The sequence below is a fragment of the Peromyscus maniculatus genome, chromosome 2 (genome assembly GCF_049852395.1).
Source record: "Peromyscus maniculatus bairdii isolate BWxNUB_F1_BW_parent chromosome 2, HU_Pman_BW_mat_3.1, whole genome shotgun sequence".
NCBI lineage: Eukaryota > Metazoa > Chordata > Mammalia > Rodentia > Cricetidae > Peromyscus > Peromyscus maniculatus.
In genome coordinates, this window is record NC_134853.1 from 143,125,815 (window position 1) to 143,266,883 (window position 141,069).

A 141,069-nucleotide genomic window follows, 5' to 3' on the forward strand; every position below is an offset into this window, starting at 1 on the left:
CCCATGACAGCTGCAGCAGCTCCTGGTACCGAATGTCATTGAAACTAATAGATTTTCTGCCCCCTACCCCCAATAATAGGTTTCTCCACCGATGCAGTAAGCCAGATCAAACCAAATTGAAAAACTGTAACAACAGGTTTATTTGAGCAAAGCAACTACCTGGCAGGTTCTCCAGTCCCAGAGATGGAGGTGGGAGAAGCCCCAGAGATGGAGGTTGGAGAAGCCGCACCCACAAACGAAAGCAGGGAGACTTTAAAGGTTGTAGGCCAGAGGGCGCCAGATCTCATTACAGATGGTTGTGAGCCACCATGTGGTTGCTGGGAATTGAACTCAGGACCTCTGGAAGAGCAGTTGGTGCTCTTAACCTCTGAGCCATCTTTCCAGCCCCTGGTTTTGGTTTTTCAAAACAGGGTTTCTCTGTGTAGCCCAGGTTGTCCTGAAACTCATTCTATAGACAAGGTTGGAACTGAGATCTGCCTGCTTTGGGCTCCTGAGTGCCTCAATCAAAGGTGTGTGCCACCGTGCCCAGCTTTTGTAGCTATAAGTTTTCTCAAGTCTTGAGTTTCTCCATTTCCACCCGGGCCCACAGTCCCTCAGCCGCTTATAAAATAATAATTCAGAGGCTTAATATTATTTACAAACTGTATGGCCAATGGCTTAAGTTTCTTGCTAGCTAGCTCTATCATCTTAAATTAACCCATTTCTATTAATCTATGTTTTGCCACATGGCTGTGGTGTTACCAGTCTGTTGGCGTGTTGCTCCTTGGGTGCAGGCTGGCTTCTCCCTGACTCTGCCTTCCTGCTCCCTCTATCTCTCTTGGATTTCCTGCCTGGCTATAAGCTGATTTGCCATAGGCTAGAGCAGCTTCTTTATTAACCAATCATAACAATACATATTCACAGCATACAGAAAGATATCCCCCACCAAGCTTGTTGTTTGTTTTTTTGAAGGAAGGTTTCACTAACTACTCCAGGTTGGCCTTGAACTCATAATCCTCCTGTGTCCGTTTCGCATATGCTGGAATTACAGGTATTTGTCGTCACCACTCCTGACTATGCATCTCATTTCAGATGGGAACTTATTTTCTCTGACCCTCAATTCAGAAGGTCAGGGATGTAGCACGTGCCAGAATGAAAACGATTAGCCAATCATAATCCTTATTGATCTTGGAAATTGCAGAGAAGTCATTTTCTCTGAGCAGAGGATTAGAACAAGAACAACCACATAAGCCCGGGGCTGCATCAGCATCACGAGACAGTGTACTCGAGGCAAGGTGGGGGTGACTTAAAGTATAAAGTAAATTGTCTGAGATGTAACAATAGGGTGTCTGCACTTAGATAAAAATTGGTGAGGCGAGGTTCCATATCGCTGGGATTGACCCCAACTCACTGTGTCTCTAAGAATGACTTGAACGTCTGATTCCCACATCTCTACCTCCCCACTGCTACCACTGCAAGAGTACAGCACTACACTCGGCTTCTGTGGTGTTGGGAATCAAATCTAGGCAAGGACTCTACCAACTGAGCTACACCCCCAGCCCTGACTTAATAACTATTCATTCATTCATTCATTCATTCATTCATTCATTCATTCATTCGCTTGTTTATCTGCCATATAATAGATAAACTTTATTTATAGTGGAGTGGTAGTAGAGGTTAGAAAGGAATACACTGTTGTGACTAACAGGAGCACAGGAGGGGAGGTACCCAAGGCTAGACCTAGAACGTTTTTGGTATATATCTACTTGTGGTGGTTTGAATGAAAGTGACCCCCGTAGGCTCATATGGAGTGACACTATTGGGATCTGTGGCCTTTTTGGAGAAAGTGTGTCACTGGGGGTGGGCTTTGAGGTTTCAGATGCTCAAGCCAGGCCCAGTGTCACTCTCTCTTCCTGCTGCTTGAGGATCTGGATGTAGAACTCTAGGGTCCTTCTCCAGCACCATGCCTGTCTGCACGCCACCATGCTTCTCATCATATGATGGACTAAACCTCTGAACTGTGAGCCAGCCCCAGTTAAATGTTTCCTTATAAGAGTTGCGGTGGTCATGGTATCTCTTCATAACAATAGAAAGCCTAGCTAAGAGTGGATTAGTATGTCTGATGTATGGATGTATGTGTGAGTGGTGGCACAGTCATGTCATGGTTTATGTGTGGAGGTCAGAGGACATCTAATGAGAGTTGACTCTCTCCTTCTACCATGTGGGTTCCTGAGATCAAAATCAGGTCATCAGGGTTAACACCGGTGCCTTTACTGGCTGAGCCACCTTGTTGATTCAGGAATTATGACTTTTTTTTTTTTCCGAGACTGGGTTTCTCTGTGTAGTTTTGGTGCCTGTTAATTTAACTCTGTTAAATGGGGGCACTGTAAAGTAGAGTTTAAAATAAAACAAACAAACAGGGGCTGTAGAGATGGCTCAGCAATTAAGAGCACTGACTGCTCTTCCAGAGGACCTGGGTTCAATTCCCAGTACCCACACGGCGGCTCACAACTGCCTGTAACTCCAGTTCCATAGAATCTGGCGCCCTCGCACATACACGCAGGCAAAACACCAATGCACATAAAATAAAAGTAGATAAAGTTTTTTTTTTTAACAAACAAACAGAAACAGCTATTCAGAGAAACATGTTACATCCTATTCTTTGTACTAGCGGTCAGCCAAGGGCTGTGGAGACCTGGGGCTCTCAGAATCTGATGCCATCCAATCCTAGAAGCCTCCAGCCCCTTCCTCACATTCACACAGCTGCTTCCAAGTAGAGTGGCTCCCTGTGCACATCCCCCCTACAGAAAAGCGTATGGCAGGCACATTGTTACACAACTCTGACCCCCTGGGCAGTTTCACTCCTCACCAAAAATCAATGTACTCCTTCTAATCGCAGACAGCGGGATGGATGCCAATCGAGTGTGGCCATCACCCAGCTTCCCGACGCATAGATTCCTTCTTAATGCTGTTATGTCGAGTGTGTAAGCCTGGACCATGATGAATTCACCAAGGTAAATGTCACTTCTGATACCACTTGGCAGCTGGCCAGGCAGCGAGTCCTGATGACATCCCCTCCTCTTCAAGTCCGTTCCTTTCCTCCAGACTTCTTTGCTTTCTAACCTCCCCTCTCAACCAGCTGTGCTTCCGTCTGTCCCCCACTGTCTTTTCTCCCGTCACTCTTTACCTAATTCTGTCTTTCATCCTGGCTCATCACTTGACCTTTTCCCATCCTTTCTTTCCTCCCCTATTTTGACTTTAATTAACAGTGGAGTTGAATAATACTGTACCAGAGCCCATGTGCCAAGTACTGTGGTGGGCCATATGCTAATCTTAGATCCTAAAGCTGGGAGTAATAGCACATACATGAACGCTCTACTTGGGAGATAGAAACAGGACCAGCAGGAGCTTAGGGTTGTCCTCAGCTACGTTGGGAACTGGAGGCTAGTCTGGTCTATACAAGACCCTGTCTAAAGTTTCTTTTTGTTTATGACTACATTTCATTTTCACTTGTGAATCAATTACCTCAGGAAAGAATCCATCTTGGAAATGTTAATTTCTTTATTATGCTGGTGAAGGAGATATGGAATGGGCAAGGAGAGCAACAAATGAAAATGTCCTTTTGTGGAATAAAGCTCCTTACTGCTTGGCACCCCCATGTCCTTCCTAAGAGTAGACTTGGTCCTGAGTTTTCTTGTGCAATGTTAGTGTTCTCCGTGAAGATGACCTTCTCTGTCCAGTAAGATAGGCCCGCATCTGTGAAACCAGAATTTCCACATTTAGAAATCCTTTCGGTAATGTGGAGATGGAAATTATGATAAAGTTTGGATCCTCATGGCTAGAGAGATGGCTCAGCAGTTAAGAGTGCTGGCTGCTCCTACAGAGGGCCCAAGTTCAATTCCCAGTACCCACATGGCAGCTCACAACTGTCTATAACTCCAGTCCCAAGAAATCCAACATCCTCTTCTTACCTCCAAGGGCACCAGGCATACATGTGATGCACAGACATATATGCAGCAAAAACACTCATACACATTATAAAATAATGAAGTAATTCAAAGTAAATAAACTGAGGTCCTAATACCAACCTCTTTAAAAAAAAAAAAAAAAAAGTTGGGATCTGCATCCTGGAAGACGACTTGAAATTATTTTTGGCGTTGAACTGTGTCTCACAGTCCATCAAGGTTTCATGCTCTGGTCTTAGAAAACGGTGAAGAAGAGGAGGAGGATGCCTCCCTTCTTCCCTCACATCGCGATTCAAGAAGGAGCCTAAGAGAAAAGAAACACAGCTGTTTCCAGGTGTGTCCTGGGCCCCTCATTTCTTGCTCCAGGAAATGAGGCTGCTGGCTCCTAAAGATACCTGTCACGGAGTCCTGGTTACACACAGGAGTGGAAAAGTGAATTCTGGCCTGATGATCAAGATGCAGCGGCAGAGAAGTTCCAGGGCAAACCAAAGATGAAGCGTCCAGATCGAGTAGGTTCAGAACCATGGACAGAAACACCGCCAAGGAGATCCTGCGGGCTGAGGGCCCAGCACCATGGCCAGGGATCCCCTTCCCTTTTTGAGGTCCCCCCGCCATCTCTCAGAGCTACTTCAGAGAAGGACCTAACCTTGGCTGTAGGTTTACTGGCTCCTAACACCTGAAGGCTATGATAAACAATGGTTTGGTTAAGAGGAGTCTCATTCTGAAGAAGGATGAGAGGCGGGGAGGGAGGCCTTCCTCCAAGGCCACAGCATGAGACCTTGATAGACTGTGAAGCCCGATTCACCACCGAAAATAATTTCAAGTGGTCTTTTAGGATGCAGATCCAACTTTATCACAACTTCCATCTCCACATTACTTAAGGGATTCCTAAATGTGGACGTTCTGGTTTTATAGATTTGGGGCGTATCTCACTGGACAGAGAAGGTCATCTCCTCCACAGAGAATACTAACATTGCACAAGGAAACTCAGGACCAAGCCTTGCTCTCAGGAAGGACGTGGGGGTGCAGAGTCGTAAGAAACTCTGCAGGATCTCTTCACCAGAGGTTACCTGCTCTGCAGCCTCCTGGAAGAGTGTGGTCTACCTTGGAGCAACTCCTATTAAGGTCTGGCTGATTTGCATATATCTGCAAACACAGGGCTTCTCTGCTCTGATTGTATTATATATAAATGAATTGCTCACAGGAAGAATGAGAAGGATTAATCCACTCTTCTTGCTTCCCCCCATTCCTAAGGTTTCTGTCGGGGAATTTCCCCCACGTGCATGCAACAAAGTCTCCCAAGAGCCAGGGTATCTTGTGGGCATCCTGTGTAGCTTTACTCAGTTAATCTCATCCATCTGTTCGGCTCCCGAAAGATTCCTGTGTGGCTCAGAGGGAGCCAGCACTTCATTTTTGTACCCAGGGTCAAAAGCTTTGGGCTGAAGTCTCTGGAGCTGTGGTAAGAAGCCATGCCTGATGCCTTACTGACTGCCAAGGGGACAGGACCTGGCTTTGAAGAAGGGGGAGGGGGAAGGGCTGGTGGAGTGAGGACTCATTTTGAAATGAAAGGAGTCCTGGGTCTCTAAGCAGCTTCTAAAAATACCATCTCCCAGCGCTGGGGGGAGGGGGAGGGGCAACTGAGCGTGAGGAGAATGAAGATAGGAGGGAGGTGGGGGATACGAGAGCCTTTCTTCAGGTGGGTCTTATTTCAGGGACCCCACCTATCTCTAGGAACTAGACAGAGGCCACGCCTCCTCTTGCTTCCTTGGAGGGCTTGAGTCACCCAGCGTCTCAGCCTAGCCCTTCTTGATAAACCTTTCTTCCCAGAAGCAAAGGAACCAATGCCCCCACCCATTACTACTGTCCAGCAACTATATCTGTAGTAAGCAAGTTCTTTTGCATGAACACACACACACACACACACACACACACACACACACACACACGAGGGAGAGAGAGAGAGAGAGAGAGAGAGAGAGAGAGAGAGAGAGAGAGAACATAAAAATGACCAGTGATCTATGAGGCCATGCATTCCCTTTACATTCGGTGCCCAGAGGTATGGGATGTGGCAGAGATGAGTGATTCACCCAGATATCCTCTCCACGGAGTACGGTGCCCAGGAAGTGTTAGCTGGAGGGCGAGGAGTACTCATCTAAGCAAAATGTGCAGGCGCTGGCACCCCACAGTCAAGTGCATGTGTGGCTCACACTCACACTCCGGCTTCTCTGGCTGTTGTAGCACCTAAGGGGAGAGGTGCCCCGGCCTCCCTGAAAAGCCACAAGGTGGATGGAGCTTCCTCCCCTCAAGTTCAGTTCAAATGGTGAAGCTCAATGGCTGCTTCCTTCGTTTGGGGGGGCCCCAGCCCCCCCCACCCCGCCAAATGGTTAAACCTTCAGCTCGTACACAAGTGACCTTCATTAAATAGAGGTCGTGTCCCACGTTTCTTTGCGGCGTCTTCAGCTCGGGCCGAACTCTTCGAGGGCTGCTCCGCCTCTTTCACAGGGACCTCAGATTCCCGGTGCTGCGTTTCTCATCGTTCTTCTTGGGTGGGAAGAGTGGGGTGCTCATAGAGGAACCCCAACTTGAACAGACTGTGGAGAGAGGCTGTGGGGTGTGCTGCTATGTATATGGACAGCAGAAGCAAGAACCCGGGAAGCGGATGTTCGTGCACAATCTACCACTGCCCCCATCTCAGCGTCCACATGGTTTCCCAGCCTCCGAAGCGATGCTGGTAGGGTGGGACCCTGTCTCCAGCTTGACTCTCTTTCCCAAGCAGATCCTAGGACTGGTGTGTGTGTGTGTGTGTGTGTGTGTGTGTGTGTGTGTGTGTGTGTGTGTGTGTGTGTGTGTGTGTGTGTGTGATGAGGGCGGGAGAGAAAGGAGGAGGGATCGAACCACGAAACACCGGGGAGCCGCAGACACAGGAAGAGGCCAAGGGCTGGGAGACACCAGAGCTCCCTAGAGCTTGAGGTCAGGATATCAGTCTCGGAAATCCCCTGCAAGTCCTGGGAACAAGGGTGCTCCCGAGAATAGCTAAGAGACTGCATGTGTCGCCGCTTCCCCGCGGACCGCCCCTCCGTAAGCCACGCCCACAGCGCCTACTTCTCAGGATGCAGAAAGCTAAGGTTTAAGGGTCTCTGGTCCATCGACGCCAGCTTGTCTCGCTCTCCAGCAGCCCCGCTAGCTCTCAGGGCTGCCCTACCCCCACGGTTTGGAGATCTGCGGGACCCCTTGGTTTCCCCCTCCAGCTGGGCGTTCCGCCCCTGGCCTATGAAACTCCACCTCCTCATTCTCTGCTGGCCAGGATTGGTGGGTCTCCCACGGCGATGCCTAGCGATTGGTCCCCATGGATGATGGTGACCAGCGAGACTCCGCCCCCAGCCGGCGCTGGGGTCTGGGGGCACTGCTCAGCGGTGCTGGGCTGGCGAGGCTTGAGCCGCCGCCGCACTGACAGCTCCGTCTGTGGACCATGGAGACTGGCGCCGGTCCACACCCGCTGCGCCTGTTCGTCTGCCTGATGCCACTCTGCCTCGCTCTGCTTCTGGGACCCGGGCGGCCCGGGACCGCCGAGGAAGGTAAGGTGGGTTGTGCCTGAGAGCCAAAAAAATTAGGGAGTTGGGGGACTAGGGGACTGGGGGAAGGCGTCGTTGGAGAGACTGACTACTCTGTTTGGAGGCTTGAAGCAAGCGGGCAACAGGGCGAGAAAGAACTAGAGAAAGAGGGGAGGTTGGCTAAGCGATAGAGACGAGAGGGGTATTGAGGAGCTTTTAGGTCTGGAGACCTAGGAGGCTGGGAAAGAAAGAGGCTGGGGACCACAGGAGCCCGAGGCAGCAGTCAGGGGCCGTTGAGCCGGACAGGCTGAAGGATTGGAGGTGGGAGGTGTGGGGGCGGGGAGATGAAGGGAGCAGGGAAGCCGAGGGGATGCGGCGAGACCCGAGCGTGAGGCGGGATGAAGACAAATAGCGGGGGCCTAGGGGACCGTGGTGTGGACAGCCGGAGGCTGGATGCTGATCATCTGCGCCGAGTCCGGGCGCTGCCCGAAGTGCTGACCGTGGAACTGTCCGCAGTGCTGAATTGGGATCGAGTCCACCACGCGCGGTCCGCGTTGCGGAGGATTTGGGGCCGCTGTCGGCGACATTAGCGCCGGAGTCTTGCCTCTGCTCCCACACCTCTGGGAGCTGTACGTTCAGTTGAATCCAGAGGCGTCACAACCAGGTGCAGAACCCTGAGATGCTGGAGCAGACTCTGCCCGCAGGGTCTGTCCTGGCGCGGGATGGCAGATGCCTGCCAGTCTGCAATTCTCAGGCACTGTTGGTGACGAAAACCCAGCACACTGTCGGCGGCGGCCCTGCCCACCGTCGAGGCTGCCTCCAGAACCAGTCCCTCTTGGAGGACCTCACCTTGGAAGCCCACCCGCTTACTTACCACTCTAGGGAAGTAATTTTCTGAGATTTGGGGATGGCCTGGCTTCCTGTGTTGAAGCAGAAGGTTCTGCTATCCAGACCCGGGCTTCTCTGAGACCAACAGATGGAAGGATGCAGGCTGCCGACCTGTCACATCCTGAGGGAATAAAGTGACTCTAAGCTTTTCTGGTGGAGAGGGGGTGGAGAGGGTCATGGATTATGTGTAAAGGGGCCCCTGGCACTCTTTCAAAGGCGGTAGAGGTGGTAGCTCCTGGGAAAGGGCCTGGGTAGAGAAGCAAAGAATTCTGATATCTCCCCTTGCTAAGTGGTCTCTCTACTTCATTTTCACCAGAAGCCCCAGAAGGCAAATGAGAAAGGTCTTCGTCTTCTCCATGACTGGTGAACTCACCTCGGATCTGGGTGGATTTGGGGTGCAACCAAGAATTCCCAGATCTGCTGCTAGTTGACAGTTTCCTCCCACTAGTTGACAGTTAAATATAACTTGGGGGAACGTGGGGAGGGTTAAGAGGGTCACTGACTTCTATCCCTAATGTAAATGCTGACCTTAGAGTATTTGCCAGGGACTCTGTGGAAGGCTGAGAACAACATTCGCTTCAATGAAAACAGAAGGGGGGGGGTTCTAACCCCCAGAACTTGTTAATGTCACCATAAGTGGTTAAAAAAGAAGGATTAGCACTGTGATGCGGATTTTGACATGAAGGGATGAATCTGGATTGGATAACTGGTTCCAAAGCAACCATAATGGTCCTCATGAGGGCAGCAAGACTCGGAGCCAGAGGAGATGGCAACATGGACCTAGAAGCAGAGGGTGAAGTCCGGCACTGAAGCTGGGAGAGAGGACATAAGCCATTAAGTTTGTGGTCATTTGCCGCAAGCCTTGGGGAATGAATGCAGGTGCCTTCATCAATCACAGTGGTTGCCCCTCTCTAGATCTGAGCTACTCTGGCCCTCGGGGGTTTTGCTTTGTTCCTGATCCCCTCCTGTAGCCATCTGGTAAACCCAGCAATGGCTCCCATCCTTCTACTGTGATGCTGCGGCTTTCTGACATCTACGTTCTCCCTTCTCCCTAGTTATCCTCCTGGACTCCAAAGCCTCCCAGGCTGAACTGGGTTGGACCGCTCTGCCAAGCAATGGGGTAGGTGTTAAACTGTCACTCCATCCCAAGGTTCTCTAGTTCAGTCCCTTTAGCATCCGGTGTTCACCTAGGATCAAAATGTACCACAGGAAGTCCCCACCCATGCTCATGCAGGCAATCTTGGTTAAATGTACTGGGCCACACACACACAAAGATATGTAAGTAGGAGGGTGACTTTGCTGGGAAGAAGTAGTTTGGTGGGGGGAGGAGATAAGAGAGAATAATAGAGAGATGTGGCTAAAGTACATTATACATTATAAAATTGTGAAGGACTTTAAAATATTTCAATCATTGATTTATTTATTGTGTTTATGTATGTGTGTATATGTGTTGGTGCCATGATGTGTGCAAGTGGAGATCAGGACCACGGGTGAGAGTCCATTCTCCACACACCATGTGGGTCCTGGGGATCAAACTCAGGTCAGGTTGATGGCCTTTACCCACTGAGGCATCTCAGCTGCCCCGTGAAAGTATTTTTGTTTTGTTTTGTTTTTGACACAGGGTTTCTCTGTGTAGCCCTAGCTGTCCTGGAACTCCCTCTGTAGACCAGGCTGGCCTTGAAATCAGAGATCTGCCTGTCTCTGCCTCCTGAGTGCTGGGACTAAAAGATGTGTGCCACCACTGTCTGGCCCTATGAAAGAATTTTTAAAGATATGCCATAGAGTTTGTATTCTCTAGAACCCTTGGTATCAAGCCAGAGTGGCTTTACTAGAAAATACCAAGTCTTCAGTAAGTCAGTCAAATAAATAAATGAGAGAACTGGCTGTGTCTAGGAACAGAAATGTAAGCTGGATGGGACAAATGCTGGGCATTGCCTCATACACAGTAGACCCCTAAGTAGCTGTCAGTTATTGACAGAGTAAGCAAGGTGGGGGTGGGGTGAGGAGGAAAGGTCATTGAGCAGAGAGTTGGGTGACTCTAGGTACCTCCCTAGCTCTGCCATGGACTCACTGCGCTCATCCAGTCAAGTGGCTCAGTTTCCTCATCCACAAAAATAAAGGTTGTGGCCAGGTGGTGGTGGTGCATGCCTCTAATCCCAGCATTTGGAAGGCAGGGGCAGGTGGATCTCTGTGAGTTTGAGGCCAGCCTGGTCTACAGAGTGAGTTCCAGCACAGCCAGGGCTACACAGAGAAATCCTGTCTCAATGCTTGGTTTTCAGCACACATTTTAAATTAGGATGATGTAGGGAAGATCAGTATAGGCCCTGCAAGAATAACATGCAAATCCACAAAATGCTGCATATTTTAAAAAGAAAAGCGAAAGCCAGGTGTGACAACTCCTGTCTGTAATCCTAGCACTCTGGGGCTGAGGGAGGAAAACTGATGTGAGTTTGAGGCCAGTCTGGGATATATAATGAGCTTAAGACCAGCCTAGGCTATAGAGTGAGATGTTGTCTAAATAAATAAATAAATAAATGGAAAAAGATTGGAACGGCCTCATGCCACAGGCCTGTAAACCTAGCTATTCGGGAAGTTGAATCAGGAGGACTGTAACTTTCACCCTGTCTGATTGACAGAGTGAGTTCAAAGCCAACTTGGACAACTTAGTTGAAGCAATATCAAATTAAAAAGAGGAAAGAGGTCTGTGGTAGAGTGCTTGCCCAGTATGCCCAAGGATCTAGGTTCAAACCCCAGTACCCGGAAGAAAATGGATATGACTTGGTCATTTCCGAAGTGTCTCCTCTTTCTGAATTTTGTCATATTTAGGGGCTTGTGCGATAGGAGGCGGGGAGGCAGATGTGAAAAAGGTGGACAAAGGCCAGTGCTTAAGCTCCGGGCTCTAAGGTGTCCACCTCTGTACTTTTGCCTCAGTGGGAGGAGATTAGCGGCGTGGACGAACATGACCGTCCCATCCGCACGTACCAAGTATGCAACGTGCTGGAGCCCAACCAGGACAACTGGCTGCAGACGGGTTGGATCAGCCGCGGCCGTGGGCAGCGCATCTTCGTGGAACTGCAGTTCACGCTGCGCGACTGCAGCAGCATCCCTGGCGCCGCGGGCACCTGCAAGGAGACCTTCAACGCTTACTACCTGGAAACCGAGGCCGACCTGGGCCGTGGGCGTCCCCGCCTAGGAGGCAACCGGCCCCGCAAGATTGACACTATCGCAGCCGATGAGAGCTTCACGCAGGGCGACCTAGGGGAGCGCAAGATGAAGCTGAACACAGAGGTGCGCGAGATCGGCCCCCTCAGCCGGCAAGGCTTCCACCTGGCCTTCCAGGATGTGGGTGCATGCGTGGCGCTGGTCTCCGTGCGTGTCTACTACAAGCAGTGCCGTGCCACAGTGCGGGGCCTGGCGTCCTTCCCAGCCACAGCAGCCGAGAGTGCCTTCTCCACGCTGGTGGAAGTGACTGGAACATGCGTGTCCCACTCGGAAGGGGAACCTGGCAGCCCTCCCCGCATGCATTGCGGCGCCGACGGCGAGTGGCTGGTGCCGGTGGGCCGCTGCAGCTGCAGTGCAGGATTCCAGGAACGTGGTGACATCTGTGAAGGTATCTATGGCATCTGGAGGGATGGGATGGGGACATAGCATTCAGGTGTCAGGAAAGAGTGTGCCCTCGCTGAAGAAGCGTGAGTGGAAGTGGAGAAGCCATAGGAGGAGCTGGGGGTCAAGACCTTTTGTGCGGTTTCTAGTGGGCTTAGCCAAGACCTACTGGAAGAGGTGAATCTGATCCCATATAAGGATATATTAGGAACCAGAGGTAGTGGTTCCTGTAAAACCCAACCCCCAGATGTTGAGTCAGGAAGAAAGTGAGTTCAAGGCCAGACTCGGCTACATAGTAAGATGCTGTCTCAAACAAACCAAACAAAAACAAAAAGGTAGAGATCTGTACTTCAGGCAATATGATAGATTCCCATTACCAAAGAGGTGAGTGGCTACCTCACTTGCAAAGTGAGAAATGGGCAGTCAAGACTAGAATCCAGGTTTGCCCAGCTATGGGAACCTATTGCTCCACCATGCCTCCTTCATGCATAAGAAAAAACTCCACAGCAGTCCAAACCTCAGGATAGCATTCCAGGAACTTCACCTTTGACCACATTTAAGTCAGGCTCTCGGGGCATCTCAGAGCTCAAGGGTGGCAGCTTGCACTAGATGGCTCCTAGAATCCCACTCAGCTTTCTGAAGTAGAATCGCTGTGCCACTGGGGGTATTTCCTGGGTCCCTGGGTCTGTGGCTTCGAAGCAGGATAGGGTGGGATCCAAAGTGTGTGCATTTGGTCGGAAGGTTCAAAGGATGTGTTTCCTGTGTGTGTGTGTGTGTGTGTGTGTGTGTGTGTGTGTGTGTATGTGTGTGTGTGTGTGTGTGTGTGTGTGTGTGAGAGAGAGAGAGAGAGAGAGAGAGAGAGAGAGAGAGAGAGAGAGAGCATGTGCATGTCATGAGTACAAGTGGCAGTCAGAGGATAAAGCGTGGGAAATGGGAATCAGCTCTATCCTTCCACCATGGGTTCTGCTATTGAACTCAAGTGGTCAAGCTGGACCCCAACTGCCCTTTCCTGCTGAGCTATCTCATTAGCAAAAAATGCACTTTCAAAAGCAGGCCTTTTTTCTGGGTGTCAGGACAATAGAAAAGAATCAGACATGGCCCCAGCTCTTGAAAAGCTCACATCTAGATGGAAAGGGGCAGCAATTTAGTGCTTAAGTCATAAGAAAGTGATATGTGGGGCTGGAGAGACAGCTCAGGGGTTAAGAGCACTTGCTGTTCTTGCAGAGGGCCCAACTTCAATTCCCAGCACCCACATGATAGCTCACAACCACCCAAAATGCCAGTGCCAGGGGATCTGACACCCTCTAATGCCAGGCACACATGTGATATGCAGACAAAACCCCATACATATAAGTTAAAATAAACATTTAAAAAGAAAGTAATCTGTGCTATAACAGTGCTGCAGAATGGTAGGTGACAGAGGAAGTGACCAAGCTTGATGCTGTCATTTTACCTGTTGCTATGATTAAAACACTCTGACCAAAAACAACCCAAGGGAAAGAAAGGGTTTAATTCAGTTTACAAGCCACAGTCCACCACTGAGCAAAGTCAGGGAAGGAACTCAAAGCAAAAGCCATGGAGGGTCAAATGTTTAGCTAGCTTTTTATACAGCCTAGGACAGTCTGACCAGGGATTGTGCCTCCCACAGTGGGTTGGGTCTTCCTACATCAAGACAACCCCTCACAGACACCCCACAGGCCAACCTGATCTGAGAAAGCCTCAATTGACACTTAGGTGATGCTAGGCTGTGTCAAATTGGCAGTTAAAGCTAACCATGTGATGCTAGGCTGTATGTCAAACTGACAGTTAAAGCTAAGCAGGACACTTGTTCTCCTCATCCAATCCATTCAGATGAGCTGAGGAGGCCAGCTGTATTGTGCAGTTCAAATTATGTGTGTGGATGAATGCAACCTTCTCTTCTCTGGGAAAGTGTGGTTAATATGAGAGAAGCAAGAACCCGAGCTCTCGAAAGCATCCAGTTCCCAATGAGTTCTCTGTGCCTGTGCTACAGTGGTGTGCTGACACAGATGTGTGTATGGGTGTGTTTCAGAGCTCAGGCATTAATCTCAGCAGCCCCCAGGGTCCATTGCAGGCCATGGGATGTGGTAGGTGCTCAGTGGGAATGCATTGAGTGACCATATGTCTTAGTTTCCTTTTGGCTGCCATGATAAAATAGCCTGACCAAAACAACTTCAGGGAGGAAGGGTTTATTTTGTTATAATTCTATGTTACCGTGAAGCCACCGAGGCAGGGTCCTGAGAGAACTGGTCACATTAGATACACAGTCAAAAGCAAAGAACAATGAATTGACCCATGCCTGCTAGCGCTCTGCTGGCTCTCTCCATTCTATACAGTCCAGGACACCTGCTCAGGGAATGGCGCCACCCACAGTTACAATAGGGAGAGGCAGGCAGATCTCTGTGAGTTCAAGGGCAGCCTGGACTACAGAGTGAGTTTCAGGATAGCCAGGGCTTTGTAAACAGACCCTTTCTGAAAAAAACAAAGATGGGTTTTTCTACTTCAATGAACTCACTCAAGACAATCCCTCACAGACATTCTCAGAGGCTAACCTTATTCTGCGCAGTCCCTTACAGATGTGCCTAGAAATCTGTCTCCTAGATGTCAAGTTGACAGTCAATGCTAAAACTATCACACCGTGGGTGTGTGACATCCCAGAGAACGCGGTTCTGAGGATGGGGAGAGTTTTCCAAAGGAAGGGAGGTTTTCCTTCCTGGTGGCTGAGACATTCTGCAGAGGCATGACGGCGACAGAAAGGAACATAGTAGTTGGTACTAAATCAGTAATCCAGTGTGGCTACTGCAGAGGGCACGTGGGAGTGTGAGAAGTGACGAGCTAGGAGCCGGGCAGGGCCATGAGCGAATGATGAAATAAAGACTTTACACTTTAGACCAGCGGGGCCAGGGGAAGCCAACACTTTCCGATTTATATTTTCAAAAGACCACTCAAGCTGCCAGTAGCAAAGCAAGGATCAGGGCGGGAAGCCTTGGAGGACAGAACGGAGGAAGGGAGGCCACGCAATAGTCCAGGCGAGAAACCGCGAGCTGTGAACTGACAGCAGCAGCTGTCCCTGAGTGATGAGGACGGATGGGATGGGAGGCAGGGCGTGACGCTGAATGCTTGTTATCTCAGCACCCAGGAGGTGGAGGCAGGAAGAACAGGGTTCAAGGCTATTCGCGGCTACATAGTGAATGTAATGCTAGCCTAGGCTACGTGAGACCCAATCTCAAAAAGAAACAAAGAGAAAACCCCAGAGAGGCAAGGTGGCTCAGCAAGCGAAAACACTGGCTGTGCAACTTATGCCCAGCAAAAATAATTTTCTAAAAGTTTAATCCAGAGATTTAATCCAGAGGTTCTCAACCTCTGATCCTTTCATACAGTTCCTCATGACCTCAACCATAAAATTATTCTCATTGCTACTTCATAACTGTAATTTTGAAACTGTTATGTACTATAATGTAAATGTTTTTGGAACTAGAGGCTTGCCAAGTGGGTTGTGACCCGCATTTGGGTGGCAGAGGAAGGCAACTATCCGTGAGTTCCAGGACAGCCTGGTCTACACAGTGAGTTCTAGGACAGTCAGGGCTACATAATAGACCCTGTCTAAAAATAAAGAGTTTGGAGGAGGCATGATGAGAGGGTAAAGGTAGGAAGGAGAAGGCGGTAACATGGTGGTTCCGGGAGATGAGTATTCAGGAAACAGCAACCTACAGCGTGGTGAGCACTCAGGCATGACAAGAGTTGGATAGTGTTCACTTGGTTTTGGCAAGAACAATTTCAGTGGAGCAATGGAAAGAAGAGGATATGGTCAGCTAAAGAACAAAGAGCCCTGAGGAGCCAGAGTCTTGAAGTCTAGTGATCCCAGATAGCTCAGCTGGTAGAGCATCCATGTGGCTCAGTTAGCATCCACAAAGCCCCGAGTTCCATCCCAGTACCGCAGAAACCAGGCATGATGGTACATGCCTATAATCCCAACTCAGGGGATGGAGGCAAGAGGATCAGAAGTTCAGAGTCATCCTTAGCTGCATGGTGAGTGTGAGAACAGCCTGAGCTATGTGAGACCCCCTTACACACACACACACACACACACACACACACACACACACACACACACACAGAGAGAGAGAGAGAGAGAGAGAGAGAGAGAGAGAGAGAGAGAGAGAGAGAGAGAGATGCATGCACAGTTACTAGAAAAGACTCTACAAGTCTGAATTTGAAGGGAGAAATAAAGAGACAGCATCTTCAATAGGACTGTGGGTTGGTAGGATCTTTGTGTATGAACGTGTTGTTTGAACAGAGAGAGGGCTTTTATTGCAGACCAGAGACACTTGTGTATATGCTATGGGGGGGGGGGGGGCAGTGGCATACCAAATGTGTGTGGGGAGCAATCTGTTCAAGAGGAAGGAGTGTTTTATTACTGACGCGGGTTAAAATTGCTGACGCATGTTGCTAATAAAAAGCAGGACAACTTTTAGTCAGTTTTAGGATTGTTTTAAAATAGTCTATAGTCAGAGCCCTTATGCCTGCATAGAAATGGACTGCTTGTCTGCTCCGCCCACTAGTGACATCACTGGAAAGAGGCGGTAGAGGGGGATTGCAAAGAACAGTAGGGGAGGTGACAGATGGAATGTGACTTTGGGGGGTGGGAGTAAAAGGCAGGGGTCCAGAGTGGAGATGCCTTGTCCCCACCTTTCAGACTGTAGGAGAGGAGATAGAGGTGTTTGTGGTTTCCATAGCCAGATGTTGGGGGGAATTACCAACTCACGACCCCTCTCTGTGCTCTGCCAGGTGTAGAGCCGCCTGTGACAGGGTGGGGACAGTCAGATTCCCGTCTACTTCATGCTGCATTTTTAGAGCCTAGGAGAACACCTGGCTTATGGTAGATGATAAAACTGTGGGTGCTCAGGGACTAGAGATCTCTGGTTTGTGTCATGCTCCCCCTCCTTGGGCTGAGACCAGATGAAAGTCACCTGTAATGGCGTCACCTCTGCCCAGGGCAGTGGGGGAGCTGGGGAAAATCTAGGGCAAACTTCCCAAGGGATGTGCTGTTGGAATCGGACTTTGGAGAACTCAGGAGGCAGAGGGTGTGGGACATCGTGGGTCAGGAGCCAGAAGCTCTCTGTGATGATCAGAGTGGGCAGAGTGAGGGCTGCTGGAGAGAGTTAGGAAGGGGAAAGCAAAGGTTAGGCTTGCACTGGTACCTCCAGGCAGTCCAAATGTCTCTTACAGTTAAGTGAACACCTTCCCAAAGCTAGAGGAGAAGACACAGTTATGATCTCCCACTCTTTCCTCTCTCTCCCACTCTCTCCCTCTCCCTCTCCCTCCCCTTCCCTTCCCTCCCTCCCTCCCTCCCTCCCTCCCTCCCTCCCTCCCTCCCTCCCTCCCTCTCTCTCTCTCTCTCTCTCTCTCTCTCTCTCTCTCTCTCTCTCTCTCAGACAGGTTACTCTGTGTTACAGCTCTGGCTGTCCTGGAACTTTCTTTGTAGACCAGGCTGGCCTCGAACTCATGGAGATCCGCCTGCCTCTGTCCCCCAGTGTTGGGATTAAAGGCCTGCGCCACCACCACCGCCCAGCACTCTTTCCTTTCAAGAGTGACCTTTGTTCTCGCTCCTGTTCTAGCCACCATAAGAATGCATGAAATTCAGTTTCTCTTTAGGGAACACATCAAGGCTGGTAAGGTAACTTATTACCAAGTCTCTTATGGATCTGCCTGCTCTCTGAGACAGTACAAGTTGCTGGGATCCCTGGTAGGGTGCTGGAAGTGACTCTACACGGAGCACTCAACTTGGGCTCCTCCTGTGCAAAGCTGTCTATCTGGTAGCAAAGGGGTGAGAAGGGGGAGACCTCCCCACCGTGAGGTATATGGGCAAAGCTGGTGAAAAGTCTCTACAGGGCAAGGCCAGTGGGGGTTGAACTAGACAACCTCTCAATTTCTGACTTGGACACGAAAAAGAAGGTACTGGCTGTCAGGGAGTTCCCTGAGTCTGTCTTTCAACACACCACTCTTCCAGACAGCACCTCTCCCAATAGGGAGGACCACAGTTGCCTGATGGAGCCGTGATAACCACAGCTAGGACAGTAACCCTCTTCCTCTCAGAGCAAGGCACCTCTACGTTCTCCCCAGTACCCCGAGACTGGCACTGTGGGCACTGTCCAGACCTCACCCCTCTATTTCACCACACAGTCAACAGGCTGTGAGCACAGTTCCCATCTGACTGATGCTTTCCTCAATCCAGAGTGGCAAAGCTAATACTTCACCAGGCTTTCAAGTCCTGGCTTTGACCATGACCACACCCCTAGGTCCACAGGGGTAGTGGCCCTGTGCTTTGTGCTGAAGCAGTGGTTCTCAGCTTTCCGAGTGCTAATCTTTTGATACAGCTCCTCCAGTTGGGGTGACCCCTAACCATAAAATTATTTTTGTTCACAACTGTAACCTTGCCATGGCTATGAATTGTAATGTAGACATCTGTTTTCCAGGGATCTTTGGCAGCCCCTGTGAAAGGGTAGTTTGACCCCTAAGGGGCCACGACCCATAGGTTGAGAACCACTGTGGTAAAGGCAAGGTGCCACTGAGCCCCCTCTCCCCAGCTACGCCATGGGGGACTCTGGGCAAGATGGGGCTCCCCCAAGCCCAAGCCTTTCAAACAGTACCAGGGTTCAGCTCTGCTTAAGAGACTGCTTCCCAGGGGTTAGCCTTCCTCCCTGCTCTTCTTCTGTCTTCTTGGGTCTAGCCTTCTACTCTACTCTAGACTGGAGGGAAGGGCCAGAGAGTCGGGTGGGGACGAAGCACAGCAGAGAGCAGGGGCCAGGAGCCACTGCCCCAACCCGGACTGAGACCGTTTTTAAATGGGCGTTGAGGACAGGGCGATGCCCCAGTGGGCAAACATGCTTGCCGTGGCACTCTGAAGACCTAAGGTGAGATGTCCAGCATCCACACAGAAGCCAGGCGTGCCAGAGCTTGTCTGTCCCCCCAGCACAGGAAGAGGGCAGCAAATCCCAGGGGCTTTCTGACCAGCTAGAATAGCTGAGGCCATGAGCTTCCAATGCCCAGAGAGACCCTCAAAAAGGAAGCGGCACAGTGACAGAGGAAGACGTTTGACACATGGACCTCATACACATACAAAATAAACAAACAAAATAGGTGTTCAGAGCACGGTCATGCCTGTAATCCCAGCATTCAGGAGAGGTGGGAAGAAAAAAATTCAAGATCAATCCTCAGCTACACTGTCAGTTAAGGGCTAGCCTGGGTTGTATGAGATCCAGCCTCCATCAATCAGTCAGTGTGTGCTCATTTGTCCTCTCTTGGGGCCGGAGAGGGAAAAACAGTAGTCTGTAGAAGGTTCAGGAAGATTACCTGACATGCCCAAGACCACATAGCAAATATGTGAGTGATGCAGCTCAGCTGCGGACCGCTTGGGTGTCAGTCTCTTCTTAGGAGCTGTGCTCTGGGTTAGGTGAGCGGAGGCAAGGACAGCAAGGCTCCTGCGCAGTGTCAGATTAGGACTAGTCTAGGAAGCCAGTGGAGCATTCTGACAGCTCCACCCCTCCACCTGCCCAGCTCTGCTTCCAAACTGGAGTCCACCGTGTGAGTTGGAAAAGGTTTATGATATTACTAAGCCCAATGCACAGTGGTAGGAGAATGAATTTTGACTGTGTGTGTGTGTGTGTGTGTGTGTGTGTGTGTGTGTGTACCTGCCTGCCTGCCTGTCTGTCCCTGAGTAACAGGACCAGCCCTTGGAGGCCTCACCCTTCTTTTCTCGTGTTCACATCAAGTCTGCGCCTTTGACCTTAGAGCAGTATTGCCAGGGCTCTGAAAGGGGGCAGGCTGGGGTGGGAACCCCACTAACTGTGGGGCATCTCAGCCTCACTCTCCTCTTTTTAACCATGGGGATGAAGTCAAATGTTATGAACAGAAGTGAATTATGTCACCGTCCCCTGCACACACTGCATTCCTCAAGGGCCAGGTGAGACTGGGCTAAGCTATCACCCCACTTTCCCCACCCCAATCCAGGAAAATCAGGGATGCAGGGTGGGGCGTGGTCAGGGAGGGGACGCCTCCTCACCAGCCCCTTCCCACAGCCTGTCCCCCAGGGTTTTTCAAGGTATCCCCAAGGCGGCCCCTCTGCTCACCGTGCCCGGAGCATAGCCTGGCTCTGGAGAACGCTTCTACATTCTGCGTGTGCCAGGACACCTACGCTCGCTCGCCCACTGACCCGCCCTCAGCCTCCTGCACCCGTGAGTGCCCCCTCCTGGCTGGCGGTGGGGTGGGGGTGAGACGGGGCTGGGGGAGTTGGACAGGCAGGGCAAAGAGGGAAGCTTGGGGTGGGTCTGGGCACCCGGGCCTGGGACTAGGGGAACCCAGAAGGATGGACCTGGGGGTCAAGATTCTCTGTGAGTGGCCATCTCCCCACTCCTCTCGCCTCTCCCTGGGCCTGGCTGGGACGTCCCTCCTCTCTTCCTTGCCCCCTGTTCCCGGTGACCATGTCCCGATCCTAATCCCCTCGATGGTCCCCATGTCCTCGTCTCAGTTCCTGGCTGCCCGCCCCTCACCCCCACGTGCCCATCGAGGGCTACCGGCTCCCATACCGCTACCCATGCAGGGGTGCCCGCGCCCCTGCGCCCCACCACCCGTGTCCCCATGCCCCGCGCGCTTGCGTCCCCTCCCGGTCCCACTCAGCGCCACCCCATGTCGCAGGGCCGCCGTCCGCGCCACGGGACCTGCAGTACAGCCTGAGCCGCTCCCCCCTGGCGCTGCGGCTGCGCTGGCTGCCGCCTGCCGACTCCGGCGGCCGTTCCGACGTCACCTACTCGCTGCTGTGCCTGCTCTGCGGCCGCGACGGCCCGGCGGGCGCATGCCAACCCTGCGGGCCACGTGTGGCCTTCGTCCCGCGCCAGGCCGGGCTGCGGGAACGCGCCGCCACGCTGCTGCACCTGCGGCCGGGCGCGCGCTACACCGTGCGCGTGGCCGCGCTCAACGGCGTCTCAGGCCCGGCAGCTGCCGCGGGAGCCACCTACGCGCAGGTCACCGTGTCCACCGGACCCGGGGGTAAGGCCGCGCGCCCCAGCGGAGACCGCCCCCCCACGCCCCACGCCGCAGTTGCCCGCATGCATCCCAAGGCATTTGGGAACCCACGTGACCGCAACACCCTCCGCCCCAAGCGGCACCCGTGTGTCCCCCTTCTCCCTGCCATCCCTTTGCTGACTCCACCTGCGTCCCCAGTCCTTGAAGGAGCAGGCCAGGTCAGAACGCAGGCGACAGAGTGGTCGCCTTACCCGTTTCTGAGTCTCGAGTGGGATGAAAACCACCTTTGATACCACACCCTCCACATCCTTGACATTTACTTCTGATTTGTCTCTCCTCTGGTGCACACTTTCAAGTAATCCCTCGAGTGCCCTTTGCAAGATGGATAAGCTCGCGCTGTGGCTTCTGAGTCTTCCCTGTCTGATTGGTGTGTGACCCTCCTCCCCTGTCTTCTGTGACCCTACCCTGTCACTTGGGTTTCCAGCAAGGCTTGGGATGATTTTCGTTCTTTTGTAAGTACCTTGGGGGTACAGATGTGCACACACAGGGGTGTTTGAATAATTTCATCCTGCTGATGAAAATGAAAATGTAACCAATATGGATTTATTTTCACTCAGTCTGACTGGAGCACAGTAGGCCCTTTGATCAGCTCTTTCTTCTTTCATTGCTGGGAAAATTCTCTTCAGCAGCTGCTTTGCGTACAGCTAGCTCGCACTGTATCTCCTAAAACGATCTCTAAGCCTTAGGTTGTACATCCATTTTCTGATTCTCCCATCTTGTCACTTCCTTTATCATTTTTAGCTCTTAATCCCTTTCCTAGGACTTTCGAGAGAGATTTTCCAATCTACCTGGTTTTCTGGGACACTTCTTTTCTTTATTATCTCTATTGAGATTTAACCCTTGCTATTGCGTTCACATTTTTAACAATTCCAGGCCTAAAAAGTAGTTTGATGATGCAGCATTTGCTTGAGCTGCTGGATTTGATCACCAGTACCAAAGAAGAAAGGAAGGAAGGAAGGAAGGAAGGAAGGAAGGAAGGAAGGAAGGAAGGAAGGAAAGGTATGCCTGTAATCTCAGCACCTAGGAAGTGGAGGCAGGAGGATCAGGAGTTCAAGGTCATTCTCGGCTACATAGTGAATCTGAGCTCAGCCTGGGTTACAAGAGACTTTATCTCAAAGAATAAAAGTATGGTCAGGCATGGTGGCACATGCCATTAATCCTAGCATGTGGGAGGTAGAAAGGCAAATCTCTGTGAGTTTGAGACCAGCCTGGTCTACACAGCAAGTTCCAGGACAGCCAGGGTTACATAGAGAGACTTTGTCTCAAAAAGCCAAAAAAAGTATGTATTGTCATAATTTTTTCTATTCATGAATATGTCTATTACCCTCCCCCGCTTTTGTTGTTTTTCAAGACAGGATTTCTCCATGTAGTTTTGGTGCCTGTCTTGGATCTTGCTCCATAGACCAGGCTGGCCTCAAACTCAGAGAGATCCGCCTGGCTCTACCTCCCAAGTGCGGAGATTAAAAGCATGTACCACTGTCACCCTGCTCTATAAAACCCCTTTAATATATATTATATATGCAGGGTCTTTATTTTTTTTATAATTTTATATTTATGGGTGTTTTGCCTGCATGCGTGTCTGTATGTTCAGGCCTGGTAGCAGCAGAGACCAGAAGGCGGCACTGGATCCCCTGGAACTGGAGTTACAAACAGTTGTAAGCTGTCATATGGGTGCTGGGAATGGAATCCAGGTCCTCTGGAAGAGCAGCCAGTACTCTTAACCACTGAACCATCTCTCCAGCCCCAGGCAGAGTCTTATGCAGCCAAGACTGGCCTCACATTCACTATATATAGTTAAGGATGATCTTGAGTTGTTTCTGTCTCTACCTCTCAAGTATTGGAATTTTAGGGGTGGCCCAGTTTATGTGGTGCTAGGAACAAACTAGCGTTTCCTGCATGCTGGACAAATATCCTCCCAATTGAGACCCACCCAGCTCTCACACCCCCTTTTGTGTCTCACTATGTAGTCCTGGCTGGCCTGGAATTTGCTATGTAGATCAGGCTAGCCTCAAACTCACAGAAATCCACCTGCCTCTGCCTCTTGAGTGCTGGGACTACAGTTTTGTACCATTATTCCTGGTCCTTTAAAAAAATACTTATTTAATTTTAAGTGTGTGTGCCTGAATGAATTTATGTACATCATGTGCATATGCATGCAGAGACCTGCAAAGGCTACAGTGTGTCTGATCCGCCGGAACTGTATCATATGTGAGACACCTGATGTGGGTGCAGTAAGTACTCTTAACCACTGAGCAATTTCCCCAGCCACCACATCCCTTAAAAAAATGAAACAAGGTCATTCATACTCTTTAGCTCAGGCTAGTCTTTTTTTTTTTTTTTTTTTTTTTTGGATTTACTTATTTATTATGCATACAGTGTTCTGCCTGCATGTGTGCCTACATGCCAGAAGAGGGTAGCAGGTCTCACTATAGATGATTGTGAGCCACCATATGGGTGCTGGGAATTGAACTCGGGACCTCTAGAAGAGCAGCCAGTGTTCTTAACCTCTGAGCTACCTCTCTAGCCCAGTCCAGACTTGACTTAAATTCATAGCAATCCTCCTGCTTCAGGTGCTAGGAGATTACAGGTGTGATTACAAGTCAGTTGCCATGACTCTGATACTGTGTGTGTGTGTGTGTGTGTGTGTGTGTGTGTGTGTGTGTGTGTGTTTGGTTTTTCGTTTTTGAAGACCGGTTTTTCTGAGTAGCCCTGGCTGTCCTGGAACTTGCTCTGAAGACCAGGCTGGCCTCAAACTCAGAGATCCACCTGCCTGGGATTAAATGCATGTGCCACCACCACCTGGAAGATTTTTTTTTTTTTTGCATGTGTATATATAGTGGTTGAGTGTGTGTGTGTGTGTGTGTGTGTGTGTGTGCATGACATGTGGAGGTCAGAGGATACTCTCTAGTGCCCATCCTCACCTCCCTTGTTTGAGAAAGTGTATCTCTGTAAGCCAGGCTAACTGTCCAGAGAGCTTCTAGGACCAAAATGTTACATGGTTTCTGGGGATTTGAACTCAGATTCCCACACTTGTATGGCAAACACTTTAACCACTGAGCCATCTTCCCAGCCCTTCATTCTCGGGGTCTGTCAACCTTTCATCTAATGTATCTCGGAGGGGCCCAAACGGAACCATGTCCTACTGTGGATCCCCTGGCTATCTGATGCTCCTGACTAACGAAGTTCAAACATGACATTTCTCGCCTCTCCCTGTCTCTAACCCCCATCGGGGTCTACAAAGGGCTTTTCCACCTCCTAGGAAGCTTCTTGAGTTCTTTCACTTTTATGCCGGGTCCCAGTGAATTCAGCCTGAGGCACTGCTGGGAGCAGGGGAAGTACTCCCTCAGAAGCAGCTGTGCCGTGGAGTGACAAGATGCCATTGTCCAGCTCACAAAGACATCGCTTTTTTCAAAGGGTCAGGCACCGGGGAAAGACTAAAGGATTTTTCAAGTTATTTTTAGGCCAGGAGGCAGTACTGCACTGTGGGCAGCGTAGCCCGGGGTTCACTACAGCCATGTGGGTCCATTCAGTCCCACTGGCTTTACAGAGGTTAAAAATATGATACTCCATCCCTGTCCCCTATTCTAGCAATCAGCTGTCAACTGTGGGTTTTCAGCTCCTGTATCCATAGTCATCACTGGAATTTAAGAGCAGAGAGGACCAGCTGGACACATGTACTGCATGAGACCGGAAGCTATATTCAAGCCTTTGTCGGAGGGCAGGCTGTGTGTGTGCCGTCTCCAGCTTCTGCCCTTTGTTATCTGATATCTGTTTTTCCCAACTCCCCAGTATCCCTGAATCATCCTACTTTTTGCACCATTTCAGGGACCTCTTGCCGGTACAGGACATTGCTGGTCACCAGCCGCTCTGACTGGTGAACTTGACCAAGCCTTTGACTGTGATGAGTCTCATTCCAAGCCCTTCATATACAATTCTTCATGTTGTGAAATTGGTTCTCTGAGAGTCCTTTGGGAGCTCTTTATAGGGTTTTCCTTGTGAAGATCTTGTCACCCCAGAGCAAAGATACCTTTGCATCTTCCCAGTTTGGGCGTCTTTTACTTGTTTCTCTGGTTGCTCTAGCTAGAGTTTTTAAGCACTAGAGCGGCTCGAAGTGGAACAAGTGGGCATCCCAGTTTTTCTCCCGACAGGAAAGAGAAAGTTTCCAGTCTTTTCACTCTTGGGTGTGATATTCCCTGTGGGCGTCCCACATTTTTTATCATGTTGGGAGTGATTTTCTTCTAATATTCGCTTGCCTGTGGCCACACCACCGTGAACAAGCCAATCTCGGCTACACACTCTATTATGTCTTCAAACCACAGAAAGGCTGAAGGATTAGAACCAAGCAGGAAGAGGAGAAACAGGGTGGAGGGAAGGCAAGCAGGACTTCCCCTGCCACTAGACAATGGAGTCGAGAAGCCTTGGCCAGAGACTCTCTCTTTTTAAGCTTCTGGCCCCCGCAGACTCTGCCCCTCTGGCCCCCTCAACAGTTCCCATCTCCACCCACAGGGCGGGCCCGCATCTAACAAAGCGCCCAAGTGCATGCCCCGCCCCCCTGTCTTCACCTGGATCTGGGGGGCAGTGGGTCCAGGAGGAGCATCCCCTCTGCTTACTTTCAGCAACCTGGGAGGAGGATGAGATCCGCAGGGACCGCGTGGAGCCCCAGAGCGTGTCCCTGTCGTGGCGGGAGCCTGTCCCTGCTGGAGCTCCCGGAGGCAACGGCACAGAGTATGAGATCCGCTACTATGAGAAGGTGAGTCTCAGGCTGGAAGCCATCCGGATCCGGGCCTGCCTGCGCCTCCCTCAGTCTTATTCCTCGGTCATTCCAAACACAGCTGCAGCCTCCTGAGGTCCTTCCTTCCTTCCTTCGTCCCTTCCTTCCTCCTCTCTCTCCTTCCTCACTCATGAACAGCTCCGTTTCACCTCCTTGGTTTAGGGTTTAGCGGAGATGAAGAGCTCGCTGTGCGGCAGGTCTGTTTTGTCTGGCTGAGTTTACAGATACCATCTACAAACGTTGTAAAGGAAAGGCACACAGAGATCTACATGTGACCACAGGAGCGCATTGCCAAGCTGGAGTATGTTCCAGAATGGGAACCTGCATTCCTGTGACTTACTATATGAAAGGGTGCGAGTGATAAATCACTTGTGAAATTCATACACACTTACGTATGTTAAAATACATACATACTCAGCTGGACATGGTGGCGCACGCCTTTAATCCCAGCAATTGGGAGGCAGAGGCAAGCGGATCTCTGAGTTTGAGGCCAGTGTGGTCTACAGAGCGAGTTCCAGGCCAGCCAGGGATGCATAGAGAGACCGTGTCTCAAAAAACCAAACCACAAACAAATAGAACATACTCATCGTGAACTCCATTGAGGTATTTTTACTTTTGAGATAGGGTCTTGCTGTGGAGCCCTGGCTGACTTTGGATTCAAGCAGTTCTCCTGCCTCAGCCTTTTGGGTGCTAGGGTTGCACCACCATTCCCAGCTTTCCGTATAGCAAACAGTCCCGGATAAGATCCTTTCTGTTTGCTTGGGGACAGGTTCTCTCTGCTGAGCCTTAGTTGGTCTGAGATTCACTATGTAGCCCAGGCTGGCCTTGAATTTACTTTGGCCCTCGAACCTCGTGTCCCCAGATCTGGGATTGTATTCGCGCACCACACTGTCTGATTTTGATGTTCATAAGATACTTTCATTGTTTTGTTTTTTTTTTCTCTTTGTTTTGGAGACAGTGTTGCTATGCAGCCTTGGCTGGCCTCCAACTCTGTGGCTCCTCCTGCTTCTGCCTCCTGAGTGCTGGGATTGAAGGTGTGCGCCACCACACCCAGCCTTTTGCTGAGTTTCTTGGCTTTCCTCCCCATCCCACCCACCCCAGGCTGGCTCAAGTGCCCCTCGTCACAAATAGCTTTACATACTCCCCTTTTCTCCTCGTCTACCCCCTTTCATTGGTGTTTTTTTTTTATTTTTTTTATTTTGAGATCAGGTCTTATGTAGCCCAGGCTAGCCTCTTGCCTCCCCCTCCCAAGTGCTGGGATTACAGACATGTGCCCCACCCACCTTTCTCTTCTTGTGTGTGTTTTTAAATCTGTGCTAACAGTTCAGCCACGATGTGATGAATGGAGTTATTTCCCAATCCAAGCTCTTTCCCCATCCATTTAACTCTGAGATGTGATCTTCTCTGAAACAGTGCCTCACTTTTTATGCAAATTAATTCATTAAAGAGAAACTTCTTCCCACACGTGATAGAATTCCGCTCCCTCAGCAGCGTGTAGGGCTTTGCTGAATCAGATAATAGCTTTTGATTACTAGAAGTCTGTTGAGAGCTGCGATTGTTGGGGTGCCCAGGAAAAAAAACTGGGTCACTGAATCGCTTTTGAATGCATGGGCCCAGGTGACCAGAGGATGAGGAGCTGCTGGCTGAGGTGGAGAACCACAGAGGAGAGAGAGGGGCTGAATGATGAGTCCGGTCTTGCTCTATATGAGGCTGTCAGCCATCCAGGTGGACTTCCTGTATGTCTGACGCTCAGATCAAAGCTGTGGGCTGGAGAGATAGGGTTGGGGGAGAACTTTGAACACAGAAATGGCAGCTACGGGAGAGGTGTCTGTGAGAAGGATGGCCAGGACAGGAGGAGCCCTGGCGTTTAGGTGACAGCAGTGAGGGCCATTGGGAGAGAGCGGTGTATACAGCAGGTGTTTAGAAAAGACACATAAGGGCTGGAGAGATGGCTCAGAGGTTAAGAGCACTGGCTGCTCTTCCAGAGGTCCTGAGTTCAATTCCCAGCAACCACATGGTGGCTCACAACCATCTGTAATGAGATCTGGTGCCCTCTTCTGGTATGCAAGGATACATGCAGACAGAACACTAGACATAATAAATAAATCTGAAAAGAAAAGATGCACAAAGCCAACACTTCTCAAGGCTGAGCTACTACATGCCTCAGGCCCTTGATTAATGACTGTGAGTGAATATTCTGGGGACAAAGTGATGACGGAACTGCTTTGGCCAAGCAAAGCCAACAAGATAATCTTCACTCTGCTTTGCAAATCGGATGACAGGCATGAGAAAACCTCCTGAGTGTCAAGGAGAGGGCAGGTGGCAGTGTATGAGTGTGTGGCTTGCTTGGGCTCTGGCCTACCTCACCCCTGGACTGCCCAGCCCTGGGAGTCACCACCTGGGCACCCCTGCAAAGGAGGCTCTGGCCTATGATGGGATGAGTCTTGAGGAGAGAGGCACTTGGGACTCCTATGGGAGAAACCTCTGCTGTCTCCCCAGATGATCGGGGTCAGGTTCCCCCACCCAACTCACGGGAAGTCCCCTGTCTCCCTGCTCCCCTCCTCTCGGCCTCCTGGGTCTGGGCCTCACTACTCCATCCTCTCCAGGGTCAGAGTGAGCAGACTTACTCCACAGTGAAGACAGGGGCACCGGCTGTCACCGTCACCAACCTCAAGCCTGCTACCAGATACGTTTTTCAGATCCGGGCAGCCTCCCCAGGGCCATCATGGGAGGCCCAGAGCTTCAACCCCAGTATCGAAGTGCAGACCCCAGGGGAAGGTAAGTGGTGTGCACGTGGAGGCGCTGCATGCAGGCAGGAGGTAGGGACAAGTGTATCGGGAAGGGAGCCACAGAAGAGCCGCTTTGCATCTACTTAGTTAAACAATTTGAGATCCACCCGCAGTAATCCACTGGGCATCTTCCCCGGAGCACACTGCAGAGGCCTCAGGGACAGCTGATGCTCCCCTTCTTGGAGGATGCATCTCCAGTGACCCAGCCTCTTTCCTAGGCTTCTCAAGGCCACTTCTTTCTGGGCCTTGCTGGATCCTTCCTGCTGTTCTTCTCTCTGCCATGACAAAGATCCACCTTGGGGCACTGTCCCTTTCTCCCACCAGGCTTAGCCTGTGAAGCCAACTTCCCTGAAGGGAAGGAGACCTGGAAGGGATCCAAGTGAGCTCTGCACATTTTAAATGGAGGGAATAAATGCTGGGCTTGGCGACACAGGCCAGCAATCTGGGCCCTTGGAAGGCCTGAGATAGGAAGATCAAAAGGTGTTCAAGGCCAAGAGCCTCTACAAAGAATTCAAAGTTAACTTAGGTGGCATAAATAAATAGTTGAGCTGGTGGTGCAAACTTAAAATCCCAGCACTTGGGGCGGGGGATCGGAAACCAAGAGTTTGGGGCTAGCCTGGGCTATGTGAAATCAAGGAACAAGAAAGACAGAAGGGAGGGAGAGAAAGGAAGTGGGAGAGAAGTGAGTGGTGTGTAAATTACATCTTGAAGTTCTAACAACAAAAGAAAAGCTGAACTTTTTGCTGATCTTGAATTGGCCTGGCTTCCTGGTGTCCTCCTCTCTCGCCTGCTTTCCCTCCCCTCCCCACTCCCTGTCAGTGTGAGGGACAGCAGCTCCCCCTCACTGCTCAGCCTGCTGCAAACCCAGCCCTCAGGAGCTCACCTCTATCTACCCTGCGCAGTTCAGGGAAGTGTTTTCCCCAACAAAGGCAGCTCCCCCTAAGAGGCATTCTGGCACCAGCTGTCAAGATAAGAATTCTTCCCAACCTGCTACACGACTCTAATCCAAGATAGGAAGTGCTGGGAGCCCAAAGGGAGGTGAAGATAACATTCAGAGGGAGCCCGGTTCTGGGAAGGTAGACAGCATGCCTTGCTGGAATGTCTGTGCTTGGCCTTGGGGCAGGTGCTGGCGAGATGAGATTAGAGCTGTGTCTTAAGGCTGGGGTCTATTTGAACCAGTGGAAGTGAGTAGGGGAGGTATTTTCATGGAGGAAGCCATCTGAGCCAAAGCCCTCATCACGCCCTGTATCCTTGCCCGGGTCCCCAGGCTGGAGCTGTTTCTCTCTCTCTCTCTCTCTCTCTCTCTCTCTCTCTCTCTCTCTCTCTCTCTCTCTCTAAGTATTGTTTACTAACTTATTTAGTTTCAGAGCTGCTTTGGCATCAGGCAGAGGGTTTGGGGGACAGTTCTAATCCTGGGTTCACCTGGGTACGGCTGCACATGACTTTAATCCCAGCACTTGGGAGGTGGAGGCAGAAGGGTCAGGAGTTCAAAGCAAAGTCATCTTTGGCTACATGAGTTGGAGGCCGGCCAAGGCTACGTGATACCCCATTCCGAAAACAAAGCAAAAGCCCACAAAGTCCTGTCTTTTTCACTTGGGAGCTATCTATGTGACTTTGGACGACCTAGGAGACTCTCTTCAACCTGTCTCCTCCACCTGACCTGGAGAGTGACCCTGGCAGGACTGTCGTGTGAGTCGGGGCAATGGAGTTCAGGCACAAGCAGCCTGTCTTAGACACGGGTGTGCGGTTAACGGACTGCTGCTGGCAGATACTCTGTGTCGGGAAAGGAACTCTCAACAGAGGCTGTGGCCCCGAGACAGCTTCTGGAAGTCTCTTGCCTCCTCTCAGAGCTGGGCTGCAGTAGAGAGGTGATGTCTGCAAACAGAGGTGTTTGGTCTTCCGGTTGCCACCGTGGGCATTGGTGCTGCTGTGTGCCGAGGGCCTGAGGGATCCTCCTAGTGACAAAAGTCTCTCTGGGTGCTTGCTCCGGAGCCTAGTCCTCTGCCTGCCTCAGGCCCCCTGTTTTGTTGGGTTTTGCTTTTCCCTAGTTGCCTCGGGGTCCAGAGACCAGAGCCCCGCAGTAGTTGTTACTGTTGTGACCATCTCCGCCCTCCTGGTCCTGGGCTCTGTGATGAGTGTGCTGGCCATCTGGAGGAGGTAGGTAGTTGGTTTCATCCTGGTGACCTCAGGTGGGTTCTGTCCCCATGTGTATAAAATATGTACACATAAGTACCTATAAGTGCACCACACACACACAACACACAACACACAACACACACACACACACACACACACACACACACACACACACACACAGAGGCAAGTTTACAGACTCAAGCACACTGCTACACAGATCCCAGTGCTGCCAGGGAACACAAGCACCCGAAACCCCAGCACATAGGAGGAGGAAGGAGCAGGAGGGTCAGAGGTTCAGCTACTTCAGCAGCTACACACAGAATTTGAGGCCAGCCTGGGCTACATGAGACCTTTGTCTTGCTTCCCTGTGCCTTCAAAAAAGATACTAGTGTGGCCGGTACGGCCCCTCCCCCACACGCTGCTCGTGCACCAGCTGCAGGCTCTGAGCTAGCTCAGCCGTGCCGGGATGAAGGGGATTTAGCTCCTTAATTCATTAAATGTCAGAAGGCATCACTGAGGATGGAATCCAGCCCCAGCTGCTCCAGTGTGATTAGGATTCTCCCGAGGCGCTCGGAGGGCCCCAGCTCCGGCCCCCAAGGGATCTGGAGCCCCTTGAACACAAGCAAAGAGAAAGTCAGTACGTGGGTGGGAGAGAGGGGGACAGGGAGGAAGACTCATCAGTCTGAGCCATGGCCCTCCCCGCAAAGAAGCTTGCAGGCAGAGAAAGCATAGGGGAGACAGATCTGGAGCCTGGTCGGGTCTGGCTGAAAAAAAAAAAATTCCATTCCCTTTGGACAGAGCAGAGGCTTCAGCCATGTGTATTCCCCGCCCTTCCCAGGGCCATCCTGCTATGCCCAGAGGACCCTGGCAGCCGCAGTCTGGGGCTGTGGTAGGTAGAGCTAGTGGGTTGGAGTGGGGTGCAGGGGAAAAGTGGGCTGGCTGGGGGGCCACTTCTCCATAGTCTGAGCCACCTGCGAGCCAGAGGGACAGTGGCTGTCTCAAAAAAAAAAAAAAAAAAAAACGTGGCAGGACAAGTTTAGGAGACTCCTTCCTCATGGAGCTTAACTTTAGGTCCATGCTCTGGGCCTGTTGGAAAAGCAGGGATGGGCAGCCGCAGGGGACATCTCATCCCAGCTTTAACTATGGGGCTGGGGAGGCAGGCGCCGAAATGGGTGCACTGAGCCAGGGCCGGGGACAGCTGCAGACTCCATGTCAAACTGTCCTTCAGTGAGGAGAGCCAGGGAGCAGATTACCACACTAAGTAATGTAATTACAAGGTTTCCTTTTTAAAGTCTTATTTTTATTTGTGTGTATTGTGAGAGTGATGGCGCACGCGGGTGTGTGTGTGTGTGTGTGTGTGTGTGTGCACGCCCTTCGAGATCAGAAGAGGACATCAGATCCTTTGGAGCTACAGGCAGTGTGAGCCACCTAATGCGGGTCCTGGGAACTGAACACTGGTCCTCTGGAAGAGGACAGAGCTGTCTCCCCGGCCCCGACTCTAACATTTTCATATAGACTTTGCTTCATAGTTGAAATGATTACTTATATTGTTCTATTATTAGATAAAACTTGGGAGTCAGATATTGGGCTAAACCCTGATAGAGCCGAAGACAATGGAGGAACCATCAGCTGACCCTGCCTCACTACACTTCCAAATCGAAAAGACCTTACATCTTTTTAAGCCCCTCCCTACTACTTCCTGTGCCCCCCTAGCTGGGTCTTCCAAAACCTCTATGGCTAATTCTGGTCAGCCAAGCATTGCCTCTGCTCTCTCACAGCCCTCCGGCCTTTCCCTTTGGGAATGCTCTACCATCAGGTACATAACACCGTTCTACTTGGGCCTGCCTACTTGTCACTTACTCTGTCAGCCATGTCTGTGGCCCCTACTCTCTAGCATCATCGCTGGCCCCCGCAATGTCCCCTGGAGAAGGCTAGAAACCCCGCCTGCCTCATAAGCATTCTCATTTCTTACACCTCTGGAGTTTGTCTCAAAGCAGACACAGCAGGAATAGTGACGGAATTGAAAGGCCAGAGCTCTGGGCTGTCCTCAGGCTGAGGGGAGGAGGCTGCTGAGGGGGAGGAGGCTGCTGAGGGGGAGGAGGCTGCTGAGGGGAGGAGGCTGCTGAGGGGAGGAGGAGGCTGCTGAGGGGAGGAGGCTGCTGAGGGGAGGAGGCTGCTGAGGGGAGGAGGCTGCTGAGGGGAGGAGGCTGCTGAGGGGAGGAGGCTGCTGAGGGGAGGAGGCTGCTGAGGGGAGGAGGCTGCTGAGGGGAGGAGGCTGCTGAGGGGAGGAGGCTGCTGAGGGGAGGAGGCTGCTGAGGGGAGGAGGCTGCTGAAGGGAGGAGGCTGCTGAGGGGGAGGAGGCTGCTGAGCGGAGGAGGCTGCTGAGGGGAGGAGGCTGCTGAGGGGAGGAGGCTGCTGAGGGGAGGAGGCTGCTGAGGGGGAGGAGGCTGCTGAGGGGGAGGAGGCTGCTGAGCGGAGGAGGCTGCTGAGGGGAGGAGGCTGCTGAGGGGAGGAGGCTGCTGAGGGGAGGAGGCTGCTGAGGGGAGGAGGCTGCTGAGGGGAGGAGGCTGCTGAGGGGAGGAGGCTGCTGAGGGGAGGAGGAGGCTGCTGAGGGGAGGAGGCTGCTGAGGGGGAGGAGGCTGCTGAGGGGAGGAGGCTGCTGAGGGGAGGAGGCTCCTGAGGGGAGGAGGCTCCTGAGGGGAGAAGCAACTGAGGCAGCAAAAGGTGCAGAAAGAAGGGGAGGGAGGGAGGAAGAGAAGAGAACCTTCCTGGGGTGGCTCAGTGAGTAACAGCCTGCCATGAAGTCTGGTGACCGAGTTCCATCCCTGGGACCCACATGATGGAAGGAGAGAAGCTATTCCCTCAAGTTGTCCTCTGACCTCCACATGAGTGCTGATCATAGCATGTGTATGTGCACACAACACACACACACACACACAGAGAGAGAGAGAGAGAGAGAGAGAGAGAGAGAGAGAGAGAGAGAAGCAATTTTTTTTTTTTTTTTTTTGAGACAGGGTTTCACTTGTGTAGCTTTGTGCCTTTCCTGGAACTCACTTGGTAGCCCAGGCTGGCCTCGAACTCACAGAGATCCGCCTGGCTCTGCCTCCCGAGTGCTGGGATTAAAGGCGTGCGCCACCACCGCCCGGCGAGAGAAGCAATTTTTAAAAGATTACATTTTTTTTTTTTTTTTAAAGAAAGCTGGTTGTAAGCTGGCTGAGTGAGCTGGGCATGGCAGCTCACACCTTTAATCTCAGCACTCAGGAGGCAGAGGCAGGTGGATCTCTGTAGGTCAGCCTGGTCTACAGAGTGAGTTCCAGGACAGCAGGAACTACACAGAGAAACCCTGTCTTGAAAAAACCAAACCAAACCAAAAAGATGGCTTCGTGGGTAAGGCCACTTGCCGTGAAGCTGATGGCAAGCAGCCACAAAGGTGGAGGGAGAGAACCAACCTTTGCAACCTGCCCTCCGAGTGACACAACACATATTGTATAAATAAATGAATAAGTCTGAAGATAAATTTAAAAACGGAAAGGAGCCCCCCCAGCCAGCAGGACGAGAGGTCCCTCCCCAGAAGGGGCACAGAGCTTTTCTTTCTGAAGGGACCAAGAGGTGCTGCCCTGGGCGCTGGTGAAGTGGGAAGGGCTGGGGTCGCCTGATGAAAGGATGCCTCTGCGTCCCCACAGGCCCTGCGATGGCAAAGGAAGCGGGGACGCCCACGACGAGGAGGAACTGTATTTCCACTGTGAGTTGTTGTCTGTGCCGCCCACTCCTCCGCCTTCGACCCCTTCCCAGCCGCCACTTCCTGTTACCTCCGCGACGAGACCCCTTTCCTCATCCTCTCTTTCTCTCTCGGTGTTCTCAGTCAAAGTCCCGACACGCCGCACGTTTCTGGATCCCCAGAGCTGCGGGGACCCGCTGCAGGCTGTGCATCTGTTCGCCAAGGAGCTCGATGCCAAAAGCGTCACCCTGGAGAAGAGCTTGGGAGCAGGCAAGCCCTGGACCCTAGAAGTCTGGATTCATCAGGGAGCTCCGCCCACTGGATAAACCCCACCCACCAGGCAACACCCACTGGGGAAAGCCCTGCGTCTCCGCTAGCCCCACCTCTTTTCAGCCAGTGTCCTCCCCGCCCCCTTCCAGTCCCCACCCCATGGCCGGGAGCCCCGCCTCTGCACCCAGGGTACCCCTTCCCAGAAAGTACCGCGCCCTCTTTCCTCTGCTCCCTAGGTCACCCTGGGACACCTGCCTTCAGGACCTTTCCCAGACAGCCTCCAGTTTAGTCCCAGGCTTTTATGGGACAGCGGGGAAGGGCGAGTCAGAAACACACCTGATTAGCTGAGCGACTAGGGGCTCATCCTCAGTTGCTCTCTGAGCCTCAGTTTCTCACCCCCCCCCAAAGGGGCGTGGTATCCGCTACTCAGTGGGTTGCTATGGGAACTCCGCAGGCTCAGGGCAGGGCCTTGCTGGTTCTGAGCGTCAACCTCCTTTTGACGGTTCACAGCTGTCAATTACTTGGGCTCCAAGAGACAGGCCTCGACCTGGAACCTTCACAACAGGAGTCAGGAAGGAGCTGTAGGGCAGAATAGATCTCCTCGTCATGTCATCGGTCCTTGACTTTGTGGGGTTCAAAGACCTTTGATGGGCAGGCACGTGTCCCTGGACCAAGAGGAAAGAGATGAAGCCCAAGGTGACACTCCTGGTACTCAGGACGCTAGGACTCGAACTCTGGAACTTCCCGCCGCGAGCTAGAGATGACCCACGACCCAGAGTCCCCTTCTCCTTGGTTCAGCCTACCCCCGTTTGCTGTCGGGAGTCCGCTGAGGTGCGGTTTCTTCGCAGGGCGATTTGGGGACCTGTGCTGTGGCTGCCTGCAGCTGCCCGGTCGCCAGGAGCTGCCTGTGGCCGTCCACACTCTGAGGGATGGGTGCTCCGACTCCCAGCGGCTCAGCTTCCTGGCTGAGGCCCTCACCCTGGGGCAGTTTGACCACAGCCATATTGTGCGGCTGGAAGGGGTGGTCACCCGAGGTAGGCCAGCCGCCGCGCATCCCTGATTTGGCCGGGTACTGGGTGGGCTCCCCTGCCAGGCTATTATGGAGTGGGCTCAGACACAACCTTAGTTCACTAGCTCCCTTTCTCTTCGGTGACTCAGAGTGGCCCCTCCCTCGGAGTGGCCATGCCGGCCCAGAACGACCTTTCCAATTTGCCAGGGACGTCTGGGGAGTGGATCACTTTCTCCTTGACTGATTTTTCTCAGCTGACTCCCTGCACCTCTGACTTGAGCCTCTGTCCCACGATGGACGGTTGACTTTTTGTTTTAGGGGCCGGAGTGTAGCTTTGGAGCCTGTCCTGGAACTCACTCTGTAGACCAGGCTGGCCTTGAACTCACAGAGATCCGCCTGCCTCTGCCTCCCGAGTGCTGGGATTAAAGGCGCGAGCCACCACCGCCCCGGCTCAGTTGACTTTTTTGTACCTCAGCGCCAGAATGGGTGGTAGGGCTGAGTGCGTGGGATTAATGGGCTGGTGGCAAGATTAGAAAACTTGGCTTTGCTTTTGGCTGTCTTGGCTGGGGTGGAGCTGGTGGGGGGAAGTGTGTGCATGGGTAGAGCCAGCAACTTTGGGTGTCTCTCTCCCTGGCACAGGAAACCCCTTGATGATTGTCACGGAGTACATGAACCTTGGGGCCCTTGATGACTTCCTCAGGGTGAGTGCTTGGAGCCCTGGGTGGGAGAGTACCAATGTCCTATTTTTTCTTGTCTCCTCCCTTTTCTCTTGGGGCTTGGGATTTGGCATTGCTCCCACTGGGCAGGCTGACCTGCTGCTGCTCGTGGTACCCTGAGTCCCAGAGGGACTTAGTGGCTTCCTGGGTGATCTGAGTGTGCGGCCCTGGCTTCAGTCCTCACCCATCCCACAGCATCACGAGGGGGAGCTGATGGCGGCGCAGTTGATGGGTCTGCTGCCGGGGCTGGCATCCGCCATGAAGTATCTGTCTGAGATGGGCTATGTGCACCGGGGGCTGGCAGCCCGCCGGGTGCTCGTCAGCAGTGGCCTCATCTGTAAGATCTCTGGCTTCGGGCGGGGTCCCCGGGACCGAGCAGAAGCTGTCTACACCACCATGGTAAGGGGTTCCCTTCTCTGGTTCCACCTGCTGCTTCTCCTGCTGGCCACACCCAGCAGCCCCGTGGTCTCCATATCTCTGCTCCGCCTCCTTCCCTGATGCTGGTGATCCTTCCCTGCCCGGTCCCTCCCCTTTGATGGTACCATCCCCATGTCAGCTGGGCTGCTTCCTCAGATGTGAAGGGGGTGGGGGAAGACATGTGGGACTGGGATGTGGGTGCTGGTGACTCAGTGCTTTCCTGCCCTGCTTTGCTCACCCACCCATAGAGTGGCCGGAGCCCAGCACTCTGGGCAGCTCCTGAGACGCTTCAGTTTGGCCACTTCAGCTCTGCTAGTGACGTGTGGAGCTTTGGCATTGTCATGTGGGAGGTGATGGCCTTTGGGGAGCGGCCCTACTGGGACATGTCTGGACAAGACGTAAGTGACCCACGGCTCCAGCTTCCTGACCTCCGCCTATTGATCCTTGGCCTCTTAGCTCCAGACCTCTCTTCTACTCCCATCCTGCCTAGAGTCCTCCTTGGAATGATGATAATGGTGGATGTGGCGGTGGTGGTGGTGGTGTGGTGGTGGTGGTGGTGGTGGTGGCGGTGGTGGTGGTGGTGGTGTGTGTGTGTATGCGTGTGTGTGTGTTGGGCCATCTGAAGTATCCTGTCTCCTCCCCGCCCCTGGAGTCCAGGTGATCAAGGCTGTGGAGGATGGCTTCCGGCTGCCACCCCCCAGGAACTGTCCCTCCCCGCTGCACCGGCTGATGCTTGACTGCTGGCAGAAGGACCCAGGTGAGCGGCCCAGGTTCTCCCAGATCCACAGCATCCTGAGCAAGATGGGGCAGGAGCCAGAGCCCTCCAAGTGTGCCGCGAACACCTGCCTCAGGTACATCCTCACCAACCCCCAAGCCAGGTCAGTCGGCCAAAGTCTCACTTGTCTGCCAGTATTCTCCCAGTGTCCATTGTCCAGACAGATCTGACACCCCCACCTACTTCAGGCACATCTCACTTCATGGCAGTTATGTCCTGGATTTTGCCTTTTAGTTGGCTGGCTCCCTACTTGCTTGACTGTCCTGACCCATTTCTCCAGGGCCTTTTGTGTGCCTGTCACCTTACTCTCTTCCCTTGTCCTTTCTTGCTTCTCAAGAGAGTGACTGGGTCTGGTGGCACACCCTGGTTGTCGACTGACTGTGGCCTCTCTGCTCCCCAGACCTCCCACCCCTCTGGCAGACCGTGCCTTCTCCACCTTTCCCTCCTTCGGCTCTGTGGGTGCCTGGCTGGAGGCCCTGGACCTGGGCCGCTACAAGGACAACTTCTCTGCAGCTGGCTACGGAAGCCTGGAGGCTGTGGCTGAGATGACCGCCCAGTGAGTCTAAGGAGCCAAGGTCAAGGACAGGGTTCAGGGAACCCAAGAGAGCTCTAACCTAGATGGGAAGGCCCTAGCTGTCCTGGTTCTGGGCCTTTCCTTGTCCAGAGAAGGGATAGGAGAGGGTTGGCTCCCGCGGGGGAGTAGGAGAGGGTTCGAGTCAGCCTCATACGACTGTCCCTTGTTACAGAGACCTGGGGAGCCTGGGTATCTCTTCCGCCGAGCATCGAGAAGCCCTCCTGAGTGGGATCAGCACCCTGCAGACTCGAGTGCTGCAGCTCCAGGGCCAGGGGGTACAGGTGTGAGCACCTCAATCCTGCCCAAGGACCTGCAAGCTACACCCGCCGTGGGTGGGAGGAGCGAGCGCTCTCTTACTCCTAGTGGGCCCTGAGCGGGTTGGTACCACGTTATCCCCCCCATTTCATATCTCCTCTCCACACCTTGCTGACCTAGTGGTCCTACAAAAGAGGTTCAGATCCCTGGAGAGGACCCCAGAGATAACAGCAGGAAGAAGGTTAGGGTGTCAAGGGCAAAGCTGTTTGGGGGAAGACAGTCAATTTCAGTTGTCTTGCCTCAGGCCCCTTGGTCTTCCACGCTCACTGGGGGTTGGACCTAATCAGTCGGCATCTCATTTCCTCAGAGAGCTTTTAGCCTGCCAGGCAGTAAGGGTCCCCGAGAGAGACCCATTGGTTGTAGCAGAGGCCACAGCTGCCTGGTCACCTGAGTATGGGACCCTGGGCTAGTGGGTGGTGTCCCTTAATTCCTATGCCTTGGCTAGGTCTGTCTGAACCCTGGTCCCAAGGCCCAAGCAGGAAAGTGGTGCTGAGCTCAGGGACTGGACCCCCCAGGCGGAGACTTCAGAGCTGATGGCTTCCTGCCTTGGGTTAGCAGGTCAGGGTGAGGGCCAGGTTCCTACTAGGGCACACAAGGTCCTGGGGCTCCCCCCGGGCCTGGCTGTCTCATTTGTTTGGGAACTGAGTCAGAAGAGCCTCGGGGGAGTGGGGGAGGTGTTGCTCTGCATTCTGGAGAGTAGAGAGAAGGGGAAGAGACTGAGGAGGCAGTGGTTTTGACAGTCTGGTTCAACCGCACTGTATAGATGGGGAAGCCAGAGCTTATAATCTCAGAGCCAGGGTTTGATGCCAGACCGAAATCCAGGGAGAAGGCTGACTCTGGAGAGAGCTTGCCGTTCCCCATGGCACCAGCCCTGTTCCCTGGGCAGCCCAGCGACTCCTCGCTGGGTGAGTCCCTTCAGGCTGCTCTGCCCCCACATGCCATGCTTCCTCTGTGGAGTGTGTGTGTGTGTGTGTGTGTGTGTGTGTGTGTGTGTGTGTGTGTGTGTGTGCTGTCCAGAGCCCTTGAAGGAGTGTGGTGCTACCTGACCTATCTGCAAGGGCCCTGGCAGCTGTGAGAACTTGAGACCAAGACTATCTTGGGAGGGCAGAGAGGCTGCTGGATGTGGACAGGACCAAATTTTTCTACATCATTCCTGATGGCTCCCTGCTCTGTTTCTGCTGTGGTAGGGACGAGGGGCAGCATGGGCTGGGCCAGCAAGTGGGACTGCAGAGAGGCAGACAGAATCCAGTGTACCATTGGAGGGATTAGACTAGGAGCCGATGGGGGACAGGGAGGATGGCCAGGTGGACTGTTGACATGTATGTGTCAAGGGGTGTCCAGAAGGCTTCTTAGCCTAAGTCAGAACTGAATAAGGTCTTGAGGGGTAGAGCGTTCTCTCTGTAGGGTGGTTGGAGTTACCAGCAGGCTCAGAATCCAAGCAAGGATCTCTAGCAGAGAGTCTGGGGGCCGGAAGCCACAGCATCTTTGGAGAGTACCCCATAGGGGGGTCAGTGACTCTCAGCAGTGCCTTTGGCCTTGATCTGCCAGCAGCAGCTCTTCCCTCGTCAGAGCCTGCCCCATTTCTGGCTCTCTGCTCCCTGGACACCTGCCTGAGCTCAGTGACTGCAGGAACGCTAGGGTAGACTGGGCTACTGCACCCACCTTTGACAGACCTGGGGAAAATGATAGGCCCCCCCATAGGCTCTTCCTTCATTCTCCCTCCAGGGGAAACTGGCCCAACATCCCAGGCTCCTGGGGACCAGTGCCCTGGCTTGGGTGATCAGAACCTCGTCCCCATCTCCAGCCACATCAGTCATTCTCAAGGTCAAACTCCTCCCCTCCCCAGTTGTCGGCAGAGGGGGTCCCTGGTTGTGTTGGCAAGACTTCGGTGTCCAGGGTAGACCTCCCCTCTGATGAGGAGTGAGGTCCTAGAATCCTGAGAAGGTCCCAGGCCTCAGCCCTGCACAGGCACCAGCATGATACAGGGTGCTAGGTCGCTGGGGACCCTCCACAGATCTATTTTTATACACAGAGCTTGTTTGCTGGACAGAGAAAGGTGGCCTGGAACCCATATTGCGCTGTCTGCACCCACCCGGGGAGGGAGGGGCTGGGTGTGGGTGGAGGCTCCTTTGAGGAGCTCTGGAGATGCTTTTTATATTTCTTGGGTTCTATATGCAGTACAAAGTAATAAAAACTTGTCTGTGTTATGGTCCTTCTGTGTGGCATTGTTAAAACCACTGAGCAATTGTGGGTGGAGATTCTGCATACAGACCCCGAGTATGCATTCGTCTGAGATTCTTCTGCTATGAAGAATGCCACAGTCGAGTGGAGACACAGGAAATGGGACTGGACAAGGGCCTGGGGCACATGGGACACACTGGGTGTCACACGAGGCTGTATCACAAAAACCAGTCAAGCAAGGAAGTTATGTGTGCTGGAGGATGTGGTACCTGCGCAGATGTGGAGCTGGGGATAGGAAATGACCAACAGCTGGATTTGGGATGCTCGTGTGAGATGCCTGAAGACTGTTTAGACACGGGTGGATATCTAGGTCTGGACCTTGGAGCATAGATGTGAGCTAGAGACTGACCTCTGGGGTCATCATTGCCTCACTAATGTGGCCTTGGCGGTCCAGCCTGCAAGGCAGCACACAGAGCTCAAAGGGAGTTCCACAGTGTCAGTGAAGCTAAAACTCTTCTGAGGAGTTAGGGAAAATGAGGACACTCACACACTCTCTTGATGGTTTCTTTTTTTTTTATTCTCCTCCCCCCACCACCACCACACTGCTTATATATCCCAACAAAATCTTTCAGGCACTGTTAGAGTCATAGAAGGTTGCATTCCATAGGTAAAGACATGGCTAAAAACAGAGTCATCCCAACAACTCTCATGCAACATATCTACGTAGCCCGTCATGAGCAAGCAAGGAGCTTCTTTTCTCAGCCAACCCTTTTATCGACAGGCTGTAAAGTGTAGTTACAAAGAAAGAATCAATTACTTTATTATCTATCTTGAGAGGTAATCTTAAAAGGAATGTTAAAGGAATCATAAACCTAAACTGCTGAAGAGTCCAAGAAAATGAGAAAACTGTGTACTTGTGACCAATGTGAGTGTATAGCCGCTTCACCCTTTTGCTTCTGCATTCTTTTTTTCTCTTCTGAGACAGGGCTTCTGTGCAGCTTTGGAGGCTGTCCTGGAACTTGCTCTGTAGACCAGACTGGCCTTGAACTCACTGAGATCTGTGAGGTCTGAGCCACTACCGCCCAGCTTGCCCCTGCATTCTTTCAAGTAGGCAAATTAAACTAACTCACGACCATGTAAACAGTTTTTAACTAACATTCTGCAATCAGGAATCATAAATTCTGAGTTCTCTTTAAATTTCCAATTTGCCTGGTGAGTGTTGGACAAAAAGAAGCTAAGGGTGTCGTAGATTCTCTAGTTCATGCTCAGGTACCACATTCTTTTAGTATCAGCTTAGCTGGCACTTTCCATGATACTGTGATGCTTACTTAAATCTTAAAATGTACTTTTTGTCCCGTGTATGATTCCTAACTATCCAAGAAAACCTGTAGCCCTTATTTTGAGGCTACAGAGTCAAATTAATTTCTGTAGCCCTGACTAGTCAAAATTGCACAAATTGAGGTCAGGAATGGGTGCAAGGAATTAATCACTTGCCAGCTAGCAATAATTGGGCTGTTTTTTATTTTATGACCTAAGCCAGACAGCTCAGTAATGTCCTTACAGATTGCTTTACTGGGAATGTTTATCTTAAAAACCATTAGCAAGGCATCTGGTCTAATTTAAAGCTATTTTGAAGCTTTCTATCAGCTAGTGGTGCTCAGCAATAAAATAAAAGGAATTTGAGCCATCCTGGCTCCCAGTTAATCATTACTTTGAGCTGTGATCAGAAGCAGCTCCTAATGGGGAACTCATGAGCCCTGACTCTGTGGCATATCCTTGTATTCATTTTTATTCATCAAAATTATACATCTTAATGAGGGATCATCTTCCTGACAATCCACAGATATAAATGCCCAGTAGCTGGGGATGTATTCATGAGATAAACACACTACAATACAGGCAGTGTAGCAGCAGCCCGTAAAGGCACAACAGAAGCCAAGGACATTCATTCTGGGGTCTGTGTCCTTGTAAGCCTTGCTTAAACAAGATACACTCATCAGAGAGTTTTTCTTTAGGTGGGCCGACACCCTGAGCCCCAATTGCCACCTGCTGTTCCCCTGACATGGCTACCAGCAACCACACCGAGGAAGGTTGAAGCCACCGCGGGAGGGAGGCCACCCAGGGAGCACGGAGAGGAGAGGGGAGTCCTGGAGAAGATCCAGCATGACAGGGCAGCTTGGATGGAGGGGCACAGGAGCCAGACTGCAAGGCGCACTAGGAAGGAGAGGCTAGGTGGTTACGAGCACTAACACTGGCCACTCTTCCAGATGACCCAGTTCAATTCCCAGCACCCACATGGCAGCTCACAACTGTTACTCCAGTTCCAGGGGATCTGGCACTCTCACACAGGCATGCATGCAGGCCATCACAGGAAGTACGAGTTTTGGTGGGTGTCAGATCCAGAGTGGTGGGGTGTTAGGGGAGATGACATTGGTGACTAGACTACATGCTTACTCCAGGCCACTACAGCAAAGAGCTACACCCTGAGTGTTGTACATAACATGCTTATTATCACACAGCTCTGGGGCTGCAAGGCCAAGGTCAAGTCTGCATTGCTTCTGCAGACTGAGGGGAACATCTCTGGGTTTGACCATGGCCATTTTCTGTTTCTCTGCATCTGGTCCACACCAGCCCAGCCCAACAGCCTCATTTAAACTTAATTATTTCTTCAAAGATGTCATCTGCAAATACAGTCACGTTCAGTCATTGGGGTTAGGATTTCCACAAAGGAGTTTGAGTGGAGAATTATACAGCTCCTAACGATGACCTTAATTTTTGGGGTGAAGTCACAAGAGAAAGATGGGGGGTAGAGCTGAAGAATCTTACAGATTGCAGCAAAGTGCTCCTGCAATGTAGGGTTATTACTGGCAAGGTGATACCCCAGGTAGATACTGCATATGGCTGGGAGTTGAAACGGTCTTCTCTGGGCAGTAAGCCTGATCTGGTTTTATGAAGTAGCCTCCTGTTCAGCCAGTGTGTACCAGATACCTACTAGTGGCCAGCACTGGGAGCTAAGATCTCATTGCTTACTGCACAGCCAAATATAAAAAGAATGAGGCATAATTCTAGGCACTGTGGACTCCAGAGGTTGTGCCTTGCCTAGTCTCTACCCGCCTGGGGATGCTCCCAGAGGAAACTGAGTAGTGAGTTTACTGACTCGTTAAGCAGGGCCTGACCTTGGCATTTCTGCAGATCACATCTCCCCTCCTGACCTCTCCCCCTTTGCACCGCCTACCACAGCCTGTACCCCTTTGCCGGCTGAAGTTCATGGAGCAAGAGAGAAAAATCAGAAACCATTTAGGTTCCTAGATGACCTCAAGATGCCTACAGCATGTTAAGTGTGGACAGGGGAAATGTTTTGACTAAGACCGTTTCATGTAAGAAAAATCCAGAATCCAGACCAAGCTTGTTTCCCAATTGTGACTATCCTCACTGAACCCCCCTCCCCCAAGGTGGTTCCCTTGTCTAGGATGGCCTCATATTCACTATGTAGCTGAGGATGACCTTGAACTCCTAATACCCCTGCCTTCAATCCTCACATTCTGGTACCACCACACCTAGTAAATTGTCTTACTTAAAATCCTTGAGTGTGTTACATTGAATTTTAGGTGTAGGCCAACAACCATCACATCATGTAACAAGGTAGGCAGATTTAGGTGTATATTGTAACAGAGATTTGCTTTGCTTTTCAGGGGTCCTGGGAACACCCTGAAGATGGAAGCCCTGTGGTGACATAGGATTTCCCTATTATTTTTGGAGATAGGCCTTTAATTACCTTGAGAGAATGGCTGTGCCATTCAAAGAACAATGCCTTGGTGTCCACTCTCTCACTGATTAACTACTTCACAGGGTGGCCTAGTCTCAAGGAAAGACATGTAGGATCCAGTAAGGGGCTCCTCAAAATCCCAGGGCCCCTGGAGGACTTGGAGGAACCCTCTCTTTATTGGTACCCGTGGTCTTGAGGGAGGAGGCCAAGGTGCATCTGCCCTTCCACCCCAAGCAGCTCTGGTACAAATTGTCCAGAGGGATGAAGTAGGTCAGAGGAAGATGTCATCTCTGGGGCTTTGAACTAGAAGCCACACCTCACGCTGGCTGACTGGTCTAGGCTACCATGCTTTACTTCTGGAGGCTAGCACTCTTTGTGGTATCTTCCTGTTTTTAAAATAGGTCATTCAGGGGACTGGAGAGATGACTCAGCCATTAAGGGCACTGGCTGTTCTTCAAAAGGACCGGGGTTCAATTTCTAGCACCCACACGGTAGCTCACAACTGTCTGTAACTCTGCTCTCGGGGGATCTGAGGGCACTGCATGCATGTGGTACAGACATATACAAAAGAAAAGCAACAATTACTGCCAAACTAACCCAAACACCAAGGATGCACTTTGACATTATCAAGCCCATTCTCTGAAACACTGGGATGGGGAAACTCAACCTTCCAAGCCAGTCCCTTCTTTAGGAGGAAGGGACAGTGTAGCCAGAACACCTACTGGGCACTGTGCATCTTTTTTTTTTTTTTTTTTTCTCGAGACAGGGTTTCTCTGTGTAGCTTTGCGCCTTTCCTGGAACTCGCTTTGTAGACTAGGCTGGCCTCGAACTCAGAGATCCACCTGCCTCTGTCTCCCGAGTGCTGGGATTAAAGGTGTGCACCACCACCGCCCGGCATGCACTGTGCATCTTGTTCAACTGAGTTTATGCTGCCAGTGCTGGAAACAGAAGGCAGCACAGTAGACCTGGCTTTGGGTAGCGTGGAATTCCACCCGATCCCTGAGGGCAGGCTCAACACAGAGATGGAAGCCTCAGGTGTGGTTAGTTGTAGGCTGTCACTTCTCTTCCAAATTCCACCACTGACCAGAGGCTTCTTCTCTATAGAGGGCACACCCAGCAAGCCCAGTGACCAGAGGCTTCTTCTCTATAGAGGGCACACCCAGCAATGCCCCCAGTTCTTTCCCAGAGTCCTCTGCTACCAGCATTCCATGCAGCCCATCAGTGTGGGGAGCTGGAGGAAGCAGAGCCCTGCCTGAGTCCCAGGATTGTGAAGTGAGTCTCAGGACTGTGAAATGCAAGAAGCATTAGGTCGGTGCCCTGTCCCTCTTGGCCAAGCCCCACACTGGTTTACTCTGATGTCTTCCGGTTCATCTTCCTTAGCTCCTGGGACAAAGTGTGGGGAACGCAGCTAGCCTGCGCTACCACAGCCCTGGATCTTGGAGTCCCTTCTGGAGGTCAGTGCTTTTGCCCATAGGAAAGGTTTCCCCACTCCTGAGAAGGCAGCTGTCCAGGGATGCCCACTCCAGGAGCTGTGGCGTGACTGCATCACAGCTGGAGACAACAGGCAGGCTGAGGACTGATGTAAAAACCAAAGCAAACCAAGATTTATTGAAAACAGCAATCTTGCAGTAGGACAAGTCGGCCGAAATGCCACTGCTCAGAAAACAACGTGCATGAAAACCTCAGCAGTAGAAAAACTAGAGGACTGAAATAACAACAGACTGACTACCAGAGAGCTGTGCAACGGCACCTGCGGGAGCACAGGGCCCCACCGCTCCCTGCAGAGCACGAGTCACACGGCCCTGCTCGTGAACCCTCCAGGACAAGGCCCAAGCAGTCTACAGGCTGGGGGACCTCAAGCCACAGACGGCTCACGGTCACTCTGCACCAGGCACACAGAGCCCTTGACTAGGCCTGTGTTCCCGATCCAAACAACTAGAGGTGTACAGCAAGACACTGGAGCTCTCAGACAGACAGACAGACAGACAGAAGCACCGTCCCACGTGTCAGCAAGTGAAACTCTCCACCCAGCGTCCCACAGACTGGGGGAAGAGGACAGATGTGCGCTCTGTCGCCACCTCTGCTGCCCCGCCGCCGCCGCCGCCACTGCCGCCTTCTCATTTGCCGGTCCGTATGCTGTTGCAGATCTGGGCAAGGCGGCTCTAGAGAGGAGAGGGAGAGGTCATTTTAAGACATGCCAGGCATGCCACACAGTCAGCTTAGTCTACCCAAGCACAGGATTGTTTTTAAAGACTGATTTTTGTTTTGTTTTGTTTTTCGAGACAGGGTTTCTCTGTGTAGCCCTGGCTGTCCTGGAACTCGCTCTGTAGCCCAGGCTGGCCTTGAACTGACAGAGATCCGCCTGCCTCTGCTGGGAATAAAGAAAGGCATGCACCACCACAGCCCGGCAAGACTGATTTATTTTTCTTTTCTGTGTGTGAATGTGTCTAATGTCTACAGAGGCCAGAAGAGGGCACTGGATCTCCAGGAACTGGAGTTACAGGCTGCCATGTTTGCTGGGAGCTAAACCTGGGTCCTCTGCAAGAGCAAGCGCACCTAATCACTGAGGCAGTTCTCCAGCTTCCCGAGCCTAGGTCTCAGCGACTCTTCCTTTTGTTCTTCATTTGTACTGTAAACTAATCAGAGACTAACTGGAGAGTCATTTCTTAAGAGAGACACTGATGCTGGGGGATGACTGTCACAGATGTCTATGAGACCTTAGTACATATTTAGGACCCCAGCTCAAGGCTTGTCTCCTTCCTGATGTACACAAGGATGGGCCTCTAGCAGCCATGCCTGTACCCCAAGCTCCCGCCCACACCCAAGCACGGCTGACTGGGCTGTAGGCGGGCTATTCCTCTTGAGAATTGAACTAAGATAGAAAATGGAACAGTGTTGACAGGGAACAGTAAAGTAAGAGCTGGGCAGTGCTCTGCAAAGCCCCACAAAGGCCAGTGCAAAGGGCAAGCTCCTCCATGTGGAGACGAACCCAGGACTCACCGAGAGCTTCTTAATGTTTCCTATGGCCTCTGGATTCAGCTGAGCAATATCAACCTTCTGCAAGTCACTGGCCAATAACCGCAAACTCTGCATGGAGGGAGAAAGGGTTAGATGGCATGTCCTTCCAGATTGGAACCTCTGGCAGCAGCCAGTGAACCCAGGGTCCCCTTGATATTCTGCATGTGGTGACAGAAGACAGCTAGGATGGAGAGATGATAATGCAGGCGGAGAGTACCAGTATGTTAGACCTCAGGAGACAACGAGGCCATCAATGCTATCAGTGGACCCCTGGCTGGGTCACACAGTACAATGCCACACAGACCAAATGTGAGACCAGACGCCCTCCCCTCATGCAGGCTGGTAACGCACTCTGCAGAACTGAGAACCAGGCCAGCCTGCTTCAGAATCTCTCAAGACTCTGGAGGTACACGGCCCTACCCCAGTGTGCCTTCCTCTGCGCTCCCTCTAACAGCCATTACTGTACACGCAGCGGAACCCAGAGTTGGGCATGGGTCCTCCCAGCTGGGCCACGACCCTGGGAGAGAACACCAGGTCCTGAGTGCTGAGGCAGTGTGGTGACTAGGATCCGCCCACTGAAGGGACTCTTCAGGGTCTCTGACGTAGGCGTGGGGAGCCACTCAGGGGAAAGAGGCTTCTGGGCTGTGCAGCACACGGGGCCTGGTTTCCCAGGATGCCACTTACCGCACCACCTCCCACGGGCACAGTGAGGGAGATCTCTTTGCTGTCAGCGAGAGGGCTGCCGTTGATGGAGATGTTGTAAATCTGCTCCCTGGCTGCTGGAGTGCGCAGGCCTGGGGTCTTGAAAACCCTAAAAGAGGAGAACTCAGTGAAGACGGCTTGGCAGACTGAATAATGACACCCTCACAACAAGCCCTTCCAACCCCATCTGGTCTCAAGCTGTAGTTTTCAAATCACACGCTTCTAAGAAGGCAAATTCTAAATTTAGGGAAAACATTTTTCAAGCTGTAATGACTAAACACAGCTGGAGAAAGGAGGCTACAATTATCAAACATACATCCAGCAAAAGTCAGCTCACACCCATGCAAACTGAGGGCCAAAGCTCCGTAATTTCCCACTCACCCACAGAACCAGAAGCACACGGGTTCCTGTGCGTCCAAACGCAGCTCAGTACTTCCACCCCGAGGACCTCTCCAGGGTCAAGGGAGGGGGATTCCGAGACAACATCACACTAATCCCCAAGGCATCCTTCTCTACACAGAACTTCAGTATGTATTTCCTCCAAAATGGAGGTAAGTAGATGTCGCAAATAGTGGAGCAGGAATTGAAATGGAAAGTCGCTAGGTGATTCTCTGTGATTTCAAGGCCAGCCTGGTCTACAGAGCTAGCTCTAGGTCAGCCAGGGCTTTACAGAAACCCTGCCTTGAAAAACCAAAAATAAATAATAAAAAAGTGGGAAGTCTTCCTCATCCGAGATAGCCCTTTCCTGTCCTACTCCCTAGAAGCTATTAGTATTTATTTATTTACTTATTTATTTAGGTTTTTCAAGACAGAGCTTCTCTGTGTAGCTTTTGGAACCTGTCCTGGAACTCACTTTGTAGACTAAGATGGCCTTGAACTCAGAGATTCACCTGCCTCTGACTCCTGAGTGCTGGGATTAAAGGCGTGTGCCACCACCGCCCGGCTGCAGCTATTGGTCTTAATTCCCTATTTTCCTCTATGTCCAAGAGCAACAGTAGCCGCAGTACATCTGGGAAGCAGCCTGGGAGAACTGCTGTGACTGGGAGGCTCCTCCCTTGGAGCACACACTATTCTCATTTCGTCTCATGTAGCCCAGGTTGGCCTCAAACTGGCTATGTGGCCAAGGGTGACCTTGAACTGATCTTCCTGCCTCCAACTCTCGAGGGCCGCGATTACCAGTGCACGCTACCATCACTCTGCCTTAACTGTGTCGACACAGGTTTCCTGCCTCATCAGCCAGCCCCCAGGGCAGGTATTAGCTTCTGCTGTAAACAGTCTTGTTATATTGGCTTCAGGAAAGGTGCTATCAATTTTCTTCTTTCCAAGGGTACAGGAATAAGCAACTACTCGGCTTCCAATACCATCTGACCAGAATCAGAGAAGGCAAAAAGCACAGGCCTTCCAGTCATCACAGGCCAATGCTCTCTCCCTCTCATCAGGAAAGGAGTTGAAAGCAGTGTCAGGGGAGGGCCAATGGTAGGAAGCTCAACTGTGCTCTGAGGTGTCTCACCAGAGATTCAGGAGCCATTACCTATACTGTTCACAGCTGGGCTCCACCCAATCCACCGGCTGCTCTTGGTACTTACCTGGAATCAAACCTAGGTGTCACGCCTGGGGTTGGTTTCACCAGAGATGGCTCCAGCCTGCTCATGGCTGGTGTCACAAAATCATTGCTTACCCTGCAGGGAAGAAACAGCCACGAGGGGTGTCAAGTCACAGGTGCAAGGATGGCAGTAGCTACAGAGGCAATGGTCATGCCAGATGCAGCCCTGCCCCCATCACGTTATGGAACCCTCTGAGTTGCCTGGGAGGGGAGCAATTTGTATCCATTTACAGCCACAGATGGTCATCATAGTAAAGAACTTCCCCGAGATCACACAGTAGTGAGGAGCAGAGAGGCTGAACCCGGGCAGCCTGTGGCAGCATTGGACTTCCCAGCCAGGTGGAAGAGCCTGAGGACCATGAGCCTGGTTCTCTCTGGGCACATGATCTGCCCTTCAGAGACAGGCAGTTTAGGGCCTAATTTCGTAAGTTGTTTCCCTTCCCCTCAAAGGGTTTACAGTAGAGTCAGCATGATCCATTTGAGCCCATGGAGAGTCTAAGCAGGACCAGAGGGCATTTCAAGAAACTATGGGGCTGGAGAGGTGGTTCTATGGCTAAGAGCACTTCCTGCTGTCCGGAGGCCCACATTCCCCATGCCCACATCAGGTGGTTCCAGCTGCTATGCCTCATCCCCCAGGGCTCCCTCTGCTTCTGTTTCTACCATGATGAACGGACTTCCCCACCAAAAGCAAAACAGCACATCTATCTCAGAAAACCACCACCTTTTGCTCCTGCCTCTTCCTTGTACGGACTGGGTTCTCTTCCTGGATGGAGGGCATCTTTTGACCTACAAGTACAATCAAACAAACCTGAAGTCACACAGAGCCTAGCAAAGGAGAAAAGAAAGATAAAAACAGAGGGGAAGGAGAACCAGCTTTTGAAAGGAAAAGTAAAACTCAACACAGGAAGGTTTATCACAGTTGAGCACAGTGGCACATGCTGGTAATCCCAGCACCTGAGAGGCTGAGGCAGGAGGACAGTGAGTTCAAGGCCAACCTGGGCTACACAGTGAGGCTGTCTCAAAAACGAGACCAAACACACAAGGGTTACTGCAGAGAATTCAGTGATTAAAATACGTACAACTTGAGGACTTGAGATAGAAGACACGGGCCAAGACTGAAGGGAAATCTTGCATGTATACACATGCGCGTATGTGTGCACTCTGACATGAGTGTACACGGGGAGTCCAGAGATGGATGCTGGGTGTTTCCCCCTAGTGTTCCTCCCCTTACTGTGTGAGACAGGCCCTCTCACTGAACTTGGAGCTCACTGATGGGCTGGTCAGGTTGGCTTGTCTCCCACTGTCCTTCCGACCCCACTGTCTCCCTTCCCGGCCACCCGTGGGAGGAGTATTCTGAGGATCTCACTTCTACCCCCCTCTAGTGCACAGCAGCAGCTCCCTCTGCTTGCTCCAGCACAGTCTTCTCACCTGGGATGAACATATAAAGACCCAGGGTCCCAGAGTCTCTCCACCCTGCTGAGCTCTAGGCTGGAATCCTGTCTACACATCCTGAAAAGTACTTAACTCAGCAGGGCATGCAATTGGCAGGTGCTCCCCGGAGCCTTAACCAGAGGCTCTGCCTTTTCAGGGGTCCTACCGTCACTGGATGGCCACTGTCTAGTCTAGAAAGCATCTACAATCTCTGGTTTCTCCTTTCTTAGGCCAACCAAGCTCACTTTTTCTTTTTTCTTTCTTTCTTTTTTTCTTTTTAACTTATAAATGCCCAGCCTTAGCTTGGCTTGTTTCTGGCCAGCTTTTCTTTCTTTCGCTTTTTTTTTTTTAATTAAAAAAAAATTTGCCAGGCGGTGGTGGCGCACGCCTTTAATCCCAGCACTTGGGAGGCAGAGCCAGGCGGATCTCTGTGAATTCGAGGCCAGCCTGGTCTCCAAAGCGAGTTCCAGGAAAGGCTCAAGGCTATACAGAGAAACCCTGTCTTGAAAAACCAAAATTTTTTTTCATTTTATATACTAACCCCTGTTCCCCTTCCCTCCCCTTCACCCCCCACTCCCCCATCCCATCTCCATCCCCTCCTCATAGGCAGTAAGGCCTCCCTTGGGGAGTGAACACAGGCTGGCACACCAAGTTTGGACAAGCCCAAGCCCATCCCGCCTGCATCACGGCTGAGTAAGGCATTGCACCATAGGGTAAAGAGCCAGTTCGTGTGCCTGGGATGAGTCCTGGCCTCATTGCCAGGGGACCCACAAACACATCAGGCAATGCAACTGTCACCCACCTTAGAGGGCCTAGTGTGGTCCCATGCAGGCTCCCCAGCTGTCAGTCCCGAGACCATGAGCTCCCACTAGCTTGGATCAGTTACCTCACTTTTTCTTGCTAACACTCACCCCAGAAAAATGCCTACTTCTTTTTAAACAGGCACTACACTTCAGGTTATCCTAACTATGCCCCTGGCCTTCCTTTTCCCTCTCCCATTCATTCTGAGTAGTTCTGAAATAACGACAGCTCATACAGCTCTTCTAGTGCCTCGCTGACAGAATGGAAACTCAAGCTTGGTATACGGGCATCCGTTATCTGGTCTCTCCTTTCCTCCATTACTCTCACAGCTTCTATCCCAGCCACACCAAACCTCGTCCTGCTCCTCAGACAGACTTTCCTCACCTGTCCTGAACTCTTGTCCCTTTCTTCTTCAGCTAGTGAAGCTTCTTCTGAGAGGATTGGCTGGGCGTGTCCCACAGCTTCCTCCTCCCTCCTCTTCCTGATCCACACACTTTACACTTGTATCTACAGTGACTTGTGTGCTATTTGACACATAAAGTGCAATCTTCTCTGTCTGTGAACTCGGCCAGAGCAACACTGTATTCCACATTAAAAAAAATTATGGGCTGGAGAGATGGCTCAGAGGTTAAGAGCACTGACTGCTCTTCCAGAGGTCCTGAGTTCAATTCCCAGCACCCACATGGTGGCTCACAACCACCTAATGAGATCTGGTGCCCTCTTCTGTATACATAATAAATAAATAAATCTTTTAAAAAAAATTTATTTGTTCAGGTGTTTTGCCTGCATGTATGTATGTGTGCCACAAGTGTGCCTGGGAGCCATGGAGGCCAGAAGAAAGTGTCAGATCCCCTGAAACTGGAGTTACACACAGCAGTGAGCCTCCACGGGCACTAGGAATTGTACTAGGGTCCTCAAGAGCAGCCAGTGCTCTAAAGTGCAGAACCATCTCTCTTATCCCAAGTCTTTCTGTCTTTGTGTAACTCCCTAACCTGAATTCCTACTTACTCTTGCAGATCGAAGAGTCTTATGGTTCTTTTCTTCTTCTTCTTCTTCCATTATCGCTTCATCCACCTGGATTACCTTCCGCTCTGTAACAAACAGTCTTAAGAGTTACTTCGGTCGAAACCTGTCCAGCTCAGGGGCGGGTCCATAGCACTGCCTTCCATGTAAGAGCCCCTTGGATATGAGAATTGGTTATTTCTGCTGGAATCATTCATCTTAAACATCCCTTGTACTCCTTGTTCTTCCTAAGGTAACTATAATAATAATGTTATTTACAAATAGCAATGTGATAACTAGTAGTTTTTTTGGAGTGGTAGAAGTTGTTTTTGAGACAGGTTTTCTCTGTGTAGTGTTGGCTGTCCTGGAACTCACTCTGTAGACCAGGCTGGCCTCAGACTCACAGAGATCCACCTGCCTCTGCCTCCCAAGTGCTGGGATTAAAGGTGTGTGCCACTACCATCTGGCTATTACTAGTAGTTTTTATAACTGTCCAATCGGCCTTATGTTCATTCATTCCACAGATAACAACTACAGGCACAATTCTAGGGTTTGCGGATACAGAAGCAACAACCCTGCACACCCATTCTTATACAGAGTACCTGTTTCAAGTCTTATAACCTTGTCAAGTGGGGACACCCTGTTATAGATAAGGCAACTGGTGAGTCTTTACTAAAGCCATCTGGACTAGTAAGTGGCAGCACCAGGTCTCATACTCATCTGTTGTTTTGTTGTTATTATTGTTTTTTTGGTAGTTTTCTCATTTGTTTTTGAGATAGGGTCTTGCTACATAACCTAGGCAGGTTTCATATTCATTTTTAACCCAAGCTGGCCTCAAACTTGGAATTCTCATGCTTTAACCTCCCAAGTGCTGGGATTACAGGTGCATGCCATCACTCTTAGCCCAAATCTGTCTTAATCAGAATGCTGGGCTGGTCCTACAGTAGCACTACATAGTGTTTTTTTTTTACTTTTTTTTTTTAAACCACTCTGATTGTTTTCTTTGTTTAAAACCTCTTTTTAAAAAAGATTTCCTGGAGGGCTACAGAGATGGCTCAATGCTTAAAAGCACTTGATGTTCCTGTATAGGACTCAAATTCGGTTCCCAGAACTAAAGTAGCGGTTCACAATGATCTGAGCTCCATCCAGTTCCAGAGCAGCTGATGCCCCTTCTGACTTCCTCAGGCACCAGACATGCATGTGATGCACATACATACATGCAGACAAAACACTCAAACACACAAAAGAAATAAATCTTTAAAAACAAAAAACAAAACAACAACAACAAAAACCACCAAAGTTGGGTGACAGTGGTACACGCCTTTAATCCCAGCACTGGGGAGGCAGAGCCAGGAGGATCTCTGTGCGTTTGAGGCCAGCCTGGTCTAGAGAATGAGTTCCAGGATAGGCACCAAAACTACACAGAGAAACCCTGTCTCAAAAAACCAAAAACCAAACCAAACCAACAGAACAAAACAAATTTGCTAAATAAATACAAGCTAGGAGCTAGAAAATCCTGAGCAGGGGTTACAGAGAAAATTCAGGTATTTAGTCATGGTGGTGGGAGAGATCAGACTAAACCACTCTAGCCCTTATTAGCCATGACCTTGATACATAAAATAATTGTGTGTGGTATGTGTGTTCTTTGAGACAGTCTCAGGTAACCCAGGCTGGCCTCATACTCACTCTGTTACTGAGGCTGAGCTTGAACTACTGATAGCTCTGCCTCCACCTCCCAAGTACTGGGATGACAGGTATGTGCCACCATGGATGGTTTTCTTTTTCTTTTCTCTTCCTCTGTGTGTGTGTGTGTGTGTGTGTGTGTGTGTGTATGTGTGTGTGGTGTGTTTCCCAAGACAGGGTTTTTCTGAGTAGCCCTAGCTGTCCTGGAACTTGTTCTGTAGACCACGCTGGCCTCAAACATATAGATTCACCTGCCTCCCTCTCCCCAGTACTGCTCAGTTTGTTATTCATTTAATAGCTTCCCTTTAGCTGAAGCTGAGAGGTCAAAGGGTTGTTTATAAGAACACTTGTTAATTGCTGATTGATGATGGGCCTGGTGTGTTCAGTTCCACCCACTAACTATTAAGTAAGCAAAACTTAGGGAACTCAAAGAAAAAGTGATATTATCTAAACATATGATAGTAGAGGCATGATGGTACACTTTTTTCTTTTTTTTTTTTTTTTGGGTGGTGCACACTTCTAACCACAGCACTTGGGAGGCAGAGGCAGGCAGATCTCTGCCAGTTCAAGTCCAGCCTGGTCTATCTACACAGAGAAGTTCCAGGATAGCAAGGGCTGTGTAGGCAAACTCCATCTTAAAAACAAAACACCTAAACCAACCAACAAACGAAAAGATATAGAGGGACCTGACAGACTGAACATGCTGCGGCCAGGAACTCTAGCCCAATTCCATCCTGTAGGCAGGGGGCAAACACCTCATGCTTTCTTCACTGTCTACAAGGCAGGTGTGGTGGAAGCTCTGTCAGAATTAACAACGGTTCTGGTTCAGGTGACTGTCAAACACCCCTGGAGAGCAGCCTCAACATACAGGCCACAGTAAGGTCTAACCCTCACCAGGATTAGTGACAGTGGCATGTGGTCCAGTTCTTTTTTATTTTTTTAAAAGGTCTGTGCCTTAATCTACCCAACCTGATTCCAGGCTCATTAGTTATAGTTTGGCTTCCCAAAAAACTGCTTCTGAGCTGGCAAGATGGTTCAATGGGTGCTGCCACCAAGCCTCATGACCTGAGTTGAATCCCTAGTAGAAGAAAACCAATTACTGTAAGTTATAGCACACACCAGCCCATTCCCAAATAAATGTGAGATGATTCTGCACAGACAGATCACTGAACTTAAATGCTGAGGTGTTTCTTTGCGATTATTTTCAGTCCTGCTAATGATGCCAGAGAGAAATACTTCTGGAGAAAGTGACCAGGCACTGAGGCCTGGTTTCCAGCACACACACACACACACACACACACACACACACACACACACACACACTTTTTTTTTTTTCTTTTGTTAGTTTTTCAGTGTACTACCTGTCTCTGCCTCCCAAGTGCTGGGATTAAAAGCATGCACCACCACCTCCCAATAACCTCCTTTCACAAATGAAGTTTTTATACTCACAAAACCACAGGCCAGATAGTCTCAGCAGAGCGAGGCATGCCAATGAGGCCTGGTCTGGACCTCAGTTCTCTGTCCCGAGGGGCTGTTAATGCACTCACATCAGGCGTGCTGGCGCCAGCATGCCTCTAATCCCAGCACTGAAGTAGGAGGATAGCCAGTTCCAGGCTCTCTTGCATAGCACACAGACTCTGACTATAATTACTAAAGGTCTTGGGAGATGGATCAATGGAAACCAGGCAAACAAGCATGGAGTTCAGACACCCAGAACCCAGGAAAATCCCATCTGTAATCCCAGCCCTCAGGGGGTAGAGAGAGGGCATGTGGTAAGCAGGCTAGCTGGCTGAAGAGGCAAGCTCTGTCTTCAGTAAGAGACCCTACGTCAATAAAGTGACATTAACACCCAATGTCAGCATCTGCCTCCACACATACTCACATATACCATAAACATACACATACAAATAAAATTATACAAAAGAAAAGTACTCACTTTTGACAGATTTCAAAGGTGTCTGAATAGCTTCAGCTGTTAACTTGTTTATTTCTGTGATGTCTATATCAGCCTGTGACAAACAGTCAAAAAGCACAGGCTTAGTCCAGTGTGTATAGAAACAGCAAATCCAAGTACAAACTAATTATAAACCTACCACACAACTCAAGACCTAGGACCTTGCCAATAACTTACTTCTGGCTATGTGTTCTTTCCTGGTTCTGTTTCTTTCTTTCTTTCTTTCTTTCTTTTTTTTTTTTTTTTTTTTTCCTTTTGGTTTTTTTTTTTTGAGACAGGGTTTCTCTGTGTAGCTTTGCACCTTTCCTGGAGCTCACTTGGTAGCCCAGGCTGGCCTCGAACTCACAGAGATTCGCCTGGCTCTGCCTCCCGAGTGCTGGGATTAAAGGCGTGCGCCACCAACGCCCGGCCCCTGGTTCTGTTTCTTTGCCTCTCCTGTCATTCCTCAGAGGCAAACCATAATTATTTCTTCATTTGTTTAGAAAAGAGTTTATTTGGGCTGGAGAGATGGCTCAGGGGTTAGGAACACTGGCTGCTCTTCCAGAGGACCCAGGTTCAATTCCCAGCACCCACATGACAGCTCACAACTGTCTGTAACTCCATTTCTAGGAGATCTGACACCTTTACACAAATACAAATAAAATAAAATTAAATAAATTAAAAAAGAAAGAGAGCTTATTGATTTGGTTCTGTCCATATACACATGTATGTATGTTTGTATACACACACACACACACACACACACACACACACACACTTTTTCAGAATGTGAGAAAACACTTTTCAGTTTTGCTTGCATATTTATGATGTTGGTTTGTTTGAGACAGGGTCTTCCTACACAGCCAAGAGGAGACTGGGTTCGTAGTCAGTCCTTTCTTCATGGACACTGAAGTCCCATGAAGCATGGACTGGCACAGGATTGATGGTGGGTTGGTAGGGAGTGCAGAAAGTGATTAGGAGAATTCTGAGGCTGTCTACACTCAGCAAGACACAGTTCTCTAACAGATTAGTGATGTCTACCATGCCAACTTTGAACTCACTACTAGTGGCAGGCTATAGACACAGTGCAACAGTTAACACTACAGGCCTAACTATGAGGTTGGACCTTGGCTAGCTTCTGAGAACAAGGATTTCAGGATTCCTTATTCCTGCTAACAATGGCTCTCTGTGCTTAAACTTAGTGCAAATAAATATAGTTTACATGTTATCAACACCTGCTTTTCTAGGCAGAGGATGCCCTCATAAAAATCTATATGGAGTCTTAAGTGAGCTTTTCTGCTAAGAAAACGTTCACGTACATGGAATTAAGTTTGTCCTGCGACTCCACTGGAAGGGGACTCCTGGAAGCTTAGACTTGGCTTCCTCTGGTTTGGTTTTGTAAAGACAGGGTCACTCTACGTAGCCCCAACTGTCCTAGAATTCACTATGTAGACTAGGCTGCCCCTGATCTCCAGAGATCCACCTACGCTGCGTCCTGAGTGCTTGGATTAAAAGTGTGAGCCACCATGCTACCCTTGGCTTCCTCTGAACTTTGACACACGCACTATTTCACCTGCTCATCCTGCTTTGTATTCTTGTGAAAGGTCACTGCCACCTGTGTGACTAGATGCTGAGTCCTGGGAGTCATCTTAGGGAATCACCAAACCTGTAACTGCAGTGTCTGAGAGGCTGAGGCAGGAGGATCAACATGTTCAAGGTAAGCTTGGCTATACAGTGGTCTTGGGAGCACCAATAAACCTAGTTAGAAGCTTTGGGGCCAAAGTATCATTTCTTCCCTAGATTTCAAATCAAAGCTAAATTGGAATTCTTTCAATTTGGTGTGGTAATGTTGGATCTCCCACATTACATCAGAAGGTTTATTTGCAGTTCTACATATCTAATTTAAAATGAGAGACATATTAGCTAATGAGCATGATTCAGCTAGAATGTTTTGAAACATTAAATCTGGGTTTCTGCAGGGGATGAGTGAAATGAATCATGGGAACTTATTATAACAAGAGAGCGTGGACTAAGACTGCTGTCCTGGCTTCTGGTTTGCTTGCTTGTCTCCACCCTCCTGCAGCACATACCCATCAACCTTCAACACTGGCTCCTGTTCTCTTTAACTTCTGAAGCTGATGAACACCAGCTACTCAGGGAGACTGTGAACCCTTAAGTCACTGTAAACTTTCAATCCAAGACTCCAATTTTGATGAACTCAAACAAATTATGATAAACTTTCTCCCCAAGAAAACAGGCGAGTGTGTGCACGCACTGTTTATACATGATTTTATCATGCCTAGGGACTCTGTGAAGGCCAATGCTGGACTAGCTCCCAACTGTGTCCAACAGAACTTTCTGCAATGACAGAAACATTCTACTGCTGTGCTGTCCAACATGGTTGCTACTAGTAACATGGCTGCTGGCCATCACAGATGTGGCTGGTGTCTGAAGAAATAAATCCTTCATTTTTGCCTCCCACCATGCTGCCTTCAGTCTTGGGAGTGATACTAGGAAAAGATATGAAAAGTGCTATGGTGTACTGAGTTTCTGAGTCTTCAGGAAGTGACTGAGTCTTCAGCAGTGTGGCATATGAACAATCTCTATGTTTCCCAGTTTCCTAGGCTAGGTCACAGCCTAATAGATTTTTTTGTTTTTGTTTTTCCGAGACAGGGTTTCTCTGTGTAGCCCTGGCTGTCCTGGAACTTGCTCTGTAGACCAGGCTGGCCTCGAACTCAAGAGATTCTCCTGCCTCTACCCCCAAATGCTGGGATTGAGGGCATGTGCCACCATGATCAGCTGAGCCTAAAAGAGTTAAAGGAACTTAAGCTCTAGGCTCTCCACCTCCCCCGCAAACTTCAGGGTAAAGGACAAGGAAGCTGTCAAAATGGACCAGACTCCCTGTGATGATTTAGGATCAACAAATCCACCCTCTGCTATGATACTCTGCACAATATGGAACATGGCTGTAACCAACTGTGTGGGCTTTCCCCCAAACCAAGCCAGGATCCTAGGATGGACACTACTAATTCAATACTATCTATCTGAGAATAGCATCAGATCCTGGGAAACTTGCCCTCCTACCCACCTAACAGTCCTATGTTTCTCTACCTATGATTCTGATCTATTGGCTACAAATAGGGGTCCCTACAACTGTGTAGCCTAGAGCTGCTCTCAACCCAGAGAAACATTATGTATACTTCATTAAGTATACATTAAGTATACTTCATGTACTGATGTGCATGTGCATGTGTCTAAGCCCTCATGTGGTCAGAGGACAACTTGATCAATTCTCTCCTTCCACCATGTGGACTCCAGTATCTAAGCCAAGTTGTCAGTTGAGGTATCTTTACCTGCTGAAACATTTTGCCGGCCCTACATTTGGCAGTTTATGATAAAAATTATTACAAAGGGTATAGAGAAAGAGACTGTGGGAGTAAAACGTCCCCTCCCAAATACACTTCTCTGGCACATTCTGAGTTGGTTACTAGACCTCTATGGGTGGACACAGGCTGCCTCTGAGAAGCCCTTCCTTGCTGACAACTCGACACTCTGCATTAGCAAACAGCAGAGGCAGGCAGAGCCTTTCCACCAGAGGTCCCCAACTGCCTAAGAAAATCTTTGTATGGGCAAAGACTGCAAGGCTAACACCTGGCCGAGCCAGAGGTTGGCCAGATGGCTTTCTAGGAGACTGCTTGTGTAACAGGACAATCTTTGTGATGTTTTTCTAACCTCTCACAGTTTGCATTCACCTCTGTCCCTCCAACAGTCTCAAGTTCCTATTGTTGTTGTTGCTGTTGTTTTGGTTTTTCAAGACAGGGTTTCTCTCTGTAGTTTTGGTGCCTGTCCTAGAAATCACTCTGTAGACCAGGCTGGCCTTGAACTCAGAGATCTACCTGCCTCTGCCTCCCATGTGCTGGGGAATAAAGGCGTGCGCCACTGCCTCCTGGCTCAAGTTCTTGTTTTTAAGCCCTTACTTTAAGCCCCACCCCCACTGCCCATGAGCTCCCTTGTTGATCTACATTGATATGTTTATAAACTAATCTGACCATTACCGGTTTATTTCATAGACTAACATTATTCACCTCTCAGAGGGAAAGGAAAAACACAAACTTCCCTACCACACGTCACGGCAAGGTGTTGGGAGAGGCCATGGACTCCCATGCCCTTCTGCTGTGCCCGTCCCCACCCTGGCAGCTCCCAAACCCTGTTTGTTTGAGTGTATGGAAGTGTGCAGGTATGACTGATTGTTGGTCATCGGTGACCAGCTTACTTTTAGCCCTTCCTTCCACAGGAGGAGGTGCTCTTAGCTCCAATCCTCTGGGCGTACAGTTGAGTTCCCTGGCAACAGGACCCCATCCAGTGTTGTCTGAGGACTCTCCATGTCACTTCATTAACACAAATCGGGCAAGGTGGAAAGGTGCTTGTTATGACCAGCAAAGGACTCTCACCACTGTGACCATGGAGCTGTACAGGTTAAAGGCCAAATATGCTGATATAAGATCGTCTTATTTCTGTAGTCTCAGGAAATTCTAAGAGGGCAGAGAAAAGGGACTGGAGAGGTCAACAGGAAGACCACAACTTCTAGGCCAGCCTGGGTGAGACTGTCTCGGGAAATCAAAAGGTAAATAAAATGGAATAGTATTTGCATATAACGTAAACATGTGTTACTATATATTTTAAACTCTCTCTAAACAAGTCAAAACACAACACAGTCTGGAGGAGGCCAGCTCCCCAGAACTGCTCCAGGGTTGTGAATAGAAGACCTCAGAGTAGTCCGACATTAGGCAAACTCTTTTTTTTTTTTTTAATCTGAGGGTATTTAGAAAGAAGTTTCCATCTATCTGACAGGTAAATAAGGAAACACACACTTTCTGATGCTAACTTTCTCTCTCTCTCTCTCTCTCTCTCTCTCTCTTTTTTTTTTTTTGGCAGAGGTGGGGGGTGGGAGGGGGTGGTGGTGGTTTCGAGACAGGGTTTCTCTGTGAAGCAGTTCTGGCTATCCTGGAACTTACTCTGTAGACCAGGCTGGCCTTGAACTCACAGAGATCCGCCTACCTGGTAACTTTCTCTTTTACTTCATCTTAAAAATCTTTCTCTGGAAATCTGTCTCCACACATCTACATCTCTTAACATACAGCTATGTATCTCTCTTTACATACCTACATCTCAGAATCTTTCTGAAAACCTCTCTTGCTCTTTATCCTACCTAGTTACTCATTCTCTTTCCTCAGCCTCCCTCTGCACACCGCACCCACATTCTGACTCTCTCATTCCTTCTCTCTCACAGTCAAACTCTGGACAATTATAGGTTACATTTTAAGGGTCACACAGCATTTCTTGAGTAAACAATTAGAGACAGAGCCAAACTGATACACTTAAGGAATCACACAGTTTCTCTCAGGCTAGGAAGGTCACATCAACTGGCCAGCCAGTAACGCTTGGCCAAGCACTTAGCCTATTGTTAGGGTTCTCAGACAGAAAGTAAACAGTTGCTTCACATCTGACCTTGAATCAGGATAAACACCTGGGAATTCATCCTTGTGTATTTGTCTCCAGGAGCAGCCAGTTTGCTTTGAGTATGTTCTGGAGTCTAAAATTAGCTGTCTTTGTGACTGAAAATACTATTCTCTCCTGCATCAGTTACGAAAAATATTCTAATATTATTAGAAATATACAGCTTAAGTAGAAATCATCTTCCTGACCATCCACAGCAGCATGTGTGCCCAAAGATGGAATATTTTTACGAGATAAACACACAAGCAGTGGGGAAAATAACCATAGCTGTTATTAGGGAAGAAAGGAAGTGGCACATGAGAAAAATTACAGACAGGAGCAACCGGTCATTTACAGTCAGTGACTCCACAGCTTTGCCAAGTGGGGCTCCCTACCTGGTGGGTTGACCTGTTAAATACTAGTTGTCACCTGCTGTATACTTCCACGGCCTCCTGCATGGCACTTAGAGAGTAAGTATGTACATAGGCAGTGTGGATGCAATCTATTCTTTTCTGAATATTTCTGACGAATGGTTGCTTGCAACCCAAGATGAGGAACTCACAGGAGAGGGGAGTGTCACACAGCACACTCCTTTTAAGGACTGAGATCTAGTTGGACTTCACCCATGACGCAGATAATGTCCTCTGATGAAGCCTTTTCTACAGTACACACCCAACAGTAGGATTTTATGACAGAATTAAACTTAGAAACCAACCAACTCAAAAACAGGACGGGTTCACTTACGGTTGCTGCCTCTTCCAGGGCCTGCTTGTTTCCGCCAAGGGCTTTAAAAAGAACATCATATTTAGTTACTACGAGGTTTGAATGATGAATCAAATTATCAATTATCTTTCTCAAACTGGATCAATGAAGCCTTTGGTCTAGCACTGCCTTTCACAATCAGTCTTTCTGTTAGACTCCTCCCTGGTGTAGCTAGTTACTCGACTTTCTGTGTCCTCAAAGCTCCTGTTGTTTCCCAAGTGCAGCTGTCCCCATGGCTCAGTGCTTTGATACTTAGTATTTCTTCTGCTCAGTTCACTTCCCTACCCTACAAATTTCTATTTGTTCTTTAAAATTCAGCTCAAACGCCACACTCAAACTATTAATGTTTCTATTATAATGACTGCTTCAAACTGTAAATACATACGTAAATAGTATATAGCTAATTACTCAAAAGCTACTAAAGCTACTTAGGTGTCTACTCCTGCCTGAGCTGAATTCCAGAGATAATCTCTCTTGGTCCTGGTACAAACCTGGCATAGTAAATGTGCAGACTAAAAAGGTCTTTGTAGAATGAAAACTTAGGGTAGCTCCTCTTGTTAGAAATCCCCATGGAACTGTGTATACAGTTAAGATCCTGGGCCTTATAAACAGAATACCTGGGGCTCAAATAGACGCTGCCGTAATATGAGAGCCTGAGGAAAGTATCTCTGAGCCTTATCTTGCCCTTCTAAAATTGATCTACTGTTCGGCATGGTGGAGCACACCTTTAATCCCAGGATTCGGGAGGCAGAGGTAGGTGGATCTCTGTGAGTTCAAGGCCACTTTGGTCTACCTAAGAGAAGTCCAGGATAGCCAGGGCCACAAAGGAACCCTGTCTCAAAAACAGAACTGGCTTACTATCATGGTTGACCTGTACTTACTGGCTACTTCTCCTATCTTTTTTGTAGTATCTAAAACTCTAATTCTACATGAAAAACATTTTTTTCAAGACAGGATTTCTCTGTGTAGCCTTGGCTGTCCTGGAATTCACTCTGGCTGGCCCCGAATTCACAGAGATCCATCTGCCTCTGCCTCCCGAGTGCTGGGATTAAAGGCATGAGTCACCATCACCCAGCTTCTATATGAGTTTTTAAATGACCCTTCTCCACTAGCCTATAAGCTTCGAGTGAGGGGACGATGCCTGTTTTACCCCTTACTGCATCTCTAGTACCTAGCACAGTGCCTGACACTCAACTGTGGAGAAATGAATGAACGAACACATGGATTAATAAGGCACGTCAGAAGAATCATGGCTCTTGTGAGCAACACATGCACTTCTACCCAGGAAGAAGGATACACACTGGTGGTTACTAGTGACGAGGAAAACAGAGAAAGTGGAAGCCACCTAATGGATGGGAGAGAAAGGAGCCTCCAGGTTGGACTGAAGTTTAACAAGTGGTGGGAAATGGGTTGGGATTTTTTTCTCTGATTAGAAAAACACTCCTGCCTTTGCAGTTCATAAGTGACTTGCTCATTGTTAAACTGGCGATTTCCACAAGAAAGAGCTGTTTGAGGATACTGTTCTAATTCACCTCTGACGAAGCCAAATCATTTTTTTTTCTTAATTTATTCTTTTTTGTTTGTTGGTTTTGTTTTGTTTTTTCGAGACAGGGTTTCTGTGTAGCTTTGTGCCTTTCCTGGAGCTCACTTGGTAGCCCAGGCTGGCCTCGAACTCAGAGATCCGCCTGGCTCTGCCTCCCAAATGCTGGGATTAAAGGCGTGGGCCACCAACGCCCAGCCTATTCATTCATTTTTTAAAAGTGAGTATACACAGTATTTCCTGATATGTGAAAATTATGTGAAATTGACATTTCAGTGTGCCCAGAAATGAAATTCATCATGGCTCTTTTGGAACTATAGCAGAAATCCAGTTCCAGAAATCTAAAATATTTGTTTCCTGGCCTATTAAGAGAAAAAGTTTGCCTACCCAGGTGGATGACAGTCCCAGGTGAGACTGAGCAATAGGGTGGATTCAGATCACAAATCATTCTCTTTCTCCCCTAAACATGGATATGCCTCCTCAACTCTCTCCTTGGACAGACAGAGAGATGACGAGAACGTGCGCTGTGTGTGGCCTTGCAATTCTCTCCCTCCTCTGTAAAGCCTCAGGACAACTTTATAGTCCTACCTAGTGCCCGCGACCTTGCCTATCAGCAGGCAGGCTAGCTTAGGCTTGGTCATGTCCGTGTGGAACACCCCTTCCACACCCCTGAAAGCCTTCAAGAATCAGAAGCTTGCTTTGTCCTCCGGACCTGAGGGTGCTCTCTTCCTTAAAGCCCCCATCAAGCTACCTACCTCTGGTATATGTCTGTTAATGCTCTCTCACTGAGCTGTGAACGTGAGACGCGCTGGCCTAATAATGCTCATCTGAGGGGTAACCCATGTCAGCTTCCTTTCTATGGGCCTGCTATTCTTTCCTAAGTTATGACAGGCGTCAATTTCCCACGGGTGGTTATGTTAGACCTCCTCAAGATCGTGTCCCTCCACAAAGCTTTCAAGATAAGCCCTAGTCGGCTACCAGAAAAAAAGCTAGCAGCTCTTACCAAAGTAATCGAGCCAGTTCATCTCGCGCAGCGCCTTGGGGAGCCGAAGGATCTCGATGTTGTACAGGTTTTCCACCTCCTTGAGGAGGTTCTGTCTGTCGGACTCGATTTGCTTGGATCGAATTTGCACTGCGAAGAGGTGAAAGCCGACGGATGCCGTGTCAACAAGGGTGCGACGGCTCGCACCCGCACCCCAACCCGCCCGACACTCACGACCCCCGCGAATCCGCCCCTTACCCTCGCGGTCGAAGTCCTTCAGGAAGGAGGCGAGCTTGCGGTTCCGCAGCGCGTTGGTCTTGGTGCTGCGAGTGCGGCCCTTCCTGGGAGCCATGGCGCCGGGGTGTGGGCTGCGTCGAGCGAAGGACCGAGCAGCCGGGACAGCGGGTGAGACGGGGAAAGAGCGGGTGAGCGACCGCGGAGCACCGGGAATTCAGTCGTTGAAGTCTAGGTACCCCGAAGTTTGCAGACGCGTACCTGCAGGCTCCGGAACACACAAGCAGGAAACCCTGCAGCTCCGGCTGACGGGCAGGTTGCTCCTCCGCTAACCGCCACCCAATTCAAACTTAACGGACACAGGATAGCCAATAACAAGTCGCCGTCTTAGGACGGTTCTCACAACGCCCAATCACGACAACGCTTCTTCTCCATCCCGCAACCAATCCTCATGAAGGACTTCAATGCCCAGAAGTCATTGCGGCCTACGTCTTCTTTCCGCGACTTCCGAGTCGAGCTAAGTGGAACCAGACTGTCGAGTTCGCTTTTGAGCGTGTGCGGACAGTGCCAAGCACCGTGAGCTTCTTGGTGTCCACTTAGCTTTAACTACCCAGGATTTACGTTTTCCTGCTGGTTTAGGGACACGGCTGGCAATCTCAAAGAGAACGGACAAGACTCTGGCTCCAGAAACGGGGGATCGAGGAGAGACAGGGACTTGCAATCTAAAGCAGATTGCCCTGTCCTGAAGAAACCTCTTCCGAAGACTTCCAGGACCCGCTTCCTGAGGTGAGAAGCAAGGGTCCTTCTGCAGAGGGAGCTGGTAAGAGGACCGCCGGGACCTCCACTCTTGAGTGTCAGCGGCGACAAGACAAGATAGACAGCTTTACCCTGCCACCCTGAGCAGCGTGAGGAGTTCCCCTAAGCTTAAGGGACTTCAGCTCAGCTGGTGGCTTTGTCGTTGAAAATAATTCAGGGGCTGGAGAGATGGCTCAGAGGTTAAGAGCACCGACTGCTCTTCCAGAGGTGTTGAGTTCAATTCCCAGCACCCACATGGTGGCTCACAACCATCTGTAGTGAGATCTGGTGCCCTCTTCTGTATACATAATAAATAAATAAATCTTTTAAAAAAAAAGAAAGAAAAGAAAATAATTCAGGAGTAGCTAGTTTAAGAAGCAGAGAGAGTTCGAGGCCAGCCTGGTCTACAGAGCGAGATCCAGAAAAGGGGCAAAAAGCTACACAGAAAGGAACCCTGTCTCGAAAAGAAAAAAAAAAAAAAAAAAAAGAAGAAGCAGAGTTACACACACACACACACACACACACACGCACGAGTAGGGACTCACCATGTAACGTTTGCTGGCCTGGAGCTCTCTATGTAGACTAGGTTGCCTCAAACTCAAGAGATCTGCCTGTCTTTTGTCTCCTCAGTGCTAGGATTAAAGGTGCACACCACAGCGCCCAGCCCAAAGCTATTTTTAATACAAGCTTAACTACAAGGATTAAGAGAGAGGCACCAGGCAGAAAATAAAAGACACTTTCAGGCTGCTCAAACAATCCCAGAAAGTAAGACATGGCCAAGTGGGTGTGGACTTCTCAAGGGAGAGTCAGCAATTGATAGTCTTAACATTAGTATACTACATGATACATTGTGTGGCTTTCAAGATACATCTCAAGAGGGTTTCTAAGAAAAACTTGTTATTCCCTTCTCTTGCTTCTTGGTTAATAACAGAAGTAAGTGAGGTGGCTTCTGAGATGCCTTGGGTGGAATTATAGAAAGTGAAGCCAGGAGCTCCTATGGTTGTACAAGGGGCAGTACATGTCCTTCCCATGTAAATGGCATTTCTGGAGAGATTTCTAGACGGTCGAAGGTTTACAGCTGGGAAGGGAGTAAGGCCTGAAGCAGCTGGTAAATCGTACTGTTGGAATTCTCACTTCACTGCTGACCAGAGTCATCAACCTGCTTCCAGGATGAGGAGCACCTGTTCCTTTTCACGCCCCCCAAAGTCTCCCTACCTTTCTATATTGCCTTAGGACTATTTGAAGACCAAAAGCTGGCCACCCCACGAGGTGAGAAACGACTCACCCTTGTCCCAGGCCCTCCCCTTCTGGTACCCTGACGCTTGGTTTTGTCTTCCCAGCAGATGGCTCAAGACCAGCCTTTGGTGGCTGTGCAGGAGGTCCTGCGGAGGTGCTTCCCCGTGGTGGAGGAGCAGCAGGGCCTGTGGCAGAGCACTCTGCAGGACTGCTCGCCCCTCCTCTCCTCGCTCAGCAGCCTGGCTGAGCAGCTGCAGGCCGCACAGAGTCTGCGGTTTGAGGACGTGCCGGCCCTCCGGCCCTTCCCGGACGTAGAGGAGCGGCTGAGGCGCAAGCAGCTGGAGGCTGGTGACATTGTCCTGGACAAGCTCGCTGAGAAGCTGTAAGAGGCTCCACGGCCCCCTTTCTTGGCGGAATATCTTAAAGCTTCGTGACATCCCAGCCCCAGTCAGGGTGGGCGTACAAAAGTTACAAAAGCAAGCTGGGAGTGGTCATTCAGGGGACTGAGGTTGAAGGGCACTGAGTTTGAGGCCAGCTTGGGCTACATTATAAGACCTTGTCTCAAAAGAAAAAACAAACAAAAAAACAGCCAGGTGGTGGTGGCACATGCCTTTAATCCCAGCACTGGGGAGGCAGAGGCAGGCGGATCTCTGTGGGTTCAAGGCCAGCCTGGTCTACAGAACGAGTTCCAGGAGAGGCTCCAAAGCTACACAGAGGAACCCTGTCTCAAAAAAAAAAAAAAATAATAACAACAACAACAACAAAAAAAAACAGGTCGAGTGTGGTGGCCACATGTCTTTAATCTAAGCAATCAGGAGGCAGAGGAAGGCAGATCTCTGAGTTCAAGGCCAGGACTCAGAGAAGCCCTGTCTCAAAAATAAATAAATAAAATAAAAATAAATGAATAAAAAAATATAAATAACCCCAAACCAACTAAATAAAGAAAAGAAATTACAAAAGCAGAAAAGAAGGGGACTGGAGAGAGAAAGTGTAGCCTCCTTCTGTGGTTGTGCCAGAACTGAGGCCATTACCTTACACACCTCTGCTTAACCTTGTTCACACATCTGGAAGCAAGGAAACAGAGTCAGACGTTTGTTACAGTTTGTTCTACACACAGGTGGATACATGTATAGCTGAAATAGCCTGCTAAGCAATAACCCAGGTGTTACATTGATACTTTGTTTTCTGTTTGTGTTTTTACTGTTGGTCACAGTCTATAAGCTAGACTCATAGACTTATGGAATTGTTTCCTGTTTTTACACTGTAAGTCATTGTTGGGCTTTTTAGAACCAGAGTTCTGGGCTAGGGGATCCTTTGTCCTTAGGAACTTATAGCCCTTTTCTTGGTGATGGGTTCCTTATAGTCAGCGTTAGAGTAATAACTAGGCAGCAGGTGGCCCATACCTTTAGTCCCAGCACCCTGACTGGGGGTGGGGGGCGGGAGAAAAAGAAGAATACCTAGGCAATGCCAAAATCACCCCCCTCACCCCACCCCCATGACACAGGGTTCTCTGTGTGTAACCACTACCGCCACCACCACCACCAGTGCAGAAGCCCTTTCTCCACATTGTGGTAGTTCTCTCTCTAATGACCATTCATTCACTGATGCACTGACTGTGTTTGCTATATATGTAGTCCTGAGCCTTTATGCACAGGGAAACAACTCGCTTTCCCTAGCAGTCCAGGCGCCCTGAGCCCTCACTGTCATTCAGAACTGTCCATACAAAGGCAGTCAAGGGCGCTCATTGGGTAAGGTACTGGCTATGCAAGCCTGCTGACCTGAGTTCAATCCCCAGAACCCATGGAAAGGTGGGAGGACAGAATGGACACCACAAAGTAGTCCCCCCACTTCCCCACATGTGCTGTGGCGTGTGTGCACCCTCCCCCATACTTAATTAATTAAAAAGAATTTGCAAAGTGGGACTGGGGTGTAGCTCAGTGGTAGACCACTCTCCTAGTGTATCCGAGAGTTTGAGTGCCCTCTAAAAAAAACCTCCAAATGCCAGTAGTGCTTAGAGAAGCCTTACCTCCTCCCATTTCCATGATACTGCCTAACGTTCCACTTTTCCCACAGATCCACCCTCCTCAAGGTCCGTGACACCGTCAGCAGGCACGTGGAGCAGGTGTTTCAGACCTACGAACAGCATTCGACTGTGCTTGACGTGGATGCTGTCCTGCGGCCCTCGGTTGTGAGCCCCTCTGTGGCCGACATGCTGGAGTGGTTGCAAGACATTGACAGACACTATCGAAGCTCATATCCTTGAGTGCTTATGTCCAGGCCGCCCAGAGCTGCTCCTAGAGGCCTTTGCTGACTCAGATCTCACAAGATCAGCAGGCTGTATAGTTTGCTGCAGTTCTCTTTAGAGCCCAACTGTGGATTCTGCCTGCATCTGTTTTTCATAGTCATCTCTTACAGGTTGCCTGCTGGGCACTGCTGTAAGCGCTGAGAGGCGGGCATGAGGAGAGGGGAATATATAGTGTCACCTGTGCTGAGTGCCAGGAGTAAAGCCGGGAAGGCGAGGAAGGAAGGTGGGGTGGTCTTTTTTTTTTTTTTTTTTTTTTTTCAGGAGACAGGGTTTCTCTGTGTAGTCCTGGCTGTCCTGGCCTCCGTCTCGGAGATCTGTCTGCCTCTGCCTGTCACTGCCTACTGAGTGCCAGGATTAAAGATGTGTGCCACCACCACCCAGCTTGGAGTTGTGATTTTAATAGTGTCAAGGCAGGCACCCAAGAGGCAGTGATGGTTATGACCTTTGAGCAAAGATTTAAAAGAGTGAAGGAACGAGCCACGTGGATGTTTGGGAGAAGAATGGTCCGGGCAGAGGGTACTTCGAGGCAAAAGGCCTGGGTGGGAGCATGCCTGGTATATTTAGGAAATAGCCATGAGGTCCATGTGGTGAGGGCAGGGCATGGTGTCAGGGGGCCTTGGTTTTTGAGAAGGATCTTGAAGATTTTGGCTGTTATTCTGAGATGAAAGTTCTGAGAAGCCTTTAAGCAGAATAGTGTGGCCAAGGCCTATGCTTAACAGCATTCATGTAGAGGTCAGAGGAGAACTTGACAGAATCAGTTCTCTCCTTCCGCCATGTGGCTCCCGGGATGAAGGTCAGATTTGGCAGCAAGCACTTTTCCCAGTGAGCCGTCTTGCCTGCCCCTGACGTGGACTTTTAGTCCCGTATCCCCTCCTGGCAGGCTTTCCTCTGTCTCCAGATGTCTGCTTTGAGCTGTCTGTGGTGAAGGACCACAGACTGTCACCTCAGATCTGGTTGTGTTCATCCGGGAGTTGTCAGCTCTTCTGTTGCTGGGCTAAGGCTCAGAATCCCGCCTTTCCTCCATTGCTGCCTTTATTATTCTGGCTGCAGCCATCTTTCAGCTCTCATGTCAGGACACGGGAGGCCTGCCGTGCCGAGTCCACTCCAAGCTTCCTCCGTCCTGTGCCTCTGTTTCTCTGTTTCTCCAGTGGTGTGTCCACCTCAGCTGCCACTGAGGCTTTTGTTTTGTTTTTGTTTTTGCTACATTTTAGTTTCTCTCCCTAGCCCTGGCTGTCCTGGAACTATGTAGACCAGGCTGGCCTTGAACTCACAGAGGTCCGCCTGCCTCTGCCTCCTGAGTGCTGGGGTTAAAGGCGTGGGCCGATACAGCTGACTAGAACAGCCGCAGAGTTCTGTCTCTTAAGTCACTTTGCTCTTCAGGTCCATCCTGAGCCTGTGAGATCTGAGTCCTCTTTCCTGGTAGCATCGTATTCTAGTACAAGTGCTCCTCAGTCCTCCTGGCACGGGTGAGCCCTGCCTACCTGGGAAGGTGACCGACCAGTGGCTGTGCTGCCACTTTTAGCTTCCCACGATTCTCCAGCAGATTGCCTTTTTCTTTTTTCTTTTCTTTCTTTTTTTCTTTCTTTTCTTTTCTGAGCAGTCCTTAACTTCTGGGAAGGTACCTGAAGAGAAAGTACCTCCTCTCCTCCATCCACTGGGGAGACTTGGCCAGCATCCAAGCACTGCCCAAGGCCTGGGACCAGATTTCCGAAGATGAATGCCAGACCCTCGTGCCAGGTACTGGTTTCCATTCGTTCCCCATCTGCCTTCCTCTGCCTGCAGCTTGCCTCTTTGGAGGTGTTAGAGACACCGCTGCTGTGCTTCTGGGCCTCGGTAAACCTGATGTCTTGTACCTGCTTCCTGTTCTAGATATCCTGGTGAGTGTCTCCTTCTTCCTGGAGGAGCCAGGAAGCTGCGCAGTGTCTGGAGATCTGGAGCCCTGCAGTTGAGGGCGGCTGTTGCTGCCTCTGCTGTTTCTAAGTGAGCATCGGCAGTGCAGCCCGACACCCTGAGATACCGGAACCTACGGTAGAGGTCCCTAGGGCTTCTCCACGCCGGGCGGTGGCCCAGGGTCCATGGCTGTTGCGCCTGCGGCTCTGGCAGGTGGATAGGGGCAGAGGGAACAGGAAAGGCAGCGCTGATGAGCAGTGTCCATCTCCATCGTTAGGCTGGACTGGCAGGGAAGGAAGGGCAGGAGGTAGAGGGCCACAGCGGCCTCTGCGTCAGCTGAAGTCCTTCGTCCGGTTGGCTCAGGTTGTGTGTGTCAATATCTGAGTCCTTAATGATTTAAAGATATGAGTGGGTCTGGGAGTGCAGGGCAGTAGCAATGTGTGTGTGGCACACGTGAAGCCCTAGATTCAATCCCTTGCACACCCTAAAAAGGGAGGGACTGAAGGAAAGCATTTGAAATGCTCTTCACAGTAGTTCAAACCAATTTCCATTTCCAAAACCAGCCACCAGGGGGAGATGGTGTAGCGTGAACGGTTCTGAATGTTTTGTCCTTGAGAGGTCTCATGTTGCTGTTAAATGTAACTGAGCCGAGAAGAGCCCACCCACTGCTGGAGAGGCAAAGACAGGTGATCTCTGATTTTGAGATCACCCTGATCTACATAGCTCCAGACTAACCAAGGCTACATACTGAGACTGTCTTAAAAAAACCCACCAAGGCCAAAGAAAAGGAAAGAAATAAGTGAACTGAGAATAGTGAGACCCTCCAGCTGCCAGGGTTGAGACTCAGGTGACCTCTCATTGACTACATTCTTCTGAGTCTAGAGGGACTGGCCAGGTAGGAGAATATGCCAGCTGTGATCGTTAGTTTGGATTGTTCATTTGAAACATGTAAAGTCTCCTAGGAAGGGAAATTCAATGAGGAATGTTCTAGATTTGGCTGGCCTGCAGGCATGGCTGCAGGATTTTCTTCATTGAGGTGAGAAGAACCATTCTGAATGTGGGTGGCATCGTTTCACGGTTGGGCCCTAGATCAAATGAGAGAGAGAGCAGGCTAAACACCATCAGGCACGCACTAATCCATTGCTCTTGATGGTGGGTGTCATGTGACCAGCTGCTTCAAGTGCTTGCCGCCCTGACTTCCCTGCGGTGTGGACTGTGCCCTCAAATCATGATTCTAATAAACCCTTTCTCAGTTGTACTGGTCAGTGTGTATCACAGTGTTTTAGGAGCAGAACTGATAGAATGAATGAATGTATATCCAGGGAGATCGGGGCGAGAGTGAGGGCGGGCAAGCCGAAAGCAGGGCTTTCTTCTTCCACATGCTTTTATGTGGACTGCCACCAGAAAGTGTGGTTCAGACTTGGGATGGGTCTTCCCACCTCAAATGATCCAGATTTAGGATGGGTCTTACCACCCTAATGATCTAGTCAAGGAAAGCCCTCACAGGCATACCCAGCTGCTTGGGTTTTAGTTGATTCCAGCTGTGGTCAAGTTGACAGCCAAGATCAGCCATCACACACAGTAACAGGAAATAAGCTGAGAGAGGCAGCCTTGAGTCAGAGCCTCACTCAGCCTCCGCAGAGGACGCTTGCCTTGGGGTCCCAGTTTCCCACATGCTGCCATGCACAGGACTTAACGCAGAGGATGAATACATTTAAAAAGAACATGGTGTTGTTTTTCTTACTACATTTTTTGTTTTTAATTAAACGGAAACTAGAAAAAAATGTAAACAACAGGAAAGTATAATGCAAACCCACCCTAGATATTTTGATCTGTGTCCCTTCACTGTTCTTCACAAATTTAAAAACAAAAGCATTGATACAAACTTGTTCTTGTTACCTTTGTGGATAGTGGGACATCTGTAAATAAGCCAGCAAAACTGTACTGTATAGATGGTCTGACATTCTGTGATATATTACTTCTTTTTGTTCTTTGTGCATGTTTGTGTCTGTGAATGAGTGTTCATGTATGGGTGTGTGTGGTGATATTTTATTTGTACTGAAATGTGATTTTATTTGTATGTTAATAAATAAAGGACGACTGTGGCATATAATAAATTTCAGTTTTACTCAATTATTGAAAAAAAAATAGCCCAATGAATGGAAACACATGAACAATGAACCAAAGACTGAGGGGCTCCCAGCTGGATCAGGCCCTCTGAATAGGTGAGACAGTTGATCGGCTTGATCAGTTTGGGAGGCATCTAGGCAGTGGGACCAAGTCCTGTGCTCATTCCATGAGTTGGCTGTTTGAAACCAGGAACTTATGCAGGGACACTTGGCTTAGTCTGGGAGGAAGGGACTGGACCTCCCTGGACTGATTCTACCAAGTCGATCACAGTCCTCGGGGGGAGGACTTGTCCTGGAGGAGGTGGGAATGGAGGGTGGGCTGGGGGTAAGGGGAGGGCGTGGGAGGGGGGAGAATAGGGGAACCCATGGCTGATATGTAGAACTGAATGGTATTGTAAAATAAAAAATATATATCAAAAAAAAAAAAAAAAAGAGTGATTTTATTTGTATGTTAATAAATAAAGTTGCCTGGGGGTCAGAGCTAATAGCAAGCCATAGCAGAGCTGGGCGTTTGTGGCACACGCCTTTAATCCCAGCACTTGGTAGAAGAGCTAGGTAGATCTCTATGTGTTCAAGGATATAGCCAGCATTGGAGACACACGCCTTTAATCTCAATACCATAGAAGACCTGGAGGGCTGTACAACAGACAGTGACGAGGCAGTCATGTGGTTGGTTTTACAACCAATGAGAAGGCAGAACAGAAAGTCTGTATAATGACAAACAGACAGGAAGTAGGTCCCTTTTCATAGAGGTCTCTCGGCTCTCAAGAGGCTAGCTGCAGCAGGCAGGTAAGGCTCTTAGCTCTGATCTCTTGGCTTTCTTCTTTGCATTGGTTCTGTGTTTCTTATTTAATAAGACGGTTGGATACATCTACAGGTGTGTATGTGCATGTATGTGTGTGTGTGTGTGGAGACCAGAGGATGACTAGGTGTCATCCCCAGGAACATCATCCTCTCCCTTTGAGACATGGTCTCTCATTGCCTTTGAACTTACCAACTAAATTATGTGTGCGGGCCAGTGAGCCAGGATCCTCCTCTGTCTCCCCAGGACTGGGATTACAAGCTTGCCACAATGCCTAGTGATCTTCCTCAGCTCCTCAAATGCCAGGGCTACAGCTGGGTGCCACCATGTCCACCATTAGTACTGAGTCTTACTCTGGGCCCTGGGCATAGAGATGGAAGAAAGCTATAGGAAGTACTATCGTTTAGGCCTGGGGCCACTAGAGGGTATCAGATCCTCTGGGACCGGGATTACAGATGGTTTGTCAGCCACCGTGTGAAATGAATGTGGGGCTTAGAGAGCAGCTACCTGTCCACCACTGACCAACCTCTGCAGCCCCAGGCCAGACGGTTTTGAATCAGTGTTTCTCAAGTTAAGTGTGCATATAAATGACAAGTATCCTGTTAAAATATAGACTCTCACTCTTTAGGTTCTGATGAGGTCTCGGGTGATGTTAATGCTGGTGGTCTAGGAGTTGTAGCGAATTGGATTCGGAGTATGATAGAGTAACAGAGGGGTTATAGCTGAAGTCAAAAGCGCTGTGAAGGAAAGAGCCACTGCCTGCTGTGGGAACTACTTTATGGTGACAGTGACATCTGAGTTAGCCTTGGAGGGAATTGGACTTGGGGCTGGATGAGGGAGAGGGGAGCAGGACAGCCCGGGCCTGAGGACAGTCCAGGCAAAAGCAGCCTTGGCTTGAGGGTGGAGTTTGCTGCAAGTCTGTTGTGTGCCAGGCACCATGCTTGTTGCATTTACTCCCAGGGCCTGGTATGTTAATAAGATTCAGAACATCGACAATGGAGTTTGTAGGATGGGATGACAAGACCCCATCTGTGAGGTCAGCTTGGGCCAGATTGTGTAGAATCCTGAGTTTTTTGCTTAAGAGTTTGTATTTGGAGGCTAGAGAGAGAGTTGGCTTTCAGTATGTGCTGGCTGAACAAGCAGAGACCTGAGTGTTCTCAGCACTCATGGTAAAGCCAGGTGTAGTGAGAGGTACTTACAATCACAGTTCTGGAAAGCCAGGACAGACTCGGGCTTGCTGGACAGTGAGCGAGCTCCGGGTTCATTGAGAGATCCTATCTCAAAAGCAAAGGGGGTGGAGACCAGACAAGTAGACACTTGACTTCTCTCTCCGGCCTCCATGTGCATTTACACACACACATGCAAATACACGGGTTTGTGTATTTTATGCTAGAGATGGGAACTGTGTGTGTGTGTGTGTGTGTGTGTGTGTGTGTGTGTGTGTGTGTAGCTGTGTGCTGTATAACACTTCAGCCTTTGAAGGACCCTATTCTATCTATGAGGGTGGCCCCATAACATAGTATTGCTAGTGACCTCCTAGGCATCTTTGTTGAAATACACAACAGAATCACTAAAGTCCATTTCTCAGTACCAGTTATAAATGTTTTATGTTTGCGTAATAAAGCTGTCTTTCTCCTTGAAACAGATATTTATAGTGTTTGGTAATTATTTAAATAGAATTGTTTTTGTTTTCTTCACTCTTAGATTTTTCTATTAAAAATGCTGTCGTCGTCCCCCCCCCCCCCCCCCCCCCCCCCGCCTCTCTCGGCTAAGAATGCATTTTAAGTTCCTGATGCCTGTGGAGGCCAGAGGAGGGCTTTGGATCTCCTAGAACTAGGGTTATGGGTGGTTATAAACTGCCATGGGGGTGCTGGGAACTGAACTTGGGTCCTCTGCTAGAACAGCAAGTGCTCTAAACCACTGGGACAGCTCTCCAAGCTTAAAAAGTGTCCCTAAAATGCCAACCTTTTCATTATTATCTTAGATTTTAAATCTAAAAATAGATGTGATTTACTTGTTGGATAAGGTACACATCACCTAAAATGTAAAAGGTACACGGATATTTTCAGAGAAAACTTCTCTCCCATCTGCCTCCTTCTCCTCATTGCAGACAGCCAATGCTAAGTGCTGCTGGTGTCTCTGGTACGGTGGGCCTCTCTGAGGTGGCCCTGGCGACCCCACCTCTGATATTCATGCCCTGTGTGCTCCTTGCCCTTTGATGTGCCGCTTGGAAGTGCAGCTTCTAATAAGTGGAATATGAGAGTCACTCCTGGGAATAGGTCATCAAGAAAACTGCTTCTGCCGGGCGGTGGTGGCGCACGCCTTTAATCCCAGCACTCGGGAGGCAGAGTGCAGATCTCTGTGAGTTCGAGGCCATCCTGGTCTACAGAGTGAGTTCCAGGAAAGGCACAAAGCTACACAGAGAAACCCTGTCTCGAGGGAAAAAAGAAAGAAAGTAAAAGAAAACTGCTCCTCTCTTGGCTGCTGCCCTTGCTCTGTCTTGTATCTCCCACCTTTGGGGAAGTCAGCTAAGACACTGTGAGGTCATCTTGTAGAGAGACACTCAGAGGTCTGTGCTGGACAGCACCCTGTGAGGGAGCTTGGGAGCATCCTCCCTCCACTGGTTGAACCTTCAGATGGGACCACGTAAGGACCTGAGCTAAAGATGCCAGCAGACTCGTGCTTGGATTTCTGGTACATGTAAACGGAAAAATTATGTAAACCAGTAGGTTTCAGGGAGAGCTTTCCTCCCACAACAGCAGATAGCTGACACAGGAAACAAATAGCAGTTGGGAGTTTGCTTTGTTTTTTTCCATTGTTTTAGTGACTATAGTGACATATTACATATCCACTTTTTTGGGGGGGGTGGGGGGAGTGTTTCGAGACAGGGTTTCTCCGTGTAGTGTTGGTGCCTGTCCTGAATCTCGCTCTGTAGACCAGGCTGGCCTTGAACTCAGAGATCCACCTGGCTCTGTCTCCCGAGTGCTGGGATTAAAGGTGTGTGCCACCCCACCCGGCCACATACCCGCATTTTATATCTATATTTCCACTGTACCTTGGAATTCTTTCTGTGTAAATATATGACTTCCTTAAAAATTTCAAAACAGAGAGCCTGGGAGATGGCCCGGCTGGTAAAGAGCGCTGCTGCACAGCATGAGGGTGTGCCTGAGATTGGGTCCCCGGCACCCACACAAGAGCTAGGCATGGCGGCACACATCAGTTTAGTGACTTGGTAAGCTCCAGGGTCACAGTGACCCTGTCTCAAAAAACAAGGTGGGGGGGCAATCGAGGACATCTGAGCAGGTCTCTGGCTCCTCAGGCACTTGCGTGGGCATACATCCAAACACATGCATGGAATGCCCTTACACAGTTCGATGTGTTGTGTTGCTACAATTTATTGCTTGCCTCTTACTGATGGACATTCAGGCTGTTCCCAAAGTCAGCTTTCTCTGAGCTTCCATGTTTATTCATTGTGCTATGTTCCCCCAAACTTTGGATGGGAAGCAATTGGGAATTAAAGCCATGGCCTGGTACATGCTAGGCAAGCACTCTGCCACTGAGTTACGTCCCCAGTCCCCAATTTCTTATTTAACTAATTTTATGCCTTACCACAAAAACAAAAGTCTGTTAATATTTTTACTGGGGTTATCAAATGTAAAGTAATTTAGGGAAAATCACCAGGTGGGAGCCCCAGTAAAGCTCACTATTTAAGGGCACTGCTGGGTGATGGAGTGAGTTCTTTTCCACGTCTCTCCGTTGGGCACACATTTCCCTGCCACTGTGAGCCAAGGTCTGTTCCAGTAAAATAAAGTTGGCTTTCCTGTCCCTACTCCACCACATTCAGAAATTGGCCTGAAGATTCTCTCAGGGCTGGAGAGATGGCTCCGTGGGGAAAGTGCCTGCCGTCAAGTCTGAGGACCTGAGTTCGGATCCCCAGCTGGGCAGGCACATCTATAACCCCATCTCTGGGAGGTGGAAACAGGAGGACCCTGGACTTACGGTGGCCAGGCAATCTAGAGCCAATCACTGAACTCCCGATTCAGTAAGAGACTGTCTCAAAACTTAAAGCAAAAGGCCGAGAGGTGGTGGCACACACCTCTTATCCCAGCACTCGGGAGGCAGAGGCAGGCTGATCTCTGTGAGTTCAAGGCCAGCCTGGTCTACAGATCTAGTACAGCCAAGGCTACACAGAGAAACCTTGCCTAGAAAAACAAAACAAAATAAGCTTAGTGGAGCCAGGCATGGTGGTATAGGCCTTTAATCTTTAATCCCAACACTCCAGAGGCAGAGGCTGGAGGATCTTTCTGAGTTCCAGGCCAGCCTGATTTCCAAACTGAGTTCCGGGGCAACATAAAGAGACCCTGACTCAAACAAACAAGACAAAATCTTAAGAGTGGAGAGCTACCTCTGGTCTTCACCTGCACATACGTACACCATGTAAACACACACCTCCTAATACTTTACCTCACATACACACAAAGATTCTTTCCTGGCTGGAGATGTGGCTCAGGGGTAAAGAGTTTTCTAGCATGTGAGACTCACCCCTGACATTGAAAAACAAGGAAAACGATTCTGCTCTCAGACAAAGTAAGTGTTGTCCCAAGCCTGGGCTCTCAGGAGAAGTTCTGCCTGCCTGGGGGGAGTTGAGGCTTCATGATGACTGCTGTGCCTGACATTCATCGAGAGGAAGGAAGCCAGGTACTTTCCCAACCAGCCCTGTGAGGAGGGGGATTGCCACACATTCACCGGAGCAGCTTTGTCTAGGAAGGTCACAACGTGTACTGCACAGCCTGTCACCTAGCCCGATGGTCAGTTCTTAGCACAACCCCTAGCTAGCCATGAGGTCTTGTCCAGTGATTCCCCCGGCTGGGCCTCAGTTGCCCCATTTGCATAATGGAGAGGATGCTATGTCCTTATGGGGTCATGAGGTTCATGAAAGAAAAGGATATGTAGCCGGGTGGTAGTGGTACATAACTTTAATCCCAGCACGTGGGAGGCAGAGGCAGATGGATCTCTGATCTCAGGGCCTGGTCTACAAAGTGAGTTCTAGGACAGCCCCAGAGCTGTTAGGAAGAGAAAGCCTATCTTGAAATTAAAAAAAAAAAGAAAGAAAAAGAAAAAAAGAAAAGAAAAAAGAAAGCAAAGGCTCTGTGACAGATTTGGGGGTAGTTGTCAACACTTGCCCTTGAGATTCATGACCTGCTCATCAAAAAGGTCCACGATGCTCTTTGTTTTTGTTTTGAGACAGGCTTTCTCTGTGTAGCCCTGGCTGTCCTGGAACTAGCTCTGTAGACCAGGCTGCCTTGAATTCACAAAGATTGTTCTGCTTCTGCCTCCTGAGTGCTGGGATTAAAGATGTGCGCCCCCAGCGCTATGTTCTTTAACATCACCTGGTTTGGATCTTGAGACAAGATCTCCCTCTATAGCCCAGCCTGCCTTCAGACTCATTGCAATCCCCTTGCTGGGATTTACAGATTGCACTGCCACGTATGATTTATTTTACATTTAAAAATATTTTTTAAGCTATTGCAAGCATTGATGAAGGTATGCTTGTCTCCATTGGACAGATGAAGAGGCTGAGCTGTGGAGACAGTTTCCTAAGTCCCCACAGGTGGCCAGGGACACTGCAGCATTTACACAGGATCTTGGCTCTGGTGAAAGGGCCTTTCCTACACAGTCCATTGTCCCTTTCTTTCACAGAGAGAGCATATCTAACGCCTAGTCGCTGAGTGCCCTGCCCTGCGCAGAGCCAACAGAACAGACCTGGCAACAGCAATGGAGTGTCCTGACCCCTTCCAGGGTGACTCAAACCTTGCCAGCTGCCCTCCCTTCTGATTCCATAGCCAAAAGGGTTGGAGTGGGTCCCAAAGCTGTCTGCCAGAGCCTTATAGTTTGCCCTTTATGCCAGAGTCTGAGAAGGGAATGGCAGTTACTCTTAAAGAACAACGGGATGACCCTTCCAGGCACTCACCCTCCTCTCCATCATTCCTGGAAGGCTCCTCCTAAGTTTCTGCAAAGGGCAGTGGAAAGTAGTTTTCCTGAGCCTGGCAGAGTGAACAAGAGCCACAAGGCTAGAGGCCTGGACCCACATGGTGGGGAGGGTCTTGCTCTGTGCATTCATACAATAACCTCATCCTGTTGTATAGCCACCCACACCCACGCCCATCTGAGACATGGTCTCACTATGTAGTTCTGGCTAGCCTAGAACTCAGTATGTAGACCCTGTTGGTCTGGAACTCAGAGATCCACCTGCCTCTGCCTTCCAAGTGCTGGGATTAAAGGCGTGCGCCACCACCGCCCGGCCTTTTTCTCCCTTTGATCCATATAGGAAAAGCAGCAATGTAGACAGGGACGGCAGAACAGAGTAGAGCCAAGGAGGGCTTTCTAACATCCACACTGCTCTTCTCTCCATGAGGCTTCGGGGCCGCAGCTAGTCCTCCATTCCAACAGACTGCTCCCCGAGCTGCATGCATGCTGTCGGGAAGGAGGCAGTGACAACACCAGGTCAGCCACATCCCCGTGCCCCCACCCCAAGACCTCTCCATGGGCCCAGCCCTGCACGGCTCACCACAGTACAAAGGTAAATAAGAGAAATCCGTGCAAGTCCGGTGTGAGCAGGGCCATCGTGCAGAATGTGCAGGAGTGCAAAGGGTGGAGGTAGTGGCTGATTCTTTCTGTGGGAGGTGGGTACGGGGAATGCAAAATCAGATCGTGAGTGAGTGAGACCCTCTGGTCTCCAGTGGCGTGAGTCACGGGGGCCAGGGGCAGTATGGCCCATGTGCCGCGCTGTAAGCGGGCCGTGACTCTCTGCGGTCCAGCTCTCCTGGTTCAAACATGCAGGGTAGTTCTTCATTTTCAGAGAGCCCAGACTAATAAATCCACTACTCAATTGCAATCCCCACTGCGAGTTTATAGGCAGCAGCTGACTTTTATCAGCTAGTTTGTTCTTTCATATAAGCAGAGTTTTATGAGGGTCTCCTGAGCTGGCTCGTAATGTGATGAAATGTCTTCAAAACTCAACCATAAATCCCCGGCACCTGCCAAGCAGGGGATGCCGTTCCCCAGGCACATTTTGTCCAGCTGGAGGCTCTGTCCTCTTGCCCAGTTTGCATTTTTCGCACTTGTCTCTTTAAACTCGGATTTGTTTTTCAGCTCTCTGCGGCCTCTTTAAAGGCAACTGAGAAATTAGGGGCAGGAAGGGAAGAGCGAGACAGTTACATCTGCGCTAAAAATTTCCCCTGGCTTGTGTCGCTCTGAGAGCTGGTTTGGATCTCACTTCTGAAAAAGAGACATCAGGCTTCCCAGCCACACGAAGCCAGGGCGGGGCTGAAGGAGCCCATCATGATGACTTGGATACTTTTCTGGGCCATCACCCTGTGGACTTGCCAGAGGCCCCTTACCCCTTCCTGTCAGTTCTGTGAAAGAAAGGAACAGCTCCGAAGGCCTCTCCTCCAGATGGTCTCCAAGTGCGACATCCTTTCCCAGCGGTCAGAGTTCCCGCAGTGCAGAGATGAAGTTCACATGCCTTTCTTTCCCCAAACCGGGTAAGACCTGGACTCTTGGAGGAGCCAGGCATCCATGCCATTGACCAGTGCCCCTGCGGAGCACACCTCCATCTAGAAAATGTGAACTAGGTCTCCAGCCTGGACCTCCGAGTTACTGGCCTTCCTGTTTGTGGATTGATTCTCTTCCTTTTAAAGACTCCTGGGCCAGAAGAAGGCTGCTACCTCACTCTCAACAGCCCCTGTTATCCACTTCTCTGGTCACAGCAATCTCTACACCCAAACAGACCCCATGAACTCTATAGACCCTAAAGAGGCACCTGACAGTCCCAACTCAAGAATCCATCATCAACTTCTCCTTACCCCTTCTAGAAAAGTCTTCTAGTCAGCGTACTTTGCTTGGAGGAAGCTGTTCTCTATTCCTATGAGGGAGCTGGGGTCTCTCCTACAGAAAACCCCCCTTACCTCCTACTTTACAACACTGTTTCCTGCTATGGGAAGGTAACACCTTCTTATCTGTGCAAGCCCAGCTCAGACACCACCCGAACCACGATGACCTTTCTTATTCTCCCGGTCAAAGTGGCTCTTGGAAGCCCATCACTTCCGGCTCTCTCTCACTTTATTTTTCTCTTATGTGTCCTTACTTCCTGACCAGCTCACTGAAGGGCTCAGCCCATCTTTGAATTGGACCAAGTGGTGGAAAGGCACAGAGACCCTTGTGTGGCCTGGTGTGAGGAGGCCTTGCTCTACTTGGTAAGGATGGTGGTGGACCTCGGCAAAGCTGGCCAGCTACCGTGACCTCCAGGAACACAATCATGTCCTGGGAGGATCATGAGCTTCCATATTTTCTCAGCTCTCCTCCCCATGGCTGTGGCCTTGAGCGTTGCCTCCCATCTATAAACCAGGATAGCAACACCTGACTCATTAGGTCAGTATGAAAATCAAATGAGCTAAAGCATTCAGAGGAGGGGCGTGAGGCCCAGCACCCAATAGGTTCTTAACTAATTAGACATTTCATCTTTCCCTAGAGGAGGACTGAGGCTGAGACCTGCTTCCTCCTCTCAGCAACCTGATGAGCTTTGGACATAGTCCCTGGCTACCTATGACTTAGAGGCTGACCGGATGACAGACATGAAACAGATAGCTGGAGAGGATCTCCATTCATCTTCATAACCAAGAGCCTCCTGCCAGGCTTTGCCTAGCATCCTCCCTACACCAACCCCACACACCCACCGGCAGACCCAGATCGACCCAGCATTGCCACAGGAAGTGGTGGCTGCTGTCCCAACCAAACCCCAGCACTGTGGCTACGGCCCTGACTGGGCCCAGCTACCACATCAAGGACTAAGTCCACCCTCCTCTCAGCACCCCTCCTGCCTCAAGCTTCCTGGCTTCCCTTCTTCCCAGAGAAGAGCGGTGGAACTTCTCTTGAGGGCTGGCTAGACCGTAGCCCTCTGTGGTCGCTGCTGTGTGGTAGAGAAAGTCCTGGGCTCCTGGCCCGGTTCTGCCAGTCAGCCTTGTGGGAGCTGAAGCTCAGGTCCAGACCGTCTCAGACCCAGGTTCTTCACCAAAAGGCTAGCAAACCCAAAGGGGCTGGCTGGTAGGCAGGCAAAAGTGTTGCCATTATGGGCCGCTCCAAAAGAGGAAATGAGCCAACGCACTGAACGACTTCAGTCCTCGGTGGTTTTCTTCTGAGGAGCAGTAGGGTATGCTCGAAGAAAGATCTGGGAGCTTTGAAGAAGACCGCATTGGCCATTTATCATGTTTTCTCTGGTTCATACTTCGTGCCTAGTGCCTTTATACAGCAACGTTGCTAGCACTATGATTTCCCCCAGCTTAGAGATAAGGATGCTGATGGGAGGGTCAGCCATGCTTTAGTCATTCCCCCATTGCCTGGAGAATCACTGGGATGAAGAAGTGCCCGGCACATTCCTTGCCTCAGAGCCATCAGCCTCTGTTAGGTGGTCCCCAGCCTCAGAAGCAGCTCTGAGCTGGACAGTGGCTTGCTCTGGCCTTCTCCGTTCCCAGCCCTGGCCAGAGGAGTCTGCAGCAGGCAAAAGCTCTCGGGAACTATTCATTCAGGAAGCAAGAACACAGGTGTGTCATTTTCTGGCTACGTGCCCAAGGTGAGCCTAGCAGCATGAGCCGCCCCTCTGCCCAGGACCACCTGGAGATGGTCTAGAGTTTTTCTCTGAACACAGATCGTCATCATTCTCCAGTAGTTGCCAAGGCACCCGAATTGGGCATCACAGCACAGAGAAGTGTCCCCAGGGCAGCAAGCCCTGCTGACGAGTCTATGATAGCAACCATTACCGCTCATGCCGGCTGCCAGTCCTGACCTTTGAACTGTGCCTAGGACTCAGGAAGGGTTGTTCCCACCCAGGCCAGCCCGATGGCTTCCTGTGTCTAGCTGCCCTCCAGCCATGCTGTCTTGTCCAAAAGGAGGCAGGCAAAAGGCGCCATCTGTATCCTGTGGAACTCTGGCCCAGTGAGACACAAGCAGTCTCTCCATCAGGAAGACTGGAACAACCCTGACCGACGGTTTTGGGTTTTTGGCTGCACATTGGACTCATCTGGGAGACTTTATAAAGCTGACACTGAGTAGATGCGAGTTCACCTTCAAGATTCTGGTATAGCAGGCTGGGGTACAGGAATTTGACCCTCCCCGCAAGTGACTTGAAATGCAGTCGTGGCTGAGAACAGCTGCCTTAGTGGGATACACTCACTAACCATTCCTCCTGAGGGTCTGCTGGGTCAGTCAGGGAATACACGCCAGGTTCTGAGTCTCAGTGCTTGCCTTTAGGGAGCTTGTGTTGTAGTGGAGAAAAATAAAGTTCAAAAAATAACCAATTATGTCAGAGGGTGGTAAGCGAGATATAAAACATGGAAGGAGCTGGATGTGGCGGCACACGCCGTGAATCCCAGCACTTGAAGTAAAAACGGAAGGATCAGAGGTTCAAGGCCATTGTCCCCTACATAGCAAATCTGAGGCCAGCTTGGGAGGGGGGGGGGACCCTATCTAGGGCCTGGAGAGATGGCTCAGCAGTTAAGAGCACTAACTGCTCTTCTAGAGGACCAGGGTTCAAATCCCAGAACCCACATGGCAGACATACATGCAGGCAAAACACCAATGCACATAAAAAAATAAATAAATAAATTACAGCCAGGTGGTGGTGGTGGTGGTGGCGGCGGCGGCAGCAGCAGCAGCAGCAGCAGCAGCAGCAGCAGCGCACGCCTTTAACCCCAGCACTTGGGAGGCCGAGCCAGGAGGATCTTTGTGAGTTCGAGGCCAGCCTGGTCTACAGAGCTACACAGAGAAACCCTGTCTCAAAAACAAAAACAAAAAAATTACACACACACACACAGAGAGAGAGAGAGAGAGAGAGAGAGAGAGAGAGAGAGAGAGAGAGAGAGAGAGAAGGAACATGGCAGTATAATGGGGCAGAATGATTCGGGAGGGCAGAAGCAGCAGCAGGAAGCTCTCCGAGGGCTACCATTTGTGCTGAGATCTGAAGGGAGTGCGTGAGTGGGATGTGCAGCCGTCGGGAGCAGAGGTATCCAAGTGTTGCCTGGGCTCTCCAAGATGCTGTCAGGGGAAACTTCTGGTAACACAGAGACCACGCTTGCCTTTTCCACTCTTGAGTCTCATGAGTATACAAGAGTTTTCCGATGTCTTGTGGTATGTGATGACATCATTGTGGGATATGCCCTTGTGTATTTTACAAAACTCTGTAAACAGGAGTGAAGATTTCCACAGGAACACACACAAACTCTTTGGAGCATTCAGCTTTTAAGAGTGTAATGAATGTGTTTGTGGGTCCCCTGGCAATGGGACCAGGACTTATCCTGGGTACAAGAACTGGCTTTTTAGAGCCCCATTCCCTATGGTACAATGCCTTACTCAGCTTTCATGCAAGGAGGAGGAGCTAGGTCCAGCTCCAACTTGGTATGCCAGCCTGTGTTGACTACCCAAGGGAGGCCTTACCCTCTATGAGGAGGGGATAGGGGTGGGATGGGGGTAGGTGGGGCGGAGCAGGAGAAGGGAAGGAAGACGGAACAGGGGTTGGTATGTAAGAGGAAAGAAAAAAATTAATTTTAAAAAAGTGTAAGGGAATCAAGATTAAAAAGAGCCCCTCTGAGAGGAGAGCCTCCTGGAAGGGTCTACCATCAACTTGGTGGGTAGGTTCATCAGTAGGAAGGAAAGTGAAGAGGAAAGAACACAGCGGTGAGGAGTCAGGTGAGGCAGAGCGCAGGAAACAGGAGCGTGAGGGAAGACTGTGTCCAGCCGGGGAACATCCTGGGTTCTAGTGAGAGGAGAGAAAATAAGCAAGGGGTGGAGGTGGGGGAGGTGGGGGAGGCTCCCTTCAGAGGGTAATAAGTTTGATAAAGAACACAGAAGTAGGGGCTGGAGAGATGGCTTAGTGATTAAGAGAATTTGTTGTTCTTGCAGAGGACCAAAGTTCAGTTCCCAGCATCCACATGGTGGTTCGCAACCATCCATAACTCCAGTTCCAGGGGATCTGACACCTTCTTCTGACCTCCATGGGCACCAGGCACAAAGGTGGTGCACATACATACAGGTAGGCAAAATACTGATGCACATAAAATAAATTTTCAGGGTTGGGGATTTAGCTCAGTGGTAGAGTACTTGCCTAGCAAGCGCAAGGCCCTGGGTTTGGTCCTCAGCTCTGAAAAAAAAAAAAAAAGACATAAATAAATAAATAAATAAATAAATAAATAAATAAATAAATAAATTTTTTAAAAAAAGAACACAGAAGTGGGTTAGAGAGATGGCTTAGCATGTAAAAGTGATGGTCATACCAGCTTGGTAAACTGAGTTCAGTTCCCTGGAACCCACAAAAATCTGGATGTAGTGGGCCACGTCTGTAAACGCAGGGTGCCTATGGCAGGATAGGAGGTAGAGACAAAGAAATTGCCTAGAAACTTGTGAGCCAACTAGGCAGGAATAAGAAGCATGGCAGAAACAAGAGACCTTGTCTCAAAGAGGTGGAGGGCAAGAACCAACTCTGGTGAGTATGCACACCATACACACACATTAAAACAAGTCAAAAACAACGAACAAAACACAGCAGTTGTTCATGGGTGGCACACATCTTTAATCATAGCACTGGAGAGACTGAGGCAGGAGGATCCGGAGTTCCAGGTTAACCTGAGCTCCATAGGAAGATTCTCTCAAACAATAACAAAAGCATTTAAGAGTAGTAATGAGATAAAATCCCTTAGGGAGGGTATAGGAGGGAGGAAGAGACTCATTTCATAGCTGGACAGCCTATAAGACGAGACACCCAGGATGAGGCCAATAGAGAATCGGGACAGCTGACTCTCTAGAAGGTCCAATGCACAGGACCCAGTGATGCAGTACATAAAGGGTGGGTAACAAAAAATGGCTCTGGATCTATTGGGGTCAAGGTCGGAAGCACAGGAGATAATGAACTTTAGGGTAGGTAGGAGGAGATGGAGTATGAGTCCTGGCCATGTCCCAGGCAGAGGATATTCAGCTGGCTTCTGAATGCATGGGTTTGGAGGTCACAAGAGAAGTCAGGGCTAGCGTGAGAATGAACTTGGAGAGAGGTTGTGCAGATAGAAAAGACAGCCATGGAGCTTGATGAGGGGCCTGAGCTTTCAGGTGTGGTCCAAAGTCAGGGAAAAGGTCCTGGGGAAGCAGAAGGCAGTGGGGAGCCAGGGAAGGAGAGGGTTTCAGGAAGGAGGTGAGGGTCTGGAGTCCAGGTGTGATCTCCACAGGGAAGTGCAAGCTGCTCTGGAGTGGGCTGAGGGCGGGCGGAGATGAAGAAGTAAAAGGGACGAGTGTGGAAAGTCGTCGAGAGCCAAGCGAAGGTGACAGTAGACACAAGTGGCATTTCAGGATGGAGAAGTCGGGAACATGTCCTGGAGGCAGAGGAGCCAGAGACTGCTGGTGGGAGAAATGATGGTTGGTGGTCCAGATGCTTAGGAAGAGAGGAAGGCAGGACAGACAGCTACAGCAAGTTCAGGGGAGGAGAGGTTGGAGGCAAGGCCATTTGCTCAGAGAGACCAGGATAACATGGAGGCTTGAAGAATGACTACGAGAAACAAAAAGGCCAGCAGGATGACAGGGTGCCACCAGGAAGCCTGGGCTTGAGACTTTTCTGTTCTCTATTGTGAATTCAGGAAACACCAAACACACCGATTTCAGTAGTGTTTCAAGAGCCCTCCTCCCCATTCCCAGTGTCTTCCTCATAGTGGGAAGATACACATGGAAGAGTGGGAGGGGATGAGCATCCTACCATCATGTGGGGAAATGGATACTGACAGGAGACTATTTGGAGATTTAAGGCAGCCAGAACTAAGCCTAGACTGACTGCTGGATGGCCATTCCTTCATAGGCTGTTCCCTTCCTTGCCCACACAGGCTGCCTCTCTTTCTCTGTCTATGCAGGCTTATTGTCTTCGGGTCTGCTTGCTCTCCTGCAGTTTCTTCTCCCAAGCACACTTGTCCCCTAGAGGACAGTACTTACAACCTCTCCAGTGTGTCTTTTTATTCCACACTTGCTATCTGGCAGTGATTGGCCTCTGGCTCCAGTCTTTGTCTTCTCAACTCACTCTTGGCCAAGTAGATGGCTCTACTCCAACAGTCCCACAGGGCTCTTATCTCTGAAGTCTCCCAAAGGTCCCAGGGACTGCAAAAAGTCCTTGGCATGGCATTCTAGGCCCCTCCCAGGTCACTGATTCCACTTCATCTCCTGACATGTTTCAGGTCCTCTCTTTTTTTGACAGGCACAAATCTCTCTCCTCTGCTTCTAACCTTTGTCCCAGAGAACATCTGTTAGGAGGTCTGAGGAATATCCAGGGAGTGTGGTGTGTGTGTGTGTGTGTGTGTGTGTGTGTGTGTGTGTGTGTGTGTGTGTGTGTGTGTGTGATGCATCTGTGTGTGTGTTGGGTGTATGTGTGTTGAGTGTGTGTGTGTGATGCATCTGTATGTGTGTTGGGTGTGTGTGTGATGCATCTGTATGTGTGTTGGGTGTATGTGTGTTGGGTATGTGTGTGTGTGTGTGTGTGTGTGTGTGTGTGTGTGTGTGTGTGTGTGTGTGCATCTGTTTGTGGGTGTGCACATGCCTATGGAAGTAAGAGCCCACTTTGGGTCTGCTTCTTGGAATGCCATCCACCTTGTTTTTTAGAGACAGGATTTCTCACTGGTCCAGACTCCACCAAATGAGTTAGGCTGGCTGGCCAGCAAGCCCCAAAGATTCACCTTTGTTTCCCCTGTGCTGAATGTATGCCACCAAGCCCAGAATTTTTTATGTGTGTTCTGGGAATCAAGCCATGGTCCTCATGTTTACAAAGCAGGTACTTCATAGACTGTGACATTCCCTTGACCCCCTGGTCACCTTTCATGGATCAGTTTCTATATTGCCTTCTCTATGTAGTCTTCCATGACAACTCATGCCAAGTCACTGTCCTCGTCTGTTTTCCTTTCTACCATGTACCTCGTATAACAGCCTATCTAATTTGTGGGAGCTGGCCACCTTTACATCCATCTCCTTTCCCTGATGTACACTTCTTCAGGACAGGATCTGGGTTTGATTCTCTGTGTATCTCTGCCAGGAACCGAGTTTGGAGCCTTTTAGACACTGGAATGGATTAATTAATGAGAGTGAGTAAATGAATGAATCTACCCATTGACCCATCCATCCATCTAGCATCCATACCTTCATCACAATCCACTAGAGTCCTGTTTTCTTTTGCATTTTTAGTTTATTTCATGTGTTTTGCCTGCACATACATCTGTGTCCCACTTTTGTGCCTGGTGCTTGCAGAGGCCAGAAGAGGGTATCCAATCCCCTGGAACTGGAGTTACAGATGACTGTGAGCCACCATGTGGGAACAGAACTCTGGTCTTCTGGAAAAGCAGCCAGTGCTCTTAATGACTGAGCATCTTGCCAGCCCGGTCCCTTATTTTCAATGTGTGAACCACCGCTGTAACTGTCTACTTTAAAGAGCATGCTGTCTTGTTGTATACAACCCACAAAGGAAGGCTCTGCAGCACTCCTGGAAGACTTGGTCCCTGTGTGGCATGTACCCAGAAGACCAGTGACAGCTTGCTTCCTGGGTGCCCATGCAGAAGCCCTTCCTGAAGCCATAAGCCAGAACCCCCAAAGACTCATTCATCAGTTGACTCTCTGGACAAGCCAGGCCCAGTCATCCTTTGGCCCAGGCTGGCATAAGTCCGTGCTTCCTGGAGGTTTGTATGGAGTGCTGTGTGGAATAAAGCCTTCTCTAAGAGGCCCCTGGCTCCCCGGCCTTCGTGACAGCCCCGCGAGTCACAGTGGTGATGCCTAGTCACATCTGCAGGTAATTTCTTGCTCCATCTGCACTGGAGTGGATCTTATTCAGATCAGAACAACACCCTCTGTCTCTGTGCCATCTCAGGCGGGAGGGGCCCCTGCGTCCCCTGCAGAGCATGTTGCTCCAGCTCTTCGCCAGAACCTTCTGTCTCCTAACAAGCTCTGATGGCATTTGGAGTAGCCATGAGGTCAGCGGGCATGCTCGCTATGGATGCCTGGCCTCCAGCAGCTGGGTGCGTGCGCAGAGAGCTCCGGGCTGTGCTGCCTGACATTTGAAGTCATTTACAGGGAATAAGTTCCATCCTCGCACCCTATTCAGCCTTTCATAACAGCAGCCAAACTGTCCGCCCTGGACAGGACATAAATCCTGCTGCGGAGTCACTGGGCCAGCTCTCCTCCTGGAACTGCTTCCTTCCCAAAGCTTGCCAGGGGGCAGCTGTCTGAACCCCAGCCCAGGAAAGGTTCCAGGGAACTGATGAGGTGTAGGGGAGAGAGCGCGTAGTATTAGGAGTTAAAGTGCAGGGGGCCAGCTTCCAGGCCAGGCAAGTGGCTTCGCTCTGAGCGGTGGATCTTCTCACTTCGGAGAGATCTGTGGCCCCGCTTTGGCTTCTGTTGATGAACAGATGGAAGGCCCCAGCTGCACTCCACACCTCCACAGGTACCCAGGAGGAGCCTCTTCCCACCACCTGCAGTCGGGCTGTGTGCCCTTGAGGAACACAGCTTCTCTCTGCTTCAGTTTCCTGCCAGATGAGCTCAGGGCTGTACCCATCGCACGTGGCCATAGGGCGGACTAAGTGGAGTAGGCACGTGTTACTGGAGGACAGGCCGCCCTGCGGTAAACACTGGTTCATATGACAGAACGCTGAGGTCCTACTCTGTGCTGGGCAATAGGCTAAAACTGGAGAGCTGTTAGGGATACCTATTACATTCCTGGTCATTTGTGTGTCCTGCTGGCTTTATTTTTCTCTTCATTGGCTCATCATCGTGTGTGTGTGTGTGTGTGTGTGTGTGTGTGTGTGTGTGTGTGTGTGTGTTTGTGTGTGTGTGTGTGTGTGTGTGTGTTGCTGAGAATTGAACTAAGGGCATGCTAGGCAATTGCTTTACCATTAAACTATAGACCCAGTCAATTAAAAAAAAAACTTGAAAATTTGAGACAAGGCTTAAGTTACTCAGGCTGGCCTTGAACTTGCCATCTTCCTTCTGTAGCCCCAGGAGTAGCTGGGATGAGAGGCGTGTGCCACCATGCCTAGCTAACCTACCCTTTTTGTTTTAAGAATTTCCCGATGTCCAGGCATAGTGGTGAACACCTTTAATCTTAGCACTTGGAAGGCAGAGGCAGGTGAATTCCCATGAGTTTTAAGGCCAATCTGGTCTACATAGCAAGTTCCAGGGCAGCCAGAGTGACATAGTAGAGAGACTCTATCTCAAAAAAAAAAATGCCAGTGAAGTCTTGTTGATGCCACCTGGTGAGCTTCTGGGCATACGTAAATGGGACAAAAAAAAACCTTGCTGATACTTTGTTCTAGAACCTCAGAGTCTGGCTTTTCCTCTGGTCACCATCTCCTTGCTTTTTCCAAGGTCAGCTGACGGGAAGCCTTTAACAACTCCCCTCTGGTCTGGGTCAGGTGGCCTGAAGGGATTCTTCTTACTGCTATGAGGGTTGGACTTCCTTTTTCGTGACTGAGAATGGATGGGCACTGGGTCTGTATGGCTCCCTGCCCTCCCACAGGACCTACAGGACACTGGGCACAGAGTAAAACCCTCTAGATATGTCTCAAACAGGTGAATCATAGACTTTGGGCCTGGGGCCAGGCTATTAATGGGCCTCTAAAAAAGGGCCTAACTTCTCCTTGGACCTCACCCCATGGGGAGGAACTTTCTGACCAATGGCTTAAACAGTCGAACAGGAGGTTTGTGGTTGTGGTTGTGGGTGAGGAGTGGGGTGACTTGCTCTGGAGTCAGTGTATGGAAGGTGGGCAAGGTCCAAGGAGTGAGGACAGGCAGGATAGAGGTAGACAGACAAACTGCCCCAGGAAAAGGCTGTTTGGGGGCCGAGAACAGGAAAGCACAGAGGGTGAGGTGGGAACGGAGCTGATGAATGTCAGGCTCATGTTCCTCAGGAAATGGAATGTCGTTGTGGCGAGCCCAACTTGGCCAGGCTGTTCTGCATCTGACCCGAATCATAGAGTCCTCCAGCCACAGGCAGCCAGGACTCCCCAGCATGGCCGCTGCCGGGTGCAGGTGTAAGCCATTCAGAATCCTGGCGTATCTGCTGGTGTGGTAGAAGATGCAGTGTGTGTGTGTGTGTGTGTGTGTGTGTGTGTGTGTGTGTGTGTGTGTGTGTGTGTGAGATCGAATCACCACCTTCCTGGCTTTGAGAGGAGACCTTGGCCACACTGGCAGATTTGGTCCTGGAATGGGGGCTAGGACTGGCCCCTGGGCAGGGCAGAAAGCAGGACTGTCACACAGGCAAAGGCAGACCCAACTGCAGGTGGGTTACTGCTGTCCCCACCCCAATCTAGGGCCATTTACCTCTTCCATGTGGATCTCACGCTGGTCCCCAAAAGGCAAAACACCTCCCAAGTGACCAGAGGACACCAGTCCAAACCCTTCTTTTGCCCCTTGGAGAGCCCTTGTGGCCTCTCTGGTTGCTCTGGAGGGGAGAGAAGACTGAAGTCAAGTTCTAGCTTCGCGTGACTGTGGGAAAGTCCCTTCTGAACCCTGAGTTATGTCATAGAGGAAGGGAGAGCTGGGAATTTTAATGCTCAGTATTGTTGTTGTTTGAGGCACAATCTCACGTACCCCAGACTGGCCTCCAACTCCAGTGCAGCCAAAATTATGTAGATAAGGTTAACCTTGAACTTCTGATCTTCCTGCCTCCACCTTGTGAGTACTGGGATTACAAGCATGCATCATCATGCTCAGTTTAGGTGGTGCTGGGGAATCGACCCCAATGCTTCCTGCTAGGCAAGCACTCTATCAACAGAGCTACATGCAGCCCTCACTATCTATTATTATTATTATTATTATTATTATTATTATAATTAATTAATTAACTTGTTACTTATTTTATACCTTGTATTTTGGAGAGAAGCCTAAGGTTAAAGGTCAATATGCAAGCAAAAAAAAAAAAAAGCTGAGGTACTCTGTTTGTAGGGAGGGATCTGGGGTCCCACATGCTCTGCCTCCCCTATGCCTCTGAGCAGCCCCTACACACACACACACACACACACACACACACACATACACACGAGGGGGGAGAGAGAGAGAGAGAGAGAGAGAGAGAGAGAGAGAGAGAGAGAGAGAGAGAGAGAGCGAGCCTGGAAGCCAGAACTGGGTTATCTAAGAGCATTGATGTCACCTGGATAGAGTACTGGGGACATTTTCAGTAGCAGAGATCACAATGGCCAGACTCAGGACACCTTACTCAGGAAGAGTCCGAAGAGTCACTTCTCACTGGAAGTAGCACCCGAGGAACGGTGTCTTTGGAAGCATGTATTGCCTTAGGAGGAAGGTTGCCTGGAGGTGGAGAGATGCTCCAGGAAGGAAGTCCCCTACCTGGAGGTGACTCAAATCTTCAAGCCCAGCCTGGCTTTCTCCATGGGGAACAAACGTGTGTGTGTGTGTGGGGGGGGGAGTTCCAGACCTGGCCAGCCTGGCCCCCAGCCTCTGCTCCGGAAACCCCCTCATTCCACTGTGGAGCCTAATCCCTGTTAACAGCAAGCTGACCTCCAGCCTCCCCCAGATCCTCACAGGCCGCCTTTGAAAAATAAATAAATACTTTCTCCATTATCCCATTAGCAGCTTCCCAGGTTTTTCTGCTATTAGTGCTCCACTCCAATGAAAGTGGAAACACGTGTCCTGAAGAGCCCCCCGCCTTGCCCCCACTCGGCTGGGCTGCACTCAAGGCAAGAGTGGCCTATCCATTTGCAGCTCCCCACTGGTGGGAGGGGGCTCAGAACCAGCTCAGATCCCAAAGTTTGCCAACTGTGGCAGGATCTGGGGGTCTCCACGTGCTGTAAAAGAAGCTGAGAAATGTGGCTGCTTTGTGCTGCTTCTGCCTGCCTGTGTGTCTTCAGGCAGAGTCCTTCGCTATGCTGAGCCTCGAGTGCTATAATAATAATAATAATAATAATAATAATAATAATAATAATGACATTATTATTCTTTTCTTGAAGAGTTTAGAGGACTGAAATAATCTATGGGAACAAGAAAGGGTCATAAATGGCACGGAGTATTTTGCCAGTGGAGTGAGGAGTGGGGTCTTCACTTTGCTGATCTCTGTATCCATCTGCCCTGCAAAACTAGAGAAGGAAGTAGCTAGCTAGGCCTTCCTCCACTGTGTCATTCTACAGCCAGAAGTGACCAGCCTGCCTCCCCTCTGGCGACAGTGCCTTCCTCTTGGCATAAGTCACCGCTATCTGAGAAGGTCCGAGATGTCAGCCCATTGGCCCTGCTGTCTGGCTGTGGCTATGACAGTGTCCAGTGCAGGGCCTGGCACCTAGCAGAATGTGGTGGGATGCTGAGAAGGTGTTTGCCTCCCTGTTGCATCTTTTGGCCCCCCTCTTTCTTCATCTGCCTGTAGCTCTAGAGAAAAGGGGCCCAAAGAAGGGTAGGTCCAGGTGTGCGGAGTAGGGGGGCATTTCAGCTGCTCCCTGGACAGCACTGACTTGGGTGGGCAGGTAGGGAGGCCTCTGCGTTAGCCAGTAGAGTCTGGGCAGTGCTGGGGTCAGTCGGGCTGCCTGTAACGTCACCCTTTAAGGTCACCCATAATGGTCATTCCCATTTCTCATGAAAGTGTTAAATCCTATCTCAGGTCATCGCTGGAACCCTGGGTCTCTAGCTACCATTTTTCTTCCTGCCCTCTCCCCAGGACCTCAGTCTGCCTCCCTGTGTCTTGTCTGTGAGTTTCTCCCTGAGTCAGGGGGTCAGTGACACTCCATCCGATACCACTAGACTGTGCTATCTTACAGATTGTCTGTGCCACCTCAGACAGGCGGCCTAACTTCTCTGATCTTCTAGGTTTCATATCTTTTAAAGTGTAGGAAGCATGTCCTATCATTCCAAGGGCTTAGCAGATAATACATTAACCCAGAATTTGGCAAGTTCTGCAAACAATAAGTTGTTATAATTACTCTCCCTCAATCCCTGGAACTCAGCACCAAAGGCCCCAGAGCAGGTATGTGTATGCTTGGTCCTAGACCCAGCTCTCAGCCCCTCCTGCTCCTCACCAGGTGAGAGAGCTGTGGGCGTGGCCAGAGTAGAGTTTCCAGACAAATGGACTTCCTTGCCCTGACCTGGGGGAGCCCCCAACTCTCACCAGTGGCTCTCCTCTCCTTGGTTTCCCCCAAAAGTCACATGAGGGAGGTTAGAGCAGAGCGGTCTTCCACTCTGACCTGCCTCACTCTCTGAGTGAGCCGCCTTTGGAAGCTGAAACTGGAGACTATCAAGAGAGGCTGTGTAACCTGTAGTCTCCAAGACCCAGTATCTCTCTGCTAGGGACCAACGGAGCACCTCAGCAACAGGTGCTCTGAGGGCCAGGATGGGGGTGGTCGGGGCCTAGCCTTCTCTGTGAAGGGCCTCCTAGGGGACTGGCTTGGACACAGCTGGAGTGGGGAGGGGGGCAGCGCTCCCTGACCTCTTGTGAGTCCAGAGGCTGCAGTCCCCGTGATTGATTCTCCCTTCAGAGTTGCTCTCCTGGGAAAGCCTCAGGTCTGGGTAAGGGGAGGGGTTTGCAGGGCCTATATTCAGGGGCGGATTAGCCAGGGGAATTGCTCCCACCAGCAGGGAAGGGAGAGATAAAGGCTGGAAGCTGGAGAAGGGGGGCCCAGCACCGAGACATTCCCTCCCCTGACCTTAGGCCCACACAGAGCCCTGTCTGTGGTGGGGGAGGGGGCCGCCCCCTTTCCCAGGGTACTGGCCGGCCTTGGAGCCCAGCACTTTCTCAGGCCCTTTATTAAATTTCTCAGGAGCTAGAGGGGAGGTTATCCCTCCCCCTTGTCCCTGAGCTCCCCTCCTTTTGTTCCCCTCCCCAGGAGGGTCTGGAAGGAGCTTTTCTCATTATTGTGGTTATTAAAAATAAATGAGAGAGACAGAGACACACAGGGAGAGAGAGAGAGGCAAGCAAGGATACAAAGAAAGGCAGAAGAGGGAGCTGGGAAGAAGGGGCCAGAGGAGGCAGATGTGGAGACATGAAGGAAGCAGACGGCCTGGGGTAGGGCTGGGGCTTTGAAACTTGCCTTGAAAGCCATACCTGGTAAGGAGTATGGCCTTGGGCATCATCCTCCATCATCCATGTGAGCGCCAGTTACCTACAAAACAGAATCGCCTCGGATTCTTTCGTAGTACCACTGTGAAGCACAGTGGTTAGTAACCTTGGACTGGTGCCGGGTGTGAGGTTGACACTGGATGCTGAGACTTGGCTTTGTTGATGTTACATGCAAAACACCTCCAGATGATACACCCGGGAGTCAGGCAGCCACAGAGAGAGACAGGAAACATGCTGGGCAAGAGAACTTGGGGTCCCTGGTGATGCCCACTTGCCCGTGAGCAGGGGCAGGACAAGATGTTAGGGCCCTGTCTCGTGGAATAACTATTTCGAAGGCCCAGCTCCCCTCTGCCTTTCTCATCACCTCACTTTTGTGGGCCAGTTCTTGACAACCGAGTCGGGAAAAGCAAACAGCCACAAACCCCAACGAGCCACAGACAGACCACTTCTGTGGATGGCTCTGCACTGTAGTTTCTTATCTTTAAAGTGTGGGTAGGCTGGGGGTGATGGTGGCTTATGCCTGTAATCTCAGCACCTGAGATGCTGAGGCAGGAGGACCACCTTGAATTCCAGGCCAGCTTGGGTTACAGAGTGAGTCCGGGTCTCACTATGTAGTCCTAGCTGGCCTGAAACACTATGTAGATGAGGCTGGCATCAAATTCACTGTGATCCACCTGCCTCTGCCTCCCTGGTGCCGAGATTAAAGGTGTGTGCCACCATGCCTGGCTTGAATAGCTTTTTTAAGAAATAAAATTGACTCATGAAACCTCTCAGTGTGTATAAGTCACTGGTTTTTAGTGAATCCGCAGAGGTATACCACCATTCTCGTGGTATGATTTGAAACATTCGTGTCAAGGCCGAAATATATCCTTCATCCATTGGCGATTAGTCCCTATTCCCACCGTAATCCCAGGTAGCTGCCACTCACTCATCTAGGTCTGGCTTCTGTCCCCAAGTGTGATGTCTGGAGGGTCAGCAAACCTCAACCCTTAGCACCGTGGTCTTGCTCCACTTGGTAGATGCACCATGTGACGCTCTTCACCAGCCAGTGGACCTTTGGGTTGTTCTCACAGTGCTTAAAGGTTTAAATAAGGGGATGCGTGTGTGGCTCAGTGGTGGAGCTCTCACCTAGCAAGCACAAGGTCCCGAGTTCGGTTCCTCGAAGCCAGTAAATGGGTTAAATATGATGCAAAGTGAAAGTGGTAAGATTAGTGAGTAGCCGACCATTTTAAACAGATTGAGGAGGGAGAATTTCTTTGCGGCCATACACGTGCCTGGAATAGTTGGAAGTGTTTTGCAGCCATAGACTGCTCACACTGTAATGCTGCCAGCCATCATTACCTCCTCTGCGGGTCCTGCGAAGGGCGTGAGGAGGGCATGCAGGAGGTTTGGCCTGTGGAGCTCACACCCAGGGAACGTGGGTCAGGAGGGAAGCCCAGAACTTGGCCTCAGAGGAGGAGAGAAGGGGATGATTTTACAATGGCCTGTCCTGAGTTTTAGGGAGCATGAGGGGGAAACTGAGTCTCATGAGCTTCCTTCTCCCAGCGCCAGCTCTGGCTAGGGCTGTAGGACAATGCTGTATCTGCTGTCCCGTCTTGACATTAGCTCAGAAACTCCAGTGCATTTTCCTTTCATGGCATCCCAGAGCCTCCTCATGTGGAGTACTTCCCACGCACAGCGCTGGCCTGCGTGCCCTACCATACTTCTCTGGGAACCTTAGGGCGTGGGGGTGATGCCCAGAAAGGTTCAGTAACTTATCCAAGACCTCAAGATTTGAGTGCGAATGGCAGAGCCCACATTCCAGTGTCTCCATCTGTTGGATTCCGAAGGCCACTCTTCCTCTTTCTCCCTCAGCCCCCCTCCCTTCCAGAGGCTGGAGTTCCACATCTGGCTCCCAAATGACCCCCCCTCCCAGGAGGGAAGGCAAAGCCTGGGGACCCTGTTGTAGAGAAGGGAGCCGGGAGGCTGGGGGCGGGGAGGGCAGAGGGGCTGCTGGCCTTCTTCCCCAGGCTCCAATGGGCTCAGAGGCCCTCCCTAGGGAGGCGTGGTGCCCTCTGCCCCCCTCCAGCTTCTCCTGGGAGACAATATGCTTCTCATTAAGCTGGCGTTGGATTTTGCAAACCGCAAGTCTAATTGTGAAGTTGGGATGGGGGGTGTGAGTAACTGCGCATCTCACACTGGGGGAGGATCAGCCAACCCCTCCCCGGGGTGGCTCTTGGCACACTGCGGGCGACTGTGCCCCCAGCCCTCACCCACTGCCAGCTTCGAGTGGAACTTTAGGGACCAGGCTTCCGGCGACAGTTCGGCAGAGGAAAGGGCAGCGTGGTGTGCCACAGGCCCTGCTGTCTTTACCGGCTTCCCGGGACAGACCAACTACCTATTCTTAGACTCCCCAGGGTGCCTCTGTCTGATGAGGACTCCCTGAAGGCAGGGTGAGTCTTTGCTCACACTTGAGGCTCCTGGGGATTGGAGAGCCTCGGCATGGGACACACCCAACAGGAGAAAACCACAGGCACAGAGAGCCTGGGGTTCAGGGGCACAGGCTGCACCCCGCCCAACCCAGCAGCCACAGGCTCACAGCAGAGAAGCTGCATAATGAGCATGTAACTGAGTTAGGTCCACAGGAGCCTCCGAAAGCTCCAGTTTCCTCCCCACCCAGTGGGTCTGTCTGGGTGATTGCGAAGGGCCTGGATGCCGCCTTCTCAGAGCCTCTCTGAAAGTCTCAGCCAGCTCCCCCCCCCTCCCCCCCCCCCCCCCCCGCTGTGAGGCAGAGGCAGCCCAAGCTGGTCAGGGTGTGAATGTCAGGTCTCGAGAGCTCCCCATCACTTCCTGCTCCCCACAAGTATGCCTGCCATAGCTATGCGGACACACAGAGACCCACGTGAGCCCCTGGCATCGATTACACACACACACACACACACACACACACACACACACACACACACACACACATTCACATTCACACATTCACAAATGTACTCCCCCAAGCTGAGTGCAGTAGTACAAGCCTGTAATCCCTGCACTCAGGAGTAAAGAGGATCAGTAGTGCAAGGCCAGCCTAGGTTACACGATACCTCGTCTCTAAACAAACAAACAACAAACAAACAAACTTCCCCAGACATGCAGATTTCTGTGTTCCTGTTGAGCACACATATGCACAAACCAGGTACAGGCACCCTTTGCAAGTTGATATGTGAACTCATACACACTGATCCCTGTCTGGTGGCCAGCCACCATGCTGCAGACAGTCTTTGGTGTGTTCTCATTCCAGAGCAGGGTCACACGTGGAGAACCTTGGAGTTCACTCCCAAAAAGGGGCCTTAAAGGTTGTTGTTACCCCGTTGTTACCCCACAACCCCCTCAGCTGCTGGGAACATCACCCATCACCCTGAACAGATGGAGTCTGGACCTGTTCTCCAGTCTATGAACCCTCATGACATCTGGCTCCCTCAGGTGAACCTTATGCATCTGATCTTTGGGCATCACCACTGGGACTCCAAAGACAAACACCGGAGCCTGGGGCTGTCAGTGAGATGGCCTGTGGAGAGTGGAGAGAGTCAAGAGAGCCACTGGGGCTTCTTGCCAGAGAGACACATTGCTTTGGATACGGAGGACCCCTCATCCCGTCCAAGCCGGGAACATTTGGTCTATTTGTTCGCTTAAACAAAAGAAGGTGAGGCATGGGGCCCAAGTGCTTTTGTCCCCATGATGCCCTCAGCGGAAAGAGGGGTCCAAAGAAACCCCAGAAAGGCTGATCTGAGCCTCTAGGCTAGAATGGCATCTGCATGGGGCCTGTCCTGGGATTTGAAGGATAGAAGAAAGAGGGAATCAAGGGACGGGCGGCAGGAGAGAGGCTCAGTCCTGAGGCTCCGATCCAGAACCTGTGGTCCAGAGCAATCAACTGGAAATGAACAGAACAGGCCCCGCCTTTACAGGAGTCCGAGGCCTGGCTCTAGGTTCCAAGGGCCCCATTAACCTGCCCTTCATTCCTTCCAAAGCAAAGCTTTCTCCGGCTCCTGAGGCAGTTGAGGAGCAGCATGTCTCCACAGTAACAAAGACCTGTCATCACCTTTGCTAGGCAGTGAGATTCATCCATCCAGCCATTCATTCAGCCATTATTTATCCTTTTTCAAATATGGCTGACAGGCTCTTCCTTGAATGGTGGTTAGAGCTGATTGAGTTATGAAGTGTCAAGCTCACAGAACACACCTGGCACAAACAAATGCCACATGTAAGCTTAAAAGAGTAAGAGGCCCACACCAGACAGAGACAGGTGTGTCAGCCATGGCCAGAGAAGAGGAAGACGCATCTGCCCTCAGCGAGTTCAGAGTCTTGGAAGCCTTCAGCGGAGTGGGTGTTATCCACAATGGGGTGGCCACCAAAGCATGCAATGACTTTTGTAAGGGGGAAAGGTAGGGCTTGGGGGTGTTTAGGGGAAAACAAGCAGGGGATCCAAGCCTGGGCAGTGGCTTAGGGCAGGGCCTCAGAAGACAGGAACCCAAGGGTGTGCAGGAACAGCCAGGTGAAGATGGGGAAGGGAACATTCCAGCCAGAAGGACAGCAAGGACAGAGGCCTGGGGGCCCCTGGGATGGATTCAGTGTCAGGCCCGGGTGGGGCCAACTGAGGTCTTGGTTACATCTGTAGAATCAAGTGTTTCTTACTTACTAGTCTCTTCAACTTGAATTCCCTCCCAGGCATGGCATCGCTGTGTGTGTGTGCATGTGAACGTGTGTGTGTGTGTGTGTGTGTGTGTGTGTGTGTGTGTGTGTAAGTGAGTGTGCATATAGAGGCTGACGCTGATTATCTTCCTCAGTTGCTATCTCTTAGTTTTTGCACCAGGATCTCTCACTGACCTGGAGCTAACTGCCATTTTGGCTGGACTAGCTGGCCGTAACTTCCAAGGACCCTCCATCCCTACCCTCTCAGCACTGGGGTTATAGATCTGTGCTACTGAGCCTGGCTTTTATGTGGGTTCTGGAAATACTAACCCAGGTCTTCACACTTTCCATGGCAGGGACTTTACCAACAGCTACTCAACACACACACACACACACACACACACACACACACTCGGCATCTTTGTAGCAATGTTGGGAGGCCGGGGTGGGTGGGCAACCTACACCCATTTCTCAGAGCCGCTGAACCACAGCAACTTGCTTAGGTGACCCAGGTCACACAGCTATTGGTCAGTGGCAAACAGGAATCTTTGTCCCTTCTCAGGCTCCAGGGACCAGCAGGGGACTGTGCCTTTTCTATATCAAACAAAGACCCAGGCAAAGCCAGTAGGCTGGGGCAGACCTCCCGAACTCTAACCCTTCAAGGTGCAGCTCCTGCAGTCTGGGAGATAAAAATCTCTGCACCCCAAATTTATGAAAGACCTCCTGAGTCTTTGGGAGGGGGGTGATTACCTCTCACATCTAGCCTCTGGAGAGCCTGTCATGGAAGACTCAGCTCACTGAGTTCTCTGCTCCATGTCCCCTCCTTCCTAGGGCTCCTGGGCGCTGTATCAGACTGCTGCCAGGTCTCTGGATCCCCGCTGGCCATTTGTGTATTGGCAGCTGCCGAGGGCCTGGGATAGGCAGCGATGAAATGTGGGGCTAGGCTCCCAGGACACCCGTGTTCACACTGGTGAACTCTGGTCTCCAGGTCCCTACCAGCTCCTACCTACCCAGCATCGTAGCTGCAAGGACAGTGTGCTTGTCTTCAGAAAACTTGATGCATGTCAACTCCAGGGGCTAAGACCTCTGGAGACCATTACATGGAGTGCTGAGGCCTGGCCCAGGAAGAGGCATGGCCGAGGGGCAGGGGCATGGTTTATTCTGAGTCCCATGGTCTGGCAAACTGTGTCAGGTGAAAAACTGCCTCTTCCTCAGGGGTTCAGTCTCAGACCTCGGATGAGTGCCAAGCCCACTGCACAGACAGGAAAACTGAGGTCCGTGTTTGCTGGGAGAAGCCAGGACCCACTCTGTCTTCCTACCATCGAAGGCCAGTCTGTCCTTCTGCTCACCCATCCTCAGGCCACTATCCCCCGCCAAACCCTTTCAGTGTTCCCCTGAGCCTGTCCCCAGCGACCCCCTTACAGGGAATGTGATGAAAGGCCTATTTATTACACTTCAGCTCGGACAGTTGTTACAGATGTTTCCAATTCATCAGCCCCCTCGCACATCTGTTCCTGGTTGAAGTCAGAAAAGAAAGAAACAAGGAAAAAGTCTCTGCACTTCACACAGCCTCTCTCACATGCACCGACTCCTACATCCCCTCCCCCTCTTTCCCATGGACTGCAGGGGCCTGTGCCCTCAGGTTCCAGTCCACACACCCACTCTCCGTGTTCTTTTTGAGCCCACCACCACAGGGCGTCTAACCCACATTCAGCTTGCCCACACCCAAGGTCCATGCATCCCTACATCTGTCCCCTCCCTGAGACTCATGCCTAACTCTCCCCCGACCCCAGGTCACAGAATGGGGCTACCGTGACTGAGGGTGTCGCATGGAGTTCTAGGTCCAGCCTAGGCACTACAACCTGGGTCATCACCTCTTCTACTTCATGGAGCTGTTGGACTACTTAAGACCTTGTGTGTTGGTGCCTTGTAATGAGCTGGTCTCTGTGTAGACTAGCAATGACTCCTGTGGTGTGTCCATCTTCACCTTTACACAGATGCACACCATCACACAAATTTGCTCCTGTGGAGGGGACTGGAATGGCTCCAGGGTCCCTGGGGACACTACTTCTTCACCCGCGTACTGTTGCTTGATTTTTCCGCCTCGCCCACAGTCAGGACAAATCTCTGTCACCCACCAGTCCCACAGCCGCTCAGACCCAAGCAAGTAAACACAGACACTTATATTGCTTTCAAACCGTATGGCCGTGGCAGGCTTCCTGCTAACTGTCCTTATCTTGCTAACTGTGCTTTTATCTTAAATTGATCCATTTCCATACATCTATACCTTGCCATGTGGCTGGTGGCTTACTGGCGTCTTCACATGCTGCTGGTCATGGCAGCGGCTGCAGTGTCTCTGGTCATGGCAGCGGCTGCAGCCTCTCTGGTCATTGCGGCGGCTGCAGCCTCTCTGGTCATTGCGGCGGCTGCAGCATCTCCTTCTGCCTTTCTGTCCTTTTATATCTCCTCTCTGTTAGTCCCACCTATCTTTCCTGCCTAGCCACGGCCGATCAGGTTTTATTTATTAACCAATCAGAGCATACAGACCATCCCCCAGCACAGCCAAGTGCAGACCATCTCAAACACCTGCACTCAGGCCCATGGTCCTAATCATCCTCTATACGGACCTGCTGGGTAACGCCACAAAGAACCTGAGAATGGGCTCCCACAGGACATACAGAACATCCCACAGCAGCGTACACAGCACACGGACACAGCTGTATGAGATCATGTGCTCAGAAGCACGCACTCAGAGAGGCAAGCCAATGCACACATGCACTCTGGTGCACACCTCCCCCCCGCCACGTGCTCACACTTACACACATTGACACAGTGCACACTTGTGCTCACCCTTCTGCTTATCCACACCTTTGCACTGGAAGGCCTGGCTGAAGCCTGGAGAGGTGCAGGGCCCCTGGAACACAGACTCCCTGAAGAAGGGAGCCAATGATCCACAAGCTCCAGCCAGGCAAGTGAGTGCTTTGCTGCAGGTGGCCAAGTACCTGGCTGTGTCTATGATTGTCACCCTCTATCTGAAGGAACTTACAGGGGCTCTAAATACAAGCTCTGGGAGAAAGGAGAGGCCCCTGGGGGAGTGGAGGGATGACTCCTCTGCCCAGAGAGTTTATTGATTGGTACTTCTTGTCCACCAATCCCTGTCTTCAGATCTGGACATGGACTGGAAAACAGAGCATCAGTTTCATGACCTCCCACCTCCTGGCTCCCACCAAGTACGGGCAGTTTCCACAGTGGCTCAGTCAGCCCACCTTAGGACTTCTACAGCATGGGGTGCTCCAGGTGGGCTCAGCTAACTCCTCCACCCGGTCACCTGGGCCACACAAGGATGATCATCCAAGTGATGGTTGTGATATGCCAACTTCTGGAGAGCAGGGAGAGGACTTCCCATGCCTTTCTGTTTCTCCTCACCTGTCTGGGAGTTCCTGCTCCCCAACCCAGAACCTAAAGCCGTGGGAGAGCAGGTGACTTGTCCCCTTGCCAGGGCAGGCTGGACCTGGAGATCTGCCCGCTCAGCAGCCGCTGGCCCTTGGCCTCCATCTCTGAAGAGAAAGGAGCCTGTGCTGCTGGCGGCACACCTGCCTGGTGCCTCCCGTCTCAACTCCTCCAGACTGCAAAAGCGGTGTTCAGGACACAAGCCTCTCCCCTCCCCCCCACTCCTGCACTCCCCAGGCCAGGGACAGCTCTTCCTGCTGCTGCTAGCGGTTTGCAGCCAGGCATCCACCCCCTTCCTGCTAAGTCCAGAAGGATGCATCTGAGAGTTCTGTGAGGTCCTGGGGCTACAGGCCAGACATTGGAGGGGAAGAAAGAGGAGAAGCATCTTCCTGGTTTCTCACCTGGGAGGAGTCTATCAGGAAGGAGGGGTAGGCAGTAAGCTTCTACCGAGCTCTTCCTGCGTGCCCGTATTAGAAGGGCCCAGAGGGGTTAAGTGATCTGTGCAGGGGCAGAAAGGCAGAGCCAGGCCTGTAGGGCTCTCTTTGTCCACTGTGCTTCTGAGCAGGCCCAGATGACCACGTGTGTGTGTGTGTGTGTGTGTGTGTGTGTGTGTGTGTGTGTGTATGCGTGCGTGCATGCGTGTAGCAGAGAAAGAGATGTTTAGTGCCTTGCCATGGAAGTGCCACACAATGGCTCATTCTGCTGTGTTCTTGTGCCTCAGTGTCACCCATGAGGGCTCCTGTGTGCACCCTCCATAGGAAAACCTGCCTCTCCATCAGACCCAGAATTGACTTATCCCAACAGTCCCAAAGACGGACTGGACACGGGGTACATGGTCCAGTCACCGGACAAGCACAGGTGTTTTGGGACTACACGGTGCCCTAGCTGGATCTTGCTGGATCTCTCTGACCAGTGCTCAGGAGCATGAGTGCATGTGTGTGTGTGTGTGTGTGTGTGTGTGTGTGTGTGTGTACACTCATGCCTGGTATGCGTGTGTGTGCTCACATCTTAGCTAGTGCACATGTTGAGTTCACGTGTGTTTGTGTGTGAAGCTCAGTTGTGGCTGCTTCTGCGACCCTGGTCTACCTCTTCCCAAACAAGCCAGGGTCCTGGGAAGGCAGCTGGAAGAAGTCACCTGTCAGCATGGTGTCGAGGGGCAGCTGGGGGTGGGGACAAGCTGGGGGTGAGTCCAGGGGTGGGTTGGAGTTCAGTGTGTCTTAGAGGTCTGTCAGAAATCCTAGCCCAAGAGGGATACAGCATACTTAGAGTTAAATGAGAAGACAGACTCTTTCAGAAAATGTGCATGTACTCACACTGATGAGGCAAGCACACACACACACACACACACACACACACACACACACACGCACGCACGCACGCACGCACGCACGCACGCACGCATGCACGCATGCACGAGTGTACCTACCAACACAGACTCTCTATGGACACCAGTAAACACAGACACGTATATGAGGATAGACTGTTGAGTCTCCTCCTAGGAGCCCCATCTGACTCCTACCTCTGCAGTCCACCCTCCCCCACACCCCTGTCTTTGAACCTGAGCTCCCTTCCTGGACTGCACTAGAGAAGACTGACCTCAACAGCCACGGGGTTTGCTCCGCTGGGTGGGGGTGGGGATCACCCTTACTTGTCCCTTCCCCGGAGTCAAGGGCTAGGAGCACCTGAACCTCATTAACTGTCCAGCCAGCAACACCCCCCCCCAGTGACTCTCATCTGGGGCAGGCTGGCAGGAGGAGGGGCTGGGATGGAAGCATGGGGACTCTGACTCAGCCACCCCAGGTCAGACCAGCTCTTGGTTGCTGTCTCCAGAAGACTTGGGACCAAGTCTCATCTCATGGCAGTTGTGTCTCACTTGTCCCCTGGCCTGCGTGCCTTCCACAGTAAGGGTGACCTGCCTCTCAGAGATCCATCCATGCAACATCCCTGCCGCTGGATTGGAACTGAGACCCTAAGGCTACTCCAGGCCCCCATGGCCACCCTGCTTTTCTGACATCATCAATTGCTGCCTCCCCCCATCTCAGTGCATACCCCATCATTTCCTGCTCTTCTCCTGGGCCTCCATCTCTTCTTCCTCTCCCCCCTCATCCTCCTCTTGCCCCTTCATTTTCTCACCCTGCCCCCCTCTGCCGCCTTCTCCCCTTTCTCGTTTTTCTTGGGGTCTCCAATGATGACTTACTGTGGTCCCAGGACTTTCCACTGCTCTTGCCCCCGACATGGGCCTTTCCTCTCACTTGTCCTGGTCCCTCATGCTGTCTTGTCCCAACTGACAGTCACTTCCCTGGAAATGTTGATAATCCGCCCACCTCAGCTCAGGCTGTACCAATTCGAATTCCTCCCAAAGGGAGCATCCTCTCGACACAGTTACAGCTGCCAATTGCTTGCCACCAGGGGGCCACCAGGGCAGAGACCAATTCTGCCTTTAGTTTGGTTTTCGTGTGTGTGTGTGTGTGTGTGTGTGTGTGTGTGTGTGTGTGTGTGTGTGTGAGAGAGAGAGAGAGAGAGAGAGAGAGAGAGAGAGACAGAGACAGAGACAGAGACAGAGACAGAGAGACGGGGGTGGGGGTTGGGGGGGGGAGATGACTGCATTGGGTGTATTGCTCTCCACCTTATTTTTTAAGACAGCATCTCTCACTGAACCTGATGCCCTTTGTCTAGGCGGGTTGGCCAGCCAGCTCCTGGCATCTACCTGTCTCTGTCAGCCACTGCTGGGATTGCAGGTGTATATGCCTTTATGTGGGTGCTGGGGTTTGAACGAAAGTCCTCTTACTCAGCCATCTCCCCACTCCCTAGTTTTCAATCTGATACACAGTTTTATACTTATGGGGACTGGTTCCAGCACATCACACCCCCAAATCTGTAGATACAGCAGCCCCTTACAAAGCAAGACATAAGATTGCGTATGTAAGCAACGGATGTCCTCTCTCCCTTGCTTCCTCCCCTCTCCCTTCTCCCTTCCGCTTTTCTTTCTCTCTCACTCTGCATCTCAGGCTGGCTAGCAGTCTTTCTGTCTCAGCCTCAAGTACTGGAGTTACTGGTGAAGCCACTTCATACTGCTCACGCACAGCCTTTTTAGAAAAGACAAGGTCTCATCTGGCTTCAAACTCAGTATGTAGCTGAGAATGACCCTGGACTTCTGACCCTCTTGCCTCACCACACCCAGTTTATATGATGCTGGGGATGAACCCAGGGCCTCTTGCAGGCTAGGTAGACATTTCCTCTTCTCTGGCAACAGAACTCCATCTCCAGCCCAGTCCCACCTACTTCAGGTCCTTAAATCAAGTACAGTTGCTCAAGCCCGTAAGCCTGCACTCTGCAAGCTGGTGCAGGAGAATTTTGAGTTTGAAGCTAGCTTGTAGTACATAACTAGACTGTCTCAGAAAATAAAAGTTATCTCTAGGCTACCAGGTGGGCATAGTGACATATGTATATCATCCTAGCACTTAGGAGGTGGAGGTGGGAGAGTCAGGAGTTCGAGACCATCCTCTGCTACACAGCAGGTTTAAGCCAGTCTGAATACCTAAGGCTTTGTATAAAAAAAAATAAGTAATTAAAAATGAAGAAGAGGAGGAGTAGGGGAGGGAAGAAGAAGCAGCCGCCACCCTTCAGATTATTTATAATGCTAAACATGATGTATATTATAATTTTTAGGCACTAGAAGAAGGAAAAAGTACGTACAGAGTCAGTACAGACACAATCTGTGATTTTCTTTAATCCGTGGATGGACAGAATTCATGACTACAGAGGGCCAACAGTATGACAATCACTGAATAAACATGAGTTGGACAAATAAGTGAACAAAACACAATTGGACAAGTCATGGGAGTGAGCAAATGAATGACAGTTTTAGCCCGGGCTCATCATAGTCACACTGGGCCATGAGGAGATGGGGGCTGCAGCTGAGAACTGGACACGAGCTGGGATTTTTATATATAAATATATATTTTTATTATATATAATGCATTTAATATAATATACAATGTATTTTATACAATCTACTTTAATATATAAATTATATATTATATTTATATATTTTATTATATATAATTATATATATATTTTGAGACAAGGTCTCCATATAGCCCAGACTGGTATCCAACTTTGCTACATAGTTGAGGATGACCTTGAACTCCTGATCCTCCTGCCTCCCTCCACCTCTTCAATGCTGGCTTACAGAAGTACACCACCCTACTCGGCTCAGTGCTGGGTTTGCAGCGCTGTGTGGCATGTAGCCGTGGGAAAGTCAGCTCGCCTTACAGCCTGGTTCTCTGAGAGGTGAACAAGAGCTGGTCTGGGCGCTCCCAGAGGTCCCTGTATCTTAGCCACGTCCTGTGCCCACAGTCTTGGTGTCCTCGTCATGAGCCTGACAGGTGAGAATACTTGGTCCTTAGTTCCTGAGAGGAACAAAGATTCAGTGGGGAAGCTAAAGGTGCTTCACTTTGCAGAATGGAGTCTGACTCTCTGGCTTGGCATTCAAGGCCTCAGCAGTGCCGTCAGCCCCACGCCTGCCTCCCTGTTTTATCTTCCCACCTCCGTGCAAGTCTGTCTCTGTCTCTCTTCTCTGCCTCTCTGCCTCTCTGCCTCTCTGCCTCTCTGCCTCTCTGCCTCTCTGCCTCTCTGCCTCTCTGCCTCTCTGCCTCTCTGCCTCTCTGCCTCTCTGCCTCTCTGCCTCTCTGCCTCTCTCTCTCTCTCTCTCTCTCTCTCTCTCTCTCTCTCTCTCTCTCTCTCTCTCTCTGTGTGTCTGTCTCTGTCTCTCTTCTCTGCCTCTCTGCCTCTCTCTGCCTCTCTCTCCTCTCTGCCTCTCTGCCTCTCTGCCTCTCTCTCTCTCTCTCTCTCTCTCTCTCTCTCTCTCTCTCTCTCTCTCTCTCTCTGCTTGTGTCTGTCTGTCTGTCTGTCTTTCTCTCTCTCCCAGACACTAGGGAAGAGTGTAGTTCAGCCAAGGCTGTGAGACTAACCCCGTGAGAAGAGTTAGAGACAGACGGCTTTCCAGCACTGCCGGACTGAGGAAATACCAGATGCAGACATTGGATAAGGAGGCTCGGCAGGTAACGTGCTGGGCAAGCCTGCAGACTCGAGAACCAGCTCCACAGAGTTAGTGTCTGACTCCACGGCCCCTGCATACAGATACATACATGATAATAATAAATGAAATAAGCTTATTTTAAGAAGGAAGAAGAGAATGCACATATGAAGCACATTATCTGTTGTGTGACCCTAAAGACATTAACTGGAAACCTATGCATGCCTGGGTCCCTGTCAGGGATCTGAAAGACAGCAAAAATCTGCCTGCTCTGAGACTCATGGTTACCCAGGGCAATGAATGGGCAAATGATGTAGTCTGAGATACACAGAAAATAACAGGTGGGGGAGCCAGTAGACATGAATATGCCCAGCAAATAATTAACATTCTTTCCCTGTAACACTGGTACACCACTTAAGTCGGGAGAACCTCACAGAGCCCAGTAGGTTAATTACAAAATCCACAGGAAAGAAAAGATGACTGGGTAGCATCAGCACTTATAAAACCACGCATCTGCTCCATAGTCAGAGACACACAAATTAAAGCCAGGACCACAGCGTTGCCAATATAGTAAGCAAAGCGCTTTTTTTCTCTCTCTAATGAGGATACCCGTGTGGGTAATACAGAGAAAAAGGAAATCCTCTCCCTCTTCTTCCATGCAGCTATCCTGACCAGGCCACTGTGGCACACCCCTCATGTTCTCAAGATCTGAGATAATCAGGAGCCTTAAAAAATGTGGCTGCGGCCGGGCGGTGGTGGCGCACGCCTTTAATCCCAGCACTCGGGAGGCAGAGGCAGGCGGATCTCTGTGAGTTCGAGGCCAGCCTGGGCTACCAAGTGAGTCCCAGGAAAGGCGCAAAGCTACACAGAGAAACCCTGTCTCGAAAAACCAAAAAAAAAAAAAAAAAAAAAGTGTCTGCAATGCAAGAAGTCCCCAAAGCCTGTAATTGGGGACCATGCCCCCTCAGGGGAGCTGCTGGGCTGATCTCCTGGGTCTCCTTGTCTACATAAGGAGAATAATAACCAGGCCACAATGTCAGCATGGGCAGAAGGGAAAGGGCTGGCATAAAAAGCCAGGGCTGAAGCAGGTGCCATACAGCCTGCTCTGAATCACCATGTTCTCCAGGCACTGTTCCTCCCTGGGGGGAAAGCCACGCACACCTCTACCAATGGGGAGCCTGGAAATAAGTGTCAACACCGACACCTTCCAGCACCTCACCCGGGAAAGCCATTAGTCCTGCAAACCGCGGGTCTGAAATGGCACAGCGGAACACTTGTAAAATAGCATTTGAGACAGACCACGGCGGACGTGCGATGGTTGCTGACAAGAGCCCGTCTAGGAGGGATGATTCTTCCCCAGTAGGGAGCCAAAGGGGATGCTAACCCTCCTTCGTGTTTGCTAGAGACTCATAAATTGCCCTTGTAATTGGAAACTAGTTACATATAATTACATAATTGTGTAGAATGTAGTTAATGTTACAAGATATAATTAACCATTAATTATAATTGTGTATTGCCAGAGGGGAAGTTACCAGGCAAGAGATTTTTTAAAAAGTTATTGAGATCTTTACATGTTTTATATACGTATCAAATAATCACATTGGATCCCATAAATGTACAGTCACAATATTGTCTTCGAGCTGTTTCCTTGAGACTGAGGCATTTGTCGTGGAGAGGGAGACACAGGAGGCTCATGGAACTCATTAAAAACACACAAGACTCAGAGACCCAGAGCTGCCTCCACCCAGGCTCCATAAGCGGCAAACACTGTCGAAGGTGAGGAGGCTTCTCTGGTGGATACGCCTACAAACTGTTCAGAGGACTCCTGGGATGCAACCTCCATCACCCATGCTGGGGTGGGCTTCCCATCGACACAGCTGCCCGAGTCACCCATGCCCCGTAAGGGAGTTGGATGGAATTTTCTTTTGTTTGCTGTGGTCTTCTCTATCTGGAGTCAACAGAAATAGACTCCTCTGAGCTGAGTGTGACACTCCTCTGAGCTGAGTGTGACGGCACACACCTTTAATTCCAGTAATCAGGAGGCAGAGGCATGAGAATCTCTGAGTTTGAGGCCAGCCTGGTCTATATAGCAAGTTACAGGCCAGCCAGAACTGCAAAGTGAGATTCCATCTCAAAAAAACAAAAACCAAAAAGAAAGAAAGAAAGAAAGAAAGAGAGAGAGAGAAAGAAAGAAAGAAAGAAAAAAGAGATCCTTAAGAAAATCCACTCAACAAATAATAATAATTAATTTTATGTGTGCCTGTGTATATGACATATGTGTATGACGCATGCACATGTGCATGATACATACAGATGTGTATGCAGGTGGCCACACCCATGTGCCTGTGGAGGCCAAAGAGGATGTCAGTGTCCTGCTCCATCACTGTCCCTGCCTTATTATTCCCTTGAGACAGGGTCTCTCAGTGAATCCGGAATGTAGCTTGATTTTTTTCGCCTTGCCCACAGTCAGGACAAACCTCTGTCACCCGCCAGTCCCACAGCCGCTCAGACCCAACCAAATAAACACAGACACTTATATTGCTTGCAAACTGTATGGCCGTGGCAGGCCTCTTGCCAACTATCCTTATCTTGCTAACTGTGCTTTTATCTTAAATTGATCCATTTCCATACATCTATACCTTGCCATGTGGCTGGTGGCTTACTGGCGTCTTCACATGCTGCTGGTCATGGCGACGGCGGCTGCAGCATCTCTGGTCATTGCAGCGGCTGCAGCGTCTCCTTCTGCCTTTCTGTCCTTTTATATCTCCTCTCTGTTAGTCCCGCTTATCTTTCCTGCCTAGCCACGGCCGATCAGGTTTTATTTATTAACCAATCAGAGCAACTTGACATACAGACCATCCCCCAGCACAGCCAAGTGCAGACCATCTCAAACACCTGCACTCAGGCCCATGGTCCTAATCATCCTCTATACGGACCTGCTGGGTAACGCCACAAGGAACCTGAGAATGGGCTCCCACAGGACATACAGAACATCCCACAGCACCGGAACTCACCTTTTTTCAGCAGAATGGTTCCAGCAAACCCTCCTGTCTCCACCCCCACAGTGTGGGGGTTACAGGTATACAGTCATGCCTTTTTATATGGTCCCTGTGCTGGCATGGCAAGTGTTCTTAACCACCGAGCCATCTCACTGGTCCTAGCATCATTTAATAATTTATTTGAAAGTCTGTTATAAGGAGTGACCCAGGCCTGTCATGGAAATTTGGGCTCTTAAAACCAGGAGCTATGCCTTACTCATCTATATTTTCCTGGGACGCTGATGGAGCCTAATCATCCACAGAGTTTGATCACAGAGGAAAATATGTCGTGAGCTTGCTCTCTCTGTCAGCTCGAAAGCGATGCCCTACACCTGACTGATCCTGCTTTCCTAGACTGAGTTGTAAACATGCCAGGTGCACATTTAGAAATACATGCATGCAACCTGAAGTTCTGACTGTGACGATAAGAACCACACTGAAACTGGGCATGGTGGCACACACCTTTAATCCGCGCACTCAAAAGACAGAGGTGGGTGGATCTCTGTGTTCAAGACCAGTGTCGTTCTTATAGTGAGTTCCAGGCCAGCCAGAGCTAGACAGTGAGACAAAACACACCAGACACATGCTAATGTGTCTGAGGGGGAAGCGCATGCACAGTGAAGTCCTAGGGGAGGAGATAGAGAATGTGCTTAGGTGAATTGTTAGCTCCATCGTTCTGGAATTGTCGATATTACTATGCCCAGATAGCCATCTACACCTTATGATCCAGGTGATTTTATCAGAGATGAACAAGACAGGCCGCCTAGGGCCTGGATCACTCCCTTTCTGGAATAAGTCTTATGATCTCTTATGACAGCAGATCTCAGGTAGCCCTGCCCCTGGTCATAGAGTGTCAAGGCTATTTGGGGGCTCTGAGTGGCCATGTGCAAATAGAAGGAGCCAGTCTTCATAGAGAAAGAGCAGGTGCAAGGAGAGAAGAGGACTAGGGACTGTGTACCCCTTTAGGGGACAGATGGAGAGTGAACAGCTTTGTGATGCAGGGAAGCATATGCCCCCCCCCCCATACTTCACCCACTTCGGGAGTTTGGCGGGGGAGGGTTTTTCATGATAGGGTTTCTTTGTGTAGCAGTCCTAGCTGCCCTGAAACTCACTTTGTAGATCAGGCTGGCCTCAAACTCACAGAAATCTGCCTGCCTCTGCCTCCCGAGTGCTGCCCCAGCAGCCCCTCGGGTGCTTTACCCACCATAGTCTTCCAACAGACTTCCTTCACCTTGACCTAGCCTCAGAATGCGTATGTGCTTTGCCACACAAAGGCCTTGAACCAAAACACGAGCAACACGTCTTAAGGATAAAATTCCGGGTACAATAGTGGACTCCTTTTATGTAGGTAATAACTGCAGCCATTGTTATCTCCCTGTTCTCAAAGTAACCTTATGAGACAGAGGGCATCGCGTTACAGCCACTGGACAAAGGCTCATTGACATGTTGACTTACGGAGCAAACCCTGAGTTCCAGTGCTGGAGTCTCAGGCCAGCTCCACTCTGACGATGCTCACATTCTTAAAGGGGAGGCAGACAACTCAGAAAACATAATGCAAATGCTAGAGGTGTTCATCAGTGGCCAAGTGCTTGCTTAACATGTAGCAAAGCTCTAGGGTCCCCAGCGTTGCCCAACTAAACAAAACAGAGAATATCAGGTTGAGATGAAGTACTCTCAGGAAAGGAACACAAACCAACCCACAAGAGCTATTGTAGATGGAGGAATATGGGGGTGGGTGGGTGTCACAGACCCAGATGTCAAGGAGTGGGCTGTGTACAAACTTGGGAGAAACCTCAAAGTAGAAGAAAGCCTTGATTGGCTGGGAACAGGATTCAGTTGGTAGAGTGGTTGCTGAGCACACATGAACATCCATTCCCAGCAGACAGAAGCAGGGCTCTTGGGAGGTGGAGGCAGGAGGATCAGAAACTCAAAGTTATCTTTGGCTTCATAGCGTTCCAGGCCAGCCTGGGCTATGTTGTAAAGGAAAGGGGAGAGGGAGGAAGAAGAGGCAGCACTGGCTCTGGTGTGGTCAAGGGATAGCCAGGGAGAACAGGGTGGGCAAGCAGGGGCAGGCCCCAAAGTTTTGTGAGTCAGATGGGAAGTTTGGCTTCAATCCCAAGTGCAGCCAGATCAGCTGGAAGGATCTGAGCATGCTGTGGGAGGCAGCGCTACACAGACGTCTCGGTCCTAATCCCCAAAGTCTGCAAGCGTGTTCCTTCACATGGCAAGAGAACCTCACAGCTGTCATCAAGGATCTCGCTGATGGGAAGTTTGTCTTAGATCGGCCAGGTGGGCCCCGAGTCATCCCAGGAGTTCTTACAAAACCAAGGCTCAAGAGTCCAATTCAGACAAGGAGTGGTGATGACAGAAGCCAGGGCCGAAGTGGTGCAGGGAAGGGACCACAAGCCAAGGGCTGCAGGCAGCCTCTAGTGAGCCGCCAACAGCAGGAAAACAGATCTACCTAGGCTGGGTGAGATGGCATATGCCACGACTCTGGAGACCGAGACAGGAGGATGTAGCAGGAATCTTAGAAGTTCTTATTAATAAAATCAAACCTGAGCCAGTTATTGGGGCGAATGCTGGAAGGTCAGAGAATCAGAACAAGCCACAGCTATCTCACCTCGCTGGATCCTCAGCTGATCCTGTTTCCTCAGACTGGAGGCCTCTGAGTCCTCATCCAGAATGGGTCTCAGCTGAACTGCTGCTCAAAAGCCTGAATGCTTAACCAGCCAAATGCTTCTAGTTCCTGGTCCTCACGCCTTATATACCTTTCTGCTTTCTACCACCACTCCCTGGGATTAAAGGCTTGCTTTCTGGGATCAAAGGCGTGATGAATCACCATGCCTGTCTGTATCCTTGAACACATGGATTTCTGCCTCTGGAATGCTAGGATTAAAGGCATGTGCTACCACTGCCTATCCTCCATGTTTAATATTGTGGCTGCTCTGTCTCTGACCCTAGATAAGTTTATTAGCATGCACAATATTTGGGGGAATACAATACCACAGGAGGATTCTAAAATGGGCTGGAAAATTATTGGTAGTTTGGATGGTAGATGGATAATAGCTCTGTGGTAGAGCCCTTACCTACTGTGTGTCAGCCCCTGAGCCTCTGACCTGTCTTGCTGTCCCCAGGAGCCCCAAGTGTTGAGAGGCCCAAGAGGAGAAGCTTGTGGTGGGTCCTTCCACCCCTCAGCACCGTGAGCACTGTTCAGGCTGGCTGGGGGCTACAGGCAGCTGAGATGCGGAAATGAGGCCCACATAGAAGTCAGCACCCAAGAGTAAGGAGAATCAGGCAGGTGAAACCATCTATTTCTGTCATCCCGGCACTTGGGAAGCTGAGGCAGAAGGATAGCCATGAGTTCAAGGCCAGCCTGAGATAGATAGTGAGCCTCTGCCTCAAAAAGAAATCAAAAGAAGACCTGGAAGATAGCCCAGTAGGCAATGTGCTTTATGCATAAGAATGATGACCTAACCTGGATCCCCAGCACCCATTAAAAAGTTAGGTGTGATAGTAGGTGCCTGTAACCCCAGCTCTGGGAGAGTGGAGACAGCAGGTCCTCGGGGCTCCCTGGCCAGAGAGTCCAGCCAACTGGTGACTTCCAGGTTCAGTGAGAGATCCAGTCCCCAAAACAAAGGTAGAGAACCATCAATCAAGGACAATGTGAGGCACTAAGAACAGAGGAGGTGGGAAGAGGGTCTCACAGTCTGTGAGTTCAGGAAAGGAACCCGTTGAGCGAGGCCAAGAGGGGTGGCCATGGCTGTGGGAGGGGAGGCAGAGAGGCAAGGTCAAGTATGTCCACATTGTCTAGAATGTTCCCGAAGAGTCAAGGGGTAGAAAGTGGAGGATGGGTGGGTAAGAGGATACTTGAGCCTGCCACAAAGAGCTCTTCCAGAAAGATGTCTCCATGTTCCCTGAGCAGGACAGGGGATGCAGGAATGTCACCAAAGAGAGGGAGGCAGGAAGGAGAGCTGAGGTACACCCTGGGGCAGGAAAGGTGAATAGGTTTTCCAGCCTCTGCTGGCAAAGGTAGAGACTCAGAGGAGAAGTGTTTATGGAGGCACAGAGCCTCCAGGAGAGGCCACAGTGACTTTTGTCAAGGGAGGCTGAGGGAGAGAGAAAAGAACAGACAGCGTTGTTGAGCTTCTAAACCATTTTTACATCAGCTCTTCTTGATGGGAGAGATAAGAAATCTCTCTATTCCTAAGCCTCCTTGAGTCAATGAAGGTGCTGAGGAAGTCCCTGCTAGGGGGAAAGTGACATGAAGCACAGGGACATTTGCTGATATGTAGCAATCCACAGACTCTGATGAGAATGACTTGAGCTTGAAGAAGGAGCCATACAGCCCGAGCATCCCCTGAGTATGCCTGCAGAACCACAGAGGCATGGACCATTCTGGCTACCATGACAACCCTGGCCGGCAAAGAGCCACTGAGTCTGTCCGTGGGGCTGGGGTCTGAAGGATGCGTGAGATACAAGCCCTATCCGTTTGGAGCTCAGGTCCAGCCAAGGGCCGACCAGGATGGCTCATGTTCCTCATATGTGACTGACATTTTGAAGCTGAGAAGTGTAGGGGAAGAGGTGTCCAGAAGAATCCACAGCTTTAAGTGTTGAGGCAGCAGAATCTTGTGGGGGGAAAACTCTAATCATTTTCTAGGCCAGTTGCTTTATAGGCTGTGCATCTCTGAGCAATTTACCTGATATCTCAGAGGCTCTGCATTCACACCAATAAGCAAGGGGCAGGAGGAGCCGGCAAGATGGCTCTGCAGGTAAAGGGGCTTGCTACCAAGCCTGACCACCTGAGTTCAATCCCCAGGTCCCCCATGAAAGCTCACTTCCACAAGGTGTCCTCTGACCTCCATGTGCCTGTGTGCATCCCCTCCACACACTAGATAGATAGATAGATGATAGATGATAGATAGATAGATAGATAGATAGATAATGTAAAGAAGGGGGCAAGGGAGGGGAGAAAAGAGAGTCAGGTAGTTGGGAAATTAGGCCATAGACTGTACATTTGCAAATCAGCACTAGGACTATGTTAAATGTACAGGAGAAGTTCTTCCCTATGCCTCCATTGGGTCACCTGCTCTAACCCCTATCTCTGCCCAGAGGCCTTTCCCCTTTCTCACCCATTCCTGAGCCACAGAGCTGCTCAACTCCCATAGACTTCCTCAGGCGAGAAACCTGAGCCCATGCCCAGCACTGACAGCTTCGCCTTCTGGGTCTCTCTCTCTCTCTCTCTCTCTCTCTCTCTCTCTCTCTCTCTCTCTCTCTCTCTCTCTCTCTCTCTCTCTCTCTCTCTCTCTCTCTCCTCTCTGCAACAAAATAAAACCAAACAAAAGCCCAACGCCTGGCGTGGCTGGTCAGGGAGTTATGCAAGTGTGTAAAAAAATAAAATAAAATAAACAGTGCGTTTTCGGCATTTAGGGCTGTTTGATTAGGTGCAGAGCGTGGCCAAGGGCTGATCGGACCCAGAAGAGGCTGGGGCAGCGGAGCGGGGAGGGCCTCTGGAGGGGGCTGGAGGGCCCTGGACCAGCTCCTACAGACTCGGGGAGGCTTCTGAGTGTGAGCCCAGACACTGTGCATCGGATAGCCAGCAGCTTCACTTCCTCTGGCTAGCTACCCCGCTGCTCCCTGGCCATCGCAACACCCCAGGGGCCTTTCAACCCTTGCCGCCGCCGCCACCACCACCTCCCATCACTACCAGCGACCCTGTGCCCTTGGCTCAACAGTCAGGGCTCCCTCCTCCTCTTAAGGAGATCCCACAGCCTGTCTTCATTACTCACCCCCCTCCCCCCGCCCCCGTCATCCCATCCTCTGCTGAAACTGAACACACTACAAATGCAGTTTGAGTTTCTCTCCATCCAGTCTGAAGGGAGGGTGGGAGACAGCTGTTTGCCACCCTCAAGGCATGTGGCTCCCTCCGTCCTTTTTTCCTCTAAGGTTGGACTTCAACCTTCCTCTAGGTCACTGCAGGTGTCTGTAACCCTTCCTTGCTCACTTTCTCGTCTTACAAACATTTTTCGAGTTCCTGCCCGGAACTGGGCATCGGCATCCTTCAATTCACCGAACCCTCAAAACAGATGAGAACCCGGAGGTTCAGAGAAGTTAAGTAACTTTAGTCCTGGCCACAGAGAACACAGAGAACGAGGGAGCAGGGATGTATTGTGGGATGGCCCACACTGATTCCAGCGGGAAACCTTCCTCACCCCGGTCTTCTCAACTGGTCAGATGCACTGAAGGTCTGACCCTGAAGGGAAGGAGGGTGTGGCCGGGCCACCAAGCCCTGCTCATTCTGTACCTGCCCCCTTTCCAATATTCTGATGGAGGGCACGGGTCTTGGCAAGAGTCCTGGGCTCCTGCTCCTGACCCAAGAAGAACTGGTGCGGGGCGGGGAGAGGCAACGTGAGCTCGCGGCGTTCGCCACGGTGCAGACGGCGCGTCCCTAGTCCGGGTGTGCGGGAGGGGGCTACGGAGTCCCGGCCCGGCGCTCCAGTCCGTTTTTTCTTGCGGATCGGGCAGGGGGGCAGGCCGGGGGTGGCGCCGGGGGATTCCCTCCCTCGTGCGAGCCGGGGACCGGCCCCTCTCCGGGCGCGGGGCGCAGAGCCCGGGCGGCGGACTGCGGGGCCCGCGCGGGCGGCCCCAGCACCAATGCGCCGGGCGTGGCGCTGGCGACCGAGAGGGCATTGAGCAACTGGGCGGCGGGCGGAGCGCGGGGCCGACGGCAGCGCGGGACCCTGTGGCCGCGCCCTCGCCCCTTCGGGCTGCCCTGCCGCGGCCACTGCGCCAGGTGAGTCCCGCTGCCCGCGTCGTCCGCCCCAGGTCCCGGGTCCCCGTCGGGGCGCAGCCGGAGCCGGGAGGCAGCGCAGAGCCCGACCCCATCCCGTTGTCCCGCCGCACATCAGCCCGGGGCACCCCGCCCCGATTCCCCAACCGCGACCCTCCCGCCCCAGCCGTGCCCCCACGCACCCCAGCTGCAACCCAGCTGTGACCCAACCCTGAACCACACGATCCAGCCCCGCCTCGAGTCCCCAGCCCCAACCCACCCACCCCAGCCGTGCCCCCACGCAACCCAGCTGCAACCCAGCTGCGACCCAGACCCACCTGGAGTCCCTAATCCCGACCCACGCGACCCAGCCGCGACCCACGCACCCTAGCTGCGACGCAGCTGTGACCCAACCCCTACCCACGCGACCCAGCCTGGCTAGCGTCGACCGAGTCCCTCCTCCTAGCCCGACGTGGTAAGGCCCATGCGCTGTGCCGTGGCCTGGCTGAGAGAGGTGTGCTGCGGCCACCCAGGGACGTCAAGATGGGCCCAGCTCAGGAGACCCGATCCTGCGTATTTGCAGTGCTCGTGGGGAGATCAGCCAGATGCTGGGGACATGGGGGTGGTGGCAGCGGGTCTGCTCCCCAGGCACCTGTCAAGGCCTCTCCCTCAGAGAAGGGAGGATGAATGGATGTGAGCGTGGCAGGCGCACGCAGGGAGTGGAGCCTCTCTCTGCGCTCTGGGTTTGGGGCCGACCGGGTGGGAATAGTCCCCGCGCCGCGCCTGGTGTGCCTCTGCGATACCCACAGGTTCCATTGGCACGCACTCAGTCCCGCCCCCGCCCCGAAATACTTCGGCTTCTTCCTGGCAGCCGGTTGTTCCTCGGCCGGTGGCCGATCTTAGGGATGGGAGTGTTGGCTAAAGAGAAGTCATCGACATGGTTTACATTTTTGGGTCTGCATCCGACATCTGACGGAATCCCAATTTATCCTAACAGTGTTGTTGCAGGCAAGGAGGTGAAAGTTCTCCCAACCCCCTACTCAGGCTGAGTTCCCGCCCTCAGCTCCACCCGCGGTTGAGTCCCCCCCATCCCCAGCGTGAGTCCTCCCTGTAGATCCTCCCCTCCCTGACCCATGTGACCTCAGTTTGTGATCTCTTGCCAGCTCAGCTTCTAGCCCCCAGACCCTTCACCTGCCCTGGTCCATCCCCAGAGCCGTAGTGACCCACAAGCCTCAGCTCTCTGCAAAGGCCAGCCTCGGGACCCTCAAAGCCGAGTAGCAAACTAGCTTTAAAATCGTCTGTCTTTAACTCCACAGGACCATGTTTCCCTGTAATCCAACCTTGCTCCTTCATTTGTGATGGGGTAAACGAGGGTCTGGGTGGGAGGTGCCAGGTGGGAGGGGGTGCGCAGTAAGTGGGACTCTGCCCTAGCCAGCAAGGCTGTTCTCACCCCCACCAAGGCCAGGGGCCTTGAGCACTATCCACGACTCTTTCTGGTAACAGGGTGTAATGAACCCTCTAAAATGAACTTGGGAGCTGTAATAGTTCAACACCCAAAGTAAATCAGAAACTATGGTAGAAACAAGGAGGGATATTTACAAGTCGGTCCTCTGCTCCCCTCCACAGTGTCGGAGTCTCCTTAAGTACCCAGGTAGGGGCCCGGGAGGCAGGAATCTGTGGCGCTGGGGACTTGGTACACAGAGTCTCTGATCTAATTCACTCCCGCAAAATGTCAGATAGCCTGGACTAGGTCATTGTTTGCTGTCAGAGATCAGCTGCACCTTCATAGGGAGGACTGCTCTGCCTTTACCCTCACTGCTTTGCTCCTGTTGCTTCCACTCCCGGCATGGATGGACTGTTAGCTCTTTTGCCTGGTTTGAGATAAAGATACACAGTGCCCAAAACATTTGAAATTCTTTCCATCCCAGGGGGAAGCAGGCGCCCCCTAGGCCCATGAAATACACCTCTGCCCCGCCTCTCTATCCCAAGAAAGACAGGTTTCCAGGAGATCTCATGGGGGTTGGGAAGAAGTTCTCAGTGGCAGGGACTCCAGGGACCTGATGAGTGTGGCAGGCTGGGAGGATGGAGAAGGGGTAGAGAGTAAGGAGGGCCAGGAAGGAGTTGTCATCAGCTGGGCTGCTTGGCCCTTGCCCTTGAAGTACCGGGCACCATTCCGTGGGCGCCAAGAGTACAGAGACATCCAGGAGACCGTTCCTGACTGGTGGACCCCACACAATGTCACCAAAGTCAAAGACCCAGGCTTGACCCTAGACTCGTTTGAGTCAGTGCTTGCAAGCCCAAGGGCTGGTGGATCAGAGCTGCCTGGTCCTAACACCCTGTCTGACACAGGCTTTCCTGAGAGGTGACAGCTTCGGGACCAGGGCCACCAGCCACAGAGACATATGCAAATGTGGCAGTTGAGCCCTGGGGCTCTGCATTTAACTTAGCACCTAGATGATTCAGAAGATGTTAAGTTCCTCTGTCCAGGGCCATAGGAACATTGACACACAATGAAACCTCATTCACAAAAAAATATTACTGCATTAACTGGGACCCCACTAGTACCCACCCTGTTCTGAGCAAGTTATAGATGAACTTGCCTAAACTATACCCAAACCAGATTCTTGCAGATTAGAGAGTAGGCTCCGAGATTCTAGGCCAGTAACTCAAAGTAACACAGTTAATACACCAACCTTGCAGGTCAGGCAGCCTGACTCTGAAGTCTGTACCTAGGACCATCAGGGTCTACATCTAGCCCCTGGGCTGGATCTCCGTGGCTGTGGGGGCTGGAGTGTGACATAGGAGCTGAGAAGTTTGGGCATGAAGTACTTGGCGGGGGTGGGGGTGGGCATAGGCAGTGGCAGCTGACCGGGCACCAGAGGTGGTGGGGGGCATCTCCCGCTGGCTCCAGCACCAGCACCAGGTGGGATCCATCAGGCTCATGTAAACACTTCTCACAGGCAGCTTAACCACTTGAGTGTGTCTGGCCTTCAAAGCCAGCGGGAGAGGCCGAAGAGGGAGGAGGGAGGAGGGAGGTACCGAACTCCCTCAGGGGGTAATGATTTATCTCCAGTGCAGGTGGGCGCTGCTGGGGCCTCTCTGGGAGGCCAGGGCAGGGTGGGGGGTGGGGGGGTGGGTAGACTGGGCACAGAGGAGCTGAAGGGGAGAGAAGGGAAGGCTGGAGGCTCCGTGCTAGCATCTCAGATTTCTCATTAGTAAGCCAAAACAACTTAGAGCCAGCGGAGAACCAATCCCCATTTCATAGATGCAGAGCCTGAGGCTCAAGGAGGCGAGATGACTGTTCCAAAGACAGCTAGCCCCTGGGCAGAGCCTCCCGGGGGAGCAGGTCAGATGCTCGCCCTGGGAGCCTAAGTGGGTGTGCTGGTGCGCTTTCTAGGCAGGGTGTGGGCGAGCGAGCCTCTGTTGTGAGTGTGTGACCCCTGTGAGTGGGGACGGAGCTGTCACCCGTGCTCCTTGGTTAACCCTGAAGCTCAGATGCGTCAGGCAGGGACGGGCGCCCCTGCCCCCACCACCCTGGCCACTGGGTCCAGAGCCCTGGCTCTCTCTGGGCTGGGGGATTATCGCCATTCTCTGTGTTTCTGGCCAGGGCGGGCATTGCTGCCGTTTTTTATCCCCTCACAAAAGCCAGGCCCGCCCAGCCTGCTGTGTCAGAGTTTCTGTGGCTGGGGGGGGGGGGGCGAGGGAGGGGGGGACCCTCACTTCTTTTCCTCCCTCCAACCCCAGAGGGCCATGCAGAGTCTGCCTGCTTGCCAGAGGCCACTGCTCTAACTTCTGGATTGGGACAGGTGAAAGGCCCATGGGTGACTCAGCACCAGGAAGAGAAAGCTGAGGAATCACTCACAGGAGGACAAAGAGAGCTCCTTTTCAAATGTCAGGATATTCTTGCAGCATGAGGTCTGTAGGGTAGACTTAAAGAAGGACTTCCACTCAGAACTAGCCATTTTTAGTCAGAGGAGGCCAGCTGGTTTAATGTGGGTATTCGTTGTATTCCAGTAACTCATGTAGCTGGCCCCAGTGTTGGGATACAGGATGCTTGGAGATAGGAGGATGAGGTTTCCTCCTCAGGGGTGCCTGGTAGGGAATGTAGTGTCCAGACCTCCTGAATTCTATAAAGTCCAGGGCAGGGAAACCCAAAGAAAGGGAGGAGGTGTAAATTAGGGTTCCAGGCACCATGGACCTAACCCTTCTCTCTCCTTACCCACAGGTCTATCTTGGGGGTAGTTCTCTGCTGAAGTATCAAGACTTCCCATGTGACCCTCTGAGGTGGCTTCAAGCAGGACCTCCCTTTGTTGGACCGATGGAGAACCCGGCTCCATAACCGCTCAGGCCGCAGCTGAGAGTATGGAGGATTTGGGCTGCAGCCCAGGCTCGGGCCTCCTGCCACTGAGTCAGCCCCAGAGCCTTTAGCAAGAGACCACCCCTCCCGCCGGGGGCCCGGGGCTGGCCGGTGACTATGCGGCTTGGGCTGTGTGTGGTGGCCCTGGTTCTGAGCTGGACACACCTCGCTGTGGGCAGCCGAGGGGTCAAGGGCAAGAGGCAGAGGCGGAGTGAGTACCTACTGGGCTGAGCCTTGGTGTGGGCGGGGCCGGGGACCTGCGGTGGCCTTCTTCTGTGATGGTTGTTTCATTTGTCCGCGCTTTGTGAGGGCTGCGGATTATCCGGTGGGCGGTTTCATTTGTTGAGATGTACTGGTCTGTAAACCTCTCACTATGGACCTTTTCCTCCTCTTTGAGATCTGCTTTCTGGCTCAACGCCTCTCTAGGAGGCCCTTTGACCCAACACCACTTTTGTAGGGTATCCATGGTGATGCTTCCTGCTGTGGCGGGAGTCCCTGCCTGAGATACCCCCGCTTCCCCATCCAGGCTCAGGCATTCAGGGCACCTCTCTGAACTGCAGACCTTTGGACAGGGGCTCTGTGCAGCTGGGCAGCAGGCACTCAGCTTCCCTTGCTAGATGACAGAGAAGGGTAGGTGAGTTTCTCCAGTCACTTAAACCTGTGGGGTTCCCGGAGCTGAAGCCAGCACGCCCTGCAAAGAGGGCAGCTTCCAAGACAATGACCTTCCCGTGTAAGGCGTCCTGCAAGAGTTCTGAGCATAAGAAAAGCCCATAGTCCCAGTGCTGGGGAGTCTGGGACAGGATTGCCATGGCTGATGCCAGAGTTTGATGGAATACAGGGAGAGAGACCCCTGTTTTAAAAAATCAAAACTAGGGGATTGGGATTTAGCTCAGTGGTGGAGCGCTTGCCTAGCAAGTGCAAGGCCCTGGGTTCAGTCCTCAGTTCCAGAAAAAAAATTTTTTTTTAGGCCAGGCTGTGGTGGCACACGCCTTTAATCCCAGCACTGAGGAGGCAGAGGCAGGTGGATCTCTGTGAGTTCGAGGCCAGCCTGGCCTACAGAGCTAGATCCAGGAAAGATGCAAAGCTACACAGAGAAACTCTGTCTCGAAAAAAAAAAAAAAAATCAAAACTAAAAAAGAAAGAATAGGGTGGGTAGATTGCTCAGTGGTTAAAAGTGTTCACTGCTCTTGCAGAGGACCTGGGTTCTGTTTCCCAGGGCTCATGATGGGCAGCTCACAACTCCAGGGGTATGACACCTCTGAGTTCTGTGGACACCTGCACTCATGTGCACATACCCCTCCCCCCCATACATAAGCTTAATTAAAAATAAATATTTTATGAAAGAAAGGAAAGAATGGCAAGTCCAGTTTTCTTTTCTTATTTGAGACATAATCTTGCTACGTACATACGTACGTAAGTAGCCCTGGTTGGCCCAGAACTCTCTATGTAGGCCTCTAATTCACATTCATCCCCCTGCCTCAGTCTTCCTAATGCTAGGTTTGCAGTTATTTATCATGGAGCCCAATGAGCCCGGTGTCCTTTAAAACAGTTTGCTAAAGTGCAAAGTTAACGTGTCCACTTCCTGGCCTGACGCAGGCGTCCCTTACGCTCCGCTCAACAGCTGCAGTTACGGGGCATCATGTGCCGGGAGCGCGGCCAGTGTATGCTAGTGACCCTGCCAGAGAGTTGGGTGGGGGCCTCCGGCTCCCAAGGCCTTGTCCCTCTTTCGAGATCCCCCATCAAGGACTGTCATGTCACGCAGGCAGGAAGTCTTCCCGAAGTCTCGCCCAGTTCCCCCTTGCTTCACTTTTTTCATGGGACTGATGCCCGCAAGCCAGAGACGGCTAAGAGCCAAGGCTCTCCAAAGGAGGGAGGCTCAGGGAACTGGTGAAGCCGAAAACCACCAGCTTAACAAACAGTTAGGGACGGTGAGGTTCCAGCGGCAGCCGTGAGGCCTCTCACACCCCTCCCCACGTCTCTGTTGTGGCCAGTGTTTTGGACTCCATGGGCCAGATGCGGTTTAGTGGTTTATAATCAGTCTCCATTATTTCCGAAATGACATAGAGATGATGAGACGGGGTGGGGGCGGGGAGCGGGCCACTCATGTAACAGGCACAGCGATCCTGCTCACCCACAGGGGATCGCATGCCCACTGGCACACGGGCAGACCCTCAGACCCGGGTCCAAGGCAGAGGAACTGACGCACAAGCTCTGAAGTGGGATTTAGCAGGCCAGCTTCTAGACATGGCTGTCAAACGTAGCTAATTCCATAGCCTTGACTTTGACCCAGCCACATCCAGTGCCTGGGCAGTGTGCGCATCGGCTTGTATTACTGGTGCATGTCAGGATGCAGGGCAGGGAAGGGAAGCGCTCCGGTGCTATGAGGGTCACCAGGCCTGAGGGTGTGTGCTGTCAGTTGGTACTCGTTGCTTGGTGATCCTGCAGCACTCCCTGTGAAGCTGTGCCTGACATCTAGGGGATGACAGATAGCGATGGGGTACACCGCTGCCTTCTTCCTGTGCTGGGGACAGGACCAGGGCCTCAGGCAAGCACACGCCAACCTCGGATGTATATGTAAACGTTACATGCATTTATATATGTAAAAATGGTGTGTGCCTGTGTGTTCCTGGGGGGAGGGTTCTAGGACACTACTGGAGGGTGACAGTCAGAGGACAGTCTTCAGGGGTCAGTCTTCACCTTTGCCCCTTGCCTGAGACCAGGATCTCTTCACTGCTCTGAGCCAGGCTACCTGGCCTGTGAATATCAGGACAGTCTTCTCCCATTTTCCACACAGGTGTAATAGGACTAGAGATGCTTTTGAGATGAGGTCCAGCCTTTACATGGGTCCTGGGGAATCCAAAGTCAGGTCATCAGGCTTGTGTGGCAAGTACTTTTATCTGATGAGCCATCTCCACGGCCTATTTTTCTTTTTCTTTCTTTCTTTTTTTTTTTTTAAGAACTTTTTATGTATTTATTGGAGTAGGGGGTTTTGAGACAAGGTTTCACTGTGTAGTCCTGGCTGTCCTGGAACTCACCATGTAGACCAGGCAGTCCTGAAACTCACCGAGGACCGCCTGGCTCTGCCTCCCGAGTGCTGAGATTGAAGGTGTGTGCCACTACTGCTTGGCTTAAAGAAATTTTTGTACGACATAAAGTCCCACTCAGACTTCATTTTGTGCTTTGGTTTCTGGGCATCAGGGAAGGGAAGAAGGAAAGCCAGAGCATGTGTGGAAAGGCATCGGGCAGTGGCCCCCTGAGGAGGCGGCTTGATGTGCAGAGGAGCCTCTGGCTTTTGCCTGTCAGTCAAACACCAGCAGCCACTTGTGAGATCTGATTGGTTCTCTGGTGGTTTGAACCTGGACATGGGTGATCTCGAGGTCTGAGAGATGGTCTCCCTGTATGGAGTGGGAGAGAGTAAAGAGAGGACATCCGGTTGGCCTGGGTCATGAAGCTCAGGGAAGCCCTCCTCCTCCTCACCAAGGAGCCCCTTCTTCCCTCCCGTGTTCTAGGGTCTCTGAATCTCACTAAGCTCTCTTTCACCCCAGCTCTTACACCGTTTCCTATCTGATTCCAGGACCCCCTACTCAGCCCTGCCCTGAGCCCTTCCTACCCCTTCTCACTGCCTGCCCCCAGTCTGGCGCTGGCATCTCTCACTGCGCATGCTCCAGTCCCTCATTCAGTCCTTTCTCACTCCTTGGAAACAACGCTGAAAATCAGTGGATACAGCCATGATGGTGAAAATCTGTAATCCTAGCTCTTGGGAAGTTGAGGCAGGAGGACTGTTGATTGTTATGAGTTAAAGGCCAGCCTGGGCTACATAGTGAGCCTAACCTGGACTACAGCGTGAAACCCTATCTAGGAAGAAAGGAGGAAGAGAGAGCTCCCCACCTACGGCAGACGGAGCTTGAAAAGGACGCGGGATGGGGAGGACACCAGTCAAGCCTGTGTTATGAAACTAGGGAGCACAGCATCTGAGAGAGGAGCTGGGGAGGACTTGAGTGTCTGCTCTGGAAGTGGATGAAGCCAGAAGGAGCCGGGAGCTGGTTAACCACAAACTTCAGGGAGTGCAGGGCACTTAGCTCCCCCAACCCCCACGGTGGGCTCTGTCCCATAGGAAGCCAGCACCCATTGGAATGGAACCCCCACGGGTTGGGATGAAGCTTCCCACCACTGGCATGGGGTCCCTGCACCCGGTTGCCCAGGGCTGCATACAAGCTGGGGGAGTGCCTGCTGCAGGGAGGAGCAGAGACCAGCTGGCCTCCCTGCCAGGATAAGGAGTCTGGACTTGCCCTCTCTTGAGCTGCAGCTGGGGAGAGGCCACCAAGAAGCTTCCAATGGAGAGCTGGGCCAGCCTGGGGAAGGCAGGCGGAGAGCATGCCGAAGGGCAGCTGGCCCCTTGAGAAACAGTGAGGATCTACACCAAACTCCCTTCGAGTTAGACTCCCAACCCCCATGGGCTCAGTGAACAAGCAACAGACAGCCTCTGGTCCAGGGAATGCAGGATTAGACCCCACTCCAAGAAGGGCCCATGTTACCTTTTCCTGCTCTCCTTCTCTGGGCCTCATTCCTCATCTTCTTCCCACCAACATGCCTCGGGCCTCTCTCTCTCTGAATCCAGCTGTTCCGAAGCTGGAGTTCACCCCACAAACGCTGTCACCATCCCCACAGACTCCCTCATTGACCTAGCCGACCTGAGTTCCCACATGTGCCCAGCACTCTCTACACTCCAGTGGATGCTTGCTACCGTCTATGCCCACCACACACCCTCCTTGAGACCCCACACCACACACTACCCTCGGCCCAACACTAGAAAGCTCCACCCCTGTGAGTCTCAATCCTTCCCTGGACTCCTGTTCAGAAACAAGACAGATTCTGCCCTCCGGAGCCCTTTCTAGTGAGGAGGAGACATCTCGGGAGAAAGAGCAACAAGAGATTATGTCTGTTATCCAAGAGATTATATCTACCATGATGGATTCAGATGTTAGGGAAAGGTGACCACAGGAAAAGACCCCATCCAGACTTGCAAGGAGGTGATCAGGGAGGACTTCCTGGAGGAGAAAAAAAAATAGTTCTGAGGCTTTGAAGGCTGCAGAGTGTTCTAGGCTAATGGGCTGACTTAGACAAAGAAGATGGAAAGAGTGGTATGTTTTGGGAAATGGTTACTGCTTGGAGTTGGGTTGAGGAAGGAGGTGGGTGGGATTACCTCGGAAACTTTCTGGCCCTCTGGAAAGCAGGTCTTACTTTTAGAAGTGATACAATGTTTCAGGTAGAGGTGGGAGGTCACATGTTTGGTGGTAGCAGGATGCCTGGCAATGAGGCTGTTGGGAGCTGGGGGAAGTACGGTGGGGAGGAGGGATCATGCACAGGAAGCTGAGTTTCAGGGAGGGGCTAGCTGGCAAGGTCATCATGGCAACAGCAGCACCCTTCGTCTCTGGCTGAGGATTGAACCTGGGGCCTCATATAAGCTAGGCAAGCCTCTACCACTGAGCCACACCCCCAGTCTGCCACTAGAGACTGAATGGGTTTTCCATCGGGTTGACTGAGGCCAGAGGCAGGAACAGTAAGATGGAGGCACAACCTTGCCTGTCTGACCAGAAAAGGGGGCTCGAGGATCTGGAGAGATGGCTTAGCAGTGAAGAGCACTGACTGCCCTTGCAGAGGACCTGGGTTCGATTCCTAGTGCTCGTATGTCAGTTCACAACCATCTATAATTCAAGTTCCAGGAGACCCAACACCCTCTTCCGGCTTCCAGCACACACGTGGCACAGAGATGTCCATGCAGGCAAAACCTCCATACACAGAATTTTGTTTTTAAATATGCCCGAGAAGCAAAGGGTTCCAGAGCAGAGGCAGTAGAGGGTCCAGTGGGAAATTTCGGCTGTTTGTCTTCTCTAAGCACCTTCCCCTCCCTGAGCCTGAGAGGCCTCCCCAGCTAGGCTGACAGCCCAGGGCCCGGTCATCACAGAACGTAGCTGGAGGGACTTGTGTCTGGTCCCTTTCCTTACCAGTGGGACAAAGCCTTGCTCTTGGGGGCACTCTGGGACACTCAGCACATTAGGGCCTTTGCACAGGCTGTTCCTCCTGGGAGGCATGTGCCCTTCCCCTAGCCAGCTGGCTGAGTGAGTGCCCACCACTCCTCCTCCGCTCTCTGCCACAGTGCCAATCCTGCCTCCTAGTGCTGGCTAGACCTTTAGCACCATACCCTGGCATTCAGCTCCCAGCAGTCCTGGGGTCCTCTTAGCTGTGCAGTGAATGGTGGGGAATGAAGGAGCCTCTGCTTCCCCTTCGCATTTTTTTTTTTTAAAAAAAAAAGTCTGAAATAGCCCAGGCTACTGAGAAAGATCTTAAACGTCTCATCCTCCTGCCTCCACCTCCTTCCTGAGTGTTGGGGTTACAGACTTGCACTACCACACCTGATTGATGCGATGCTGGGGTTGGAGCCTAGGCTTCATGCATGCTAGGCAAGACCTCTACCCACCCAGCTACAGCCCCAACCCCTCCCCTTTTGTATCCTCTACGAATCCCCCAAACACATTCAAGATCACATTTCCCTGTGTGAACACCAGTCCTGCCTCCATGGAGCCCCCTCCTCCAGCTGTACCTTCCCTCCCGCCACTCCCCAGACGCCCTACGCTGAGAGTGTCACAGGACTCCTGCTCCACCCTGGTAAACATCCCTTGGTTCACCAAGATGACCCCGCTCCTGAGCTTCCAAACCATCATGCCAGCTTCTGGTTCCTCCTCTAACCCAGCCAATCCCGCCACTTCATCTCTAGATCTTGGCCCTCCCGTCTCTTCAAGTCTTCACTCCATCAGTTTCTCTGCCTCTGAATCTTGGCATCCTATCCCTCCTCTCCCCGCTCTCTCCTCCCCCTTCCTTCTTTCTTGCTCTTCTTCCTCCTTTTCTTCCTCTTCTTCCCCTCACCCCTTTCTTCGACACAGGGTCTTGCTCTGTATCCCATGATCCGGGGCTCACGGCAACCTTCTGGCCTCGGGCTCCCGAGTCTAGCATCACTCTCATCCTCTGACTTTATTCTGGACGCCTCCTCGTCCACTCACTCCCCCAGATCACCGGAGTTTGGCTGTTTTCCCCTCCTCAAAGTCACAGTCAGTGACCACCAGTGGTCCAGCCTTGTAGACACGTTTCAAAGCTACATGGCTTGGCTGCCTCCTACCCAGCTCTGTTCCCCCTTTTTTTTTTTTTTGGTTTTTCGAAACAGGGTTTCTCTGTGTAGCTTTGCGCCTTTCCTGGAGCTCACTTGGTAGCCCAGGCTGGCCTCGAACTCACAGAGATCTGCCTGGCTCTGCCTCCCGAGTGCTGGGATTAAAGGCGTGCGCCACCAACGCCCGGCTTAATAACTTTTTTTTTTTTTTTTTTTGAGACAGGGTTTCTCTGTGTAGCTTTGCACCTTTCCTGGGACTCACTTTGGAGACCAGGCTGGCCTCGAACTCATAGAGATCCGCCTGCCTCTGCCTCCCAAGTGCTGGGATTAAAGGCGTGCGCCACCACCGCCCGGCTATCTGTTCCCCCTTTTATCCTCTCCCACTCTGCCAGCTCCCACCTCCCCAGTATCCCCCCTCTACCTCTTTCCAGGCCCTTCTCCCTCTGCTTCTCTGAGGAGTACGGGGGCTGCCTGAGACCTTCATCACTCTACCCTCACACTCGAGATTTTACCAGCACTGACCCCACCTCCCTGCTGCTCCTCCACGGTCACTCTTCTTGAGAGCAAAACTTCCTCTTCAGCTTCCTCTGTTCCTTTTACTCCTCACTCCCTGCCCTCTGCACCTCCTGTATTGACTCCCAGTGTGGTTGTCAACCGTCCCTGTTGCTGAGTCCTTCCTTGACTGGGGCATTCAGCTTGTTGGTACCTCCCTCTTCGGAAGAGCACCCTCTTCCTGAGACTCCTGTGAGGCAGGATGGGTTTCAGGATCCTTCTCAGGCTCCCACTTGGGTTCATCAAGGCTAACCTCTTCCTTCCCGGTCTTCCTCTACGCTTCCCCCTCTCGGGACCCATTTACCATCTCACAGACCTGCTGGTCTTTCTGTCTGTCCATGGAGTGGCTTGTTTTGTTTTGTTTGGGGTTTTGTTTTTTTGTTTGTTTGTTTGGTGTTTTGGGGCAGGGTCTCGTGTAGCCTAGCTGAGCCTAGCTTAGAACTTGCTGTGTAGCCAACCCTGGCCTTGAACTCCAGATCCTCCTGTCTCCCAAATGCTGGGATTATAGTCCTGCAACAGCATGCCTGGTGTCCCAACTTGCCCCAGATGGCTGTTTCCACTGTCAATCTACTGACAAACTTCATCTCCTGAGCTCCAGACCCACAGGCCCCACTGCCTGATGACCACCTTTCCTGAGTGTCCCACAGGAACTGGCCACTCAGCATGCCCAAGCTCCTTCTCCTCTCTCCACCCAAGCCTGTTCTTCCGGGATTTCTGACCCAGTGGAGGGTCAATGATTACTCGGTTATACAAGTTCAGTGTCTCGAAGTCCCCTGAACTTGTGTTTTGTCCCACACTCACACCACATGCAACCCAGCACCTGGTCTCTGGGATCTGCCACCTGCAGATCTCAGGTCTGTTTGCCCCTTTCCCGGCTCCTGGCCCCACCCCAGCTCACCGCTTTTTGAAGTTAGTTCTCACTAAGTATCCTAGTGAGATTGGAAATCCTCAGATTGGAAATCCTCCTGCCTGAGCTTTCAGGGCGGACAGCAGGTGGGTGATACCGCTCGCCTTTCCTGCTTGAGAGTTTTAACCTGGGCATCTTCCTGCTTCCTCCTTGGCCACCTCTTTAGCCCCTTGTCCCCCGTCCTGAGGGGAGGCCTTCTAAAGTGAAGTCCTGACCGTGGCTCCTGTCGGCCTCCCTGGCTGACCTTGAGCTGATATCTGTTCCTTCTGTAGGTTTGAGGTTCTTCCTGGTTTGGCCCTCTTCTCTTTCAGCTTCCCATGTTAACATTCTCACCATGTTCCTGCTGTGCTGACCCTGGGTGTAGTACACTTTCTTAGCCAATACCAACATCCATTGAGAAAAGCGCAGTGTGACAAGGTTGAGCGGACAGTGAACACTGGGGCGATGCTGTGCAAATGTGCTCTTTTGTTTGGTTTTCTAGACAGGGTTTCCCTGTGTAGCCCTGGCTATCCTGGAACTCACTCTGTAGACCAGGCTGGCCTCAAACTCACAGAGATCCACCTGCCTCCGTCTCCCCGAGTGCTGGGATTGAAGGTGTGCGCCGCTGCCGCCGCTGCCGCCGCCGCCGCCACCACCACCACCACCAGTTGCAAATATGCTCTTAACAGAGAGGCCAAGAAGAGAGAGTGAAAGTTGAAATCTTGCTGTCAAGAGCTGAGCCTCATTGTGCAGGCCCAGCATCCCAGTAAGACTTGGGAGGTTGAGGAAGGAGGCTTGAAAAGGTCAAGGTTAGCCTGGATCTATAAAGCAAGTTCAAGGCTAACCCGGGCAACTTAGTGAACCCCTATCTCAAAGTAAAAAGTAAAAAGAGGGCTGGGGACGTGGCTGAGTGGTAACTGATTGCCTAGCACTCAAAGGCCTTGCATCATTCCCCAGTGCTGAAAACAAAAACAAAGGAATAAAATCCCCCCCTGTAAAGACTGCCAGGGGGACACCCCATTGACGCAAAAGCCAAAACCCAGAGTGAACATTCATTTCCCCAACAAACAAGACAGTGACTCAAAGGACCTTCCATGAAGTGGAGGCAGTCCCTAAACTCTCCAGTGACCCCCCCACACTTGGGCACACCGCTGACGAAGGCCCAAAGGCTCCGCAGAGTTGCGGCAGCGGAGCAGCGAGAGGCATAGCTGCCCCTTCAGTGAGCACGCCAGGCCGAAACGAAAGCAATGCTTCACTTTACCAACTCAGTACCACTGACTCCGAGCAAACACGTTTCACATTAAAGAAGTCGTCAAGCTGTGCTCTCGGTTTCCGCGCTCTCTTGAACAGCCTCCATCTGCCTTTCGTATGATTGTCTTCCCCATGCCTGGAACACACACTGGCTGATGCGTCCTGGCTCAGTAATTTAACCTCTTCATCTCCTCATCTCGAAGAAAAGAGGGTTGGTAATAATAACGGGCTGGGCATGGTCGCTCACACCTGCCATCCCAGCACTTGGAGGCAGAGGCAGGGAAATGGCTTCAAGTTCAAGGAAGCCTGGGCTCCACAGCAGTGCCACGACAGCTTCGGCTACAGTGTGAGACCCTGTCTTGAAAGCCAAAGAGCGGAGCTGGGGAAGCAGCGCGATCGGCAGAGGACTTGCCTGGCATGCCCAAGGCACCCTGGTTAATCCCTAGAGCTTCATAAAACTAGATGTGGTGGCACAGACCTGTTATCCCAGCACTCAGGAAGTAGAAGCAGAAGGAGCTAGAGTTCAAGGCTAGTCTTGGCTACATAGAGACTTTGAGGACAGCCTGGGCTACATGTGTAAAAGTTTCAAAAGTAGACAAACAAAACCAAGTGGTCTAAAGCCAAAATGTCTGGGAAGTGCATCTTTCTTTTCTCTGTCCCCTCCCAGAGAGTCCCTGCACACACAGGTTTGTCATCAGGGTAGAAAAAGCCCTGCAGGAAACAGTTCTGTTGGAATGATGATGTCTGCCATCCTAGTCCGCTAGAGTCTGAGGCCAGAGGACCATGAGTTTGGGGGCAGCCTGTGCTACATAGTGGACCTTTTCTCAAAATACAAACAAAACACTGGACATAATGATGCACACCTTTAATTCCAGCACTTGGGAAGCAGAAGTAGATGGAGCTCTGTGAGTTCAAGGCCAGCCTGTTCTAGAGAATAAGTTCCAGGACAGTCAGTTTTCATAGTATAGACCCTGTCTCAAAAAGACAAAAGCAAGATGGAGGTTAATCCCAGCACTCGGGAGGCAGAGGCAGGTGGATCTCTGAGTTCGAATACACAGCTCCCACATGAAAGAAAAGCAAAAAGCAGACATGGCCGTGCATGCCTGTAACCCTAGCATTGAGGGGCAGAAGACAGGCAGCTCATGGGCACTCCCTGGTCGGCAAGCCCAGCCCCAATGGCCGTCTTCAGGGCAGGTGAGAGACCCTGTCTCGCCGCAGTGGAGCAGAGAGTGGTGGAGGAAGAGACTCAGTGTCCTTCTCTTGCTTCTGTATTGCATGCACATGAGGGTGCACAGCTGTACACTCACATGCATGCCCCGTAGCACGCTTAAAACGAATAGACAAACAATCCCGTCGAGATGCAGTTCAGGCACTGGTTCCAGGTCTCACCTGCAGCAATCACCTCCCCACCCCACCCCCCCCAACATCCTCTGTTAACGTCTAGAAGAATCCTATGCAAAGGGTGATTGAAGGGAAACACTGCTCACAGGACTGAAGCTGCTTAGTGTGATACAGACAGAAGACACCTTATCTCCCAACATTCCCTCCCCAAATTAAAAATCCCTTGTCCCTCTCTGGTCCCGTTCCTCTCAGGACCCTTATTTCTGCTCTCTGAAGGACAAATTCCTACTGATCCTTCAAGAAGGGACACTGTGGCACCTCCTTTAAGAGTTCTTTCTCTTCTCTCTCCTCCTCTTTTTCTTTTCTCTCCCTTCTTCCTCTTCCTCCTCCTCCTTCTTCGACAGTCTTCATACTTTATTGCCCTAGCCTGGCCTCAAACTCATAACCTCCTGCCTGGAATACTGGGATTACATGCATGAGCCATCATGTCGGCCTTTCCTGGACTCGTGAGTCCAGTGTTGCTGGTTTGGGGCTGCCAGCACTCACGTATGAATAGGTGTCTGCCCCACTGAAGGCCAGTCCCTCTACAAAGAAGCCCAGTTTATTTGACATTTGACCTCTGAGCACACCCTGAATGGGGCACATGGAAGGTGGTGGGTGAGTGTGGGCTGAACAGTTAATGAAGGGAGAAAATGAAAGCTGAGTCTCAGGGCTGTTGTGGAAGGTCAGTCACACTGCCTTCAAGGAAAGCACCAAAGCAGGATGTTTCAATCTCAGCATCACAGACGTTTTAGACCACATGGTTCTTTTTGTCCAGGGCTGGTCCACATAATGGAGAATGCTTAAGGGCTTCTCTTTATTCCCTTGATTCCAGTAGCAACTCATTCCTCTGGTCATAATGATCAAAAGAGTCCCCAGGGACTGAGGAGATGGCTCAGCAGTTAAGAGCACTTATTGCTATTGTAGAAGACCTGGGCTCAGTTCCCAGCACCCACATGATGGCTCACAATCATCTGAGGCCTTCCTCTGACCTCCGAGGGCACCAGGCATGCACATGGTGTGCATATATACATGCAAGCAAAAACACTTATACATATAAAATTAAAATAAATCTGTTTTCTAAAGTTCCTAGGGTTGGGGATTTAACTCCATAGAGTGCTTATCTTAAATGTGCAAGGCCCTGGGTTTGGTTCCCAGTACCACAAAAATCAGGCGTGGTGCCATCTACTTGGGATCCTAGCATTCAGGAAGTGGAGGCAGGGGGACAGAAGTTCAATGTCATCTTCTGACTACAAGAGACTTAGTCATTTAAAAAAAATGTTGATCAAATGTCTCCTAGGAAGCATAATCTCTCAAGTTGAGACCACTATTCTAGGCAGAGGTTACTCTAGGTTGTCTTTCTCCTTAGAACTTTTAATCCAGAATCCCTCTTGATCTTAAAACTTTATCAGCAATTGAAAAACTTCCTTGGGTACCTGAGGCTGAGGTTTCCTCCCCTGGAGAGAATTAGGATAAGTTCTGGGAAGGTACAGATTGAGTTTCATCTCTGGGGATAAAGAACAAGTGTATAGACTGCAGGATGTGCTGGGGCAGTAAAAAGTTGGTGATGCAGGATCTAGGCATCTATATTAGCTACTGGCTTAGGGCTCTGGGCTTGTGCCTAAGGCAGCCTTGCAGAGAGCTGTTCATCCAGCCCTGCCTCTGAGATACACATTCCCTTTGTGCAATAAAGCCCCCAAAGGATCACCCCCCCCCATCTCTGTGAGAACCTGGAAATATGGGGTCTCCTCTACAGCCACCTTCTCATCCTTACTCTACCCTGCAGTCAGTGCTGAGGGGAGCCAAGCTTGTGCCAAGGGCTGTGAGCTCTGTTCAGAAGTCAACGGCTGCCTCAAGTGCTCGCCCAAGCTGTTCATTCTGCTGGAGAGGAACGACATCCGCCAGGTGGGCGTCTGCCTGCCGTCCTGCCCGCCTGGATACTTTGATGCCCGAAACCCCGACATGAACAAATGCATCAGTGAGTGTCTGGGTGGGGATGGAGAGGCCCTGCTGTGAACTAGTTAGTAATGGCCGGTGGGAAGTGTAGAGGGGGCACAGGAAAGAAGATGAGGCTCTTGTTTCAAATGTACAGGCAGACAGCCTCCTAGATGCTCCACCCACGATCCCACTGGGTACAAACCAGACCTCCACCCTCCTCTCCATAGCTGCACCTACCTCTGTTCCCACAGGTCACTCTGACTGTCTCAACTCATCTGTCAAGCCAGAGACCCGAAAGCTAGTCTCTCACTGTGCTTCCCAACCCACTCACTCATCACGACCCAGCCACTGTTCCCCTCCTTCCCGTTGCCATATCTAGACTCCCAACACCTGTCTCCTACACCATTTCCATAGCCCGTCCATCCAGCCCACCCTCTGCACTGCAGCCACAAAGATGTTTTTGAGGTTTACAACCTGGTGCACGTTCCTGCTGCTAGTCACCTGGTGTCAGCTCTACCCTGGCTTCACGGAATCCCGTCCGGCCACTCTGCTCTTTCATGGCTCCCCTTGGCTTCTGGCTCTGCCTTTTTCACCCCACCCACAGCACCATGTGTTGCAAGACTCATGCTGCCCTGTTTCCATCCCATCCCTGTAACTACAACTGGGACATTCTGGGAGTGGGCACCCAGTGAACCTGTACCTGTGAGCCAGACCAGTGTTTCCTCCCTCAATTCAGTGCCTTGGACTGTAGAACTCATTGCCAGATCTCAGATCACTGAGCCTCACAAAAGCCTTTGGAGGGAGACTGGGCAGGAGGGGCCGTAGGTTCTTAAAGCTGATAATTTAGAGGCATGGAGGCAAGATGCCTGGTGCCAGCGTGGCCTTCTGAATTCTGATCTCAGCTTGGCTACTGGCTTGCTGTATGACCTTGAGTGTATCTCAGCCCCCTGACAGCTCATCCTTAAATTGGGAGTGCTAGTCTTTCCTCCCCGGGTTGTTGGGAAACACACCTATAAACCTGGTGTCTGGCACTCAATAAATGGTAGCTGCTATTGTTATTTTGGTTCTTATTGTACTGGCAACCAAACCCAGGAATCTAAGCATCTGGTGGGAGCAGCGGGAGGTGGGGTAGGGTGGGAGTAAGGGAGGCAAAGTTGAAATTAAGCCACCGAGAGGAACATACAGAAGGAGGTGGGTGGGTAACTCAGTGAGGTGAGGTGGGCCCTGGGAGCTGCCCTCCTGGTCTTCAGGGCATTTGGAAAGAGGGGGTTCCCGGATGTGCCAGAGTCTGGTAGGCTGGCAGCTGGCACTTCTAGTGCCAGAGACTGGGAGGAAGCCAGTACCTCCCAGCCTGGGAAGGGGAGATGGTGGAAGGCCCGTCTGTTCCCAGCCAAGCCCTGCTCTGCCCACCTCCCGCAAAGGAGGGAGGGAGCTGGCAGAAGGAGGGAGGGAGGGAGGGACCCGGGAGTCCAACCCAGGGGTTCCTGGAACTTGGTTTTGCACAGGGAGAGGAATTTGCCCTGGGATTGCTCCCACTCTTCTGAGCAGATTCTTTCTGCCCTGGGCAGGAGGAGATCCAATGCTGGGGTGCTGGGGTGCCCAGCAATGTGAGAAGGGGTGCCACACAGGTGCTGCCTGGGGGTTCATCCTCCCATTCAGTCCTACTTTTTTTAGAGGGGCCCTAGGACGCCATGGGATGCTGAAACCGTCCTCTCTGTCTCCACCAAGCCCAAAAGGCCCCTCCTCCCAGAAACCCTTGGGCCTCATCTTGGGTTCCAGGATCTTAGACTTCATTTGGGTTCCAGTTGGCTGTTGTTGGCAAGAGTCCCAGTCACTATTCAAGAGAGACTACTTCAGTGTCCTCTAAGTCCCCTCCCCCTTTGAAAGATTCCTCTGGCTGGGCGGTGGTGGTGCATGCCTTTAATCCCAGGACTTGGGGAGGCAGAGCCAGGCGGATCTCTGTGAGTTCGAGGCCAGCCTGGGCTACCAAGTGAGTTCCAGGACAGGCAATAAAACTACACAAAGAAACCCTGTCTCGAAAAGCAAAAAACAAACAAACAAAAAGATTCCTCGGCAGGAATCCCAACTCTAGCCAAAGATCTTGACCTCTGTGAGTGGCTGTGAGCAGTAGGCGGCTTTGGGGCCGGGGATCAGAGAATGGGCCCATCCTGGCCTGGGCAAACTGCATTCTGCTCCTGTCCTCAGAATGCAAGATTGAGCACTGCGAGGCCTGCTTCAGCCACAACTTCTGCACCAGGTGTCAGCAGGGCCTGTACTTGCACAAGGGCCGCTGCTACCCAGCCTGTCCCGAGGGCTCCACCGCGGCCAACAGCACCATGGAGTGCAGCAGTCCTGGTAAGGAGTGGGTGCCAGAGGACCCAGAGCCCAGAGCGGGGAGAGCGTGATGGAACTCAAAGAGTTGATGGCCGCCGGGCCGTGTGGGGCACGCCTTTAATCCCAGCACTCGGGAGGCAGAGGCAGGGGGATCTCTTTGAGTTCGAGGCCAGCCTGGGCTACAGAGTGAGTTCCAGGACAGGCTCCAAAGCCACACAGAGAAACCCTGTCTCAAAAAAAAAAAAAAAGAAAAAAAGAAAAAAAAAGGAAAGAAAGAAAGAAAGAAAGAAAGAAAGAAAGAAAGAAAGAAAGAAAGAAAGAAAGAAAGAAAGAAAGAAAGAAAGAGGTTGATGGCCACAGAGTGAAAGCGTAGGGCAAGAGAAAGCTCACTTTTCACAACTACATTTTGGGGTTCTTTCTTTGTGGCCCTCTGCCCCTGGTCTGTAGAACTCACACCTGAGGTCTGGACTGAGATTGGGTGGGTAGGTGGGTGGGTGGGTGAGGGTTCCCTGGGTCACTCGGGGGTGGGGGTGGGGTGGGGAGGGCTTTGCCTCTTCCTTCCCTCCCTCCTACCTCACCTCCTGTCAGCACAATGTGAAATGAGTGAGTGGTCCCCGTGGGGGCCCTGCTCCAAGAAGAGGAAGCTGTGCGGTTTCCGGAAGGGATCGGAAGAGCGGACGCGCAGGGTGCTCCACGCTCCTGGAGGAGACCACGCCACCTGCACCGACACCAAAGAGACCCGGAAGTGTACAGTGCGCAGGACGCCATGTCCCGAGGGTGAGCTGCAGCCTCTGCCTATGGGGTCAGCTATAGCTACATCCTGCCATGCTGTGCAAACTGGGGGCATATCCAGGCTGAGGACAGTGCCCTGAGATGCTCTGGGGCAGAAATCAGAAACTTCTGTGGGGCAGGATCCCTGTCCCATTTCTTCTGGACGTTCATTTTAGAAAGGCCCTGGGAAAACAGAGCGGGTTGGGGTGGGCTAAGCCCCAGAGACTTGGACCCATTCAGACGAGGCCACAGAGCCTGAAGGTGGCAACAAGGTAGATGCTGCCCACCCTGCCTGGTCTCGGGGGTAGCCTTGTGGGTGGCAGGGAGTAGGGACTGTTCCGCTTGTTCTGATACCTTCACTGAACAGCCAGGACATGCTCTGGGGTCTTTGGGGTCCAAGGACTGAGGCGAAGGAGGGTGCCTGGTGTGCGCTGTGGAGTGGGGTGGAGACAGGTCTCTAGGGGCTGTTTCTTGTACTCATGCTATAAGGTCCCCTGAAGAGGCTGCAGC

The 141,069-nt window shown here is 51.2% G+C and overlaps 4 protein-coding genes across 4 annotated transcripts in view; 3 read left to right on the forward strand and 1 right to left on the reverse strand.

The window, feature by feature from the left end:
* The first annotated feature begins 7,314 nt into the window (after positions 1-7,314).
* Positions 7,315-40,787, forward strand: Epha10 (EPH receptor A10). The gene is made up of 17 exons (XM_042271850.2): positions 7,315-7,519; positions 9,439-9,503; positions 11,315-11,993; positions 20,083-20,238; positions 20,699-21,049; positions 25,702-25,835; positions 28,463-28,634; positions 30,694-30,802; positions 34,465-34,523; positions 34,644-34,769; positions 35,618-35,803; positions 36,418-36,479; positions 36,690-36,893; positions 37,160-37,309; positions 37,569-37,762; positions 38,087-38,242; positions 38,433-40,787. Exons 1-17 carry the CDS (start codon positions 7,414-7,416, stop codon positions 38,545-38,547), a joined length of 3,024 nt encoding a protein of 1,007 aa, XP_042127784.2. The 5' UTR covers positions 7,315-7,413; the 3' UTR covers positions 38,548-40,787.
* Positions 40,788-46,104: 5,317 nt separating this feature from the next.
* On the reverse strand, positions 46,105-66,065 carry Cdca8 (cell division cycle associated 8). Its single transcript, XM_006980053.4, has 10 exons — positions 65,734-66,065; positions 65,497-65,625; positions 62,936-62,976; positions 56,699-56,771; positions 53,086-53,168; positions 50,567-50,631; positions 49,829-49,921; positions 48,225-48,351; positions 47,523-47,609; positions 46,105-46,684 (listed from the first exon to the last, which is right to left on the reverse strand). Exons 1-10 carry the CDS (start codon positions 65,825-65,827, stop codon positions 46,640-46,642), a joined length of 837 nt encoding a protein of 278 aa, XP_006980115.3. The 5' UTR covers positions 65,828-66,065; the 3' UTR covers positions 46,105-46,639.
* On the forward strand, positions 66,037-73,193 carry Airim (AFG2 interacting ribosome maturation factor). Its single transcript, XM_076565049.1, is given in 5 exon segments — positions 66,037-66,495; positions 67,848-68,122; positions 69,814-70,011; positions 71,664-71,782; positions 71,915-73,193. Coding segments are annotated over 4 exon segments (672 nt in total). The 5' UTR covers positions 66,037-66,495; the 3' UTR covers positions 71,995-73,193.
* A 46,603-nt stretch (positions 73,194-119,796) lies between these two features.
* The window catches only part of Rspo1 (R-spondin 1), a 22,252-nt gene continuing 979 nt past the window's right edge, over positions 119,797-141,069 (forward strand). The window contains exons 1-5 of the mRNA XM_006980083.4: positions 119,797-119,952; positions 124,154-124,496; positions 137,303-137,494; positions 139,660-139,809; positions 140,377-140,565. Of these exons, the coding sequence (XP_006980145.4) occupies positions 124,403-124,496; positions 137,303-137,494; positions 139,660-139,809; positions 140,377-140,565 (625 nt within the window). The 5' untranslated portion in view covers positions 119,797-119,952; positions 124,154-124,402. The remainder of the gene's footprint in view (positions 119,953-124,153; positions 124,497-137,302; positions 137,495-139,659; positions 139,810-140,376; positions 140,566-141,069) is intronic.

Coding starts and splice junctions, on each gene's coding strand:
- Epha10 (XM_042271850.2), top strand. CDS start 7,414: ATGGAGACTGGCGCCGGTCCACACCCGCTGCGCCTGTTCGTCTGCCTG. Junction 25,836..28,462: donor AGATCCGCTACTATGAGAAG/GTGAGTCTCAGG, acceptor CATCCTCTCCAG/GGTCAGAGTGAGCAGACTTA. Junction 30,803..34,464: donor GTGCTGGCCATCTGGAGGAG/GTAGGTAGTTGG, acceptor GCGTCCCCACAG/GCCCTGCGATGGCAAAGGAA.
- Cdca8 (XM_006980053.4), bottom strand. CDS start 65,827: ATGGCTCCCAGGAAGGGCCGCACTCGCAGCACCAAGACCAACGCGCTG. Junction 62,977..65,496: donor GAACTGGCTCGATTACTTTG/GTAAGAGCTGCT, acceptor TTCTTTTTAAAG/CCCTTGGCGGAAACAAGCAG. Junction 50,632..53,085: donor AGACTCTTCGATCTGCAAGA/GTAAGTAGGAAT, acceptor TTGTACTTGTAG/GTCAAAAGATGCCCTCCATC.